Source organism: Peromyscus leucopus, chromosome 1 (assembly GCF_004664715.2).
Source record: "Peromyscus leucopus breed LL Stock chromosome 1, UCI_PerLeu_2.1, whole genome shotgun sequence".
Classification (NCBI taxonomy): domain Eukaryota; kingdom Metazoa; phylum Chordata; class Mammalia; order Rodentia; family Cricetidae; genus Peromyscus; species Peromyscus leucopus.
Window position 1 is genome coordinate 168,836,560 of NC_051063.1, and position 144,179 is coordinate 168,980,738.

Genomic DNA, 144,179 nt, shown 5'->3' on the forward strand with positions numbered 1-144,179 from the left:
GTGTGTGTGTGTGTGTGTGTGTGTGTGTATGCCTATACATATGTGTAAGTAACGACAATTTATGAAACAATTGAACAAGGAGGGGCACATGGGAGAGTTTAGATGGAGGACAGGGAAGGGGTAAATGATGTAAATATATTATAATCTCAAAAAATAAAAGAAGCAATTTTTAAAAAGGAGAAGTTGTAGCTTGAAGGGCAGGCTTTTCTGTTGTTTCTTTTTTTTTGTGTGGTTGGTGAATGAGGATGTGCCAGGAATCTACCTTGACAAAGTTCCTGGTAACTCTATAGGCTATAGAGAGCCCATGCAGAAATTTAGTATCTCAGATTTGAGGCTGCAAGCCAGCAACCCATTGGCAAATTGATCATATTTGTGGATGTTAAACCAACAATTTTTCCCTTAAGGGAGCCTGTGAGTCCCAACAGTGTGGTGTATGGAGTCTGAGGGTTTCAGATAGCTCCAATGAAAGTGTGGCTCCTGGCTACCTCTGCCAGAAAGTGACAAGACAGCAAGAGGAATCAAGAGTAAATGGAATGAAGAACTGGGGCAAACCTGGACCCTTTGGAGACAGGGATTAATTCTGGCCATCATAAGAAAGTGGGACAGATTAGAGATAGGTCTGGCCACACAGTGGGTGAGTTGAATGAGTGGCTGCTTCATCACTTTATGTATGTATTTACTTATTGCTGGCTTGGCAGGTATTTTGAACATCTGGCATCAGTCACATGTTGTTACATGTTCTTACAATACAGCAGCGAACAAGACATATGTTGACCATTCACAAACCTGTCATGGCTGTGACAGAGAAGTTCTCACCAAAAGAACTTCTGGAAAAAATCCTTAGGTATCTGAGAATCAACATACAAAAATAGGGATGGAGAAATGTCTCAGTGATTAAGAGTACTGGCTGCTCTTCCCTATCTTCTGGACATGAGTTCAATGCCCAGCAACCATATTCACAATCTTCTGTAACTCCAATCTCAAGGGATCAGATGCCCTCTTCTGGCTTCTATGGGCACCAGACATTCATATATTATACAGACATATATGCAGACAAAACACCAACACCCCCCCACACCCCAAAATAACAGCAAACAATAACAAAACAAAACAAAAAAATCCAACAGTGTTTAAGCAGGATGTGGTGGCACAGTCCTTTAATCCCAGCACTCACGGGACTGAGGCAAATGGATTTTAGTGAGTTCAAGGCCAGCCAGGGCCACATAGTGAGACCCTGTCTCAACACACAAATGAGCAACCCTCACCCCAAAACAAAACACAGCAAGGGCCCACCCATCCAACCCACCTCACCCCACCCCAAGCCGTGAGAAGGCTTTGTGTATTTATGAGATCCTTGGAGGACTTGGAAGGGAACGTAAGAGAATCTAAACAGACTCACATAGTCAGAGCTGTGGGCTGAGAAGTCCTTGCCCAGAGAGAAGATGCAAGAAGTTGCTAAGGAAGAGAGTGGAGAAGGCCTACAAAGGCATGTGGCTGTGCCCTGCAGCATACAGGAATCCGGAAAACATGGTGTGAAATAAAAGAGGGGAGAGGAGACTCGGGTGAGATTTCTTAACAGGTTGGCTTGACGGGGTGGTTAAGTGTGGCAAAATATCTGGAATTAGACTCTGTAGTTGTACAGTGTCATAAATAAATTAAAAATAAATCTGGATGTAGGACCACGTGCCTATAATGCCAGCATTTGGTAAATCGAGGAAAGCAGGTCCAAGAGTTCAAGTCATCTTTGAACACATAAGATTTTGAGGCTGGTCTGAGCTACATGAGACTCTGTCTTGAAATACTAAACTAAAAAAAATTATTCAGTTTTGGTATATGAATTTCATCTCAATTTAAACATACACGAGGGCTGGGAGTTGCCATAGCAAAGAGTTTGCTCTAGACTCAGTGCAATCTTGCTCCCCTACTCACTTGCAGTGTGATGTCGCATGTGACCTCTGCTACTCATCGGTAAAGGGGATCATGACCCTAAACACATGGGAATATGATGGAGACGACTCAAGAGAGACAATAAGCAGTCTATTGTCTATTAGCACAGATCACAGAGCACAGGGTGTGAATACATTGGGACTGTAGCTGCTAAAAGCATGAGAAAAGTGACACAGAATTAGTTGTGGCCTCCAGAAGTCTCTCTATTCATACTTCAAGGCACTTGACTTTTTTTTTTTTCAATTCCATTCACAGGGGAGAACATGATGCCATAGATGGACAGAAGTGGGGACACTGAAATCCATTGACTCTCTTTTCTCAACTCATTCAGCGGGGCAGGAAGTGAATCTGGTACATTGGAGGTATTTTGCTTACACCACTGTACTTAGGAGTAAGGTCAATGTCCTCAGGAGCCATGGGACTGGACACAGAGAAGTTCTGGAGGATGGTGGTGAAGAAAAGGAACAACTCGTTTCGGGCAATGCTTTCGCCAAGACAAATGCGCTTTCCTGTGGGCACAGAGGACAAGTCATATGAGTCCCAGGGCAGTACACAACCTTCATACTGTCCCATCCCATCCCCAAACACAGACAACTGTGCGCATTACAATGAATAAGTGTGAGTTTGACTCTTAACCTGCAATTCTAAGACACTATAAAGAAGTTCTCCATACCTCAAATAATGGTTGTAAAATATTGGATGGATGACCAGCATTTACTTGTGACGGAGATGGATTTCCAAAGCATCCATTGCCCCAGAGGAAGTAAGAACCAACTTGGAGTTGAGTATAGATAGGTGTGTGTGTGTGTGTGTGTGTGTGTGTGTGTGTGTGTGTGTGTGTATACATTTGTAACATGACATTGTTAGTATTCTTAATTTCTCTCTCATGAGGACAATGACACCCAGCTCATAAGACTATTGTGAGCACAATGTTAATGTTTGTAATGACTCTTCAATTGACACCTGGCTGATACTAATAGTTATATATGAGCCAGGAATGATTGTGCATGAATATAATCCCAGCATGTGAGAAGTTGATGCAGGTGGATCATGAATTCAAAACTGCCTGGGTTGTAGCACAAGACCCCATCTTAGAAACCAACAGGAGGAAAAAGAAGGTGAAGAGGACAAAGAGGAAAGAAGGGATGGTGAGAAAGGAGAGAAAGGAAGAGGAAGGTGCTCTGGATCTCTACCACTCTCCCCACTCCTTTCTGGTTTCAGTCCTAGATCAATGAATTTCAACAAGTTCCTGAAGACAATTGTTCACACAGTTGAGAATGGGCAGGAGCACATGGTAAGGGCCTATGGCACCCACAGGATTATCTGAGGTATAAGGAGTCTTGTTGATTTGTCACCTCGGGCATAGAGCACCACAGAGCAACGGGACCCTGAAAGCCCAGGCAGAGGCTCCACCTCCGGCCCTGTACCTCAGAAATTCTTAATCTGCAACTGACCACCTCAGGCCTCCAGGTGGAGGAGAGATTTCCCAGCAATCCCTGTGCCCTCCAGTTGTTGGGAAATTGTGACTGTGTAGGGGTGTCTAGGGAAAGCACCCTATCTACTAGGGCACCTCCTTTTCAGAACGTAGGTGACATGAGCTTAGAAATTCATGGAGCATCTCTCTGAGACAGTTCTCTCAGAACTGGTTTTGTGACCCAGATTGTTTCAGAGCAGCTTTTGATTGCTGATCTCACTCTCTAAACAATGTCCCCATGCCTGGAGCTGGCAATTTGGACACTGTTCATGTCTCTTTGGCTCTAACATATATTGGCTCCATTTTTTTTTTCTTGCTGGCCAGGGCAATCAACTTGTATCTTTTTACCCACCAGAAACTATTTTTCTTTCATTTTTCCCCCTTTCTGCTTATTTGTGTCTAAACTCCCTATTGTTTCTCTCTCCTCCTTCCCCTTCCCCTTCTCTGTCTCTGTCTCTCCCTCCCCCTTCCCTCTCTCCCTCTCCCTCTTTCTCTCTCCTCCTCTTCCCTCTTTCCCCCTCATTTCCCATCACCCCCTCTCTCCTGTTCTTACACTTATTACACTGTTCTGCCTCCTTATTACACCTCTCCCTCCCATTCTTCTATTGTCTCATTTCACTCTCCATCTCTCATAAAATGCTTCTTCCTGCATGGTCTTCTTATATCTTGATTCCAATTCTGTTGTTATGACAAATATCCTGACAAAAAAGCAGCAGAATTGAGGAAAGGGCTTCTTTTTGAGTTACAGGTCCAGATCATTAACTGCCACCCGAGGACACCAGAGGAGTCAAAGAAACAAGAGCTGGAGACAACTGGTCAACCCACATCCACAGGCAAGAGCATGCTGCCTACTTCCTCAGAGCTCAGCTTAGACTTCACATCTCTTACATGGGCCTGGGCCCCAAACTAGGAGTAACGCTACCCACATGGCCTGGGTCTTCCCATATCAATTATCAAACAAGCAAACCTCCCACAGATTATCATAAGATAGGCAATTCCTCAACTGAAACCCTCTCCCCAGATGATTCTAGATTGTCATGTTGACAACACTGAGCAGTGCATCTTGTTCCTGTCTTACTGTGCCTCTCCTTGTTAAGATCTCTGTTTCAATTCCATTGTCTCTCCATTGCCTAGTTGTTTTCAGAACTAATTCTCTGCATTCCTGATATCCTTTAAACTTACAACTGTGGAATGGAAAAATTCACTTTTATCCCACTTTACATGTCCCCACACTGAATGAAGATTAAATAGGGGAGAAAACCCATACACTGGACATTTCAGGGTGGAGCTGAGCCCTGGGTCACTGAAGTCACTATGTCACTCAACTCTAGACAGTTTTTGCCTAGGGATGTGGTTTGGTGGTAGAGCCCCTGCCTAGAATCCTCCAGTGAGGGGCTGGGGGGTGTGGCTCAGTGGTAGAGCCCCTGCCTAACATTTTTAAAGCCCTAGGTTCAATAATTATCACAGAAGGAAAAGTTCTAAGGAGTCCTTTCTTGGACTTTCCTTTCTCCCTAAGATAAGGAATCTATCTACATGAATGGAGTTTTTCATAACTAGAGGTTGTTAAAATGAATTAAGTTTGGCATAAGGCTGACCGTATACACAACAGGAACTATTCAAACTTCATTAGTAGTGAACTGTAAAATGAATCGAGATTATATTGTGTCAGCAAATAGCTATTCTGCCAGCCAATAACTGGGTCAGAGCCAAACATAGCAATGAGCCAATTCCAGGATGCCAACAACTACAGCATGGCCAGGTAAAAGAAAAGTGGAGCTAGCACAAGTCAAGTTGTATCCATATGCCCCACTCCATATAGCTCACCTCCTACCCACACTACTAACTGCGAACTTTCTCTGGTTCAGGATATTATCCATCATGGATGGTTTCTTTGCTCAAATAAATGCTAGTAATTTTGATTTCTCTTAGATTTTATCAAGCCAGAGTATTTACTGCACACAGAGACAAACATGTCAAGACATGCACCACCCACCTCATGCTCACAGCTAAAGTCAATACCTCCCCAGCCATCAAGACACTAGGCAGTTCACAGCAGTGTTTGTAGATGACGTCAGTTGTTCTTGCTGCTGTTTCTTAAGAAAATGCATTTGCACAGGTTTAGAGAATTTTAAATAATTCTCCAAAGTCCTGAGGGCCAGAATGCTCCTTAGTTCAAGAGTTCCCTGGCGGGACTGTAGCCATGGTGAATAGGACTATTCAGGCAAAGCAGCCGGAACAGACTCAGTAAACATGGACCTAGTCCTGCCTGTGTCCTACAGGATGAGCCTGCCCTCTAGTATCTGGGAAAGGAAGCACAAATGGGTCTCACCTATAGAAAAGGGCATAAAAGCTTCATTTTTCTTCAGTGCCCCATTGGCATCCAGGAAGTGGTCAGGATTGAAGGTGTCTGGTTGTTCAAAGTGCTGTGGGTCATGGAGGGCTGCACTCAGGATGGGGTACACTTCAGTGTTCTAGGAGACATTATGAGACACAAAGATATTAGCATACCCTGACTCCTATCTGCAGACAGTCAACCAATCAATAAGAACTAGAGAAGGCTGGGAAACCACAAACAGGCTGAACTAGGTTTGAGGGGAATGCAGGAGGCTCATGGCGTAAAGATGTGGAATGGCAGCTGGTCTCACCTTGGGGAGCAGGTACCCTTGGAACAAAGTGTCTTTGGTGACCCTGTGTGGCAGACCAATCGGGATGAGATCTGAAAATCTCTGAATCTCATGGATGACAGCCTCAGTATAAGGCATTTTGGTGCGGTCGTCGAGGGTTGGTAGGCGGTGTGAGCCGATCACCTGATCGACCTCCTTTTGGACTTTCTCTGCACAGAAAAGGGAGACAACAGACAATGGCTCCCCTTCTTTCATGGATGCAATGCATGGTGACTCTGTTTTCTGCCAGCCAATAGCTTAGGAACAGTGCAGAGCAGGACTCTGCTGACAAAGACACAGTGCACTCTTGGACATGCACACCTGTGCTTCCCTGAGGCACCTGCCTCTCCAGCCATGCTTAGAGCTATATTAGAGTCTCTCTCAAAAGCTCCAATCTTGCTTGTAAAAGATAGAAATGTGCTGGGCAGTAGTGGTGCAAGCCCTTAATCCCAGCACTCGGGAGGCAGAGCCAGGCCGATCTCTGAGTTCGACACGAGCCTGGACTATGGAGTGAGTTCCAGGAAAGGCACAAAGCTACACAGAGAAACCCTGTCTCGAAAAACCTAAATAAATAAATAAATAAATAAATAAATAAATAAATAAATAAATAAAGTAAAACCTACAGCAAAGGACTCTTTTTCCCCATTTGAAATGTAATGAGTGTTATAAGTTGTATTCCTACATATCACATACACATACATGCATGCCTTTGCATGGAATTTAAAAATCCAGGTGACTAGAGAGATGGCTCAATGGATAAGAGAACTGGCTGCCCTTACAGAGGACCTGGGTTCAATTCCCAGCACCAACATGGTGGCTCATACTGTCTGTGACCCCAGGTCTAGGAGATCCAACACCCTCACAAAAATGTATATGCAGGCAAATAATCTGAGGCTATAGCCTCAGGAATAAAGGGAAGTAAATTAATCTGTGTACAACTAAATATCAAATATGAATATGTTGACCAATAAAATTGCTCAGCCTGTAAATGAACTTGATTTGCATCCTGACAGCCTGACTTTGACATCCAGAACCTATGTGAAGGTGGAAGAGAGACCTAACTACACAGAGTTTTCCTCCCACCTCCACACATGAACTGGGGCAGGCACACTCACAGTAACATCACATTTTTAGAATGTGAGTATATAAGTCTCATCCACACAAACCTCCACAGCTAAAAGGGAGCTAGAAGATCCCCCAACTGGCAGCCTGTGGCACACCTGCAACATGGGGGTATTTGAGCATGAGCAGGAAGCCATAGCGGAGTGTGGTGCTGGTGGTCTCGGTGCCAGCAAAGAAGAGAGACAGCACGGAGATGATGAGGTTCTGGTGATGGAACTCCGTGTGTGGGTTGGACTTCTCCTGGTTCCAGAAGGGAGAGAGAAGGGAGGGTCAGAGGTGACTGGGTCCTTACAGGGAGATGCTCACACATGCTGGGAACTGTCCTTCTGTTTCACACTATATGGACCACATGACAGTTCTCATTCCTCGATAATGTCACTTGCTCTGTTTGTTCTGTCTCCTTCTCTCTCGACTTTGCTCTCTTGTATTTATCATATTTTGTTTCCCAGGCTCTCTCTTCCTCTGAGGTCTTTTCTGCTTTTTGTCCCTTGCCCTGTGTTTCTTCCACAGCCTTCTTTCTCCCTATTTCATTTTCTTCTCCCTTTCTCTAGTCTTCAATTTCTAGATTTTTCTGCATCTCCTCCACTCCACTTCCTATCTCTCCTCCCCATCCTCTGCCCCCCTTTGCCTCTGCTCACATCCCCAGCCTTCACTCTCACCCATCACTTCTCTCATTCATGCAGGACTTACCTTCTCCATGCGTAGAAGGTAGGTATCAATGAAGTCCCTTGGATTTCTGGGGTCCAAGGTTGCCCTGTGCTTCTCCACACTCTGGCCAATGTAGTCGAGGATTTCCTGCAGGTTTTTGGAGATTTGTCTGTGGGCACCAGGAAAGTACTTCAGGAAGCCAGAGAAGAGCTCAAACACCTGCAGGAAAGAAGGTCAGGAGGTCACCTGGAGCTAGCAGGTCTCAGGGAGTGAGCAGTGATCCTATGTCCACGGATTTTATGAAGGAACACACACACACACACACACACACACACACACACACACACACGCACACACACACACACCCCTCATACATACACACTGTACACACCCATGCTTTTGAACCGTATCTTTGAATCAGTCTCTAACCTTTGTTTCACATTCTCTGTGTCTCCCTTTCCCTCTCCTCTGCTCTCTCTCCCAATCCCTCTTGCTGTTTTATCTTCATTAGTTTTAAGTGGCAGGGTATTATATTTTTGGACACATTTATGCCAGACTGGCTTTAAACTCATTATGTAGCCAAAAAATCACCCCAAATTTCTGATAACCCAGCTTTCACTATAAAAATAGTGGAATCTTGTGTGTTGTATACCACCACATCCTGGGATTGAGCTCAGGAGTTCATGCATGAAATATGTAGTCCTTTGTTCCCTAAATTACAGCCAAACCACCCACACCATCATTTCCTCATGTCTGGATGGCTCTGTATTTCTTCAAGTCTCTCCACCCTGTTTAACATTCCTCCCTCACTCCATTCCTCCCTCCTTCCAGGCCTCAGGCTCCTTGCCTCTCCATGTTGTCTCTGCCTTTCTTCCAGCCCTAAGACACGCCCTTCTTCACCCACAGAGCAGCCTCTTCTTTCCTCTGCTCTGGATGCTCCTCTCTTCCCACCCACTGACCTGGCTGGAGAATGAGCTGATGAGTGAGACGATCTGAAAGAGCAGGTTCAGCAGGTGAAGGAACTGGCGGTCTTTGTAGTCAAAGCGCTCTCCAAAGACAATGGAGCAGATGATGTTGGCTGTGATGCACTGGAAGAGGAAGGTGGGGTCCATGGGGGCTCCTGGAGGAGGAGAATGCAGGACAGGAGGCAGGGGATAAAGAACCAGGGAACACTTGGCTTCAGCCCCATCCTGTGAGGCTGCCCCCACCACTCAGTACTCTAAGAACAGCAGCAGCAGCTACCACATTTCCACATATGACATACATATGAGTCTAGGCCCTTCACTTAGAAATGTATACATCATTTTATTCAACTTCCCTCAGTATGGTACAGAATATGGAATGCTATTCATATACATGGAAAGGAAAGCTACCTTCACCAAGGCAATTTAGCTATCTTTTTGGGACTAGGATACTAGGATGGAGAGAACAGTGTATGTAGTCAGTCTCCAGTCTACACCTCCTCCCAGGACAACATTCTGACTCTGAGCTGATGGCTGTCTCCCACTGGCAGGAATAGTGCAGAGAAGGATTCAAGGAATGCTTGTGTGAATTTACAATCTCTGCACACTCCATGTCCATCTGCCAGTCCTCCTCCATCCCTTCTCTGACTTCTGGGCTCTGTGGTGTTCCAGAAGCCATCAGCACCTGCCGCCTGCCACCTTTGTATGTCAGGTTCAGTCACGAATCCTGATGGTTGGAGGGCTGTTGTCTGTCCATCAGTATTGAGCTATTATTTCCCCTCACTCTGGCACTGGCTTGCCTGTGGTCTCTGATTCTGTGTAGATCCTTCCCTGGGGCTCATCACCTTCACTCTCAGCCTGAGCGCTCACTTCTCTTCCTCTGGGTCCCTCCATCTCTGACTGCTTTCTCCAGTCTTTCTTCCCAGCCTCTGCACCTTTCTTCCCTCCTGCCTCTGCACTGACCTCTCAGATCTCCCGAGAAAGGTCAATAGAGACGGCAAATGTCCCGTGTACAGAAATAGAGGTGCAAACACAGTCATGTCACCAATATGCCCTTGATGTAAAGACCCCTCAAGTCCCCAGAAGTGCCTCTGAGTTCACCCAGAGTCAAACTCCCATCAGCCTCTGTGCTCACTGCTGCTCACCAGCACAAGCACAAGGAAGAAACACAGTTCCCTGCTTAGAACATGTCTGCAGTTCCTCCTGCGCCCTTCCCTCTCAGTTACCTAGGGTCTGCATTTGTCTTTGATAAGACCACCAGTACTTAACCTGTGGGTTATGACCCCCCTGGGGTTCAGACAACAAAGGAATTGCCTAAGTCCATCGGAAAACACAGATATTTATATTACTATTCATAACAGTAGCAAAATTGCAGTTATGAAGGAGCAACGAAAATGATTTTTTGATAAGGGGTCACCACAACATGAGGAACTGTATCAAAATGTTGCAGCATTAGGAAGGCCGAGAACCACTGGATTAAGACCATCTGAGTGGTGGTGTGGCAAAGGATAAGCCAAGTGATCTTGAACTCTATATGCAGTAGAAGATGACCTTGGAAATCTCAACATCCTGGCTCCACCTCCAGAGTGCTGGGATTACAAACATATATGACCATACCCACGAAACACTCTACAACTCACTTATGCACACACACACACACACACACACACACACACACATGTTTTTGAGACATAACATTACAATGTAGACAGGACTGTACTTGAATTGATGACCACTTTTTTTCCCTTTTGAGTCCTTAGAGGACCAGTGTGCACCAATCAACGAAGAAAATTAATGCACGGAATGGTTTTTCTGAACAAAAGTGACCACCATGGTCAATCTGTGTCTCTGACTTATTTGTGCACAATATGGACCTCATAATTCCTTTTCTGTCTCTGTATGTCTCTATCTACACCTTTGTCCTTACCCACTCTTTACATACACACACACACACACACACACACACACACACACACACACACACACACCACATCTCTTTTTCTCACTGTCTCTAATTCTCTTTCTCTCTCTGTGCATGTATATGTGTTTCTCTACCCTTATATGCCTCTTTCTCTTTCCATGATTGTGCACTCAGATCCCTGTATCACCATCTTCTTTTATGCCCATTCTCAGAGACTCACCCTGGGATTTCTGCAGCTCCTCTACCAGACATTGGGCCTCCTCCTTTATCCGCTCCTCCACACTCCGCTTCCCCATCCCAAAATCCTTCATGGTGGCCACAGAGAATCGCCTAAGGGCCTTCCAGCGTTCCCCATTGGCAAAGATCAATCCTAAGAAGGAGAAGCATGGGTAGGATACACTGGAAGTTCAGAGAACCTGAGTCCTTCCCCACAGCTCGGGCTCCACCTTCCTGGACCACATCCTCCACTCCAGCCTGTCCCATATCTCACCATATCCCTGTATAATTGGCTCAAACACAGCAATTGTGCCCCGGCCAGAGAAAGCCTCAGCTTGGTCCACCAGAGCCTCCCTTATGGTCTCTGTCCCACACAGCATGACCACGGGCCTCGGTCCCAGGTGCACTGTGAACACATCTCCATATTTTTCTCGAAGCTACCAAGCATAAGGGCACCAGGGTTGTTGTTAGTCAGTGCAGATGATGTTGTTGTACTGTGAAAACACTTAGACAGAGACTGGTAAATAGGAACCCCTCCCCTGGCCACCCTTCTCCTTCTGGGAACCTAACCTAAGAGTTAGTTCCCTACATAGCCAGGGTCTGCACTGATTGGTTGGATGTTCTAATCAGTACACCAGTACTGTAGAGGTGAGATGGAGCTCTAGACACATGCTTATAATCCTAGCTTTGAAGTGGTAGAGCCCAGAGAATCAGTAGTCATGTTTGGGTATATATCCAGTTAGAAGCCAGCCTGGGCTACCTAAGGCTCTATCTTGATGGGAGAATTCCCACAGAGCTACAGCCCATTTGACTCTGGAGTGTTAGCCCCTAGCCTTGATCTGCCCTTTGTGATTGCTGCCTCCTGTCTCCATATCTTCTGTTTGAAGTCTTAGCTGAGAGTTTTCCTAGGGGATCAAATCCTTTGCAAACTGAGTTTAAGAACAACCCAGAACACTGTGGTATTATTAGTGAGAATTTGCATTTGGCATTGTCTCTCTGGGGCCTTACATAGGAAGCTTTGGTATATGGAGTTGACTTGCTAAAGGTGTGATGTGTATAATAATAAAAAGGCCATTGCTCAGCAAGAGTGGACAAGTCCATAGAGACAAATTTTCTCTGCAGCTGGGAAAGACTAAAGAGTCATCCTCGAGGTGCCTCTGTCTCATGATTCCACAGACCCGAGTGAACATACACCCACACCTGATTTAAAACAATATCTCAAAATAAAATAAATAGATATGATCTAGATATAGTTATGAATATAAATACAGATATAGGTGCAGAACCTTGCTCATACCATTCAATCTGGCCATATGTCCCTGGAATCTCAATCAAGAACCATGTTTCCTGTGACCCAGCTTCAACCTGTTCAATGCCTTCTCACAATGTTCTAGAGAATGGTCCTGACCTACCCACTGGGTGACATGGGAAGGGAAAGTGATAGTCACCTGTCAGTGGACCTGAATGTGAGTCATGACTACAGCACACACAGTTGGAAAATATCCGACAATGCAACCATATGGGCATCTTCAGGAAATTGATTCCAGGAATGTCACAACCCTCAAGTGCTGAAAGCCCTTGAAGAGAATGGTGCAGTGTTTTCACATAACCCACCTCATCCTCTCACAACCTTTATCTCACTCTAGACTGCAATGCAGCTAATAGAAATGAAAGGCTGTGAAAACGGTCAGTGTCCAGTGTTGTTTAGGGGACAATGCTAAGGAAAACCTCTACACGTTTGATATTGACCTACTTATGTTTTTAGGCCAAGTCACAATATGGAATCTTATGCAACAGTGAACTATCAACACACAGATAAGATCAAAGATATTTTATAAAACCTGAAGGAGGATCATGAGTTTGAGATTAACCTGGAAAAAGTAGGGCGACCTTGTTTCAAAAGCTAGATAAAAATAAATGGATACATGAATGATCCAGATGGGTGATCTAACCAAGGGGTAGCAGGAGGTTGGGATTGTTGCCACTGTATCAGCTCTCTAAATGGGAAGTGGGACCGAAGATGTGAATTGATTATTAACAAACAAGTGGTAATTGAACATGAAATCTCCCCTGTGAAGACTGGTATGATGGTGCCATCGTCAGCTGCTTGGATGGTCCATGGTGTTCATAACTGATAAGCTCTCCCTACCTACCCCACCTCCTGACCTGCCTCTCCTCCCCTTTGCTCCTGAACAAGGCAGGCTAATCCCTTGCTCTGGTAGAAGCAAAAAAAAAAAAAAAAAATCTGTTGATGCCTCTGACATTTTTTTTTCTCTTTGGGAACAAAGAAGCATTAAAGAGGAAAATTGTAAACCCTTGGCACACACCTCAACACCCTGACACCTTTCACACTCCAGGCACAGTGACCCACACAATTCAAACCTAATAAGGACTCTCCTATTGATCTGGGCACCATCTATCACCAATCAGCATCTCAGCTTTCATCCTGCGACCTTCCCACCTGAACCTATGGCCTAGAAGAAGTCCCTTGCTCCTCTCTCTGAGTGATCTCCAGGAGCAAATATGGGTCTAAACCCATAAGGCACAGGCCCTGTGCATGTCTCACCCGCATGAAGGAGTTGAGGAGGCCTCTTCTGTCCATCTGCAAGAGGTTCCCCAAGAGGGGCAGGGGATGGGGTCCTGGTGGGAGTTGACCATGGGCCTTTGTGTGGCCCCTGACCAGGAGTAACAAAAAGCCCACAAGGAGAGCGAGGAGGAACAGGACACTGGGCTCCATGGTCCTGGTCTGACCACTGTGGACTCACTGCACACTCCAGCAGGACATTTTATGCTGAATTTGCCTCTCCACCCAGTTGAGCAACTTCAGCTGTTCCCGCCTCCTATCTCGTCATTCTCCGGGAGAGTGAGCAGCCATACTTCCTGCTTGGACTGCTGGTGACCTGCTCACTCTCTAGTCCATAGATGCTGCCAAGGACAATGAAAGAGAACACAGGACTAAAGAACATTGGGAGTAAGGCATCTTGATTTCTGGGGGTGAGTGTGCACTTGTCAACTCAGTTTTCTCTGTTTATTTACTCAGTCATGAACCTGTGTGTGCACTGCATATGTGAAGGGATATTTCTTATGTGAATGTGCATGTGTGTGCTTTTGTGTGTTCCTTTAGATGTGTGTGTGTGTGTGTGTGTGTGTGTGTGTGTGTGTGTGTGTGTGTGTGTGTTGTGGTGATGGTGGTGGTTGTATGTGTGTGTGTATTGGTTGTTTTTTCAAGATAGGATTTCTCTGTGTAGCTCTGGCTGCCCTGGAACTGATTCTGTAGACTGTACTGGCCTCAAACTCAAAGAACCTCCTCCTTTTGCCACCTGAATATTGAGATTAAAGGTGTGGGCTATGACATGTCGCTCACAAATACATTCTTGCATTGTAGGGCTATTCTGTATATTCTTGATTTTACATGTGACTTGAGTGGAGTTCCCATTTCTCTCTCTTGCCTGTGACAGCCACAGATGGCAGAAAGTGGAGAGACAAGAGACACAGCAATGGTGAGGCTCAGCAGTCAGGTGGAGAGAGCGTCTTCAGCCTGGCCTCTGGGTCTCTGACCACTGTGACTGGTGATTGCCTCCTGGCTGTCTCTCAGCACGTGGAACTCTCTGATCTTTTCTCTGGCTCATCTCTCTCTGACAGTGTTTCTGTCCCCTGTAGACTCTGAGCTGCAGGATGCTGAGACTCTCTTACTCTGTTTTCTACTGAGGTGGAATACCAGATGCTGGGAAGTTATAATTAGTAGAGCTTTTAAATTTGTGCTTCTGGAAGCAGTTATTTCTAAGAACACCGCACTGATGTCTGGTGAGGCATTTGCTGCTGCATTATAACATGACATGGGGCAATCAAGTGTGCCTAAGACTGACAGAGCTAAAAAGGAGTCTGAACACTCCTATGCTCCTGTGCTAATGACACCAGTCCATTTACAAAATGCCATGGTTAGATGGGAGTGCGAGTGTCTCTGACCTTTTGCCTGCTCTTGTGGCCTTTTCCCTCATACTAGGTTGCTTTGTCCAGCCTTCATATGATGGTTCTATCTAGTTTTTTTGTATCTTATTACGCCATGTTTGGTGATATCCCTGGGAGGCCTCCTTCTTTTCTGAAGAAAAATGGAGGATCAGTGGATCTATGATAGAGGGTGCATGTGGTAGGAGGAGAGGAGAGAGTGGAGGCTGTGGTCAGGATGTATTGTATGAGAGTAGAATAAATAAAAAGAAAAAAGAAAGAAAAGAATATGAAATATCTCCCACGACTCCATTTGTTTGAATGCTTGATCTTTAGTTAACAGTAGTTTTAGGATGTTCTCAGACTTGACAGAAAGAAGTAGGTTACTTGAGGGAACCTCTTCCTCACACCCTGTTCTCTCTCCTTCACACCTGCCACATGCTCCCACAGCAAACCTAGAGGTCCAGCTGCCTTGCCTTCCTGCCTTGAAACTGACTCCAAATAAATCCTTCCTCACACTTGCTTCTGAGCAGATACTTAACCACAGTGACAAGGTAGCTAATGCAGGAAAACAGTACCAGGAGTGGGGTTGTTATGTGATAAAACTCACCATTTTGTTCCTAGGCTGAAATTCTTTAGTAGTTTAGGCTGCACTTTTGATATGGGAACTGATCACATAACAGAGGCAGAGAAACAATAGAGGGACAGAGAGACAGACAGAGAAACAGATATAGACAGAGAGACTGAAATAATTCTACTCTCATACAACATCTTATCTCTATCTAGAGATAGGAGACACAGAGGCAAAGACAGAGAAGCTGACTTGAACTGGAACCAGGGCCATAAGGAAAGGATTTTTGACTGCCTTCCCTAACTCAAGTTTATCTAACCTGTTGCTGTGGCTGGCATTAAATTCAAATTCTTTTGGATTTCAACAGAGACTGAAAACTATCAGCTCTCCAGATATATTCCAGGACTGTAGCACCATGTGGGGCAACCGAGGCTTACAGACTCTTGGATGGACAACTACCAAATTCTCAGCCTTTTCATTATGGGACAATCATTGTTGCACCAGCTTGCCATAGCCTGTAAGCCAGTCTAATAAATACCATAGATGGATGTATAGGTGCTGTGGGATGGTCTGTATGTCAAATTGCTCTGATTGGTCAATAAATAAAACACTGATTGGCCAGTGGACAGGCAGGAAGTATAGGCGGGACTAACAGGAGAATTGAGAGAACAGGAAGGCAGAGGGAGACACTGCCAGCCACCGCCATGACAAGCAGCATGTGAAGATGCCGGTAAGCCACGAGCCACATGGCAAGGTATAGATTTATAGAAATGGATTAATTTAAGATATAAGAACAGTTAGCAAGAAGCCTGCCACGGCCATACAGTTTATAAGCAATATAAGTCTCTGTGTTTACTTGGTTGGGTCTGAGCGGCTGTGGGACTGGCAGGTGACAGAGATTTGTCCTGACTGTGGGCCAGGCAGGAAAACTCTAGCTACACCACACACACACACACACACACACACACACACACACACACACACACATATATATATGGATAGATAGATGTATATATATACATACATACAGATAGTATATATATGGATAGTAGATAGATGGATGGATAAATAGTTAGATATAGATAGATGGATAGATGTAGGTAGATAGATGGATAGATGGATGGATGATAGATAGATGATAGATAAATAGACAGATAGATGTATATATATATACACACATACATACATACAGATAGGTATATAGAGAGATAGTAAATAGATGGATGGATAGATAGATACATGTAGATAGACAGATAGATGGATAGATAATAGACAAATAGATGATAGAAGGATGATAGATGATAGATAAATAGATGGATAGATAGATGTGTGTATATATATATATACGTACAGATAGATATATAGATAGTAGATGGATGGATGGATGGATGGATGGATGGATGGATAAATAGTTAGATGTAGATAAATGATAGATAGATAGATAGATAGATAGATAGATAGATAGATAGATAGGTAGATAGGTAGATAGGTAGATAGGTAGATAGGTAGATAGGCAGACAGACTGATTGATCCTGTCAGTCCTGTTCCTTTAGAGAACCCTGATTAATAAAGGTATTGGTGTGATTCTTGTGAGACACATAAGGGAACATGAGGTTGGTGTTAAGAATCACACAGCTCAGGGACCATGGGCTGAGGAGGCCCCTGCTCAGAGAGTGGATGCTAAGAAGATCATGATAAAAGAACAAGAAGGTATGTGACTGTGGCCTGCAAAGTTCAGGAACCTAGATAATACTGTGTGAAGTAAAAGACACCAGACACCAAAGATGACACACTATGTGATTCTGTTGACATGAACCATACATACATATTAGGCAAGTCCAGAGACAAAGAATTCAACCATATACAGAGTTCATCAGCATAGATCATGGATCACCGGGAGTTGATACATGGGGACTATGGCTATTGGGAGTGACTTAGTATGAGATGTGGCCTCCAGAAGTCTCTTTGTTCATACTTCTAGAAAGACATTTGTTTGATTTCTCCAGTGTCATTCACAGGGCGGAAGAACACATCTCCAGCTTTGCAGAAGTTACAGGAAGGAGGAAGGAAGTGAGCAGTGACCCAGGACCTGGAGTCCAGCAGGTTTCTCAGAGGCAGAAAGATGGGGCCATTCTCAACAGGAGCGGGGAGACCTGGCCACCACAGCCCAGTCAGCGGGCCAAGAAGCAGATCTGGTATGTTGGGGGCACTTTGCCGAAGCCAATCTCCTTGGGACTGATGTCAATGTCCTCAGGAGCCACAGGACTGGACACAGAGAAGTTCTGGAGGATGGTGGTGAAGAAAAGGAACAATTCGTTGCGGGCAATGCCTTCACCAAGACAAATGCGCTTTCCTGTGGGCACAGAGGATGAGCCATGTGAGCCCCAAGGCAGTATACAATCTTCAGACTGTCCCATCCCTACACCCAGACAACTTGGTCCATTGCAAAGAGTAAGAGTGAGTTTGACCTTCAACTTGCAATTTGAAAATATTAAGAGATTTCAAAACATTAAAGAATTGGTGCAAGGGCCAGTGAGACTTCTTAGCATGGAAAGGAGCCTGTTATCAACCCTGAAGACATGAGTTCAATCCCCTGTACCCATCCATATGTTGCAAGGAGAGAACTAACGCCCACAGTCTGTCCTTTGACATAAACACACACACACACACACACACACACACACACACACACACACACACACACACACCATAGCACACATGTATACGCATGCAAACATACACATAACAAATTAGTCATAAAATTCAACACAAATTGTTGGTGGTTGTCTCATGGTCACTTCTGACAGATTTCTAGCTTTTGTTAGATTATGAGAGTCCTTCATTCCAGAACTGTAAGAACCCACTTAAGTAGGAGCAAAGTGTGTCTGTGTACACATGTTTAATGTAACATCTTTAGTGTTCCCTCCTTTCTCATGTGAGAGATTGGTACCCATCTCATTGGCTGCCCTGAGGGTGAAGATACTGTTTACAAAGACTCTTAGATTAACAACTGGATGGTGTTAAGGGTCCTATATGAGCCAGACATGGAGGCACATGCCTGGAAGTACAGCACTTTGGAGACTGAGGCAGGAAGTTGATGGGATATGGAGCAAAACCTCTGTCTCTCCCCTTTCTCTGTCCCCTCTGTCACTCATCCCCATTCACAGCTTTTCTCTTTCTCTCTGCTCCCTTTGCTTCTTCAGCTTGAGACCAAGGAAATTCAGCAAGTTCCTGAACACAATTGTTCATACAGTTAAGAATGGGCAGGAGCACATGATAAGGAGTCTATGGAACCCACAGGATTCTCTGAGATATAAGGAGCCTAGGCACTGTATTAATTTCAGAACTGTTGGATCTACTTTGTGAGCCCAGAAAAAACCTTTTGCATGTTGTACAGTAACTGCTCAGAAGAATTTCATACTTTGATGGAATGGATGCTACAGTTTTCTGTTAGGGCACAGGTGATGTGTGGGATAGGAGGGAGCCATTGAAGGTGCTAGAAGCAGTCATTATTGTGTGTAGCTGGGAACCCTCAGTGCTTGCTATATGGGCTAGCCTTCCATTCTGGTCTTTCTGTGTGTCAAGAAATTTCTAAAATGGCTAATTGTAGGCCAAACTTGATAACATGTTCATCTTTTGCCACCTAAGAAGGCTGGGTGTTCTGGTACATGCCTCTAAAGGTTGAACTGGGATGATTGTAAATTCAAGAATAGTTTAGGCAACAGTCTGTGGCTTGTCTGTAAAAGAAAAATGAATAAAAAATAAACACCCTCCTGCATATTGATAGTCATGATAAGTATGGTCCAGTGTGAGGGCGTCCTTCTGGAAAAAGTTAGGGCAAAAGTCTAAAAGCCCTACCCTTTCCAGGTTTTACTGTGGCCCTGAAATTCTCCCTTACTTTGGTGGAGGAGGGATTTCCAAGCAACCCTGTGTCCTCCAGTTGTTGGGAAATGGTGCCTGTGTGGGAGTATTTAGAGAAAACACCCTATCCCTTTGGGCACCTCCTTTTCAGAACTTAGGTGACATGAGCTTAGAAATGCATGGAGTATCTCTCTGAGATGGTTCTCTCAGAACTGGTTTTGTGACCCAGATTTTTCCAGAGCAGCTTTTAACGGCTGATCTCACTCTCAACACAATGTCCTCATGCCTGAAGCTGGTGATTTGGACACTGTTCATGTCTCTTTGGCACTAACACTTTCTCTCTGTCTCTCTGTGTCTCTGTCTCTCTCTGTGTCTCTGTCTCTTTCTCTCCTTTCTTCCATTGATGGACTACCTGAACCTGTTCCTGTCACCTCTATTTGTCTTTTATCTATTCCACCTACTTGTGTCTTTCTAAATTCCCTAGATACCATCTCAGCCCCTCCCTTTTCTGTCTAAGGACACCTTGTCATGTGTTCCTTCTGTGTCTTCCCTCAAGTTCCTTTGTCTATTTCTAGCTGTGTCTCCTGCCCTTCCTTCTCTCCCCCTCCTCTCTTCCTGTCTTCCCCCTTCACCTCTGGTTTCTCACCCTTCCTTCTCTCTCCCCTTCCTCTCTTACTGTCTTCCCCCTTCACCTCTGGTTCCTCGCACTTCTTCACTGTCTCATATCCACACTCGGAATCCTTCCACATATCTCCTCCTATTGCAGTTTCCTTGTGTCCTCTGTGTGCCTCTCTTTATTGGGATCTGTTACAATGTCCTTATCATTCTATTATGTATTTGTCTCTGCCCCTTTTCTCCACATCCCTACCTTTCTAGACTTGGGACTGTTGTTATATGGACAATTCAGGAGCCGGGCTGACCCCAGGGTCACTGAAGTCACTTGGACACTCAAGCCTAGACAATTCTTAGCTGAGACATGGCTCAGGGTGGCAGAAGGGGAGGCATTTACCTAAAATCCCTCAGTGAGGGGAGGATGGTATACAGGTTTAGCAGGAGAGCATCTTCTAGAATGCACCAAGGAGAGGTTGGAAATGTGGGCTCATTCAAGAGAACTTGCTTAACATACACTCAGCCCTGGGTTCCATCCCTAGTGTGGGTGGGGGCTCAACTAAAGGCTAAGAAATTGTGTCTAGAACCTTTCTGCCTCCAAAAGATAAGAAACATGAACACAAATTTTCCATATTTATATTTCATGGTGTCCATTAAACTAAATTAAATTTGGCCAAAGGCAGCTTTTGTATGTAACAAACTAACCAAACACAACAGGCAGCCAACTACTCGACAACTTGAGATTGTATCTTCCAATGAAGAACAAGTCTCAGTCTCTCGTAGCAGTTGACCCACCCCAGGCTGCCAACTACACCAGCACAGCCAAGTAAGGCAAAAGCAGAGCTGGCACCAATCAAGCTGTGTGTCCATGCCCAGCTCCCTATTGTCTGTAGACACCGTGGGATGACTCTGATGGGTGCTGTAACTCTGAGCTTTCTCTGGTTCAGGTTATTGTCCATCATGAATGGTTTCTTTGGTCAAATAAATGTTAGTAATTTTTATTTCTCTTACAATTGAACAAACCAAAGAGTATTTAATGCAAACAGACAACTGTGCCAGCACATGCCCCAAATACCCAGTGCTTACAGATAAATATCACCCTAGCCCCAAGACCCTACCAAGCTCATGGCATTCATAGATGATGTCATTTGTTTTTGCTGTTATTTCTTAAGAAAATGAATTTGCACTCTCTGCTAACCCACAGGCAACTCCTGCCAGGTAGGAGGTAGGCTGACTGCAGGTCTTCACCTCTTCTTCGGTTCCCCAAGACCCAATCCCAACTCTGCAACAAAATACTTGCTGCCCCTGCCCCTTTTTGTACATCTCCTGTGGATCCCCTAGATCATCCCCAGAAGTCACCCCTAACTAATTCAAAGACCATTCCTGCCAAGGAAGCAGGTAAGCTCACAGATGATCCATACCTCTCCTTCTGCTTCTCCTGATCTACCCACATCCCAGTCTCATCCACAGATCTGTAGCAGAATGTCTACTGTGCTCTCCCTGTCCTCCCTGACCCCATACCCAATGAATCACAAAGATCTTCTCCTCCACCCTCCCTCCCCCCAACTCATCCCGTTATTCTTGCCTCCAAAACCAGCAGGCAGTCCTTGGGAACACACCAGCTGGGCAGACAATGAAACAAGTCCACAGAAAATGTCCCCCTAGGCAACACACAGACATTATGCTCACCTTAAACCCAGAAAAGAAACAAAGACCAAGAAACAAAATACCCACTCAACACAGACAAAACCAGAAATCTGCACCTAGACCTATAATCACCCCAATCTGAGATTCCTGGATGCCAGCACAAAAACACAACCAGGAACAGCCAGGACAGTATGTCTTCACTAGGGCCCAGCAACCTTACCACAGCTGGCCCTGAACATTCCAACATAGCTCAAGTCTAAGAAAAAGACCTTTAAAAAAGCCTTACAGAGATGATAGAGATCCTTACAGAGGGAATGAATAAATCCCTTAAAGAAATCTAAAGAAATACAAACAGTGGGAGGAAATAAACTATTCAGGGCCTGAAAATGGAAATAGAATTAGTAAAGAAAACTCAAAATGGGGGAATTCTGAAAATGGGAAATCTAGGAATTCAAACAGGAACTACATAGGCTAGCTTCATCACCAAAATACAAGAGATGGAAGAATCTCTGGCATTGAAGATATGATAGAAGAAATGGATACATCAGTCAAACAAACAACATCCAGGGAATCTGGAATACTGTGAAAAGACCAAACCCAAGAATAATAGAAATAGGAGAAGAATCCTAGCTCAAAGGAACAGAAAATATTTTCAGCAAAATCATAGAAGAAAATTTTCCTAACCTAAAAGAGATGTCTATAAAGGTACAAGAAGCAGAGAGAACACCAAACAGATTGGACCACAAAAGAAATTCCCTTTAGCACATTATAATCAAAACACTAAATGTACAAGCAGAGAAAGAATATTAGAAGTTGCAAGGGAAAAAGACCAAGTAACATATAAAGGCAGACCTATTAGACTTCTCAGTGGAGACTCTAAAAGCCAGAAGGGCCCAGACAGATGTGCCGCAGTCTCCAAGGGACCACGGATGCCAGCCCAGACTACTATAACCAGCAAAACTTTCAATCACCATAGATAGAGAAAATAAAACATTCAAAGATGAAGTCAAATTTAAACAATATCTAAAAACCTAGCCCTACAGAACGTGTTGGAAGCAAGACTCCAACCTGAAAATATTAACCGCAGACACAGGGAATAAATAATTCAGACCAGCAAAACCAAAAGTAGGGAAACATAAGGAAGGCTTTTAAGGACCAGCCTTAAAGCCTTCTTTTTAGGGTTCAAAAGGTGATGCTATGATAAGCAAGGAAAACTAAGAATCTGAGGTGAAGGAATGAATTTGCTCACACCATGTTCTTTCTGTGCATGTCTCTTTATTCTTCTGACTTTTAATTCTAATTCTCTTCCTACATGTCTATAATTTCTTGGCTCTAATTCTCTGTTCTTATTCTAGTTCCTAATTCCTTAGCTTCTTCTTTCATCTAGCCTAAAATGTCTCCTCTACAAGTGGCTCAAAGCAATAGAAAAAATTATAAGAGTTACCTCTCATTGGTCAAAAGCACATTCCTAGGGTAAGCAATAAGGAGCGGAGCCATTTACCACGGTAGCACACGTTTTCAAGGTTTCAGGAGTAAGAGGGAAGGCCATAGTGCCCAAATGAGACAAACCTTGAGACATAGGTCTATTGTCAGCAGATTTGGCTGGAGAGGAATTGGCATGCTTTTCTTAGAGTGCTTTGTGTTAGTAATCTTGGCACCTGTGACTCTCACCTTGTGCATAACTGTAAAGTTTAAAACTTATAATCTATTTACAAAGGCCTTTAGTCTAGTTTGAACTTGCTCTGAGGTAAAAATGAGCCAAATGTGTGCAGTTTGTGTTAGACTGAGGAGAGATGGTTATTTTTGTTAGTGTGAGTACAAGGAACAAGGCAGGCTTTAAGTGTCTACAGTCTTGTGGAACAATTGACCTAGTTATGAAGCATATTCTGGTATATTTTCTATATATCAAAATTGTACACCCAATGAGGAGTCATCATCCTGACCATCCATGGATATATATATCTCCATCCATAAGACTGAGATGTAATCATGAGATTACTTATACATATTATATGAAGGTGTGTGGTAATAGAGAGATATGATAGCTGTAATTGCACAAGAAATCTACAACAAGAAACAGCCAATTCACTCAAAAGGAAATAATTCCAAAATGCCCTGTGTTTTGGTTTAATGCTCCATCAGAATCCTTGATTCTGGGGGGTTGACCTTGTAAATGATGGCTGAATTCTCACTGCATAATCATGCAGGCTGCAACAGCTTATGATCATGGCTCCTGACAGAAACACACACACCAACACCAACACCAAGCAAATGGACCTAAGAAATGAGCTAGTGTACTCATTTTACTATCTAACAAAATAGATTTCAAATCAATCAGCAGACATAGGGAAGGATACTACATACTCAAAGGAAAAATCCACCAAGAGGACATTTCATTTCTTAACACCTATGCCCCAAACACAAGGACACCCAAGTTTGTAAAAGAAGCACTACCAGAGCTTAAATCACACATTGACACTCACACACTAATATTGGGAGTCTTCAATACTCCACTCTCATCAGTAAGCCCTCCCAACAAAAACTAAACAGAGAAATGCTAGAGCTAACTGATGTTATAAACCAAATGTACCTAGCAGGTATTTACAGAGCATTTCACCCAAACTCAAAAGGATATAACTTCTTCTCAGCACCCCATGGAACTTTCTCCAAAATTGACCACTTACTGGGTCACAAGATAAGTCTCAACAGATACAACAAAATTGTGGTCAACTGTGGCTGAAGCCCAAGCAAAAGACCTTTAATCCATGAATCAGATCAGACCACCATGGATTAAAACTGGATATCAACAATAACAGAAAGCATACAAACCCAAGGAAACTGGAAAACTCTCTACTGAATGAAAATGGGTCAACATAGAAATAAAGAAAGGAATTAAAGACTTTCTAGAATTCAATGAAAATGAATACACAGCATACCCAAACTCATGGGACACAAGAGAAGCAGTTGTAAGATGCAAGTTCATAGCACTAAGTGCCTACATTAAAAATACAAACAAACAAAAACTGGAGTGATCTCTACTAGCAACTTAGTAGCACACCTGAAAGCTCTAGAACACCAGTTCTTAATCTGTGGGTCGATATTATATTACATATCAGATATTTACATTATGGTTTATAACAGTAGAAAAATCACAGTTATGAAGTAGCAACAAAAAAATTTTATGCTTGGGGGTCATCACAAGGGTTTTAGGGTCATAGCATTAGGAAGGGTGAAAAACACTTCTCTAGAACAAAAAGAACTCACACTCAAAAGGAGAAGATGGCAAGAAATAATCAAACACAGGGTTGAAATCAATAAAATAGAAACAAAGAGAACAATACAAAGAATGAAACAAAGAATTGGTTTTTTGAGAAAAATTCATAAGATTGACAAACCCTTATCCAAATTAAAATGTGGAAAGAGACTATACAAATTAACAAAACCAGAAGTAAAAAGGGAGACATAACAGACACTGAGGAAATCAGAAGAATTTTAAGGACATACTTAAAAAACTTGTGTCTCACCAAATTGGAAGATCTAAAAGAAATGGATAATCTTCTCAATAGGTATTACTTACCAAAGTTAAATCAAGATCATATAAGGAATTTAAACAGACCTCTAGCCCCCGGTGAAATAGAATTAGTCATTAAAAGTCTTCCAACCCCATTCCCCTAAAAAGAAAGCCCAGGATTAGATGGTTTTAGCACAGAATTCTACCAGACTTTCAAAGAACAGTTCATGTCAATACTCCTTAAATTATTCCATGAAATAGAGACAGAAGGAACATTGTCCATTTTATTTTATGAAGTCACAGTTACCGTGATACCCAAGCCACACAAAGACTGCACAAAGAAAGAGAATCACAGACCAATTTCCCTTATAGATGCAAAAAGACTTAATAAAATACTTGCAAACCAATTCCAAGACCACATCAAAAAGATCATCCACCATGATCAAGTAGGATTCATTGCAGAGATCCAGAGATGGTTCAATATATGAAACATTTATACCTGTAATCCACCACAGAGACAAACTGAAACAAAGAAAAACCACATGGTCATCTCATTAGATGCAGAAAAGGCCTTTGACAATATTCAATGCCCCTTCATGATAAAAGTGCTGGAGAGATTAGAGATACAAGGGACATACCTAAACATGACAAAGACAGTTTACAGAAAGCCTATAGCCAACATCAAATTAAATAGAGAGGAACCCAAAGAAATTCCACTAAAATTCAGAACAAGACAAGGTTGTCTACTATATCCACATCTATTTAATAGAGTGCTTGAAGTTTCAGCTAGAGCAATAAGAAAACCGAAGGAGATGTAGGGCATACACATTAGAAAGGAAGAAGTCAAAGTATATTTATTTGCAGATGATATGATAATATGTATATGTAATATATATGTTACCCCAAAATTCCACTAGGGAATTCCTACAGCTGATAAACACTTTCAGCAAAATGACTAGATACAAAATTAACTCACAAAATCCAGTAGCTCTTCTATATACAAATGACAAACGGACTTAGAAAGAAACCAGGGAAACAACACTTTTCATAATAGCTTCAAATAATATAAATATCTTGGGGGTAACTCTAACCAAGCAAGTGAAAGCCTTGTACAAGAAAAACTTCAACTCTCTGAACAAAGATTAGAGAAAATATCGAGAGATGGAAAAGTCTCCCATGCTAATGAATCCATAGGATTAGCATAGTAAAAACAGCCATCCTTCCAAAAGAAGCCAGAAATACACACTGGGGAAAAAGACAGCATCCTCAACAAATGGTGCTGGTCAAATTGGATGGCTGAATATAGAAGAACGCAAATAGATCTATACTTATTACCCTGCACAAAACTCAACTCCAAATGGATCAAAGACCACAATATAAATCCAGATACACTGAACCTAATAGAAGAGAAAGTGGAGAACAGCCTTGAACTCATTAGCACAGGTGACAACTTCCTGAACAGAATAAGAATAGCACAGACATTAAGATTAATAATTAAAAGTGGGACTTCATATAACTGAAAAACTTTTGCAAGGCATAGGACACAATTATTTGGACAAAGTGGCAGTCTGCAGAATGGGAAAGATTTTTTTCCAATTCCACATCCATTAGAGGACTAATATCCAAAATATATAAAGAATTTAAGAAATTAGATATAAAGACCAGACAATTCAATTAAAAATGGGATACAGATTGAAACAGATAATTCTCAATAGAGCAAACTCAAATGGCTGAAAAACACTTAAAGAAATGTTCAACACCCTAGCCATCAGGATATATAAATCAAAATGACTTTGGGATTCCATCTTATACCTATCAGAATGGCTAGGATTAGTAACACAAGAAACAGCATATGCTCTCAAGGATGCAGAGTAAGAGGAACACTCCTTCATTGCTGGTGAGAGTGTAAACTTATACAGCCACTATGGAAATCGGTATGCTGGTTCCTCAGTAAGTTAGGAATCAATTGACTTTAAGATACAGCGATACCACTCTTGGGTATATACCCAAGGGACATTTAATTCTACCATAGGGACACTTGCTCAACCATGTTCATTGTTGCTCTATTCATAATAGCCAGAGTTGGAACCAACCTACATGGTCCTCAACAGAAGGATAAAGAAGATGTGGTGCATTTATACAATGGAGTATTATCTAACTGCTTAAAAAATGGCAATACAAAATTTGCAGGCAAATAGATGAAACTAGAAAAAAAAAATCCTGAGTGAGAAAAACCCAGACCAAGACAGATAAACAAGGTATGTATTCACTTATATGTGGATATTAGCCATTAAGTAAATGTTAACCAAGCTACAATCCATAGACCCAGAAAGCTTAGGCATAGACGAAGGGACTAGGAGGGATACATAGATCTCCCTGGGAGGGGAAATAAAATAGATTTCATGGGTGGACTAGGGGCATCAGAGGGGACAGGAATGAGAGGATCAGGTAGGGAAGAGAGGTGGGTTGGAGGGATAGAATGTGGGGAGAAACCACTAGAATTGAGGAGCATTGAGTGGTGGTGTGGATACCTAGTGCTGTGGAAACTTCCTAAACTTTGTGAAGGTGATCCTAATGAAGTCTCCAAGTAATGAGAGGGACATAGTCCCAACTGGCCATCTCTTGTCACTAGATGAAGCTTCTAGTACCAGGACTGGGTTACATTCTATTGAGTTGCTGGCCAAAGGGGTCACATGGAAGACCACAAGCAACCCACAGCTGTTGCCAAGACAATAGGTTCCTCTCCACAAACTGACAGCAGAGGCCCCATTTCTGAAGAGAACACCCACAGAATTCAATGAACTTGGAGACATTGAGCTGGTGCCCACGTATAGAACATTCACCCCCATATTCTTGTGTCTTTGGTATAGGAAGGTATTCTGCAGGCTCCCAGAAGAAAAATGCATACACGAACCCAGCTACAAAACCTTTGATGAACAAAGCTGTCCTGCCTGCAAGATATGCTAGGGCTCATCAGTGGCACATTGTGGGAGTAACTATCCAAGGTCTGGCTTGAAAATGCAACATTGTTTGGGTGACCCTGAACCAGACACTAGATGGCCCAGAGACATAGAATAAAACCAAATGCTATGGGTCCAAAAAAAAAAAAGTAACAATAAAGAGACACCAAAAGATACTCTGCTACACTCATAGAGTGTAGAGTGTAGCAGCTGTTATTAGAGAATCTTCCTCCTGCAGCAGTTGGGAGTAAATTCAGAGACCCACAGCCAGACATTTCACAGAGAGAGAAACATTGGAACACACTGCTCAAAATGGAATGTCTTGATCCAAAGCATCCCATCAGAGCTCAGGGAACCTGGAGGGAAAGGAAGCAGAGAGTATAAGAGCCAGAGGTGATGGAGGACACCAGGAGAACAAGGCCCTCTGAATCAACTGAGCAAGGCTCATTTGAACTCACAGACTGAGACAGGCCTGTTTGGGTCTGCACCAGGTCCTCTGTGCATATATTATAAAATTAATCTTAGTGTTTTCATAGGATTCCTGGGTGTGTGAATGGGTGGGACTGTGATTCTAGTGCCTTCTCTTGGGCTCTTTTCCTTCTGTGGGTTTGTACTGTACATCTTCGATTTGATGGTTTTTGTTTTATCTATGTTTTATTTTGTCATGTTTGGTTGTTATCTCTTAGAAGCTTGTTCTTTTCTAATGAGAGGCAGAAAGGGGGTAGATCTGGAGAGGAGGGGTTGGTGGGGAGAGACTGGGAGAAGAAGAGGCAGGGAAAACTGTAATCAGTATATATTGTATGAGAAAAAAATCTATTTTTAATAAAAGGGGAAAAAAGAAAAATAAATAAACAGAAGTCTAATAGGAAAAGCAAAACTATTGACAGATTTGATGCAACTGAAAGGGAACCTATGGATTATGTTGATCATTATACTCTCTAAAGGGGAGAAACTGTCTTCTTGTCTTTTGAGGACTTTACATGGGAATTACTGCATTGGCCTTAAAGAGGTCTTGAACATCGTGACATGGGAATATCTGCCCCATCCCCTCTATTAATTAATCTGTTATTGTTGGGAGCAGCGGCAGAAACCTGGTTTTGTGCTTAGCTCATTTTGTTCTCTGTAAAGACACTTTGTTCTCCTTTTCCAGGCATTTAATCAGGATTAAAGGCAAATATTTTCACTCATTTTAAAAGGTTTTCCCCTCACAATAAAATAAGAAAGAAAATGAATTTGCTCGAGTTTAGAGGCTTTAAAATACCTCTCCAAAATCCTCCTGACCAAGATGCTCCCTTAGTTAAATATTCCCCTTGTGGGACTGTAGCCAGAGTGAAATAGGATGGTTCAGGCAAAGCAGCTGGGACAGACTCAGTAAACATGGACCTGGTCCTGTGTCCAGGAGGATGAGCCTGCCCTCTAGTGTCTGGGAAAGGAAGAACAAATTGGACTCACCTATAGAGAAGGGCATAAAAGCTTCATTTTTCTTCAGTGCCCCATTGGCATCCAAGAAGTGGTCAGGATTGAAGGTGTCTGGTTGTTCAAAGTACTGTGGGTCATGAAGAGCTGAACTCAGGATGGGGTACACTTCAGTGTTCTAGGTGACATTATAAGACACAAAGATATTAGCATACCCTGACTCCCATCTGCAAACTGTCAGTCCTTTAGAAACAGAATGCTAGGAAACCACAAACAGGCTGAAATTAGCGATTAGGAAGATGGAGGGTAATCATGGCATAGCGATGTGGAATGGCAGCTGGTCTCACCTTGGGGAGCAGGTACCCTCGGAACAAAGTGTCTTTGGTGACTTTGTGTGGTACACCAATCGGGGCGAGATCTGAAAATCTCTGAATCTCATTGATGACAGCCTCAGTGTAAGGCATTTTGGTGCGATCGTCAAGGGTTGGTAGGCGGTGTGAGCCAGTCACCTGATCGACCTCCTTTTGGACTTTCTCTGCACAGAAGAAAGAGACAATAGACAATGCCCACCTCCCCACCCCCATCACGCAGGCAATGCACAGTGACCCTGTTTTTCTGCCAGCTAATAGCCTAGGAACAGTGCAGAGAAAGTAGACTCTGCTGAGAAAGACACAGTGCATTCTTGGACATGCACACCTGTGCTTCCCTTAGAGATCTGTCTCTCCAGCCACACTTAGATCTATATTAGATTCTCTCTCAAAAGCTCCAACCTTGCTCATAAAAGAGAGAAACAGAAAATCTACAGCAAAGGGCTGTTTTTATCTATCAATCTGGAGTGAAGGCTGGAGAGGGAAATAGTAAGAATTTTCTCCTTTTGAAATGTAATGTTATATTTTGTATTACTGCATATCACTCATACACACACACACACACACACACACACACACACAAATATACAAATACACAAAGAGTGACAGACAGACAGACAGGCAGATGGACATCTTTGCACTGAATTAATGTTTAAAAATCCAGTGGGCTGGAGAGATGGCTCAGTGAATAAGAACACTGGCTACTTTTGCAGAGGACCCAGGTTCATTTTCCAGCACCGACAAGGTGGCTCACACTTTCTGTGACTCCAGGTCCAGGGGATCTGACACCCTCACACAGACATATATGAAGGCAAAAAAAAAAACAAAAACAAAAACAAAAACCCAACAATGTACATTAGTAAAATAAATGTAAACATCCCGGCTAAGAATCTGAGGCTATATCCTCAGAAATAAAAGGAAGTAAATCAGTCTATGTAGAATTGAATACAAAATATGAATATGTTGGTAAGTATGTTGGCTGATAAAATAGCTCGATCAGTAAATGTACTTGGTTTGCATCCTGACAGCCTGACGTTGACATGTGAAGGTGGAGGAGAGACTCAATTACACAGAATTATCCTTCTACCTCCACACATGAGCAGACACACAGTAACAGCAAATCATTTTGAAATTTTTAAAATGTGAGTGTCTGTAAGTTAACAAAGCAGTGAATGAGTCAGTTAATAGGAGGAAAGACTGCTGAGCAAATGAAATGAGCGAACTAAAAACTGGATATAAATATTCCACTTTTTACTTTTTGTATTAAACAATTAATGAATCAATAAATGATTTATAATGAAATAATAAATAAATCAATGAACACAACTAACCAATAATCAAGCAAATGTTAGGTTCAATAAAAGAATTTGTGAATGAATGAATGAATGAATGAATGAGTAAATATAGGAATAAACAGGTAGGTGTATTGAATGATAAATAAATCAGAGGTAGCCGGGCGGTGGTGGCGCACGCCTTTAATCCCAGCACTCGAGAGGCAGAGCCAGGCGGATCTCTGTGAGTTCGAGGCCAGCCTGGGCTATCAAGTGAGTTCCAGGAAAGGCGCAAAGCTACACAGAGAAACCCTGTCTTGAAAAACCAAAATAAATAAATAAATAAATCAGAGGTAAATGAGTGAGTTATTACACACATACATAGAAGAATGATGGACACATGAACAGTAAGTTCAAAGGACAGTTGGAAGGCTTAAGAAATGAAAAGATTTGTATATGGATAAACCAATGTATCAATGACAGTTCACTCATAAAATTCATGAGTTGATTAATTGAAATAAATGAATGAAATATTTGTCATTGGGTGAAGCGGAGATGAAAGAATCAAGGATTGATAATCTATAGATGTAGAGAAGATGTGCAGATGACTACATTTGTAGGTGAATAGGTGTGTAGCTGGGTGGATAGAAAAATGGATAAATGGATGGGTGGATAATAGATGGATGGGTAAATGAATAGAATGGGTAAATGGGAGAAAGGGTGGGTGGACAGGAAGATGAGTGAATGGATGGATGTAAAGACAGATGGAAAAAAGGAGGGAAGGATTGATGGATGGATGGATGGATCAAGCTTTAAGTGATAACAGAAAATGGGCCAGCTGAGTGTTCATTCACACACTACCCACAGCACTGCCCTAGTTTAGAAGTAGACCAAAGCCTTCAGAACTCCAGATGTAAGAGGCCCTTGTCTCTCTCATCCACACAAACCTCCACAGACAAAAGGGAACTAGAAGATCCCCCAAATGGCAACCTGTGATGCACCTGTAATACGGGGATATTTGAGCATGAGCAGGAAGCCATAGCGGAGCGTGGTGCTGGTGGTCTCAGTGCCAGCAAAGAAGAGAGACAGCACGGAGATGATGAGGTTCTGGTGATGGAACTCCGTATGTGGGTTGGACTTCTCCTGGTTCCAGATGGGAGAGAGAAGGGAGGGTCAGGGATGATTGGCTCCTTACAGGAAGATGCTTACACATCCTGGGAACTGACCTTCTGTCTCACATTATATGGATCACACGGCATTTCTCAGTTCTGACAATGTCCCTTGCTCTCTGTTCTGTCTTCTCTCTCAACTTTGCTCTCTCTTATTTATCATGTTTTGTCTCCCAGTCTCTTTCTTCCTCTGAGGTATTTTCTGTATTTTCTGCTTTTTTTGTCCCTTGCTCTGTGGTTCTTCCACAGCCTTCTTCCTCCCTATTTCATTTTCTCTTCCCTTTCTCTAGTCTTCAATTTCTAGATTCTTCTGCATCTTCTCCACTCCATTTCCTATCTCTCCTCCCCATCCTCTGCCCTCCTTTCCTCTGCTCACATCCCCAGCCTTCACTCTCACCCATCACTTCTCTCATTCATGCAGGACTTACCTTCTCCATGCGTAGAAGGTAGGTATCGATGAAGTCTCTTGGATTGCTGGGGTCCAAGGTTGCCCTGTGCTTCTCCACACTCTGGCCAATGTAGTAGAGGACTTCCTGCATGTTTTTGAAGATTTGCTTGTGGGCACCAGGAAAGTACTTCAGGAAGCCAGAGAAGAGTTCAAACACCTGCAAGAAAGAAGGACCCAAGAGGTCACCTGGATCTACCTGGTCACAAGAAGTGGACAGTGCTCTAACTTAGTCACTCTTCTATTGCTATGAAGAGACACCACAATTAAGGCAATTCTTACAAATAAAAGCATTTTTGAGAGCTTGCCTACAGTTTCAGAAGGTTAATCCATTAGGAACCATGGCAGCAGGCAGACAGGCATGTGCCTGAGAGCTGACATCATAATATACAGGCAGACAGACAGAACTAGAGAGAACATTGAGCCTTGCATGGAATTTGGAAACTTCAAAGTTCACCCCTAGCAACACATTTCCTCCAATAAGGTCATAAATCCTAACCCTTCCAAACACCTCTTCAACTAAAACTCAAGCATGCAAAGACACTGGCCTATGTGGGCCATTTCCATTCAAACAACCACATGCTCCTAGGTCCCAGATTTCATGAAGAAACAGGCAAAACACATACACACACCCCTCTCATATGTGTACACTATACATATGCATGCTTTTGAACTTGTCTCTAAATCTGTCTCTAACCTTTGCTGGTAGTCTATAGATACGTCAGCAATAGCAGATGGCAATTAATAATCAAGGTGTCAGCCATCAGAAGTTCAACTCTTTGATGGGATCATCTTGCTCAAGCAAGGCTTTCAAGAAAACAGACTCCAGAATATATTTTCTTCTGTTGTGTTCCTGCATGCTTGCTGCTGTATATGGTATTGGGAGTCTTCCACTGTCTATATTTTAATGTGTTCATCTCATGAATGTATCCCATCTACTGGACACATTTATATCTGTGGATTGTTAGGAAGATTATTTCTTCTTAAGCTGTATAATTTTGGTGAATAGAAATAATATTAGAATATTTTCATAACTAAGTTTATTGTTCCACGAGGACTGTCATATACTTAGGACCTGTTTTATACCATAGCTCAGGCTGATATAGGAAAATTGTTGTATTTCCAGTTACTAAGACAGCTGTATACTATAACTGGTTTTAGGCTTCAAAATAACTTCAAATTAGATCAGGTGCCTTGCTAGTGAGTTTTAAGATAAACATTTCCCAGGGAAAGCAGTCTAATTCACAAGGACAAAATAGCAGCTGTCTAATTTGTTGAACCAAGGTTACAGGTACATAGCAACCTAATTACTATGCCAGTCTCTCTTGCTAAGTCTGGCTGATAACATAGGCCAGTGATTAACTCTCTGCACAAATTCCCAACCTCAGTTGTATGATACAGGCATACACCTGAAAACTCAAAGTTCAGCCAACTAACTGTTTTTATGTTGAGTCCTAAAATTGCACAGGTGAAAAAGAGTTAGAAGTTTCCTTTTTTATGATCTAAAGTTACACATAGGTCAGAAAAAATATATTTCAAGAACTAAAACACTTTTAATGTCACTGTACCTTGGAAAATGTCAAGTACGCTTATATTAGGAGATTTAAGGTAATCCTGAGTTCTAACCAAAGCATTTAGTACAGAGACTTCAAGAAAGCCTGACATTCCTCCTAATCACAAAATGTTACTTTAAAATTTGTCTTATACTCAGAAATATAGGATAGTTGATGATTTCTTATTTTTCTTAGACTCCTCAATATTTTAGTTTTATAAATCCTCTAAAATCTTTTATAAGTTTATTTCTCTAAATAGATAAAAAGGACCAGTTCTTTCTTTATGCTGCAGCTGCAGATTATAACTACACCAATTAGAAAGCTAAGATTTATAACAAGTGTTTGTTGTAGGGATGACTCTATTTCATATCAAATGAAATGTGACCTTCAAATGTAACTTTTGTATTACCTGAAGGATTTATGTTGGGTATATTTAGTTATGTAGAACAAAGAAAGAGAGATTCAATGTGAGAGAATAAAGAAAGTAAGCTTTAACATGGATTTGAGTTTTTTCCCTATTCCTTAAAAATCTCTCCAATAAAAATGTCTTAGCTGTGCAACTCTATGGATTCCTTGCAAGCACTGTGTTCAGCCTTGGAGCTTGTTCTCCTAGACTGCAATAAACCTTTCCCTTCTCTGTGTCTCCCTTTTCCTCTCCTCTGCTCTCTCTCCCAATACCCTGTGCTGAATTGTCATTGTTTCTTTTAATTTTGGAGTTTTGCTTTATGAACACAAGGTCTCAGGCATGCCAGACTGGCCTTAAACTCATTGTGTAGCTAAGGAACACCCTGAATTTCTCATTCCCCTGCCTTCATGTGCAGGAATTGCATGAGTTCTGTACCACGACACCCAGGATATACAGTCTGGGCCTCAGGCATGAAAACCAAGTCCTCTGCCCTCTGAGCTATAGCTGCATCACCAACATCACCATCTTCTGCATGTGTGTATGGCTCTGTATTTCTACATTCAGGTCTCTGCCCTGCTCCCCATCCTTCTCTTTGTCCTGCTCTCAAACTCCTCACCTCTCCATGTTGTCTCTGCTTTTCTTCCAGCCCAAAGACACTCACTTCTTTGCCCACAGAGCAGCCTCCTCTACCCTCTGTCCTGAATGCTCCTCTTATCCCACCCACTGACCTGGCTGGAGAATGAGCTGTATAGTGAGAAGGTCTGATAGATCAGGTCCAGCAGGTGAAGGAACTGGCAGTCTTTGTAGTCAAAGCGCTCTCCAAAGACAGTGGAGCAGATGATGTTGGCTGTGATGCTCTGGAAGAGGAAGGTGGGGTCCATGGGGGCTCCTGGAGGAGGAGGATGCAGGACAGGAGGCAGGGGATAAAGAACCAGGGAACACTTGGCTTCAGCCCCATCCTGTGAGGCTGCCCCCACCACTCAGTACTCTAAGAACAGCAACAGCAGCTACCACATTTCCACATATGACATACATAAGAGTCTAGGCCCTTCACTTAGAAATGTATACATCATTTTATTTAACTTCCCTCAATATGGTACAGAATATGGAATGCTATTCGTATACATGGAAAGAAAAGCTACCTTCACCAAGACAACTTAGCTATCTTTTTGGGACTAGGATACTAGAATGGGGAGAACAGTGTATAGTCTCCAACCTGCACCTCCTCCAGGACAACTTTCTGACTTTGAGCTGATGGCTATCTCCCACTGGCAGGAATAGTGCAGAGAAGGATTCAGGGAATGCCTGTATGAATTTACAGTCCCTGAACACTGTTTATATCTGCCATTCTTTCTCTGACTTCTGGGCTCTGTGGTGTTCCTGAAGCCTTCAGCACCTGCTCCCTGCCACCGTTGTATGTCAGGTTTAGTCATGGAACCTGCTGATTGGAGGACTGTTGACTGTCAAACAATGGTGAGGGCCACCATTGCCCCTCACCCTGGGGCTGGCTTGACTGTGGTCTGATCCCATGTAAATCTACCAGAGGAGATGTGTGCCAGAGGAGCAATTGGAGCAGGTGGCAATTGGAGTCCAAGGTGTCAGCCCACCAGGAGGAAACTCTCTGATGGGTCAATCTCGTTTAGGCAGGGCCACAATACCCCAGACCTCAGAATGTTTTTTGCTTCTGCTATGCCTTTACATGTTTGTACTGCTGTCTTCCTCTGGTATCTGGTGTGGTGTTAACAGATGTGTTGAGATCCACAATGCCTGTATTGTAGTGTCTATATCCCATGGAAGCATCTCATTCTACTGGGCATTTTTATCTGTGGATTGTCATGAAAATGATTCCTACCTAAGCTGTACTCTCAAGTTGATAATAATAATGATAGTTTATACAGAGTTTTGATGAATAAAAATAAATACAAGGAAATATTACACAGTTAGGGTCTATGAGTTTTACAGCTAAGGCCTATAAGTTCTACCTAAGGACTGCTTTAGATCACAGTTCAGGATAATGATTAAAGAAAACAATTGAGTCCCCAGGATCTAGGTTTGCTCTAATTCTCTTAATGCTGAAAGATACATTAACAGTTTTCTGTGTCTACCTTTAGCTCAAACAAAGCTTTTTAATGTTCAAGTTAGACCAAATGCTCTGAGAATAGTTTTAAGATGAAGAACCTCAGAAAACAATCTGAAGTTCACAAGGACACACAGCTGAGTTATAGATTCATTCATTATGCTAATATAAAAAATACAGAGCAGTCTGATTGTTGCTAGTTGAATTACTTTCCTTGCTAGGTCTGGTTGGTGATCAAAGGTGATGATTAATTCTTTTTACCCGCTCCTGACCTCAATTTTCTGATATAAGAAACTATTTATAAATAGGTATGTACCCTCAGGATTCATAGTTCAGCTGACTGACTGGCTTTTATGTATAAAAGTTTAGATTTGATTTACAACTCCTTTTAAATTCCTTATAAGATTACCTTTTAATATAGATAATAAAGTGGTTGATTCTTTCTTTGTAACAGCAATGTGCAGCCTGTCAACAAAAGAGTTATCTGAGAACAAATGGTCCTTGCTTGCTAATAGCCTATTAATCTGTAACAAGTTTCTTAGATGTAATATATGTGAGTTATTCAGGTGATTCTCTTTATTCATGTAAGGGAGATAAAAATGTTTTTACATATATTCATTATAATCATTCACTTGAATAATGAAATGTAACCACATTATGAAGCTGGTATTGCCTAAAAGACTTTGTTGGGGGAATATAATCTGTAGAGGCAAAGAAGAAGAAGATGAAGATGAAGAAGGAGGAGGAGGAATAGTAGGGAGAGAAGAAGATGGAAAGGGAGAGGGAGAAGGAGAAGAAGAAAGGAAACCATCAAGAATGTGTGTGTGTTTTCCCCTAACCTCCTCAGATAAAAAAGTTCAGTGTGCTGAGGCTGCAGATTTCCCTTCGAGTCCTGGGCTGCCTGGTACTGTGGGATGGTCTGTATGTCAAATGTGTGCTTTGATTGGCCAATAAATAAAACACTGATAGGCCAGTGGCCAGGCAGGAAGTATAGGCGGGACTAACAGAGAGAATTGAGAGAACAGGAAGGCAGAGAGAGACACTACCAGCCACTGCCATGACAAGCAGCATGTAAAGACGTCGGTAAGCCACAAGCCACTTGACAAGGTATAAATTTATAAAAATGGATTAATGTAAGATGTAAGAACTAGATAGCTAGAAGCCTGAGCCATTAGGCCAAACAGTTTAAATAATATAAGTGTCTGTATGTTTATTTTATAAGTGGGCTGTTGGACTGCCGGGGTTTGGTGGGACTGGAGAGAAAACTGCAGCTACAGCCTGGAGCCTGGTCCTCCAGACAGCTATATAGATCCTTCCCTGGGGCTCATCACTTTCACTCTCAGCCTGAGCACTCACTTCTCTTCCTCTGGGTCCCTCCATCTCTGACTGCTTTCTCTAGTCATTCTTCCCAGCCTCTGCACCTTTCTTCCCTCCAGCCTCTGCACTGACCTCTCAGATCTCCTGAGAAAGGTCAATAAGAGACAGCAAATGTCCCGTGTACAGAAATGGAGGTGCAAACAACAGTGATGTCACCAATACGCCCTTGATGTAAAGACCCCTCAAGTCCCCAGAAGTGCCTCTGATTTCACCCTGAGTCAAACTCCCATCAGCCTCTGTGCTCACTGCTGCTCACCAGCACAAGCACAAGGAAGAAAACACAGTTCCCTGCTTAGAATTGTGTGTGGCGGCCCCAAAACAGTTTGACTACACAGCTGCCATGACAGGCTTAGAGGCCCAGACACAGCTTCAGGCAGGCAACACCTCGACCCTGGAAAAGCCATAAGCTGACCCCATCCATTGGGGCCTGCGTACAAGAGGAAAGTTCTGACATTCCAAACAATTCCTATACCCCTAGACAAATGTTAGCTAATCAGGGTCTCCCCCCCTACAACCTCTTCTATGATTAAAAAAAAAAAAACCCATTCTGCCTGGGCTTGGGGCCCTCTGCTCTCACTGCTGCATCAGACAGAAAGCCCAAGTTCCAAGCTTGAGAATAAAGGCTGCTTTGTTTTTATATGTGGGATTCGGTCTCTGGTCTCTGTGGTGGTCTTTTTGGGGTCCTCATGGTCTGGGCATAACAGAACATGTCTGCAGTTCTTCCTGCTTCCTTCCTTTTCATTTAGCTAGAGTCTGTATTTGTCTTTGATAAGAACATGGCACGAGGGACAACAAGAAAGATTAAGCCAAAGTGACCTTGAACTCCATGTTCACTAAAAGACGACTTTGGAAATCTCAGCCTCCTGCCTCCACCTCTGAAGTGCTGAGATTACAAACATGTATAATTATGATTATGCCCTCTGTATGTGGTGCTAGAAGGAACTACACTCAGCCACAGTCACATCAAAGGCAGGGCAATCACAATGTAGATAGGACTAGCCTTGAACTCCTGACCATCTGAGTTCTGAGAAAAAGAGTATGCTCCACATAACCAATTGACATACAACATTAATTCACAGATTGATTTTCTGAAGAAACATAATCACTACAGTCAGTACATGTTTCTGAGTTATTTTGGGCACAATACACCTCATGTTTCTTCCCTGCCCTTGTATTTCTCTCTCTTTCCACCTCTGTCCATATCTCATCCTCCCCATATTCTCTGTCTCTGTCTCTCTCTGTGTATGTCTGTCAGTTTGTTTCCCTTTTTATTTACCCTTATATGTCTGTTTCTCTTTCTTTGGCTGTGTACTCAGGTCCCTATATCATCATCTTCATTTATGCCCATTCTCAGAGACTCACCCTGGAATTTCTGCAGCTCCTCTACCAGATATTGGGCCTCCTCCTTTATCCGCTCCTCCACACTTCGCTTCCCCATCCCAAAGTCCTTCATGGTGGCCACAGAGAATCGCCTAAGGGCCTTCCAGCGTTCCCCATTGGCAAAAATCATACCTAAGAAAGTAGGGGAGGCATGAGTAGGTTACACTGAAAGGTCAGAGAACCTGAGTCCTTCCCCACAGCTCGGGCTCCACCTTCCTGGACCACATCCTCCACTCCAGCCTGTCCCATATCTCACCATATCCCTGTAGAACTGGCTCAACCACAGCAACTGTGCCCCGGCCAGAGAAAGCCTCAGCTTGGTCCACCAGAGCCTCCCTTATGGCCTTTGTCCCACACAGCATGACCACAGGCCTTGGTCCCAGGTGCACTGTGAACACATCTCCATATTTTTCTCGAAGCTAACAAGCACAAGAATTATGGTTAGTTAACACAAGCATTGTTGTTACACTGTGAAAACACTTAGGCACAGATTGGTGAATAGACACCTCCTCCTCCTCTGGCCACCCTTTCCCTTCTGGGGACCTAAGAGTTGAAGGGTTAATTCACCACATAGTCTGCACTGATTGGTTGGACTTCCTGATCAGTACAGCAGTACTGTAGTACTGTAGGGAGGAAGGGCAACTCATGTTTATAATCCTGGCACTTTAGAGGTAGAGGCCAGAGAGTCACTGGTCATCCTTGGATACACATCCAATTAGAAGCCACTTTGGCTACATGTAATTCTGTCTCAACAAAACAAAAACAAAAAAAAAACAGATAGAGATATGGATGCAACAATTCACATGGCTCCATAACCTTACCCTTCAGTCTGGCCAGCTGAAACATGCTTCCTGTGATCCAGCATAAACCTGTTCAATGCCTTCTGGCAACATCCAGAGAATGGCTCTGACCCACCCACTGGGTTACGTGGGAAGGGAAAGTGATAGTCACCTGGCAGTGGACCTGAATGTAAATCATGACTACAGCACACACAGTTGGAAAATACCTGACAATGCAACCATCTGTGCATCTACAGGGAATTGATCCCAGGAATGTCATAAACCTCAAGTGCTGAAAGCCCTTGAAGAGAATGGTGCAGTGTTTTCACATAACCCACCTCATCCTCTCACAACCTTTATCTCACTCTAGACTGCAATACAGCTAATAGAAATGACAGGCTATGAAACAGTCAGTGTCTGGTGTTATTTAGGGGATCATGCTAAGGAAAAGCTCTACACATGTTTGATATTGACCTACTTATGTTTTTAGGCCAGGTCACAACATTGAATCTTAAGCAACAATGAGCTATCAACACAGAGATAAGATCAAAGATATTTTATGAAACTTGAAGGATCATGAGTTTGTCTCAAAAGTCAAATAAAAGTAAATGACTACACCAATGATCCAGATGGGTGAGCTGTTAAAAACCAAAGGGGAGCAGGAAGTTGGGGTTGTTGCCACTAAATCAGCTCTCTAAATGGGAAGGGAGGCCAAGGATGATAAATGATTATTAATAAACAAATGGTAATTGAACATGAAATCTCCCCTGTGAAGACTGGTAAAGATGAGTGCCAGGCTCAGCTGCTTGGATGATCCGTGGTGTTTATAACTGATAAGCACTCCCTACCTACCCCACCTCCTGACCTGCCTCTCCTCCCCTTTGTTCTGGAACAAGGCAGGCTAATCCCTTGTGCTGGCAGAAGCAAACTTTATCTGTTGATGCCTCTGACATCTTTGTTTCTCTTTGGGAACAAAGAAGCATTAAAGAGGAAAATTGTAAACCCTTGGCACACACCTCAACACGCCGACACCTTTCACACTCCAGGCACAGTGACCCACACAATTCAAACCTAATAAGGACTCTCCTATTGATCTGGGCACCATTCATCACCAATCAGCATCTCAGCTTTCATCCTGCGACCTTCCCACCTGAACCTATGGCCTAGAAGAAGTCCCTTGCTCCTCTCTCTGAGTGATCTCCAGGAGCAAATATGGGTCTGAACCCATAAGGCACAGGCCCTGTGCATGTCTCACCCGCATGAAGGAGTTGAGGAGGCCTCTTCTGTCCATCTGCAGGAGGTTCCCCAACAGGGGCAGGGGACGTGGTCCTGGTGGTAGCTGGCCACAGGCTTTTGTGTGGCCCCTGACCAGGAGTAGCAAAAAGCTGGTGAGAAGAGTGAGGATGAGCAGGACAGTTGGCTCCATGGTCATAGTCTGATGACTGTATATTCCACTGCACACTCCAACAGGGCCTTTTATACCAAACCTGCCTCTCCAACCAGTTGAGCAACTTGAGCTGTTCCCGCCTCCTATTTCATTATTGTCTAGGAATGTGATCAGCCATACTTCCTGCTTGGGCTATTGGTGATCTTCTCACTCTCTAGTCCATAGATGTTACCAAAGACAATGAAACAGAACACAGGACTAAAGAACATTGGGAGTAATGCATCTTGATTTCTGGGGGTGAGTGTGCACTTGTCAGCTTAGTTTTGTCTGATTATTTACTCAGGCATGGGCCTGTGTGTGCACTGCATATGTGAAGAGATGTTTCTTATGTGAATGTGCATGTGTGCTTTTGTGTGTTCCTGTAGGAGTGTGTGTGTGTGTGTGTGTGTGTGTGTGTGTGTGTGTGTATTAATTGGTTTTTCAGGACAGGGTTTCTCTGTGCAGCTCTGGCTGTTCTGGAAATCACTCTGTAGACCAGGCTGGCCTCATAGTCAGAGAACCTCCTGTCTTTACCTCCTGAATACTGAGATTAAAGGTGTGGCCATGACATGTGGCCCAGCTGCCCTGCCTTCCTGCCTTGAAACTGACCCCAAATAAATCCTTCCTCACACTTGCTTCTGTGCAGATATTTTACCACAGTAACAAAGCGACTAATGCAGAAAATCAGTACCAGGGGAAGGTTGTTATGTGATTAAACTCACATTTTAGTTCATTGTTTGAAATTCTTTGTTAGTTTGGGCCCCAGCTTTGACATGGGAAGGATCACATATCAGTATCAAAAAAGAAATCTATGTGGGAGTAAGAGAGACAGAGCCTGGCTCTGAATGTTAGCCCAATCTAAATAACTTGCAACCACTGGTCCCTCTTCCCTTCAAGTACTCTACAACTCCCAAAAAATGATTTCCAACTGAAAACCAACTGATCAAATAAGTAAGCTCATAGGGAACATTCCACAGCCAAAACATAATGTAAAGGCAAAGCCTGAAACAAATTTTAAGCATCTCATTTCTTCTTTTGTTGCTTTATAAAATTAATTGTATTATAAGACATAACACAAAGAAATTGATCATATCTATACTCTATACATCTCAGCGAACATCTATTCATGTAGAATAGGCATTATGAAGCTGTAGAGCTGCATGTTGTCATTTTATTCTTTTTTAATTTTGATTTTATGAGTATGAATGTTTCATCTGAACATATATATGTTTAGTACATGCATGCCTGGTGCCCAAGAGGTTAGAAGAGGACACTGTATGCTCTCAAAATTAGAGTTTTAGATGACTGTGAGCCATCATGTAGGTACTAGGAACTGAACCCAGGTTTTCTCAAGAACAGCAAATGCTTTTACTTAACTGCTGAACCACCTTCCTAGTTCACATCTCACTTTTTTTTTTTTTTGGTTTTTTTCAAGACAGGGTTTCTCAGTGTAGCTTTGTGCCTTTCCTGGAACTCACATGGTAGCCCAGGCTGGCCTGGAACTCACAGAGATCCACCTGACTCTGCTTCCTGAGTGCTGGGATTAAAGGCATGTGTCACTACCGCCCCACCACATCTCACTTTTTTTTTTTTAAATTTTTTCTTTTTTTATTTATTTTTTAAATTACACTCATCACTCATGATATTCATTACTTACACTCATGATATTAATCACATTTGTGGTATTCATAGATAACATTCGCAGTATTCATTCAATTATATATATATTTTAATTTTAAATGTCAAATGTCATTTTTTGAAGGGGGTAGGAGGTTAAGTACAGGCTTACAGCACAATGGGAGGACCCCAGAGTGCAGAAGTTCACTACTGATGTTTTACAATCTTGCATCTAAGCTGTTAACACCCATTATTCAGGATACACAGACAAGGAACTTCCCTTAAGCATTCAGGAGGGTGGAATCTGGCAGGGAATTAGCATTGGGAGGATATCAAGGTCAAGGTCTGCAAGCAAGGCAACAGTTACCCAAAACAGGGGCCAGGGCCCTGCAGGTCCCCCTTTTATTAAAAAATGAGCTTCTGACTTGGGTTGCGTGGGATGTAAGCAGATCACCTTACCCATCATGGAGTCACCTGCCCAGGCCATACTGGTGCTCTGTCTTAGGTTGGTGAGTTCCCCCCAGGCATTACCCGTCTCTGAATACTCATTATCATAAAGGCTCAATGGTGTGTGAGCTGCATGGTTAATTGCTGCCAAAGATCTCAAAGTGGCACTAGGCTTTCAATCTGTGTGTTTGATACAGAAAAGACCAACAGAGGTCCTATCTCACCCATAGCCAGTAGGCTAAAGGCATCTGAGCCATTCCCTTCCTTAATGAGCCATACTGTACGTTGGAGTCCTTGTAAGATAGTATCCCAAAAGGAACTGGAACTTGAGTTTATAAGTTTATAATTTTCAAAGCCAATTGAGATGTATATAACTACTGAATTAAATTTATCATGCCCAATAGAATGAAAGATTAACTAACTGTGGTAGCTACTTTTGTTGCCAGGGTCTCCACTGTGCTAGCTGTAGTAAGCAATTATGAAATGGTAATCCCAGAAACAGTAGCAGCAGTGTGCGCCATTGTTATAACAGCAACAGTGGCAGCAGCAATGTCAGATTCTCTTCTGGATTGTGTGGACATTCACTGGCATGGATACAACTCCAGAACACAAACGGCCAAGGCCCGTTTTTCTTGTTCCCAGCATGACTTTAGCTGGCAGCTCTTCTGGAGAATCCAGTCTCATGGCTACAGTTCCTAGGCTTACATTAATGCTTTCCAAAGCTGGCCATATTGGGCTCTAAATCTCCATTGGCATCAGAAGGGTAGATTTTTTTCATGGAGACGTATTAGGTCTCTGTCATGTTGGGCTTCAGCAGCAGCCACAGGGCACATTCAGTGCTCAGGAATCCAAAGAGGAACCTCATTGTCCTGAGGAAAGACATAAACCAAACTCCGGGGCCACACCAACACTAGATCGGGTCTCCTCCACGTGCTAGTAGAAAGATCCTTCCATCGCTCAGAGGGTGATTTGCAACAGGAGCCCACCAGTGCTTATCTGCATCGGATCGTCCAGCAGAATCCACCAATAAACTCCAGCAGAATCCACCGATAAAAAAATTAAAATATATAAAACAAGGGAAAGAATAGATACATCTCACTTCTTAATGCAGTTATAATGGCATTTAAATTTCAACTTCAATTTTAGAAGGAACATTCCATAGTTAGCACTCTGCTCACCTCCTTAAAAATAACTCATCCTGCTCTATCAAACAAAAGGCATTCATTCTATCCCAATGCCCCAAACTTTAAATTAAATTAAAACCTTTCCCATAGTCCAACACTTACTTTACCAACTTTGTTAGTCATCAATCAGTTGTAAACCACAAACTAGCATAAATCTGGAGAGCTAATGTATACACACCGGGGTCAATCTGCATCCATGTCTGTGTCTTGGAAGAGAACCTTCATTCTCTATGGCAGGAGATTGTGTCTTGCCTTGACATTTTGACAAAAGAAGTAATGACAGATGAAGAACCTGGAAGGAGGTGTTGAGTCATCCTCAGGGAAGAGGAAGAGGGGGAGAAACTGAAATAGAGCCAGCCATTCTGACAACACTGACATCTACAGAGCTGCATACACATTCAAGGACAAAACCTGCTGGAGATGGGCTTGGTTGATAGAGTACATTCAGTGCATACATATCGACTTGGATTTCACATTCATATCTGCATCAAGTGAATGTGAAAATGAACAGATACAAGTTCAGGACTCTGAAGGTCATTCTTGACTCTATAAGGATCAGATTCCAGTCATAGACCTTCCAAAATTATTTCAACCCAAGAAATTTCAGTTATCAAAGACCCAAAGCCATCAACATCATTTACCCCTCATGTATGTCAGCATCATTGTGGACCAGTGGCCAAGGATCACCCAAGCAGTTTGTTACAGTATCTCCATATTTTCTTCTGGGCTACAAGGAAGGGCCCAGACCTCACAAGGTGATGTTAGTGATGGGTCCTTCCTCTCACTGGATCACATGCCTCAGTGTTGTCTGGGTCTCATCAGGGAAGAACCCAAATTTGAACTCTGTGGTTTCTCTTGACCATCTCTCACATACCCTTCCCTGAGGGCTCTGTCCCAGCTTTTCTGAGAACCATCTCAGCTTTGGACTTATGAGATTCACAGATTCTACAGAAGCAAATGCTGCTCTTCTAATGTGAACAGTGGAGTGTCCAGCCCCTTGATAGCCCTCTCCCAGAGTCCAGGAAGAATCTACAACCAGCTGATAATCTAATCTTTGATGACACTAAATGAATCCATGTATTCGAATCTCTTAGTCCATTCACTTTATTTTTCTGAGTCAGTTCTTTCCCTACACGGCTTCTGTTCTGTTCTCACACTCAGCTCTTCTCTGTCCCTTCTCTTCCTGTCCTCTCATTTTCCTAGTCCTAACTAAGCTCTTCCTATCTTGACCTCACCTTAACTCTGTCTGTTCCTCCATCTATCTTCTTCCCTTCCTCTTCTACTTTCCTAACCCGACTCAGTCCACCTACAATCTTCAGAACCTCTGCCTTGCTGCTTTCTCCTCTGGCTGGGCCACACTGCTCCAAGCTAGGAAACCTGCCCCATTCTGTCCCTGCACCTGGTATGCAAAAAACCCTTTTGTTTTGGGTCAATTGTTCTGGAATGCCACTTCCTGTGAGAGGAAGGAGGGTCTGAGCTTGCACAAAAAACAAAGCTATGCACCTAGCCTCACCTGTCTTCTAGGCAGTATCTCCAGAAGGGTGTTTACCTTAATTCAGGAGACTGTTTGCTTTTGTCTTAGTAGCTAAATTCCACTACATTTTCCTGAGACTTTCAGCACTCTCCAGGATGGAGAGCAGAGTATGTCTACTAGTGAAAGACCCCCACCAAAGTCCCAGACACAGTCCCCCCAGAAACCCAAAAGAGCTGAGGGAAGATATATCTTAAAAATAAACAGAACTGAGTCAGTTCCCCCTTCCTGGAGAGGGTGAAGTCGGGTGTTTTCAAAAGAACAAAGTCAGGATGTCTGGTGGTGACCAATTAACCACGAGATGCCCCTCTCTGGAGATAACATGACCAGATACTGGAAATGGGTTGTAAAACTCCTGACAGGGCAAATAGATAAGCTGAAATAATACAAAGTCCAGGCCCGGGAAAAACTGGACCAATAAAGGATGGACCCGTACTAACCCCCTCCTCTCTAAGGGATTTTGTGGGTTTTGCCTATAAAAACTAACTTGCTCAAGAAAGAGGAACTCTCCTCCTGCCTCGCGGGTTTGGGCATGGTGGACGAGCCCCCTCCTCTCTAAGGGATTTTGTGGGTTTTGCCTATAAAAACTAACTTGCTCAAGAAAGAGGAACTCTCCTCCTGCCTCGCGGGTTTGGGCATGGTGGACGAGGGTTCCCTGCTAGCTTGAACTATGCACACATGTGTACTGGGTCAAATAAACCTTGCTATTGCATCTGGACATCTTCGGTCTCCAGTGGTTTCTTTGGGGGTCCTAATCTGGGCAGTACATCCAGCATCTATCTCCCTACCTACCTTCCAACTGTTCCTTCTCATAAGAATTCTAGAAGCTTCTCTAGTGCCACAGCACAGCTGGAAGAAGAGAATTCCCAGCCTGATCTGGAGATGTCTGTAGAACCATGGACTTGCAACTCTTTGCTGCCTACGAGCATCACTTCCTTCCTCCTGCCTCCTGCCTCCTCACCCTGACCTCCTCCACATCTCACCCCTGGAAAGATTTGAGTAGATCATGAGGTCTGCTTGCTAAACATTCTCCAGCAAAGGGAGAAGCCTTTGCCTAGGAGAGAGACAGTTCTTGAGCAGGTGCTACCACAGATCCAGACTAGCAAGATTCAGGAGAAGCCAGAGTGCTGTCATCCTACCTTGGCATGGTGCACAGTCCCATTTTTCTTGAAGACAGACTGATCTGTTTGTTGTCCTATTTCTTGGTTGGTGGAAGAGAGTGAGCCAGGAATCTACCTTGGCAAAGCTCCTGGTAATTCTCTCTAGGCTACAAGGAGCTTGGTGACTCAGGTGGAAATTTAGTATCTCAGAGGTGAGTTGAGAGCTGCCTGCTGATTGGCCAATGGCTGCCTAGAGACCCCTTCCTAGGTGATGATGTTAAATAAATGACACTTCCCACAAACACCTGCTTGTCCCAGCAGTGTGGTGTGCAGAGGCTGAGTTTCAGGAGACACTGCTCAAAGGGTGGCTCCCAGACACTTCTGTCAGAAGGTGACTAGACAGCAAGAGTAGATGACTCACAGAACTGGGTCAGTCTGGAGAGTTTGAGGACGAGGATTTACTCTGGTCATCTGAAGGGAGTGACAGATAACAGAGAGTATTAGGGTCCAACCACTTGATAGCCTTCTCCCAGGGTCTGTGGATGAATCTACAACCATCTGGTAATCTAATCTTAGATGATATGAAATGAATCTATGTACATGAAACTCTTTAGTCCATTCACTTTATTCTTCTGGGTCAGTTCCCTGTCTACACAGCTTCTTTTCTGCTCTCATGCCTAGCCCCTTTCCTGGCTGATTCTCTCTACACTTGGGTGCTATTCCCTCTAAGTGCTATCTTAATTCCTTTATCTAGTTCTGCCTCATCTAGGTTCTCATCCATCTAGTTCTTTCCCATCTTAGTTCTTCTCCCATCTCCTTTTTTTAATCTGTTCTTCCTCATCTTGTTCTTTCCCACCTGGCTCTTCCTCATCTTCCATCTCATTCCTCTAGTTCTCTCTTCTAGTCCTTTAATCTAGTTCTTCTTAAGTCTCTGAGGTTTACACATGCAATAGCAATGTTCTGGCTATGGCAAGGTCACCAGGCTTGAATTCCCCCAGGGTCAAAAGGAGGGGCAATAAGATCCACACAAAAGAGCAGTAATTGTCAGGCATCATCTGCAACTCAAAAGGGAATTGACTAATGGGGAATGAATCAACTGAGGGCTAACTTCAGTTGAAGATGAAAAAGGAACATTCGTGTGCTCAGCTATATTCTTAGAAGTGGCTGGGTAAAGTGTTAGGAGTCTATCAGTGATGAGTGAAAATAAAACTGCCTTATTTTCCTTTGGCCCCTTATCTGTCCAAGCTATCTTGGCTGCTGTTGTTTTCTGGCAAGGGGTGGGTGGGTAAGTGCACTTGGTGGCTAGGTACCCTGAGTCACAGCTAGCTACATCTGGTAATTGTAAATGGGAGATCTGGAACTAGAGATAAGATTTGGAGAAAGAGAAAGTTAAGCTTAATTAGCATATCCACCTAGCATGGGCAATAGTCAGTGTACATCTTTACCTTCTCTGACAGATCTGTTCTTATAAAGTCTGGGAAGTTTTTCAGATAGAATACTTTCATCCAGACATGGTTCTTGCCAGATGTTGCGAATGACGATAATTACAGAGAGGCTTAAAATTGGGTGGGTGTCTGTCTGTGTTGATGCTTTAGCACAGTTGGGGAAGATTGTCCCAATATTCCAATAGCATAGGGGAAATTGCACCCAGTGAACGATCAACACACTGTACTAGAAATGGAGAAGGTACAATAGCATGCAAGAAATTCATTGCAGGAAAATGGCTAAATATTCAAGAGCCAATATCACCAAGCCTCCTTGAGCCTTGGCTTTAACTCTGGAAGATCATTGACTTCTACCAGGTATTAATTTTTGCCACAATCAGCTGAATTCCTACTTCATATTTCTGTGGGTCCCAGTAGACAGAGATTAAAGAGACTAGCTCTGGCTGCACAATGGGTGAGTTTAAAGAGTAACTAATTTTTTTTCACGTTATTGAGTTGTTTATTTACTTATTGGTTACTCTTCTACCCTATTAAACACCTGGCATTAGCCACCTGCTGTTCCAGGTTCTCACAACAGAACAAGGAACAAGGAAGCCGGTTGTCCTTTCACAAACCTGGCCTGGATGTGATGGAGTTTGCAGACAGAAGCCCTTCTGAAAAGACACTTAGTTAGCAGACTACCAAGAGGTTGTACATCAAAGTAACCAGAAGGTCAGGGGACTGGGCATAGTGATAGCTGCACTTGAGTGTTGACTTGACTGTATCTAGCATCAACTAGAACCCAAGCTGCTGGGCAGCATGTGAGGGATTTCTTATCAGATTCTTAGAAGCAGGAAGACCCACCCTAAATCTGGACCACACCTTTGGTTAGCAGAACACAGGAAAGAAGGTAATTGTGCTTTTGGGTGAGAAAGAACATGAGAAAAGTCCACGAAGGTTTGTGACTGTGGCCTGTAAAGCACAGGAACATAGATAATATAGTGTGAAGTAAAAGATCATACACTGTGTGATTCTGTTTACAAGAACTATAGATATTAGGCAAGTCTATAGACACAGAATTCAACCATATACAGAGTCCATCAGCATAGACCATGGATCACTAGGAGCTGACACATGGGCACTGTGGCTGTTGGGAGTGATTCAGTATGAGATGTGGCCTCCTGAAGTCTCTCTGTTCACACATCAAGAAAGCCATTTGATTGATTTCTCCAGTGTCATTCACAGGGCAGAAGAACACATCTCCAGCTTTGCAGAAACTGCAGTAAGAAGGAAGGAAGTGAGCAGTGACCCAGGACCTGGAGTCCAGCAGGTTTCTCAGAGGCAGAAAGATGGGGCCATTCTCAACAGGAGTGGGGAGATCTGGCCACCACAGCCCAGTCAGTAGGCCAAGAAGCAGATCTGGTATATTGGGGGCACTTTGCCAAAGTCACTGTCCTTGGGACTGAGGTCAATGTCCTCAGGAGCCATGGGACTGGACACAGTGAAGAAAAGGAGCAATTCATTGTAGGCAGTGCCTTCGCCAAGACAAATGTGCTTTCCTGTGGACACAGAGAATGAGTCATGTGAGCCCCAGGGCAGTACACAACCTTCAGACAACTGTCCTAACCCTACACTCAGAGAACCTTGCTCATTGCAAAGAATAAGAATGGGTCACCCAGAGTCCCATGTCTAGGATCTAGGCTCTGGGACGCAGCCAGTCCCAGGGAACCCCAGACATTGCTGCCAAAAAAAGAAGAAAAAAAAAGAAAGGAAAAAGAAAAAAAAAAGAGTTTCACCTTCAACCTGTAGTTCAAAAAAGTTAAGAGATTCCGAAAACCTTAAAGAATTGGTCCAAGGGCCAATGTGTCTTTTTAGCATGGAAAGGAGCCTGCCATCAATCCCGAGGACAAGAGTTTAATCCCCTATGCCTATATATTGCAAGGAGAGACCAATCCCCATAGTCTATCCTCTGACATAAACACATACACACTCACCATAGCACACATAAATCAACCATAAAATGCAGGACAATTTGTTGGTGAATGTCTTGTCATTACTTCTGACAGATTTCTAGCTTTTGTTAGATTATCAATGTCCTTTGTTCCAAAAGTATAAGAACCCATTTAGAGTAGGAACCAAGTGTCTGTGTACACATGTTTAATGCAACATCTTTAGTGTTCCCTTCTAGCTCATGTGAAGGATTGGTACCCATCGCATAGGACTGCCCTGAGGGTGAAGGTACTGTTTACAAAGACTCTTAGATTAACAACTGGATGGTGTTAAGGGTCCTATATGAGCCAGACATGGAGGCACATGTATGCAAGTGCAACATTTGGGAGACTGAGGCAGGAAGTTGATGGACTACAGAGCATGGCCTCTCTGTCTCTCCCGTTTCTCTGTCCTTTCTGTCACCCATCCTCTCCCACAACTTTCTCTCTTTCTCTGTCTTCTCTGTCACTCATCCCCACCCCCACATTTCTCTCTTTCTCTGTCCCCTCTGTCACACATCCCAACCCCCACCTTTTTCTCTTTCTCTCTGCCTCCGTTGTTTCTTCAGATTGAGATGAATGAACTTCAGTAAATTCCTGAACACAATTGTTCACATAATGAAGAATGGGCAGGGACACATGATAAGAGGTCTACAGCACCCATAGGATTCTGTGAGGTAGAAGAAGTCCTTGTTGGTTTGTCACCTCAGGCATGGAGCACCACAGAGCAACAGGAGCCTGAAAGACCAGGGTCTACCACCTGCCCTGTACCTTAATGATTCTTAATCTACAGCTGGCTGCCTCAGGCCTCTAGGTGGAGGAGGGATTTCCCAGCACCCCTGTGCCCTCCTGTTGTTTGGAAATGGTAAATGTGTACTGGTATCTAGAGAAAGCACCCTATTGACTTGGGTATCCCATTTCCAGATCTCAGATGACATGAGCTTAGAAATTCATGGAGTATCTGAGATAGTTCTCTTAGAACTGATTATGCATCCCAGATTTTTTGAGACTGGCTTTTAATGACTAATCTCACTCTCAACACAATGTCCCCATGCCTGGAGCTGGAGATTTAGACACCATTCATGTCCCTTTGACTCCAATATCCTTTTAGCTTGTTTGTTTGCTTGTTCTCTTGCTTGCATCCCACAGCAGTCTCCCTGAACCTGTGTCTGTACCGACCATCACTATGTGTCTTATTATCTGTTCTTTTCTGCTTGCTTTCTCTAAACTTCCTAGCCAACATCCTAACCCCTCCACCTTCTCTGTCCAACCACATCTGGTCATGCATTCCTTCCATGTCTTCTTCTTATATCCCTTTCCCAACAACCTGCCTTTCTAAAATTGAGACATTTATACAGACAATTCACTTTTTTCTCACACCCTACTTGTCTACAACTCTGAAGGTCAAATATGAAAGGAGGCCCTTATATTGCACAGAGCCAGGGTCACTGAAGTCACTTGGACACTCAAGGGTAGGCAATTCTTAGCTGAGACATAGCTCAGCAAGAGAATACTTGCCTGAAATCCCTCATTTATGAGATGAGAACAGAGAGGCTCAGCAGGAGAACATCTTCAAGAATGCACTAAGGAAAGGCTGGAGGTGTGGGAACTTTCAAAGAGAACTTGCTTACCATACACTCAGCCCTGGGTCCAATCCCTACTAGCATGAGGATGTGGGGGGGGGGGCGGCAACTAAAGTCTAAGGAATTGTCACTGAATGCCACTTTTTCCAAAAAATTAAAAACCTGAATATACAGTTTCAGTATTTACCTCCCATAGAGTCCATTAAGCTAAATTATATTTTGCCAAAGGAAGCTTCTGTATGCTGCAAACTAACCAAACACAATAGCCAACCCAACCACTCACTCATTCTTCCAATGAAGAAGTCTCAGTCACTCATAACAGTTGACCTACCTAAGACTTCTAACCACTCCAACATGGCCAAGTAAGGTAAAAGCAGAGCTGGCACTAATCAAGCTGTGTGTCCATGACTAGTTCCCCATTGTCTCTAGACACTGCATGCTCACAGTGATGGGTGCTGTTACTCTGAACTTTCTCTGGTTCAGGATATTATACATCATGAATTGTTTCTTTGCTCAAATACACACTAGCAATTTTGATTTCTCTTACAGTTCAGGAAGCCAGAGTATTAACTACAAACAGAAACAAGCATGTCAAAACATTCCCCAGCTCCTCACTGCTCACAACCAGAGTCAATGCCTCCCCAGCCATCAAAACCCTGCCCAGTTAACAGCAGTGTGGATAGTCCTCCTGCTTAAGGCTCATTTAGTTCAAGAGACTTCTTGTGGGACTAGATCCAGGGTGAATTGGATGGTTCAGGCAAAGCAGCTGAAATAGTCTCAGTAAACATGGATCTAGTCCTGCCTGTATCCCGCAGGATGAGCCTGCCCTCTAGTGTCTGGGAGAGGAAGCACAAGTGGGTCTCACCTATAGAGAAGGGCATAAAAGCTTCATTTTTCTTCAGTGCCCCATTGGCATCCAGGAAGTGGTCAGGATTGAAGGTGTCTGGTTGTTCAAAGTACCGTGGGTCATGGAGAGTTGGAGTCAGGATGGGGTACACTTCAGTGTTCTAAAAGACATTATGAGACACAAAGATATTAGCATACCCTGACTCCCATCTGCAAACTGTCAGTCCCTAAGAAACAGAATACTAGGAAACCACAAACAGGCTGAGGTTGGTGATGAGGAGAGTGGAGGATGATCACGGTGTAGAAATGTGGAATGGCAGCTGGTCTCACCTTGGGGAGCAGGTACACTTAGAACAAAGTGTCTTTGGTGACCCTGTGTGGCAGACCAATTGAGACAAGATCTGAAAAATCTCTGAATCTCATGGATCACAGTCTCAGTGTAAGGCACTTTGGTGCAGTCATCAAGGGTTGGTAGGCAGTGTGAGCTGATAAATTGATCGACCTCCTTTTGGACTTTCTCTGCACAGAAAAGGGAGACAACAGACAATGCCTGCCCCTCTTTCATGGATGCAATACATAGTGACTCTGTTTTCTGCCAGCCAATAGGAATAGTGCAGTTCAAGGAGACTCTGCTGAGAAAGACACAGTGCACTCTTGGGCATGCACACCTCAGGCACCTGTTTCTACAGCCACACTTAGATCTATATTAGAGTCTCTCTCTAAAGCTCCAACCTTGTTCATAGAAGAGAGAAACAGAAAACCTACAGCAAAGGACTTTTTCATCTATGAATTTAGAGTGAGGGCTGTGTGTGTGGGGAGATGGTAATAATTCTCTCCTTTTGAAATACAGTGTTATAAATTGTCTTCCTGCATATTGTTTGAGCCCACAAAAGATTCCTTGTGGGATCTGGGCCTGCTTTACACAGCAGGACTGCATTAGGAAATGGTTTGACCATGTGCATGGTCACCAGGTGCCTGGGATGGTCTGTGCTGGGGGGAGGTCTTTTGCTCCACCCCTTGGCATTTCTTTAAATACCCATTAGTAGAGACAGAAGGGACTGGTTGGTTTTGATCCAGTCCCTCCCGAGCTATCCTGTGTTTCCAGCTGTCTCTGTCTTGTATACTTCTATCTACGTATTTCTTTATTATTATTATTATTATTATTATTATTATTATTATTATTTATTTTACAATACTATTCAGTTCCACATAATAGCCACAGATTCCCCTGCTCTCTCCCCCCCCCGCCCCTCCCCTCCCCCCAGCACCCCCCCACTCCTACCTCCTCCAGATCAAGGTCTCCCCGAGGACCGGGATCGACCCGACAGACTCAGTCCAGTCCCCTCCTCCCAGATTGAGCCAAGCGTCCCTGCACAAGTCCCAGGTTTCAAACAGCCAACTCATGCAATGAGCCCAGGACCCGGCACCACCGCCTAGATGCCTCCCAAACAGATCAAGCCAATCGACTGTCTCACCCATTCAGAGGGCCTGATCCAGTGGGGGCCCCTCAGCCTTTGGTTCATAGTTCATGTGTTTCCATTCATTTGGCTATTTGTCCCTGTGCTTTATCCAACCCTGGTTTCAACAATTCTCGCTCATATAAACCTTCCTCCCTCTCACCAACTTGACTCCCAGCGCTCCACCCGGGGCCCAGCCGTGGATGTCTGCATCCAGATTCCTCAGTCCTTGGATGGGGTCCATGGCACAACCATTAGGGTGTTTGGCCATCCCATCACCAGAGTAGGTCAGTCCCGGCCGTCTCTCGACCACTGCCAGCAGTCCTTTGTGGGGCCATCCCCGTGGATTTCTGTGGGCCTCTTCAGCTCTTTGCTTCTTCCTTTTCTCATGTGGTCTTCATTTCCCATGGTCTCCTATTCCTTGTTCTCCCCCTCCCCTCTTGATGCAGCCAGGATCTCCCACCCTCTCTCCCTCGAACCTCGCCCCTCACTGCTCCCACTCATGTCCAGGCTGTTCATGTAGATCTCATCCATTTCTCCGTGTCTTTCTTGGGGTCCCGTTTTCCAGGTAGCCTCACTGGTATCTACGTATTTCTTACTTCTCAATCCTCAAGAGTACCCTGGGGGAAAAAGATGGAGCCGTTCTTCCTCAAATGGTGCTGAAAACAGGGAAAGACCAGGAACTTGCCAAAAGGAGAGTCAGAGCACTCCATGAGAAGTTAGGACATGTTTGGTTATGCAAATTAGAATCTATTTTTGGGAGTAAAAGGGGCTGAAAGACACTTCGAGTGAGGCTGCAGTGTATATTTCTTTCTATCAAGGCTTCTTCCTTTTTCTCTCTTTCTTTAAATTCTATCTATGAAAATTGAGGAGTGTAGTAATATAGTGTAGAAAAACCTGAGAAAAGTAGAATGCAAGCATATAGTGTAAGAAAAATTTAGGATTAAGATAAGCAACAAGATGGAGGAACTATGTTCTTATGTTTTTAACTATTGGGCTAGAAACACAAACTAGGAAAAATTTGAGGAAATATATATCAAAGAAGAGCTTAATGGGGAGAAAAAAATTCCTGTGGGAAGCTTTTGTTCCCAAGCAGCAGGGAAAGAATTTTCCCTGAATGCAGGTGAAATAAAAATTTTCACTATGCAGATGCTGCCACTGTATGGAAATACTGTACCATGAGAATTAGTTTCCTCCTGGCAATGAAGCCAAAGTTTAGAGAACAGAAATTCTAGGGAAATCTGGTGGTTTTTCTCGCTCAAAAACGGAAAGTTTTCTTGGGGAAAACAATCTCTCTCTAAAAAAACTAAAAAGCCTTTCAGAACTTTCTCAGATTCTCTTTCTATGAGAGCATAATTAAAGTTACCTGGAACTCTATGGAAAAAACATCTGTGTTTTGCTTTAAGAAAAAACAAGAAGATCTCTTGGAACTAAACAAATCCTCTCTGCTAAGCCCTGTCTCTCTAAGCTGGAGAAAAATAGTGGCCAGAGTTCCCTGAGGCAAAGGCCTGCCAAGGGAGTGTAGGCAGAAAATGGACCAGGGGCAGATTCCTCCCCAAAAGGTGCAGGATCTGGGAAAAGCTGAGGCAGAATCAGATAAGGGAACCCCTACCTGCAGATGCAGTTAGCAGACAGACAGAGCTGCAGCCTGAGACATATGAAGCTCTGCATCTGGGGGAAAGGAACAAGCAGGGACAAGACAATCTATCTTACCTTTTCAGAGGGGAAAAAGTTTCTCTTAAAGAGCTGTGAAAAAGCTTTGTTTCAAGTGATTTCACTTTCTCTCACTGACCTGGTAACTTGGAAGAGCAAGGTCCGAGGGAATTTTGCTTTAGGCACATAAGAACCTGCCCCAATACGGGCAAGCAGGTGGGCATTCAATTCTGGGGGCAGTATCAGCACAGGAAAACACATATCAATGCCCACTCTGGGAGAGAACAGACATCTCCCAATGTCCCATGGTGGAAAAGCAAAAAACTTGATTGACTCAAACCTCTGATGCTAAAAGCAGAAACTTGACTTTAGCTGTCTAAAGGGAAATAGAAGTGGCATACTCAAAAGGCATTATGGGAAATGTAGTCTATAAGGTCATTTGTAACAGTGGGCTGATATAGAGAAATGGACTATGAGAAATGTAATTTTTTAGATAAAACCGGCAGTACGGCCCCAAATAACTGCTTTTCAGTTGAAAGTGAAGTTTCTTTCCTAAGCACTGCTTACCTCTCAAAAAACAAGAAACAGGTGATCAAAAGCTTGCCTCTTAAGAGACATTTAAAATACTAATACTGTTTATTAACAAGCCACATCAAAACCCTTAAAGCAAAGGAAAGTGATTCTTACACTGGGAAATTACTTTAGGCATAGGAAAAATTTATGGGCAAGTAAAAATAAAAAAGTTGGGTTGTGTTATGAGATACTAGAGAGGACAAATGAGAATAATCAGGAGTTCTGCAATAAAGGATTACTTTGCAAATCTAATAGGGGGCAAGGAAGCAGGCACTCAAAAAGAAATGACTGCACTGCATATGGGGATCAAATTTCAGAAAATCTAGCTGTCTTACTAAAGGTTGAAAAACTACAACTACAGTCTGAGTTAAATTACTCATGGTCAGAGTATATCACAGCTACTAAGAAAAATAACATCAGGGTTGAGAAGCTAATAAATGAAGTGAAAATGTTAAATCATGAAAATGTTCTTCCTTAGAATAAGCTAATAAAAGATGTGTTTCATGAAACAACATCTATGCTCTTGACTCCTTTGAACAGTAGCAGTTTTGGTGAACCAATATCGTTGCAAGAAATATTGGGCTAATAAAAACATATCATAAACATCAGCATTATTAGAAGAACTCATGGCAAATATATCTTTAAAAAATTAAGAAGCGGGAAAATTATCTGAGAGTTTGGTGGTGAGTGTGGAACAGAGGAATGTCAGCTCCAATGACATCCTCTGGCAGAACTGGAGTGAAAAGCAATTAAACTAATGTTCCTAATAATGAGGTTCCATCTTGCAGTCTGGGGATAGTAGGAGAATAAAGAGGTCTTCAGACTGCTGAGGAGTTTGGGATGAAGTTTCAACAATGTTTTTGGTACATAGGGGAACCTGCTGAAGGCTGCAGGTCTGGAACCCAACTTAGACAATTATCTTCTCCTGATGGGAAATTGACTGTTATGGAGTTGATAGCTGAGCAATTCAGAAACAGAATGTTCCTTAGGACGTTTTTCTCTTCACCTCTTTTCTTCCATCCTGGGCTTGCTGTAAACTGAGATAGCTCTTAATAGGGTTCTTATAAAAGATCTGGAATTCATAAAGTACTGTTTAGCAGCACTATTTCTACTTTCTAAATGAAGTAAAAAAATTACTCTCTGTCTTGTTGGAAGATAATGTAAAATCTGTTCTAGATGTTTGATGGGTTAGTTCTGTTAAGAGATTCTTTCTAGATGTTTGTTAATAGTTTAATATAATTTTGGTAAATAGTTCTAAGAAATCTCTTCTAGATACTTGATAGTGTAAGTTAGTTCTAGATGCCTGTATAGTTCTGTAGAGTTTCCTCTTAAATATAAGCTTGGTAAATAGTTCTTCTAAGAGATATGTGTTAATAGAGTTTATAAGATAGTTACATAGAGCTTGCTTTGAATATGTTTGTAAGAAGTATAAATAAGTAAGCTTGTAAAGTGTTGTAAATATGTATAATGATGTAAGGTTTTAAGAAGTGTAAATACATATAGTAAGTGGCCATGCTAGTTGTAAATATGTATAGTAAATAGTCATGATAGTTGTAAATATGTAACATTTATACTAGAATTATGTTGATGTTAATGAACCAGAGTTTGGTAGAAGGTAAAGGAATCTTAAGTTTGATGTAATTTATCTGATGTGGTTTGCATCAAGTGTTTATTGATTTAGAAAGGGCTTGGCAGAGCTAAGGCTATCATAGACATCTTAAGACTCATTCCAAAAAAAGATATGCCATCTTTACCATCCTCTACTCCTGTACTGAGAGGTGTGGCAGCTATGGATATCGCCTTGGAGGTTGCAAGCTCATTAGGAACCTGGGCTCAGTATGCCCTCTTACCAGATGCTGAGAATCAAGAACGGGCAACTTTCTCTTGCTAACTTTTCAACCTAAGCCAGAGGGCACTTGATGGAAAGTGTACCTCCAAGATGGGAAAGGTTTGTCTGGCTAAAGGGGACAACCAAAGACAGACTCAGCCTATCTGAGGGGCCTGAGTGGCTCTTTAAAAAATAAAGAGAAGGGACCTGTGGGAGCCCACAAAAGTTTCCTATTGGGATCTGAGCTTGCTTTACACAGGATTAGGTGATTGCATTAGGTGATGGCTTGACCACATGCATGGTCTCCAGGTGCCTGGGATGATCTGCACTTGGCTGTGCTGGGGGGAGGTCTCTTGCTCCACTCCTTGGTATTCCTTTAAAAGCCCTTTAGTAGAGACAGAAGGGGCTGGTGGGTTTTGACCCAGTCGCTCCCAAGCTATCCTGTGTTTCTATCTGTCTCTCTCCTCTATACTTCTATCTACATATTTCTCACTTCTCCACCCTCAAGAGTACCTGGAGGAAAAGGAGAGAGCTGATCTCCCTCAGCACATCACACACACATACAAATATACAAACACACACAAAGAAAGATGGGGGGGGCAAGCAGGCAGACAGACAGACAGACATCTTTGCATGGAATTTATGTTTAAAAACCCAGGAGGCTGGAGAAATGCCATTAACATGAACATTGGTTAAGAGCACTGGCCACTCTTTCAGAGGACCCAGGTTTAATTTCTAGCCCTCACATGGTTACTCACACTGTCTGTGACTCTAGGTCCAGGGAATCCAACACTGTCACACAGACATATATGCAGGCAAAACAACAATGTAAAATTAATTTAAAAATCTAGGCTGAGAATCTAAGGCTATATTCTCAGAAATAAAAGGAAGTAAATTAATCTATGTATAATTTAATACAAAATATAAATATGTTGGTGAATATGTTGACCAATGAAATGACTCAACCATTAAATGCACTTAACTTGCATCCTGACAGCCTGACATTGACATCCAGGACCCATGCGAAGGTGGAGAAGAGGCCCAACTACATAGAGTTGTCTTCCCACCTCCACACATGAGCTGTGGCAGGCATACTCACAGAAACAGCAAATCATTTGTAAATTTTTAGAATGTGAGTGTGTAAGTCAACCAAGCAATAGTTGAGCCAGTTAATGAAAGGAAAGATTGCTGAGTGAATGAAATGAGCCAACTAAACACTGGATATACATATTCCACTTTTCAATCATTATATTAATCTATCAATGAATCAATAAATGGTTCATATTTAAAAAAATTAATGAATACAACTAACCAAAAATCAAGCAAATATTAGGTTCAACAAAGGATATGTGAATGAATGAATGAATGAGTAAATGTAGGAATAAACAGGTAAGTGTATTGAATGATAAATAAATCAGAGGTAAATGAGTGAGTTATTACATACATACATAGAATGGATGGACACATGAAGAGTAAATTAAGGGATAGTTGGAAGGATTAGGGAATGAAAAGATTTGTATATGAATGGACAAATGAATCAATGACAGAAAGTTCACTCATAAAACTCAGGAGCTGATCAACTGAAATAAATGAATGAAATATCTGTCATTGGGTAAAGCAGAGATGAAAGAATCAAAGATTAATAATCTATTGATATAGAGAAGATGAGCAGATGACTACATGTGTGGGTAAATAGGTGTGTAGCTAGATGAATAGAAAAATGGATAAGTGGATGGGTAGATAATAGATGGATACATAAGTGAATAGAATGCATAAATGGGTGAATAGGTGGGTGGACAGGAAGATGAGTGAATGGATGGATGTAAAGACAGACAGAAAAAAGGAGGGAAGGATTGATGGATGAATGGATGTATCAACTTTTAAGTGACAGCAGAAAATGGGCCAGCTGAGTGTTCATTCACGCACTACCCACAGCACTGAGCTAGTTTAGAAGTACACCAAAGCCTTCAAATTCCAGATGTCAGAGGCTCATATCTCACTCATCCATACAAAGCTCCAGAGCCAAAGGGAGCTAGATGATCCCCCAAATGGCAACCTGTGGTGCATCTGTAATGTGGGGATATTTGAGCATGTGAAGTGTAAAGCCATAGTGGAGTGTGGTGCTGGTGGTCTCAGTGCCAGCAAAGAGGAGAGACAGCATGGAGATCATGAGGTTCTGGTGATGGAACTCCATGTGTTGGTTGGATATCTGGTTCCAGATGGGAGAGAGAAGGGAGGGTCAGGGTGACTGGGTCCTTACAGGGAGATGCACACACATCCTGAGAACTGTCCTTCTGTCTCACACTATATAAACCACATGGCATTTTTCAGGCCTTGACAATGTTTCTTGCTCTCTGTTTGTTCTGTATCTTTCTCTCTTGACTTTGCTCTCTGGTAGTTTATCATGTTTTGTCTCCTGGGCTCTTTCTTCCTCTGAGGTCTTTTCTGCTTTTTGTACCTCGCCCTGTGTTTCTTCCACAGCCTTCTATATTCCTAATTCATTTTCTCCTCCCTTTCTCTAGTCTTCAATTTCTAGATTCTTCTGCATCTTCTCCACTCCATTTCCTATCTCTCCTCCATCCTCTGCCCCCCTTTGCCTCTGCTCACATCCCCAGCCTTCACTCTCACCCATCACTTCTCTCATTCATGCAGGACTTACCTTCTCCATGCGTAGAAGGTAGGTATCAATGAAGTCCCTTGGATTGCTGGGGTCCAAGGTTGCCCTGTGCTTCTCCACACTCTGACCAATGTAGTCGAGGACTCCCTGCATGTTTTTGAAGATTTGCTTGTGGGCACCAGGAAACTACTTTAGGAAAACCAGAGAAGAGTTCAAACACCTGCAAGAAAGGAGGACCCAGGAGGTCACCTGGAGCTAGCAGGACTCAGGAAATAGACAGTGCTCTAACTTAGTCACTCTTCTATTGCTTTGAACAGACACCATGACCAAAGCAATTATCACCAAAAAATAGCATTTTTGAAGGGTTGCCTCCAGTTTCAGAAGGTTAATCCATTATCATTATTACAGTAAGCTTGGCAGCAGGCAGACAGACATGTGCCTGAGAGCTGACATCATGATATACAGGCAGACAGGCATGTGCCTTAGAGCTGACATCATGATACACAGGAAGATAGGCATGTGCTGAGAGATGACATCATGATATACAAGCAGAAAGACAGAACTAGAGGGAATTCCAGGCCTTGCATGGGATCTGGAAACCTCAAAGTTCACCTCTAACAACATGTCTCTTCCAATAAGGACACAAATCCTAATCCTTCCAAACACCTCTTCAACTAGAACTCAAGCATGCAAAGACAATAGCCTATGTGGGCCAATTTCATCCAAACAACCACATGCTCCTAGGTCCCAGATTTGACGAAAAAATACACCACACACACACACACACACACACACACACACACACACACACACATTCACACACACACACACACACACACACACACACACACCCCTCTCATAGTGTACACTATACATATTCATGCTTTTGAATTGTATCTCCAAATCTGTTTCTAAGCTTTGCTGGTACCCTATAGACATGTCACAGCAATAGCAGATGGCAATTAATATTCAAGGTGTCAGCCCACCAGTAGTTCAACTCTAAGATGGGATTTTCTCATTCAAGCAAGGCTTGAAAGAAAACAGACTCCATAATGTATTTTGCCTCTGTTGTGTCCCTGCATGCTTGCTACTGCTGTGTATATGGTGCTGGAAATCATCCACTCCCTATATTGTAACATGTTCATCTCATTAATATATTCCACCTACTGGACACATTTATATCTGTGGATTGTCAGGAAGATGATTTCTTCTTAAGCTGTATAATTTTGGTGAATAGAAATAATATTAGGATATTTTTCATAACTAGGTCTATTGTTCCACAAAGACTGTGATATACTTAGGATCTGTTTTATATCATAGCTTAGGCTGATAGAGGAAAATTGTTGTATTTCCATCTACTAAGACAGCTGCATAATATTAGGCTTCAAAGTAACTTCAAATTAGACAAGGTGCCTTGCTAATGGGTTTTAAGATAAACATTTCTCAGGGAAAGCAATCTAATTCTCAAGGACAAAATAGCAGCTGTCTGATTTGTTGAACCAAGGTTATAGGTACATAGGAACCCAACTATGCCAGTCTCTCTTGCTAAGTCTGGCTTACAACATAGGCTAGTGATTAATGTTCATGTAGAAAAAATGTCTCTAAAAAGGAGTAAATTGGCCTATCAGTATATCATCTATAAAATTTCATAAGTCTTCCTAAGTGTTTATTTCTACTCTTTTCTAAAGACACTTAACACAAATGGTCTTTGTGTAGTCCCAGTTCAATTGAAAATTAAAGCTGGCTTTGGAGTTGGAGAATGGTTCTCTCCTTCTTTAAACCTAAGAATGCTGTTAAAAGGAAAATGTGTCATGCCAGAATAAATAGCCATCTTCTGTTATGGGACAGAAGAAAATGAAAATATTAAGGGACTATTCTTTTGCTACTAATCTCAATTCTTTGATTCTATTTTGATTCTTTAAACTTTTCTTAAGGTATGAATTTTATATCAAAATTTATAAGATTAATGTATATATTTTAAACTTTTATTATGATATTAATGGTCATATAGAGTACTAACTAATTTTAGAAAAAAAAGGCTTCAGTTAACTGCTTATACATGTTTTTGTGTGTGTGTGTTTTGAGTCTCTATCAGTTTTCTGCAGGGAATCACATCCAGGCCTAACATCAAATTTGAAGTCTCCAGAAAGATGATGGGGCCCCACAACAATGATTCTATGTGGACAATAATAATACCACTAAGCTAACAAGCATCACCCACAAATCAGTTTTGGACTACAAACTGCTCAGAACAATTTCAAGATGGCTAGCTGAGATGATCCAGTTTCGAACAAGGACTTGAGATAAGCCCTGAACTTTGGCATTGTGCAAAGACTGGACAACAATTGATAAAGCTACCTTTCCTAGAACTTGACAAATCACACAATTTTTCTTTTCAGAATTCCCTAAAGATGCCTTCGCCCACAAACAGCAGGAAGCAATTTTAAGAATATGATGCCCATATTCCCAAAGAGGTGGTATGGGGCAGGTGGCTTTTGGTCTTTCAATGGTCTGGGTTTGGGATAATTTCATTGTTTAGAAGGGTTGGTTACAAGTTGTTATTGTTAATGGTTAGGAAAAGAGCTAAGCAAAGGAGGTTAGATTTAACGTTCTTGTTTGAAAAAAAATATATAGAAATGATAGAATAGCCGGGCGGTGGAGGTGCATGCCTTTAATCCCAGCACTCGGGAGGCAGAGGCAGGCGGATCTCTGTGAGTTCGAGGCCAGCCTGGGCTACCAAGTGAGTTCCAGGAAAAGGCGCAAAGCTACACAGAGAAACCCTGTCTCGAAAAACCAAAAGAAAAAAAAAAAAGAAATGATAGAATAGAGGGTAGTTTATTGAATCTATTCTGAAAAGAAAAAGTAGGAGTGGGCGTGTTGCATGGCGCCTGGTAGGTGCTGCCCGAAGGGCCGCTGCTGCTCAGGCCTGGGCGCCAGGTGCCAGTGGGACCCAATCCCCAGCCTCGGGGGCAGGGTCTGGCGTGGGGCCTCACCTGAGCTCCCCCCCCACCCCACCCCCCCGCCACATCCTGCCCAGATTGCAGGCCCTGCGGAAGTGCGGGCCGCCCCTGGATGCTGTCGGCCGCAGTCACGCTTGGCCGCCTCAGGCGGTGTCGCCTGGAGCCTCCCGATTTGGACAGGATAGCTGCTTTATCTGTTTCTTTGGCGGACACCCCTCAGAGGGACGATGGCGTGGGGCCTTGTGTCAGGGCTGTTCCCTGACCACTGCGCATCGCCTGCAGGGATCCGAGTGGGTTTCTGGGAGACATTTGGGGATCTGCGGAACTGAAAGGGACCCGAGGCGCTTCCGTCCTGGTGTCCCAGGCTAGAGGTGAGCATGGCAGAACAGGAACCCACTGTTGAGCAGCTTGCCCAGATAGCGGCTGAGAATGAGGAAGATGAGCACTCAGTCAACTACAAGCCCCCAGCCCAGAAGAGCATCCAGGAACTGGACAAGGATGATGAGAGCCATTGAAAGTATAAGGAAGCCCTGCTGGGCCGAGTGGCTGTCTCTGCAGACCTCAATGTCCCCAACATCATTGTGACCCGCCTGACCTTGGTGTGCAGCACCGCTCTGGAACTGGACCTGACAGGTGATCTGGAGAGCTTCAAGAAACAGTCATTTGTGTTGAAGGAAGGTGTGGAGTATCGGATACAAATCTCTTTCCGGGTGAACAGAGAGATCGTGTCAGGCATGAAGTACATCCAGCACACATATAGGAAAGGGGTCAAAATTGACAAGACTGACTATATGGTCGGGAGCTATGGGCCCCGGGCTGAGGAGTATGAGTTCCTGACACCCATGGAGGAAGCCCCCAAAGGCATGCTTGCTCGGGGCAGTTACAACATCAAGTCCCGCTTCACAGATGATGACAAGACTGACCACCTGTCCTGGGAGTGGAATCTCACCATCAAAAAGGAATGGAAGGACTGAGCTCCAGCTGGGAGGTGGGCAGGGCGACGGACAGACAGAAGGACCGACATGCCCCACCCTAGACCCCTACCCACCCCAAACCAAAGTGCTGACAGGACCCCCCCCCCTCACCATTCCTCCCTGGTCCACTCAGGCAGGGAGCTCTTCTGTCTGCCCCTCCTCCACCTCCTGCCTGCAGACCCCTGTGGTCTCCAGTGTCACGTTGCTGCTTCTGCCTGTACAGTGGGGGAGGGGTTCCAGCCTAGGCCTCCAATCTGCTATGTACCTCCAGGTTCCCTCTGTCATCCCTTCCTCAGGCCCTGCCTTCTAGAATGGAATGGAACACAGTCTGGGTTGCCCAGCCAACTCTGTCTCTGCCCCAGCTGAGCGAGGTTCCTCAGCATGGGGAAGGGCTGTCTGTCTGTCCTCCAGCCCCACCACTCCCTGTCCAGGTCATCCATCACTGTCAGTCACTGTCTAACCATGATGCCTTAACATGCGGAACGTGTACTGGGGGCCGACGCTAACTCTTAACTCCCCTGTCTGCATGAGCATGTGATCGTCTCCCCGTCCTTGCCTTGTCTGCCATCCCCATCCTGGTGACCCACCCCGAGAGGCCTGGGGTGTGCTGCTGTTGCTTCCTGCAGGCCTGGACAGTTCTGTTCCCTCTCCCAGTGGCCAGGGTTGAGGGTGGCTCCAGTAGCTAGGGGAGGGTCAATTGCCAAAACTCAATGCCTCCAGCCCCATCTAGGAGGCAGGATAGGGTGCCTCATTCCTCTGCCTTCTCTGTCCTCTAGGCAGCACTCAAAGCCCCTGTCCCCACAAAGAGCCCCGAGGGGCAAAGCCAGTCGAGCCTTACTTGTCTCACCTGGGCCCTATGGCCTGAACCTCATGCCTGGCCTGTCAGTATTTATTGCCTCCATTTGGGCCAGCTGGCCTGATGCCTCTGCCCTGGCTCTTGGTGCCACCATCCCTGGGCAGGCCCTCTCCGGACCCAGCCAGGACAGACGTAGGACCAAGTGCACACAGTTGGGAGCTGTCTCCTGTGCCTCCCTCCCCATCCCCGTTCCCTGTGTGGTGTCTGCCAGGCCAAGGCCTCAACAGGCAGAGGAGCCTGTCCCTGCTTCTCTTCTGACTGGGAAATAAACACCCCTGAAGGAAAAAGAAAAGAAAAGAAAAAGTAAAGAGAGGATATAGATATGATAGAGATAAAAAGGTAGATTATTGAATCAACTTTGAAAAGACAATTACTAGTTTTAAATACTTTACATTGGATTGGATTTTTATGTATTATATACAAATTATATATATATATAATATACACTTAATATATATATAATATATATATATACACTGAGATTGATATTTTTAGAAAATGCTGTATGAATTTTTTCTAATCTTGTTCAGGATATTGTACTTAGTTCATTTAACAATGTAATGCAATTTACCAATTCTTGAATATTATTATTACCAACTATTAGGATATAAAGAAATGAAAGTTAGTAGACATTACAATCAAACTTGTAGTCTTGAAAAAAAAACTTGTAGTAATATTAGGTATGTTTTCAAGGCTAAGCAGAGATATATTTTAGATAGACAGGTCATCTTCAAACCCTTCAGAGATCTACAGAATATGGCATTTAAAATGTTTTAATAACTTAGAATTTTTTTTTCTTTTTTTATGACTATGAGACATGTCTGCTCTTGGCAGCACCAATCTACTTCAGAGAAGATGTGGGCATTGAAGAAACTGCATATGGAGTTAACTTTCATTGCGGCAAAAGCTAGTCACTGGACAACAAAGTATTGACTGCTGACAAACAGGACAAAATGGACAGACAGGACAAAAACAAAGGACTACTGATCCTTGCTAAGACAAATGTGGTTGTGGCTTTACCAATAGGCATCCTCTGAGGCCAGGACAATATGGTACCATCACTAAAGTAGCCTTTGCAATCTGGGAAAAGGTACAGTGCCCCTTTCTTCGAAGTCAGCTGAACAGGCAGTGGACCAATGGCTTCTGCTGTGCAGTGGAACAGTAACTGAAACAGTTACTCTTGAAAGAGTAAGCAGGCTGATGGACTCTAACCTCTCAATGATAGACTGGCATTTAACAAAAGAGATGAAGCCACCCACAAGCCAAGAATAATGAACAGCCAAATTCCAAAAATACCAACATTTTTCAGAATTTAAAATCCTGAATCATGACAGGACAGTGGTGGAATTCAGGTTTATCTGGTACATGGACTACTCTCACTGAATGTGAGATTGAACTGTAGGCCTTGTGTACATCCTACTTCACAAATGAGTCTGTCAGATACACTAAGCCTATAGGCTGAATGATGCCCCAATGTTGCGGAGAAACCTTGGGTGACTGTCCAGGCAGCTGGCTGTTTCTGTCATAACTTACATTTTTTTGGAAGCCACTTGTTTGTACTTCCTGTTTTACTAGGTAATATTATTTCCTTCTTGAGTCTCTGAGGGAGTTGAAGATGAGATAGTTATAGTTACAGTTTTACTTGTTAAGAATTTCAGAAAAGAAACTCACTGAAGAGGAGTAAAGTATATAAATTTGAAAGACATTATAAGATAGTTTTCTGTTGATAGTATAAGTTAGGATAGAAAGTGGATCAGCTACATTTTGGACTTACCAAAATAGGATAGATAATAAAATGTTTCCTCTGAGTTTGTCAAATGTAAATGGACTAGACATTGTTGACATATTTACTGCTTGTATATATTATATATAGTTATTGTACTCATTGTATATAGTTTTTCTTATATTAGTTATAACTTTTTTATTATTCTTTATTTTTATTAGAAAAAAGAGGAAATGTGGTGATATTTTACTTGTATGTTAATAATTAAATTTGCCTGGAGATCAGGGGACATAGATAATCAGCCATAAACAAAAGTCAGGCAGTGTAGCACATGCCCTCAATCTGATCACATGGCAGGCAGAGTCTCTGTGTATTCAAGGACACAGCCAATTGTGGTGACACATGCCTTTAATCCCAGTACCAACCATAGAGACCTGGAGGTCTGTACAGGCAGGCAGTGATGAGGAAGTGAGGTGCCTGGGCTAAGAGCCAATGAGAAGGCAGAACAGCAAGGCAATAAAGGCTCAGGTTAGATAGAAAGAAGCTGGTTCTCTTGGGAAGCTATGGCAGCATGGTGAGCTAAGGTTAGCTGGTGGCTATTCACTATTTCTCTGATCTCTATGGCTTTCACCCTTGTGTTTGGCTGTTTCTTATTTAATAAGACTGTTTAGAAAATTCATCTACAAATAATAATGACAGGTTATATAGAGTTTTGAAGAATAAAAATAAATACAAGGAAATGTTACACAGCTAGGGCCTATAAGTTTTAAACCTAAGGCCTATAAGTTCTACCTAAGGACTGCTTTAGATCAAAGTTCAGGTTAATGGTTAAGGAAAACAGTTGAGTCCCCAGGATCTAGGCCTGCTCTAATTCTCTTAATGCTGAAAGATGCAGTCAGTTTTCTGTTTTCACCATTAGCTCAAACAAAGCTTCAAAATAACTTCAGATTGGACCAGATGCTCTGAGAATAGTTTTAAGATGAAGAACCTCAGAAAACAATCTGAAGTTCACAAGGACACATGGCTGAGTTATAGATTCATCAAGCTAGGATAAAAAATACAGAGCAGTCTGACTGTTGCTAGCTGAAGTACTTTCCTTTCCAGGTCTGGTTGATGATCAAAGGTGATGATTAATTCCTTTCACCCATATCTTACCTCAATTTTTTTATAAAAAACTATAGATAAACGGGAATGTACCCTGAGGATTCAAACTTCAACTGACTGACTGACTGGTTTTCAAGTGTAAAAGTTTAGGTTTGTGACTCCTTTAAAATTCCTTATAAGATTATCATTCAAAATTGATAATAAAGTGGTTGATTCTTTGTAACAGCAATATGCAGCCTGCCTAGGAAAGAGTTGGCTGAAAACAAATGTTCCTTGCTTTCTCATGTTCTATCAACTTGTAACATGTTGCTTAGATGTAATGTATATGGGTCATCACAGTGACTCTTTTTTAATCATGTAGGGGAGATGAAAATCATGTTTTTGCCTATATTCATAATAATAATTCACTTGAAAAATGGAATGTAACCACATCCTGAAGCCACTATTGCTTAGGCTTTAGAAGACTTTGTTGGGGGTATATAATCTGTAGAGGCAAGAAGAAGGAGGAGGAGGGGGAGGGGGAAAGGAAGAAGGAGAAGGAGGAGGAGGAGGGGAAGGGGGAAGAAGAGGAGGAGGAGGAGAAGAAGGAGAAGGAGAAGGAGGAGAAGGAGAAAGGAAACCATCAAGAAGGTGTGTGAGTGTCTTTTTCCCTAGTCTCCTCAGATAAAAATTCCAGTGTGCTGACACTGTGGATTTCCATTTGAGTCCAAAGCTGCATGGAGCCTGGTCCTCCAGACAGCAATATAGATCCTTCCCTGGGGCTCATCATCTTCACTTTCAGCCTGAGCGCTCACTTCTCTTCCTCTGGGTCCCTCCATCTCTGACTACTTTCTCCAGTAATTCTTCCCAGCCTCTGCACCTTTCTTCCCTCCTGCCTCTGCACTGACCTCTCAGATCTCCCGAGAAAGGTCAATAAGGGATGGCAAATGTCTTGTGTATAGAAATGGAGGTGCAAACAACAGTCAGGTCACCAATATACCCTTGATGTAAAGACCCCTCAAGTCCCCAGAAGTGCCTCTGAGTTCACCCAGAGTCAAACTCCCATCAGCCTGTGCTCACTGCTGCTCACCAGCACAAGTACAAGGAAGAAAACACAGTTCCCTGCTTAGAACATGTCTGCAGTTCCTCCTGCTCCTTCCCTCTCAGTTACCTAGGGTCTGCATTTGTCTTTGATAAGAACACGGTGTGGGGCAACAACAAACATTAACCTAAAGTGGCTTTGAACTCCATATGTAGCAGAAGGTGACCTTGGAAATCTCAGCATCCTGACTCCACCTCTGAAGTGCTGGGATTACAAACATGCATGATCATTCCCTCTTTATATGGTGCTGGAAGCAACATACACTTAGTCACAGTCACATCAAAGGCAGGGTCTCACAATGTAAACAGGAGTGGCCTTGAACTCATGTCCACCTTGCCTCACCTTCTGAGTTTCAAGAGGACAAGTGTGTACCAGTCATAAACAATTGACAAACAAAATCACAGATTGATTTTCTAAAGAAACATGACTACTATGGTCAGTACATGTTTCTGAGTTATTTTGGAAACAATACTCCTCATGTTTCTTACCTGCCCTTGTATTTCTCTCTCTTTCTACCTCTGTCCATATCTCGTCCTCCCCATACTCCCCCCCCCACTCTCTCTGCCTTGTTATCTACCTTCAAATTTCTCTTTCTTTTTCCATGGCTGTGCACTCAGATCCCTGTATCACCATCTTCCTTTATGCCCATTCTCAGAGACTCACCCTGGGATTTCTGCAGCTCCTCTACCAGACATTGGGCCTCCTCCTTTATCCGCTCCTCCACACTCCGCTTCTCCATCCCAAAGTCCTTCATGGTGGCCACAGAGAATCGCCTAAGGACTTTCCAGCGTTCCCCACTGGCAAGGATCACACCTTAGAAAGTAGGGGAAGCACTGGTAGGTTACATTGAAAGGTCGGAGAACCTGAATCCTTTCACACAGCTCAGATTCCACCTTCCTGGACCACATCCTCCACTCCAGCCTGTCTCATATCTCACCATATCCCTGTAGAAATGGCTCAACTACAGCAACTGTGCCCCGGCCAGAGAAAGCCTCAGCTTGGTCCACCAGAGCCTCCCTAATGGCCTTTGTCTCATACAGCATGACCACAGGCCTTGGGCCCAGATGCACTCTAAACACATCTCCATATTTTTCTTAAAACTGCCAAACATAAGGGCACCAGGATTGTCATTAGTCAGTTTACATGATGATGTTACACTGTGAAAACACTTACACACAGACTTGTAAATAGGAACCTCTTATATAGCCAAACTTCCCCATCTGGGGACTTAAGAGTTGAAAGGTTAATTCTTCACATAGGCAGGATCTGCACTGATTGGTTGGAACTTCTGCTGATCAGTACAGCAGTACTGTAGTGTAGTGAGGAAGGGTAGTACATGTTTATAAACCTAGTACTGTGAATGTAGAGGCCAGAGAATCACAAGTCATCCTTGGATACACATTCATTTGGAAGCCAGCCTCAGCTTCATACAATTCTGTATCAAAGAAATAGATATAGATATGGATTCAGCTATGTGTAGCTCCATGCCCACACCTTTCAGTCTGGCCAGCTGAACCATTCTTCCTGTGACCCAGTGACAACCTGTCCAGTGCCTTCTGACAATATCCAGAGAATGGTTCTGACCCACCCACTGGGTTACAAGGGAAGGGAAAGTGATAGTCACCTGGCAGTGGACCTGAATGTGAGTCATGACTACAGCACACACAGTTGGAAAATACCTGACAATGCAACCATCTGGGCATCTTCAGGGAATTGATCCCAGGAATGTCACAACCCTCAAGTGCTGAAAGCCCTTGAAGAGAATGGTGCAGTGTTTTCACATAACCCACCTCATCCTCTCACAACCTTTATCTCACTCTAGACTACAATACAGCTAATAGAAATGAAAGGCTGTGAAAACGGTCAGTGTCCAGTGTTACATAGGGGACAATGTTAAGAAAAAGCTCTACACATGTTTGATATTGACCTACTTATGCTTTTATGCCAGGTCACGACATCAAAGCTTAAGCAACAGTGAACTATCAATACACAGATAAGATCAAAGATGTTATATGAAACTTGAAGGAGGATCATGAGTTTGAGGTTAACATTGGAAAAGTAGGACAACCTTATTTCAAAATCTAGATAATAATGAATCAATGCACCAATGATCCAGGTGTGTAACAACCAAGTGGTAGCAGGAAGTTGGGATTGTTGTCACTACATTAGCTTGCTAATGGGAAGTGCAGCCAAGGATGCTGATTGATTATTAACTAATAAGTGATAATTGAAGATGAAATCTCCCCTGTGAAGACTGGTAAAGATGGTGCCATGGTCAGCTGCTTGGATGGTCCATGGTGTTTATAACTAATAAGCACTCCCTACCTATTGGACCTCTGACCTGCCTCTCCTCCAGTTTGCTCCTGAACAAGGCAGGCTAATCCCTTGTGCTGGCAGAAGCAAACTTTATCTGTTGATGCCTCTGACATCTTTGTTTCTCTTCTGGAACTAAGAAGCACCAAAGAGGAAAATTGTAAATCCTTGAACACACCTCAACACCCCGACACTTTTCATACTCCAAGCACAATGCCCCACATGATTCCAACATAAAGCAGCCATGCCCATCATTCTGAACACCATCCATTACCAATCAGCATCTCACCTTTCACTCAGCGAGCATTCCACCTGAACCTACTGCCTGGAAAGAGTAACTACCTCATCCTGCTGAGTGACCCCCAGGAGCAAATATGGGGCTAAGAACATAGGGTACAGGGCCTGTGTATGTCTCACTTGCATGAAGGAGTTGAGGAGGCCTCTTCTGTCCATCTGTAGGAGGTTCCGCAACAAGGGCAGGGGACATGGATTTGGTGGTGGGAGTTTACCATGGGTCCCTGTGTGTTCCGTGACCAGGAGTAGGAAAAAGCTGGTAAGAACAGTGAGAAGGAGAGGACACTGACTCCATGGTCTGATGACTGTGGACTTCACTGAACACTCTAGCAGAACTCGTCTAGGAGTGTGAACACCCATACCTCCTGCTTGGGCTGCTGGTGATCAGCTCACTCTCTAGTCCACAGATGTTGCCAAGGACAATGAAACAGAACACAGGACAAGAGAACACTGGGAGTAATGCATCTTGATTTCTGGGGGTGAGTGTGCACTTGTCAGCTCAGTTTTGTCTGATTATTTACTCAGGCATGGGCCTGTGTGTGTGCTGCATATGCAAAGGGATATTTCTTATGTGAATGTGCATGTGTGCTTTTGTGTGTTCCTGTAGGAGTGTGTGTGTGTGTGTGTGTGTGTGTGTGTGTGTGTGTGTGTGTGTGTATTGATTGGTTTTTCAAGACAGGGTTTCTTTGTGTAGCTCTGGCTGTTCTGGAACTCACTCTGTAGACCAGTCTGGCCTCATAGTCAGAGAACCTCCTGTCTTTGCCTCCTGAATACTGAGATTAAAGGTGTGGCCATGACATGTGGCCCAGCTGCGCTGCCTTCCTGCCTTGAAACTGACCCCAAATAAATCCTCCCTCACACTTGGTTCTGTGCAGATATTTTACCACAGTGACAAAGCAACTAATGCAGAAAATCAGTACCAGGAGAAGGTTGTTATGTGATTAAACTCACATTTTAGTTCATTGTTTGAAATTCTTTGTTAGTTTGGGCCCCAGCTTTGACATGGGAAGGATCACATATCAGTATCAAAAAAGAAATCTATGTGGGAATGAGAGAGACAGAGCCTGGCTGTGAATGTTAGCCCAATCTAAATAACTTGCTTCCACTGGTCACCCTTCCCTTCAAGTACTCTACAACTCCCAAAAAATGATTTCCAACTGAAAACCAACTGATCAAATAAGTAAGCTCATAGGGAACATTCCACAACCAAAACATAATGTAAAGGCAAAGCCTGAAACAAATTTTAAGCATCTCATTTCTTCTTTTGTTGCTTTATAAAATTAATTGTATTATAAGACATAACACAAAGAAATTGATCATATCTATACTCTATACATCTCAGCGAACATCTATTCATGTAGAATAGGCATTATGAAGCTGTAGAGCTGCATGTTGTCATTTTATTCTTTTTTAATTTTGATTTTATGAGTATGAATGTTTCATCTGAACATATATATGTTTAGTACATGCATGTCTAGTGCCCAAGAGGTTAGAAGAGGACACTGTATGCTCTCAAAATTAGAGTTTTAGATGGCTGTGAGCCATCATGTAGGTACTGGGAACTGAACCTAGGTCCTCTCAAGAACAGCAAATGCTCTTACTTAACTGCTGAACCACCTCTCCAGTTCACATCTCACTTCTTTTTTTGTTTGTTTGTTTATTTATTTTCTTTCAAGACAGGGTTTCTCTGTGTAGCTCTGTGCCTTTCCTGGAACTCACTTGGTAGCCCAGGCTGGCTTCGAACTCACAGAGATCCACCTGGGTCTGCCTCCCGAGTGCTGGGATTAAAGGCGTGCGCCGCCGCCGCCGCCGCCGCCGCCGCCGCCGCCGCCGCCGCCGCCGCCGCCGCCGCCACCACCACCACCTGACCACATCTCACTTCTTAATGCAGTTATAATGGCATTTAAATTTCAACTTCAATTTTAGAAGGAACATTCCATAGTTAGCACTCTGCTCTCCTCCCTTAAAAATAACTCATCCTGCTCTATCAAATAAAAGGCATTCATTCTATCCCAATGCCCCAAACTTTAAATTAAATTAAAACCTTTCCCATAGTCCAACACTTACTTTACCAACTTTGTTAGTCATCAATCAGTTGTAAACCACAAACTAGCACAAATCTGGAGAGCTAATGTATACACACCGGGGTCAATCTGCATCCATGTCTGTGTCTTGGAAGAGAACCTTCATTCTCTATGGCAGGAGATTGTGTCTTACCTTGACCTTTTGACAAAAGAAGTAATGACAGATGAAGAACCTGGAAGGAGGTGTTGAGTCATCCTCAGGGAAGAGGAAGAGGGGGAGAAACTGAAATAGAGCCAGCCATTCTGACAACACTGACATCTACAGAGCTGCATACACATTCAAGGGCAAAACCTGCTGGAGATGGGCTCGGTTGATAGAGTACATTCAGTGCATACATATCGACTTGGATTTCACATTCATATCTGCATCGAGTGAATGTGAAAATGAACAGATTCAAGTTCCAGACCCTGAAAGTCATTCTTTACTACATAAAAATCAGATTCTGGTTAAATACCGTCCAAAGCATTTTAACCCTCAAAAATTCAGTTATCAAAGACCCCAAATCATCACCATCATCTACCCCTCATGTATGTCAGCATCATTGTAGCCCAGTGGCCAAGGATTACCCAATATATATTGTCATCCTGATGGGCAAGCAGGTCAAAAGCAACCTAAACTTCAATAGAGTTCCTTCTTTCTTTCTCTCTTGGTGTGACTCTACCCACCTTGTATCACAGTGGGGCCAAGGATGATTTTATACACCTGATCCTCATGACCTGAGAGCATGGTCATGAACCACAATGGTTATAGTATACACTGCTGGGGACTCAACTCAGGACTTGTTACTAGAAAAGCCGACATTCTACTAACCCTGCCAAATTCCCAGAACCCATTTTTTTTTGTTATGGCTTCACTTGTTTTTAGGAAACATAATATCACTATGTAGCTCTGGCTGGAGTTCAACCCTGATTCTCCTGCCTCCACATCCCAGCACTTGGATTGCAGGTGTTTGCCAGTAAGTGTCAATGATAATTTGAGCTTTGCTCTGCCACCTATGCTGACTGTGTTTTTATGACCTTTTCTCTTGAGTAACTAAGATTACAGGCTTAAGCCATGAACTCTGGGTATAATTTTACCGTTGTTGGTAATGGTGGTACTCATACTGTGAGTAAAATCTGTTGTATGTTTTTAATGTGATAATAACGAAATTTGTATGATAATTTCCTTCAGAAATATTTGATTTATACAGAAGATAATTCACGTAGCTATGCTGTTTCAACCATATCATAAAACTTACTAGTTTGAATTTGATCATCCATACCACATTTTAAATGGATTTGTTTATCTGTTTGTCTCAGACACGTTCTCCACATATATCCCAGGCTCATCTTGAACTTGTAAATCTGTTCTCACAGCCTGCTAGTGCTGGAATTACAGATGTGTGCCATCACCTCTGGCCCATTTCATGTTTTGAAAGCAGCTTTTCTACTGCTCATAGTAGTTTTAATGCATTGTGTGACCTTAAGTGATCTGCCAACCTCTTTATACTTCTTCAATATATTAATAGGGGGAAGGCAACATACCTCCCCAAAGTGTGAATTATCAGTTACTGCATGAAACACACTTCATGGCTCCCACCAGGACTCCTGGACTGGAAAAATGACCCATTTCAATACCAGATCACCCAGCTTGACAAGAAAAAGGTCCTGGTGTCAGTCGAGTCTAGGGTGGCACCATGCCAGGATCAGGAAAGAACAGGTTCTGTGTCTGAGATCTACACATTTTTTCCCTTCCTTCTTGGTCACTGGAGAGTAACTTTGCTCTGGAGGTCATGTCCTGGATCTAGACGGACATCGGTTTAATGTTGAAAGAAGTTCTTCCTCCCTCCCCCTCCCTCCCTCCCTCCCTCCCTCCCTCCCTCCCTCCCTGTCCTCTCCTTCCTCCTTCCTTCTCTCTCTCTTCTGTATAAATAAAGAGATGTGAAGTCTTGCATAAAAAGAGAGGTCAAAGGATGGGCATGTGCTTCTCATCTCAGCATTTGGGAGGCTGAGATTAAGCATCAGTCCTTGCCTGGGGAAATTAGCAAAACTCTATCTCCAAATTAAAACTTTCAAAAGGGCTGGTGATGAACCACACTGGTAGAGCACTTGCCTGGCCTCTAGCAGTCACAGGTGAGGAATCCTGGATGTACCTTCGTGTTAGGGCACTTTCCAAGCAGGTCTAAGGTCCTAGATTCAATCCTCATTCAGAAAGAGGATGAGAGATGAAGAGGGGGTATGATGACATGTAGAGAGAAAAGTAGGGACAAATATTTTAGTCACAGAGATTGGTAATACAGAGATATAGAGATAAACAGACAGACAGAAAAAAGCCAGGAGACTAGAAGAAGGATAACAAAAGAGTAAGATGAAGGCCAGAGACTTGGGGACTTACAGAGAGTGTTGGGAATGCCACTCAGTCCCTTCACCTGAGAGGATGCACTGGGACATCTTGGTTCACTTTCATTATCAACTTGACTAGATTTAGGATCACATCAACCATAGCTCCAGGTGTGACTTTTTAAGAGAACTTCTACAAATTTTTAATTGAATCGGGTATCCCTACCCTGACTATGGGTACCTCCATTAATGGGTGGTTCCTGGATAAAATAAAAAGAAGAATTCATGATGAACACAAGTATACGTCTACCTCTGGTTCATGGCTATGGATACATTGTGACAATTTTGACCTACTTCTGTCACCACACCTTCCCTGCCAGCATGGATGGTAGCGTCAAGACAAACCCTTTCCTCTTCCTGTTGACACTTGTCAGGTTCTTATTCATAGCAATGGACAAGTAATTACTTCTGAAAATTTTTACAAAGAGGGGGTTGTCACTGTGATAAACCTGACCATGTGGTTCTTGGGGTTTTTTGGAACTGATTTATTGAAAGAATGTGGAATTCTAAAGAAGCCCAAAGGTGTCCTGCCAGCTAACTCTCAAGTAACCACATGGAGACTTCTTATTAATTATAAAAGCTCAGCTGATTGCTTAGGCCTATTTCCAACTATCTCTTACAACTTAAATTAATCCATATTTCTTATCTATGCTCTATCATGTAGTGGTACCTTTTTTTCCAGCATGGCACATTCATCTTGTTTCTCCCCGTGTCTCCTAGTAACTCTGCTATTCCTCTTCTCAGCATTCTCTCAGTCTGGCTCTCCTGCCTAGATATTGGCCAGTTAACTTTTTATTAAACCAATAAGAGCAAAACATCTTCATGGTGTGAAAAAGGATTATTCCAGAGCAGATGCCTCTGTTGGGGTACTCTGAGGGCCCTGTCTGGGTTTGGGGTCCTATGGCAGATGGGATCAGTGTTGATGTCCATGTTACTTCCAGGAGCCATGGAAGAGCTAGCCCTGGAGGTCTGGCCACCAGAGAACTGGTTCCACCCCATGCAGGCCACATCAGAAGAGGCCCACTAATAGAAAAACTAGGCACAGATGAACTGGTCCTTAGCATTGATGGTCCTGGGAGAAATGCCCCTCCTGCTCAAAAAGAAAATTTGCCCCTCACTTGGGAGAGCTGGACCTACCCCTCACCATTCATGTAGGAGAGGTGGCTTTGATCCTTGCCTGTAAGGGTCAGTCCCAGTGGAGGCCCAGACTGACCAGCTCAGCTACCACCCAGGCTTATGTCCTCATGTCCTGGGCTTTGAATTGGCCTACCCCAACATCTACCCAATCTATGACCTGCTGAAGCACATGAACAGACCGGGCCTGTACAACCATAGATGCAGGATCTCCATGACTTGAGTCAACAGCAGGATATCAGACAGAACTTTCCATGAGGGTATTAATGGTGTATCACAAGTCTGGGGCCTTGAACCAGACCAACAATTCATTGCAATGAACATTTGCAAGTAAAGCTGCTTGGCATACTTCATGACACACCACAAGTCCCAAGGCCACTAGGACAAATGAATATGTGATGGAGAGGCAGGAAAGATAGAGAAGTGAAATGTTTACCTCCTTTTTAAAATTTTCTTTCTGGGGGGGGGTGGGAGGCTACAAGGTTGGAGGACAGACATGGGAGGACTTGGAAATGAGTGGGGTTGGGGTGCATGTTGTGAAATTCTGGACTGTTCAATAAAGAGAATTATGTTAATAAAGAAAAAAGAATGAATTGTTTAATTAGTGAAGGATGTTTCATGAAAAAGCAGCTGTAGGACAGTGGCATGGTTACTACTCACTGCTCTGATTCAAGTCCAAGGTGATAAGGAACCAAAAGAAGAGCAGGAAGATAGGGGAACTATACAATTTTGGGAAAAAAAGAAAGGAAAAGAAAAGAAAAGGATAAAGAAAAAAGAAAGAAAAGAGAAACATGAGAGAGTTTAAAGTTGCAGACAATGTGGGTTCAGAGGAAGCAGTTGGAATTGTTAGAGTAATCAGCAGCATTGAGGACAAATTTGTGTGAAGAAGCAACCTGCCTCCATCTTTGGACTAAAAGCCAATTTATAGTAAAGACAGACTAGGTTCATTCCTGCTTATGATTAAACCTCTGTTCCTCAAGGATTCGGCCATGTGCCAACTGTAACCTTAGCTACCAATGGTTCTGTACTGCCTGTTCCAGGAATGGCAAACATTTCTTTGTTTCAAAAGGTTTTTTATAACCATCTTGTGGCCCTGCCTTTGTTTCAGAAGGGTATATGGCCACCTGTAACTGCCTTATTAAGACCACCTGTTGTGACTGCCTTGTTATGACCGCCTGTTATGTGCTGCTCCTGTGACCCTGCCTATTTCCCCCTATTTGGATATCCTCTACCCCAAAGCTCTATAAATGCCTTGTCTGCCTCATGTCCAATGCTGACATCTTGAACCTTGCTTTGGGGGAGGCATCCTGTGTACATGAATAAAAAAGCTTGTTTTAATTCATTTGGCCATGATGATATGGGTCAGTTGTGTTTCCCATCCCATCTTTGGGAGTAACAGTGCTGTGCACTGGAACAATAGGAAAGCTGCCCCGAGGGCAAGACTTCACCCACTCTTCGGTTTGTAAATTGCACGTTTCCTTTCTAAAAAATTGTCATCTAGTAAATGTTACCCGAGGGTCAGAAAACAGTGGCTAACAGTTCTTCAGGCTACAGAACAATGTGATCCATGGAGCAAGGCAATGGTTGATCTAGCATTAGAACTTGGCAGTGTTCTGATGTGGTTTGGCAGACATGAAGGATATAAGAGTGATGGGCTCCTGGAGGCTTACATCAAAGTTCCAGAAAGCTGCTGAGGTTCAGCACCACCTGGCGTGGTTGGATTTCCTTTATTGGTCCCTGCCTGATAAGCTGCTACATGAAGCTGGGCACCTGAAGCCTAATTTGGAATAGAGACCCCAAAATGCTGGAGATGTTTGAATCATGGAATGTTCACTGAGGAAAATGAAGGCACCAAGAAAAGCCAACTCAAGAGAAAGTCACTTTGCTGAGGTCCCAGAGTTGAAGTGACAGAGTTGAAGCTCTCCCAGACCAGTGAAGCTCAAGTGATTCCATCACACTTCCCAGGTGCTGAGTATGGAGCTCCAGAATATGGGGGTTTCCCTATGGATATGGAGGCATTTTCTCAATTGAGCGTCCATATCCCCAAATGAGTTTTATGTGAGCTTGTATCAAGTTCACATAAAACTAGCCAGCACAGGGACACAGCAAGAAGAAATCAGCTGAGCGAAAGACACATACCCAGCAGAATAAAAAAATGGATGCAACCGATCAGACATTGTGATACATATCTTATCCCAGCTACTTGGGAGTACGAGGCAGGTAGATTAGGAACTCAAGAACAAACTTGGATGCATACTGAGACCCAGTGTGTGTGTGTGTGTGTGTGTGTGTGTGTGTGTGTGTGTGCCTACTAGAAAATGAATTAACAAAATGAAGGTAATTCTAGACCACCCAGGTAGTTCTAGTCCCACACAGTGAGACTCTTTCAGAAAAAAATTGTTGTGGGATGTATTTCTGTATGCTGTGAATATGTGTTGCTCTCATTGGTTGATACTGAAGCTTATTTGGACTATAACCAGGCAGAATATATCTAGATGGGAAAGCCAAACTGAATTGAGGGAGAAAGAAGGGTGGAGTTAGGAGAGATGCCAGCCAGCTGCCCAAAGAGCAACATGCCAGAGATTCAGTAAGGCCTCAGCCACGTGTCAATAAATGGATCAATAGAAATGTGATGATTTGCCCTTCTGGTCCAGAGGTGAGTACCCGGATCCAACCCGGACCCCATCCCTGGACACCTGCCACTCCGGGAAGACCTGCCCAACTTGGCACCAGGTTCTGGCCACCGGACAGCTCCCCTTCTAGCCCACCGGGAGGGATCCCCTTTTCCAAGCCCCCCCCCCCCGGTAGCCCCTGCAATCTCCCCCGCCCCCACGCCCATCTGCCCGAGACTCCAGCCACTTCCTGAGACTTAGAGACCGGCCCCCAGCTCCCAGCCTGGCCCCGACTTCCCTTCTGGTCCAGAGGTGAGGACCCGGATCCATCCCGGACCCCATCCCTGGACACCTGCCACTCCGGGAAGACCTGCCCAACTTGGCACCAGGTTCTGGCCACCGGACAGCTCCCCTTCTAGCCCACCGGGAGGGATCCCCTTTTCCAAGCACCCCGGCAGCCCCTGCAATCTCCGCGCCCCGCCCCCACGCCCATCTGCCCGTGACTCCAGCCACTTCCTGAGACTTAGAGACCGGCCCCCAGCTCCCAGCCTGCCCCCGACTTCCCTTCTGGACCAGAGGTGAGTACCCGGGTCCAACCCGGACCCAATCCCTGGACACCAGCCACTCCGGGAAGACCTGCCCAACTTGGCACCAGGTTCTGGCCACCGGACAGCTCCCCTTCTAGCCCCATCGGGAGGGATCCCCTTTTCCAAGCCCCCGGCAGCCCCTGCAATCTCCGCGCCCTGCCCCCACGCCCATCTGCCCGCGACTCCAGCCACTTCCTGAGACTTAGAGACCAGCCCCCAGCTCCCAGCCTGCCCCCGACTTCCCTTCTGGTCCAGAGGTGAGTACCCGGATCCAACCCGGACCCCATCCCTGGACACCTGCCACTCCGGGAAGACCTGCCCAACTTGGCACCAGGTTCTGGCCACCGGACAGCTCCCCTTCTAGCCCCACCGGGAGGGATCCCCTTTTCCAAGCCCCCGGTAGCCCCTGCAATCTCCCCCGCCCCACGCCCATCTGCCCGAGACTCCAGCCACTTCCTGAGACTTAGAGACCGGCCCCAGCTCCCAGCCGGCCCCCGACTTCCCTTCTGGTCCAGAGGTGAGTACCCGGATCCAACCCGGACCCCATCCCTGGACACCTGCCACTCCGGGAAGACCTGCCCAACTTGGCACCAGGTTTTGGCCACCGGACAGCTCCCCTTCTAGCCCCACCGGGAGGGATCCCCTTTTCCAAGCACCCCGGCAGCCCCTGCAATCTCCGCGCCCCGCCCCCACGCCCATCTGCCCGCGACTCCAGCCACTTCCTGAGACTTAGAGACCGGCCCCCAGCTCCCAGCCTGCCCCGATTGCCATTCTGGACCAGAGCCCGCCCTGGACTTCCCTTCTGGACCAGAGAGTTGGACAAGAGAACTCCCTTTTGGACAAAAGAGAGAGTCTTCCTGAATTTGTCAGCTCTTTCTGAAACAAGTACACTGATAAGACGAAGAAAGAACCACAAGGAGATGGGCAGACGTCAAGGCAGAAGTACATACAGCAAAATGAAGAGCAATACAGCATCACCAGAACCTAGCCCGCCTCCAACATCTAGACCTGAACACCAAAAATTGGAAGAAGCAGAAGAAAGTAGCCTTATGAGTAACTTCATGAAGAAGGTAGAGGCTTGTGTAGAGGAAAAGACAAGGAAATTGGAAGAACGCTATAAACAACTAGAGGAAAGAGCAAACAAATTAGAAGAAAACAATAAAGCCCTCCAAGAAAATAATAAAGTCCTGAAAGAAAACATTAAAGTCCTGGAAGAAAACAATAAAGCACTGAAAGAAAATCATGAAAAAGCAATGAAACAAACAAAGGAAACAGTCCAAGAACTGAAAAAGGAAATTGAAAAAATAAAGAAGACACAAACAGAGGGAATGCTGGAAATAGAAACCCTGAGTAAAAGATCAGGAACTTCGGATGCAAGTATAACCAACAGAATGCAAGAGGTGGAAGAGAGGATTTCTGGCATTGAAGATACAGTAGAAGAAATAGTTTCATCAGTCGAAGGAAACACTAAAGCCAACAAAGTCATGAACCAAAATGTCCAAGAAATCTGGGACACCATGAAAAGACCAAACCTACGAATTATAGGGATAGAAGAAGGTGAAGAATACCAACTCAAAGGCACAGAAAATATATTCAACAAAATTATAGAAGAAAACTTTCCCAACTTAAAGAAGGAAATGCCTATGAAGATACAAGAAGCCTATAGAACACCAAACAGACTAGACCCCCAAAAAAGTCCCTCGACACATAATAATTAAACAACTAAATGTACAGAATAAAGAAAGAATATTAAGAGCAGCCAAGGAAAAAGGCCAAGTGACCTATAAAGGTAAACCCATCAGAATAACACCCGATTTCTCAATGGAGACTTTGAAAGCCAGAAGGACCTGGACAGATGTAATGCAGACACTAAGAAACCATGGATGTCAGCCCAGACTAATATACCCAGCAAAACTTTCAATCATCATAGACGGAAGGAACAAGACATTCGAAGACAAAGCCAGATTTAAACAATACCTATCCACAAACCCAGCCCTACAGAAAGCACTAGAAGGAAAATTCCAACCGAAGGAAGTCAGATACCCACTCGAAAACACAGGCAATAGATAAAGCCACAACAGTAAACCCCAAAGAAGGGAAGTACACACACACTACCACCAAAAATGACAGGGATGAACAATCACTGGTCGTTAATATCCCTTAATATCAACGGACTTAATTCACCTATAAAAAGACATAGACTTACAGAATGGATACGAAAGCAGAACCCAACTTTCTGCTGCATACAAGAAACACATCTCAAATTCAAAGACAGACACTACCTAAGAATAAAAGGCTGGGAAAAGACTTTCCAATCAAATGGTCTTAAGAAACAAGCAGGGGTAGCCATACTGATATCCAACAAAATAGACTTCAAACTAAAATCAATCAAAAGAGATAAAGAAGGACATTACATATTCATCACAGGAAAGATCCACCAAGATGAAGTTTCAATTCTGAACATTTATGCCCCAAACACAAGGGCACCCACATATGTAAAAGAAACATTACTAAAGCTTAAACCACATATAAAACCCCACACATTAATAGTGGGAGATCTCAACACCCCACTTTCACCACTGGACAGATCTCCCAAATCGAAACTTAACAGAGAAATAAAGAACTTAACTGATATCATGACCCAATTGGACCTAATAGATATCTACAGAACATTCCATCCTAACAAGAAAGAATATACATTCTTCTCAGCACCCCATGGAACTTTCTCTAAAATTGACCACATACTTGGCCACAAAGCATATCTCAACAGATACAAAACAATTAGAATAACCTCCTGTGTTCTATCAGACCACCATGGGTTAAAGTTAGATCTCAACAACAACAAAAACTACAGAAAACCTACTTTCTCATGGAAACTGAATAATGCTCAACTAAATCACCAATGGGTTAAGGAAGAAATAAAGAAAGAAATTAAAGACTTCCTAGAGATCAATGAAAATGAAGAAACCACATACCCAAACTTATGGGACACTATGAAAGCAGTGCTAAGAGGGAAATTCATAGCACTAAATGCACACATAAAGAAGTTGGAGAAATCTCACACTAGTGACTTAACAGCACACCTGAAAGCTCTAGAACAAGAAGAAGCAAAGTCTCCCAGGAAGAATAGACGCCAGGAAATTATCAAAGTGAGAGGGGAAATTAATAAATTAGAAACTAAGAGAATAATACAAAAAATTAATGAAACAAAGAGTTGGTTCTTTGAGAAAATCAACAAGATAGACAAGCCCTTATCCAAACTAACCAAAAGACAGAGAGAGAGAATCCAAACCAACAAAATCAGAAATGAAAAGGGGGACATAACAACAGACATTGAGGAAATCCAGAGAATTATAAGGTCATATTTCAAAAACCTCTACTCCACAAAACTGGAAAACCTAAAAGAAATGGACATTTTTCTGGATAAGTACCACATACCTAAGTTAAATCAAGACCAGATAAACTATTTAAATAGCCCAATAACCCCTAAGGAAATAGAAACAGTCATTAAAAGTCTCCCAACCAAAAAAAGCCCAGGACCAGATGGTTTCAGCGCAGAATTCTACCAGATCTTCAAAGAAGAGTTAATACCAATACTCTCTAAATTGTTCCACATAATAGAAACAGAAGGAACATTACCAAACTCCTTTTATGAGGCTACAATTACCCTGATTCCTAAACCAAACAAGGATACAACAAAGAAAGAGAACTACAGACCGATCTCCCTCATGAACATTGATGCAAAAATACTCAATAAAATATTGGCAAACAGACTCCAAGAACACATCAGAACAATTATCCACCATGATCAAGTAGGCTTTATCCCAGGGATGCAAGGGTGGTTCAACATACGAAAGTCCATCAACGTAATACACCATATAAACAAACTCAAAGAAAAAAACCACATGATCATCTCACTAGATGCAGAAAAGGCATTTGACAAAATCCAGCACCCCTTCATGATAAAAGTCTTGGAGCGATCAGGAATACGGGGAACATACCTAAACATAATAAAGGCAATATATAACAAACCAACAGCCAACATCAAATTAAATGGAGAGAAACTCAAAGCAATTCCACTAAAATCAGGAATGAGGCAAGGCTGTCCACTCTCCCCATACTTATTCAATATAGTACTTGAAGTTCTAGCCAGAGCAATAAGACAACATAAGGAGATTAAGGGGATACAAATTGGAAAGGAAGAAGTCAAGCTTTCCCTATTTGCAGATGACATGATAGTATACCTGAGTGACCCCAAAGATTCCACCCAGGAATTGATAAAGCTTATAAACACCTTCAGCAACATAGCAGGATACAAGATCAACTCAAAAAAATCAGTAGCCTTCCTATATACAATGGACAAAGAAGATGAGAAGGCAATTAGAGATACATCACCCTTTACAATAGCCAAAAATGACATAAAATACCTTGGGGTAACACTAACCAAGCAAGTGAAGGACCTATATGACAAGAACTTTAAGTCCCTGAAAAAAGAAATTGAAGATGTCAGAAAATGGAAAGATCTCCCATGCTCATGGATAGGCAGGGTTAACATAGTAAAAATGGCAATCTTACCAAAAGCAATATACAGATTCAATGCAATCCCCATCAAAATACCAACACAATTCTTCACAGACCTGGAAAGAATAATACTCAACTTCATATGGAAAAACAAAAAACCCAGAATAGCTAAAAGAAACCTGTACAATAAAACAACTTCTGGAGGCATCACAATCCCTAACTTCAAGCTCTACTATAGAGCTACAGTAATAAAAACAGCTTGGTATTGGCATAAAAACCGACATGTGGACCAATGGAATCGAATTGAAGACCCTGACATTAACCCACACACCTATGGACATATAATTTTTGACAAAGAAGCCAAAAGTGTACAATGGAAAAAAGAAAGCATCTTCAACAAATGGTGCTGGCATAACTGGATATCAACGTGTAGAAGGCTGCAAATAGATCCATATCTGTCACCGTGCACAAAACTTAAGTCCAAGTGGATCAAAGACCTCAACATAAATCCAGCTACTCTAAACCTGCTAGAAGAGAAAGTAGGAAGTAATCTTGAACGCATTGGCATAGGAGATCACTTCCTAAATATAACACCAGTAGCGCAGACACTGAGACAAACAATCAATCAATGGGACCTCCTGAAACTGAGAAGCTTTTGTAGAGCAAAGGATACGGTCAACAAGGCAAAGCGACAGCCTACTGAATGGGAAAAGATCTTTACCAACCCCACAGGTGACAGAGGACTGATATCCAGAATATATAAGGAACTCAAGAAATTAGACATCAAAACGACCAACAGTCCAATTGAGAAATGGGCTTTAGAATTAAACAGAGAATTCTCAACAGAGGAAACCCAAATGGCTGAAAGACATTTAAGGAATTGCTCAACATCCCTAATCATCAGGGAAATGCAAATCAAAACAACTCTGAGATACCACCTTACGCCTGTCAGAATGGCTAAGATCAAAAACACTGAAGACACTTTATGCTGGAGAGGTTGTGGAGCTAGAGGAACTCTCCTCCACTGCTGGTGGGAATGCAAGCTTGTACAACCACTTTGGAAATCAATATGGCGCTTTCTTAGAAAATTGGGAATCAATCTCCCCCAAAATCCAGCTATACCACTTTTGGGCATATACCCAAGAAATGCTCAATCATACCACAAGAGCACTTGCTCAGCTATGTTCATATCAGCATTGTTTGTAATAGCCAAAACCTGGAAACAACCTAGATGCCCTTCAACTGAAGAATGGATAAATAAATTGTGGCACATATACACAATGGAATACTACTCAGCAGAGAAAAACAATGACATCATACGGTTTGCAGGCAAATGGATGGATCTAGAAAAAATCATCCTGAGTGAGGTGACCCAGACTCAGAAAGACAAATATGGTATGTACCCACTCATAGGAAGATACTAGATGTGGAACAAGGATGACTGAACTGCTACTCACATCACCAGTGAGGCTACCTGGAAAACGGGACCCCAAAAAAGACATGGAGAAATGGATGAGATCTACATGAACAGCCTGGTCATGAGTGGGAACAATGAAGAGCGACGGTCGAGGGAAAGAGAGTGGGAGATCCTAGCTGGATCAAGAAAAGAGAGGGAGAACAACGAATAGGAGACCATGGTAAATGAAGTCCACATGAGAAGGGGAGGAAGCAGAGAGCTAGGGAGGCCCACGGAGATCCACAAAGATACCGCCAGAAAAGACTACTGGCAATGGACGAGAGACGGCAGGAACTGACCTACTCCGGTGATGGGATGGCCAGACACCCTGTTAGTTGTGCCATAAACCCCATCCAAGGAAAGTCTGAGGAATCTGGATGCAGACATCCACGGCTGGGCCCCTGGTGGAGCACTGGGAGTCTAATTAGTGAGAAAGAAGAGGGTTTATATGAGCGAGAATTGTTGAAGCCAGGGTTGGATAAAGCACAGGACAAATAGCCAAACGAATGGAAGCACAGGATCTATGAACCAAAGGCTGAGGGCCCCCAACTGCATCAGGCCCCCTGAACGGGTGAGACAGTCATTTGGCTTGATCTGTTTGGGAGGCAGCTGTGTGTTGGTGCCGGGTCCTGGGCTTGTTGCATGAGTTGGCTGTTTGAATCCTGGGACATATGCAGGGACACTTGGCTCGGTCCGGGAGGGGGGACTGGTCCTGGCTGGACTGAGTCTACCAGGTCGATCCCGGTCCTCGGGGAGACCTTGATCTGGAGGAGGTAGGAATGGGGGGTGGGATGGGGGGAGGGGAGGGGGGCGAGAGTGGGAGAACAGGGGAATCTGTGGCTATTATGTTGAACTAAATGATGTTGTAAAATAAATTTACTTAATAAAAAAAAATAGAAAAAAAAAAAGAAATGTGATGATTTAAGATGTTAAGATAATTTAAGAGCTAGCTAATAATAAGCAGGAGACATTGGCCAAACATTTATAATTAATATAAACCTCTGAATGGTTATTTGGGAACAGGCAGTGGGAGAGATTCATCCATTTACAAAAACATAGATGACTGATTTTTTTTGTGAGTCCTTTTTCCAATAAGAGTAGAGCAGAAAGAAACACACAGCACTTTGGTTTAGAAGTGGTTGAACTTTATTGTAAACAAAGACTTTTTAAAGAACTGGGATCAGAGACTTAGTGAAGATATTTTGAGGTATATGACACAGAGGGTGAGAAATTAACAAACCCTCTCACTCACGGGGAGGTTGTGGGGTGTGAATGACAAGGAGGGAGCTAGCATGCCTGGTCTTAGCATCACATCCCTGTTGTACATATTTATCTCATGTTGGCCTCATGTCTCTAATTGCTAGGGTTAAAATTCACATTAATTCCTAATTGTAGTGGGTAGCCATTCCAGCTTTGATCTGGAAGTTCCAACCCCCACTGAGGCCTTGGTAACTGTCACGAGATGTGCCAGCTCTCTTGGTTCCTGGACCCTGGACACTGGAGGTATAGACCGAGCAGAGTTCTCCAGAGAACACCGCCAGACTGCACCATGCCATTCCCAGACTCTGTAAACTATCCATTCACTTGTAAGTTACCCCACAAAATAAACCTCCCTTGTAACTACATGGAGTAGCCTTAATAATTTCACCAATACCTAATGGTATTTTTTCTATCGAAACCATAAGGGTTGCTCCTTGGTCAAGACCTGTGAAGACCATCTAGATCAGTGGTCACAACCCCTTTCACAAGGGTTGCCTAAAACCATTAGAAAACATGGATATTTACATTAAGATTCCTAACAGTAGCAAGATGACAGTTATAAAGTAGCAACAATAATAATTTTATGGTTGGTGTTCACCACACCATGAGGAACTATATTAAAGTGTTGCAGCATTAGTAAGATTGACAACCACTCATCTAGAGGGATATAGACTACTGTGGGCTGCATGGAAATGAAATGACATTTTCTACAGTCAAGAGCAAACATTAAAGAGATTAGGAGACCAACAAATACATCCTTTAAAGATCTAGGAGTTGAGCTGTGGATCCTGAGGTGGTCAAATCCCTTCTTCCTGTGTCTCACAAGCAAGAGGAAGAGCTGGTAAAGACAGGGCAACTTCCAAGCCCTTTCAACTTTGGTGTGGAGTCCAGATCTTCTGTGAATCACTGCAGCCCAAGGACAAGTTCTTTACTGTGGTGGTCAAGAAAAAGGGCTCACATCAAGCCAGCTTCTTGCACAAACACATTTTTTTCTAGGAGCTGAGGGAGAAAATGATATTTGAGGACTACTTGTGGAGTACCCATGTATCCAATGGTGTATATGTTACTACACAGATATCTATGCTGGCCTGGTCAGTGTCTGTGGTGGACCAACCACCACTTCTACCACCCAGGGTACCCTTGAGTAGGGAGAAGTGAGAAATATTAGCTAGATGGAGATACCCAGATGATGAGAAGAATGACAGAAACACAGGATAGCCTCAGGAGGGCCTGGATCCTCCAATACACCAGCCTTGACTGTGTTCACCCTAGAGTATTTAAAGGAATGCCAAGGGGTGGAGAAAAAGACATCTCCCCAGCACAGCCAAGTACAAAGAATCTCAAACACCTGTACTCAGGTCTATGGTTCAATCATCCTCTGCAGACTTGTTGGGTAAAGCCACTAGAAAAAATGGGCTCCTACAGGTCCCCCTTTCTTTATATATAAAAACAACTCCCCATTAAGGGATCACAGCAATCTCCATAGCTGTCACACCTTCCAGTATAGGAGTAGAGGATGGTAAAGATGGCATTTCTTTTTTGGAATGGGTATAAGGTGACTACAACAGTCTTAGCTGCATCAAACCCTTTAAATAAAAAATAATAAAAAAAAACTCTTGATGCAACTGCATCAAATTTAAAATTTTCCTTAACTTCATCATTAACATTAACAGGTTAACATAATTCTAACATAAATATTGCTGTACATAGTTACAATTCTCTCAACATAAAGCAACCTCTTAATAGAACCATTTGAATTTCTTGCTAACAAAACATAGGTTAAATTAATGATGTATTCACATCAAACTTAAATATTTCCTTAACTTCACCAAACCATAGTTCAACAATATCAATAGGTTAACATAATAATTCTAACATAAACATTACTATACACGATTATAATTCCTACAAACCTACTCTCAATATAACCATTAACACTTTCTACAAACCTACATTCAAAAATAATTTTTTTATAAAACTATACAAAACATAACATTAATTCACTCAAGTAACACTAAAATTTTTTAAGTTAAATAGACTGAGGAATATTGACACTCCCCCTTTTCTTTATAATTTTTTTTTAGAAAAAAACAAACCTCTATTTAAACAGTTTTATTTTTAAGCAGTTCCATTTTTACATAAACAGTTCCATAAATCATCAGCACTGATAGAGTCTATATACATAAGTAAATTCAAAATTGTCCCCTTGCAATGAAATCACTCCTGTCTAACTCATGTCTTAAGTCCCAAAATTCAAATACTAAATTCTGGTTCCAGCCTTTCAAATATGAAGAAACCCCTAACCAAACCTTTTTTTGTAGTTTTATCTCATTTCATTTTTTTAAGTTCAAAAAGTTCAAACAAGTTCTGGTACTAGACTTCCACTTCCAAATATGAATTTTTTTTTTTTTTTTTTTTTTTTACAACTAAAACCTTTTTGTAGTTTTATCTCATTTCTTTTTTTAAGTTCAAAAAGTTCAAACAAATTCTGGTACTAGACTTCCACTTCCAAATATGAAGAATTGTTTTATAACCAAACCCTTTTTGCACTTAGGAATTTTAGTTCAAACAAGTGTTTCTGCAACTTTCATTCTCAGGCCAGAGACATTTTTATTTACAGTAGCATTTTATGGCAGTTTTTCCCTCATAGCAAAAGCTATTATCTCCACAAGAGCTGGTTGGTGCAAAGTCCTCTCAAAAGAGACTTTCTTTTAGCCATCAAATAGAAAGCTGTATTTTTAAGTTTACCATGAGCATCATTTAATGCTATCAATGTTTCTCTGGAATCTTAAACACAACTCAATCTCATAAGCTTTTTCCTTTTAATTATCTCCTGTGAGGCAAGCTGTTTGTTTGCCCTCAATGTTTTGGGAGGTAAATCTAAGCTTTCTCGCGGTGCTTAGGAACAAAACTTCATTTCGTGTTAAAAAAACAGTTTTAACAGGCAGTAGCCATCTTTAGCAGAAAAACTACCTTTCCCAAAATGCATTTTTCTTTTTATCAGCCTGCTGTTACAAGCTACCTTTGAGACTCCATTTCCCATAATTCTTCTGGGTCTGCCATTCCTGTTTCCCTCTACATGACAAAAGTCAAGTTTCTGCTTTCAGCATAGGAGGTTTGAACCAAGCTTTTTGCTTTTTCACCATAGGAGATGGAGAGATCAAGTTCTCCTTAAACTGGCATTGCTAAGTGTTTTCCTTTCATCTGGTAGCACGCATATAGGCGGGCATTCCTGATACCAAAATTTCCTAGGGGCTTGCTCATTTGCCCCAGCCAGTCAGTGAAAAGAAACAAAAGCACCTAAAGGAAAGCTTTCTTACAGCTCCTTCAGAGAGACTTTCCCTGATAGATCTTTATCTAGTCCTGCTTGTTCCTTCCTCCCAGATAGAGTTTCTGATGCTGCTACTGCTGCAGCTGCAGACATAGCTTGGCTTTATCGCTTTCCCCATAGCAGCGGCCCCTCTCATCGGGGGGAACTCTCCCTGTGGCTCTTTGCAGCTCTCAGCATACATTCTTTTTGCTAAGCTCTAACCATAGGGAACTTATGGCTCCTGTTTTTTTTATCCCATCCACCCCCCCCTTAAAAGAAAGGCAGAACTTTGAGAGGTTCTTCCCTGTTGTTTTTCCTTAGAGAGAATCACAGGTGGTTTCCATAGTAATATCTCCAGGTAGTTCTTATTTTTGTCCTTTACAGAAAGAAAATCTGAGAGCTGAAAGATTTCTAATTTTTTAGAGATTTTACCGAGTTTTTCCCAAGTAAAGTTTGAGAGAGACCATCAAGTTTTCCCAAGACTTCTAAACTTTGGCTTATTTCATCTACAATTTTGCCTCAGGGAGAATTACTTTTGCACTTGGGACCAAAAACTTCCCACAGGAATTTTTTTTTCTGCCTGTTTTTTCTTCTCTTCTGATTTTTTTCCAGCTTGTGTTCATAGCCCCAAAGTTAGAAAATTAAAGACTTAGTTTCTCTGTCTAGTTCCCTATCTTATCCAAAGTTTTCTTTATGCTATTTTTGCTAGTTATTTAGCTGCGTTGTGTTCTTACCCTGCAAGGAAATGTCACGAAACACGACAGAATCCGCTTATAGAGTTTATTAGAGTTAAAGGGACAGAGAGTGCTCAGGCCTGTGGGAGAGACACGTGCGTGGAGAAGAAGAGAGACTGGGAAGCATGGTGCTCCACTTTAAAACCGGCTGGGGGCGTGGCCAGGTCACGTCACTACTCCACGCGTGTGCGTAGATCACATGGTCACGTTGCGTGCTTACGTGGCCATGTAACGTCACGGATCCTGGTCACGCGAGACCCCTTGACCCAGAACTTGCTAGGCGGAGGTGTCCGGGTGCCGCCAGGTATCCTGGTTACGAGAGACACTTTGACCCGGAAATGCCTATCCTGACCTGGAATTGTTTAGGCGGAAGTGTCCGCCCGGTATATGCGACCGTGGGGGCGTGTTGTGAACCCTTCATTTTTAATAATTTTTTTCTACAGTACCTTATTCTAAATTTCTTCCTGCACTAAATTACTACACTCTACCTTCCTTATTTTTTATAGATAGAAATTAAGAGAAAGACAAAAGAGAGAAATCTTGATAGAGAAGATTCTATGCTTCAGCCTTATTCTCAGACATTATTCTAGTCTTTTTTTTTTTTCTTTTTCTTTCAAGGATAAAACCCCCTGCCCCATTTAACTTTTTTTCACTACAAAACTGAACAGTTCCAAACTGGCAGGGTCTAACCCTGATGAAGGGTTCACAACACCCCCCCCCCACAGTCGCATTTACCAGGCGGACACTTCCGCCTAGCCAATTCCGGTCAGACCAGACACCTCCGCCTAGCAAGTTCCGGCCAAGGCATCTTGCGTGACCAGAATCCGTGACGTTACATGGCTACGTAAGCGCGCAACGTGACCATGTGATCTACGCACACGCGTGGAGTAGTGACGTAACCTGGCCACGCCCCCAGCCGGTTTTTAAAGCGGAGCGCCATATTCCCGGTTCTCTCTCTTCTCTCCTCTCTTCTCCATGCACGTGTCTCTCCCACAGGCCTGCGCACTCTGTCCCTTTAACTCTAATAAACTCTTATAAGCAGATTCTGTCGTGTTTCGTGACACTTCCTTGCAGGGTAAGAACACAACGCAGCTAAATAACTAACACCTGACTCTTACTTTCGATAAGTACTCTGGATATACATTCTTAGTCCCTGGTCAGTGGCACTATCTGTGGGAAGCCATCCCTAACCCCCAAATTTCCCCAGAGTACTCTCGAGTAGAAGCAGCAGGAAATATTAGTTAGAATGATAGAGGGGAGAGAAAAAGAGAAAATACCGGATAGCCTCAAGAGTGCCTGGATCCTAATCCATAGGGCCCCAGGTATCTCTGCCCTAGGGTATTTAAAGGAATGCCAAAGGGTGGAGCAAAAGACCTCCCCCCAGCACAGCCAAGTGCAGACCTGCTGGGTAAAGTCACTAAGGAAAATGGGTTACAACAAGAGTCCTGACAGAATAGAGCTCTCTCTAGGTGCCTGTGCTAAATCCCTTCATAAAGAGCAAGCTCTGCTCGTTTCCTTCTCTCTCTCTTCTTGCCAACTCTGCATTCCCTTCTTTTCCCCTCCTTCCCTTCCTCCCCTCCAGGAACCTCTCAGGTGAGTTCTGTTGTATGGTGTAACTTTGTGGTGCCTCTTGGCTGCAACCTGCCAAGGTCACCTTCCACCATTTTTAACTAAACTACAACAGGATCTGCATGTAATTTGTATAAATCAAATCACATATTTCTTTTCTTATTCTACTCAGAAATACAAGCAGCATTAATCTCACTCTCTGTCTCTGTCTGTCTATCTCTGTTCCTCTGTGTCTCTGTCTCTGTATTTGTCTCTCATGTGTGTGTTTATACCACTCTGTTTCATTGTATCAACTTTCCTGTACAGTACCTTCTCTCTTGGTCTCATTCTCTATCTTTCTCCAGTGTCTCTGGTTAAGTATATTTTTAAGGATTGTGGAGCTATTTCCTCTGAACTGAAGTGTGCTCCTAAGCTCAGGAAGTTCAGAAAGGTCCCAAATTCACAGTATTAAAAAGCAGCAACTATTGTCTACAAGGTTGGCAGAGAGTTCCAAAGATACAGATTTGATGAGTTGTCACCCATGATGGGGTGGGATTTGAGGTGACTCAGCTACCTTTGAGTCATCCAAGCCCTGTAAATTAGCCCTCCCCAGGTTCCTGTAATTAATTTCAATAACCCACTGATCTACCAAGACAGACTCAGGTGGGGTCATTTCATGGGTCTGTCAACTGTCACCTATCTGGTATGAATATGTTGGTTCACATTTACTGAGGAGAATCACACAGCATCAAATAGGCCAGTTTGTGAAAATATATGAAAACACAGAAGAATCTCTGCAAACATTCTGTGGTGGCTTGAATAGGTATGACCCCCATATACTCATGCATTTGAATGTTTAATCCATAGGGAGTGGCACTATTAGATAGTGTGACCTTGTTGGAGAAAGTGTGTCACTATAGAGGTGGGTATTTAGGTCTCATACATGCTCAAGTCAAGCTCAGTGTGGCAGTTCACTTTCTTTTGCTAGTGAATCAAGATGCAGAATTCTCAGCTCCTTCCCAGCACCATGTCTGCCTGTATGCCACCATGTCCTGCCATGACAATAATGAACTGACCCTATAAAACTGTAAGCCAGTCCCAATTACATGTTTTACTCTATGAGAGTTGCTGTGGTCATGGTGTCTATTCACAGGAATAGCAACCCTAAGACACATGCCCTATTGGGGAAAAGTCAGAAGGGGCCTTAGAGGAAAGCAGCATGTTTGCATTAGATTCTAGAAGAATCAACTCCTTCTGAAGATATTCATATGCCACTGGAAGTAGGTCCTGGATGACACAGTGAGAGACCAATGGGTTGAGGTCACTGTATCTCTGAATCTTGTGGATGGCAGCATGAGTATAATGCATTTTTTGCCCAATATTCAAAGGCTGGAAGATTGGTGGCTGTTTAGCCACACCATTAGTCTCTGCCTGGAATTTCCCTGAGATGGACAGGGTGGGGAAGAGGCACATGAGTAAGCATGCAAAGCAGTGCTCAACAAAGGTCCCCAGAAGGGACAAGCAAGCCAGGCATGGTGGCTCCCGCCTGTGATCCTGGCAATCTGAATTGTGAGACTGGAGAACTGTCATGAGATTGAAGCTAGCCAGGGCTAATGTAAGCTCAAGGAAACTTAGACTACATCACACATGCACACACACACACACACACACACACACACACACACACACAACTGGGATGAGTCTTTAGAACTTTTCATAAATGGACAAAGGGGCTGGGAAGATGGCTCCACCAATTAAGTGCTTGCCACACAAGCATAAATATGAACCACAAGTCACATAAAAAGTGAGGACGGTTTGGCTCCCTGTGTAATCCCAATACTTGGGAGGCAGACACAGGATCTCGGGAAAGCTGGCTAGCCTAGATTCTGGGTCATTGAAGTAGGGCACCGTCAAGGAAGGCATCTGACACTAACTGCGGGCTCACAGGCAGATGTAAATGTGGACTTGCCCTTCTGCACACAGGTGTACTCACACATATGCAAACACACACGCATGCATGCATACAGCACACATATACCAAAGAAAGAAGGAAAGGAAATGTCTGTGAAGAGACACATGACCATGGCAACTCTTACAAGGAAAGCATTTCATTGGGATGGCTTGCTTACAGTTACAGAGGTTTAGTCCATTATCATCGTGACAGGGATCATGGAAGCGTACAGGCAGATGTGGAGCTGAAACTGAGAGTGATACATCTTTCAGGGAACAGGAAGTTAAATGACACTGAGGGAGGCTTAAGCAAAAGAGACCTCAAAGCACTTCCCCCCCACATAGTGACACACTTCCTCCAACAAGGCCACATCTCCAAATAGTGCCACTCCCTTTGGGGACCATTTTCTTTCAAATCACAACAAGAAGGGGGGGAGGAAGAAATAAAGGAGGGTGGGGGGCTAGAAGGATGGAAGGAAAGAAGGAAGGAAGGAAGAAACTCTTCACAAAGATGCTGTGTTGTCACTCATCAATGAAGCACCTAGTGGACTGCCCCTGGACTCCTTATGGAGATGTCTTATCCAGTGTTTGCATTCTAGTTGTGAGGGAGATTTGCTTATGGAACGGTTGGTGGATGGGAATCAATTCAACACTAGATGAACTTCCCAGGCCCCTTATATTTTACTGAGAATGAGTTGTGGACAGATTGGATATCCCAGCCCTTTTTTACACTGTCCTCACCATGTGACCTTGGATAAATCATTCACCCCAAAGGTGCTATATGTATTAGTAAAATAAAGGGACTCAATTAGACAAAGTTTTTTCCGAGTTCAGTTTGATGATATTAGCACAGGAATCAAGGAAAGAAAAAAAAGGAGAGAGATTTTGCAACTGTTGAGACATCTGCTCCTTTTTTGTTAAGGAATTTATGTGAAGGATGGGTCAGTGAAGGACTGAGGGTGCTGGGGTTCAGTGATTCCCGGCACATCTCACATTCTCAGTAATGAAATCATTCAGTTCTTAAATGTTGTTGTACAAGAAAGTGTAGGGGCCAGGAAAATACTTCAAGATACCAGAGAGGAGTTCAAGAAGTTCACACACCCAGAGAAAGGCATGAACAACCTAAAACCATGTTTTGATCCCATAAATAGTTAGTGCTTAAGCCTGTGCCCTGCACAACACACCAGTATCTCAAGGACACCACAGACTTGAGGAGTGTGCTCCCCACTGAATGTAGGTGATCATGTGGGCACACACACACACACACACACACACACACACACACACACACACACACACACACACACACACTGCTCCCTCCACAGCTTTGGCTACCTAAAATCACCACAAGGCCACTGAAGCCTCTTGTCTCACAGTCCATTCTTTTTGGATTCCTAAATCTATGCCCAACATGACTTGTCACCTCACTTGGAAGGTAAGGTGTGTCCATGGGAGTCCAGAGATGTGAGAATGAACAAACCAGAACTAGAAATGCTATCGCAGACTTCTGTAAACTAGTTCACAATGTATTTTCTTGAGAAAGAGGTGAATTTTTTGTATTTTTTTTTTCAGATAGAGTTTTGTGTTCTCTGGCTGGCCTCCACTTAAGGAATTGAGGATAACCTTGAACTCCCTAGCCCCTGCTTCAACCTTCCAAAAACTAGGATAATAGGCTTGTCCCAGCACAATCTTTTTATGTGATGCAGACCCAGGCTCTATGCATGTTGGGCACACACTTTGTGATCTGAGCATGCCTCAGCTAATCTCCTTTAGTTCAGTCTCTGTGGATGCTGGCAGTTACCTGTTGAGTGATACTATACTCTGAAGCATGGAGAGATAGAAAAAAAAAAAAAAAACCTCCTCTGGGGCCTTTCTTGCCTCTGTGTTCTAGACAGGAGACATCTGGTCGCTACCCAGAATCCACCCACACTGATTCCTGGCCCATTGTGAAATCTCTGACCTTAGCTGGTTACAGAAAGAGTTGATGATAGTGAAACTTTCACCCAGTGTACTTAGTGAATGTATCAATTTTGGATCCTAGAAATTAAAATGCTCACCAAAAATAATGGAGCAGATGATATTGGCCATGGCAGAGTGAAAGAGGATGGCTGGGTTATGGTAGGCCCCTGACAACAAGAGCTAAATCACCAAGATCTAGGTATCCCCTATGCTGTCCCTCCAGCTGACTCTCATACGGCTGGGGCCATCTTGAGATTTACCTGTACTTCTGATGAAAGGACCAACCAGATGCCATGGAGGCTGCTCAGTCTTCTACCAGAAAACAGGCAACAATTTCAGGAAGCAGTTTCTGGAAAGGCTGTGAATAAAAGTCTTAGTCCTTGTAGTAGCTCCCTATCTGCACATACTCTGACCACTCAAGATTCAGACAGTTGTTTGCTGCTGCTAACCGCCAATGAGGCTGTCACCTCAGTGCTGATGTAACGGTACTTATGTCTACATCACTGTTACTTGCTTCTGTCTACTAACCTCCCTTATGTTCCTGGAAGAGAATGAGAGAGGCATAGCAAGGGCCCCCTCCCTCCATAGCTTTTTTTTTTCTATCAGGCCTGCAGCAAGGGAAGGGCTGGTCTTGTTATGCAGCAGAGGCCTGGAGCCAGCCAGCAGCTCTCAAAGGGTTAGAGGTTCATGCTCTAGGTATAGACAAGCAGAGACAAGTGCTATGGGCAAGGTGTTGGGGACTTGTTAAAACAAGCTACTAGTTAAAACATAAACTGTTAACTGTTACATAAATTACAAGCTTTTTAAATAATAGAAAAGAGAACATGAGAGGTCTATTTGACTAATATATTTTCAGGATAGCAAATTGGCCTAGTTATTGTTATCAAACTCAGAGATGTTTTCAAGATTAGGCCTAGATTTTTTTTTAGCTCAGATATATTTAATAAATAATGGTCCTCAAAACCATCAAAGATCTGATGAATATGGCACTGAAATTATTTAATAGAAAGCTTACTATAACAAACAGAGACTCCCAACTCCTAACAATGATTCTTGAGGTCTCCAAAGAAGGTATGGAACAATGACATGAAGATGCCACCTGAATTTTTAACAACACCGACCACTGGGCAAGATGCCCCAACTCAACATCTGCTGCTAGGGATCTGGCCCAGAATAGACAAGTGAGGCACTGACAAAATAAGATTAGTCTTCCACAAGTTCCTCCTCCACAGAGAAAACTTTAAAGTTATTGGCCCAGCTGTAAGACTGATGCTGTCCTGACACCTGTCCTGTCAATGCTATGAAGACCACAGGAGCCTGGAATGGTGGTGGTCTGGATAATAGATAGTCTCTACCACTTTTTAATAGATTTGGAAGTCTGCACTGAGATAAAATTTATCTTTCTCAGATCTTTGATGGCATTGATGACTGGGCTGGCTAAGCTTTGTCAGCAACATTGAACAACCAGAGTCTTCCACAAGGTTGCAACCACCTGATTAGTTAATTGATGAATGCATTAATTAATTAAAGCTACTAGGTCTCCTGAAAAAAAAAAGACAAATAGGTTTGCTTTACTCACAAGCTACATATTAAGGGATAAACAGATTTCAAACATAATTTAAAATGGCTGTTCTTGAATAATAACTACTTATATTTCTAATAAATAATAAATTCTAAGGGTCTAAAATATAAAGATCTGAGGAAAATATATGAGGGATATTATAAAATTTCTTTCCTTTGCCATACTGTCATTGTGTTGAAACTTCAAAAGTTATTAACTTTCATTCTATTCATTAATAGAATTCTGAGAAGCTAATAGAGCAACAGCTGCTTACTGTTTGGGTTATGAGCTCAATATTTGATATTTCTTTGGTTGTTTTCTGAGTGGAGACTTAGAGAAGCTTTACATCAGGCCAAAGACATTTCAGTCCAATTTATAGCTGGCTCTCTGGACAGAAGCAAAATACACATTTTTTAAAATCCAAATCTATAGCTTTTGCTAGGACTCAAGGGTATGAGTCTACTCTGGCTGTTTTACAGATACCTGTTACCTGTTTTTTCTACAATATGGATTTCAAAACAGATTGGGAATGCTAATACATCTGGAACTTTTATGTCTTTCATGAAAAGGAAATTCACACAAATTTCAAAAAAGTTGGGAAATGCGGCAAGCTCCTCGGCCAGCGAGGAAGAACGACCACCACTCGAGGATTCTTCTCAGATCACACTTTATTGGAGCGCCTCTTGATTAAGGGAGAGCGGGAGGTGAGGGGCCCCCGAGGACTAAAATGCAGCTGCTTATATGGGGAATCAAGCAAATGTGCCGTACTGTGATTGGGTCCCGCCAGAATGCAAGCATGGGGAGCCACGGGATAGGCTGAGGACATAAGGTCGATTACCATACCCACGCATGTGCAGGTCACAGGACACGTAGTCCCGAGAGCATAGCCAAATATGGAGTTGTTTACAGCTAGGCTACCAGGAAGTCGGCGCCATCTTTGAATGGCGGCTCCCTACAGGGAAAGTCATAAAAACTTGGTCAAAGGGATTCAGATAAATACAGCCTAAGTTTCCCTGCCTGTCTATTCCTGAGGACAGTATTTTTCTCTCTCCTGGACTTGGGACTCCTCCCCTTCCTCAGTTACTAAGACAATGGGCCTCAAATTTCCAAAGAAGTTTATCAATTTTAATGCCTGTTCCTAGTTTATATCTGTCTCAACAGGTTACCACTTGGCTGACAGACACATTCAAGCATCATTTGCTGCTGATGGCCTACTCCAAATGACTATGAGCCATGAACTTACTAGAAACTGATATGGGCCAATCCAGTCAATATAAATACCAGCTCTTCAGCTGGTCAATAAACCAGATGTTTCTTCCCACACACTGACCTGGCTTGAGAATGAGCTGTAGAGCAAGAAGGACACATTGGGCAACCAAATGTAGCGAGAACATTTTCTCCAGTCCTGCCTAGCCCTTTGGCCACACAGCTGCTTATAAAATAATCACTCAGAGGCTTAATATTATTTACAAACTGTGTGGTCTATGACATGTCCCTTGCTAGCTAGCTCTTATATCTTAAATTAACCCATTTATATTAATCTCTGTTTTGCCATGTGTTCTGTAGCTTACCTGTCTGCTAACATGTTCCTTGGGTGGCAGGCTGGTGTCTCCCCAGACTTAATTTTTTAAAACTATCAATTTCTTTATATAACTGCATATACTCCTTTCCCTGTTTTTTTCCAAACCTATGTACATTTTTATACACACTGTAAACAATTTAGAATTTTATTTCATCTAAATCTGTCTTATTGTGAATCTATAATCCTTCTCTGACCAGGAGAGATTTTAAACTGCTAAGTTGCATGACTAGGACCAATGCAGCAGCCTTGACTGCTGACTCTACCCACCTCAGCTTCCCAATGTGGTGGAGGTACCCAGGAGAGTCATGATTACTGCCAACTCCAGGAAGCAGAGGGTCTATGCCCCCAACAAGCAGCATATGGCCCAGAAACTTTTTTTTTTTGGTTTAGACTAGCAAAAGCTAAATTTGCCATGCAGTATACTGCATGGCTTGGAAAAACCTCTGTGTACCTTGGTGGGAATCCACCATGCTGTAGCTCAAGCCTGTATGCCATGAACCTGCCATAGTGTATGTAGCTCATAGCTTGCCTGAGAGACACATTTAGGAAGCTGTTTTTAGCTCCATTTTAGAATCTTGTTTTTAAAAAGCTTTCTCAGGTTTTTGGTGGAAATTCTTGCTACCGTATCTGGGCACCAAATGTAGCTGGAAGGTTTTCTCAGGTCCCGCTAAGCCCCCGGTCCCATAGCCACTTATACAATAATCACTCAGAGGCTTAATATTATTTACAAACTGTATGGCCAATGGCTAAGAATTCTTGCTAGCCAGCTATTTTATCTTAAAGTAACCCATTTCTATTAATCTATGTATTGCCACATGGCTGTGACATTACCACTCTGTTGGTCTGTTATTCCTTGGGTGGAAGGCAGGCATCTCCCCAGACTCCACTTTTCTCTTTCCTGTCTCTCTTCATGGATTTCCTGCCTGCCTCTAAGCTGCGTTGTCATAGGCCAAAGCAGCTTATTTATTAACCAATGGGAACAAAATATATTTACAGCATACAGAAAGACATCATCAGCACATGCCCATTCTCAGAGACTCACCCTGAGATTTCTGCAGATTCTCCACCAGACATCTGGCTTCCTCCTTTATCTGCTTCCCCACACTCTGCTTCCCCATCCCAATTCCTTCATGGTGGCCTCTGAGGATTGCCAAAGGGCCTTCCAGCATTCTCCATTGGCAAAATCATACCTAAGAAAGTAGGGGAAACATGGGTAGGTAACACTAGAAGTTCAGAGAACCTGAGTCCTTCTCTATAGTTCAGGCTCCACCTTCCTGGACAACATCCTGCACTCCTGTCCCACATCTCACCATATCCCTGCACAACTGGCTCAACCACAGCAAGTGTCCCCTGCCAGAGAAAGCTTCAGCTTGGTCCACCAGAGCCTCCCTTATGGCCTCTGTCCCACATAGCATGACCACAGGCCTCAGTCTCAGGTGCACTGTGAACACATCTCCATATTTTTCTTAAGTTGCCAAAAATAAGGGCACAATGGTTATGATTAGTCTACACAGGCATTGTTGTTGCCTGTGAAAACACTTAGACACAGATTGGTAAATAGGATTCTCTCCCTCTGGCCACGCTTCTCCTTCTGGGGACCTAAGAGTTGAAAGGTTAATTCACCATGCAGACAGGATTTTAATAGATTGCTTGGTCTTCCTGATCAGTAGAGCAGTACTGTAGAGTAGGAGGGAAGGGAAACTCATGTTTATAATCCTGGCACTGTGGAGGTAAGGCCAGAGAATGACTAGTCATCCTTGGATACATATCCAATTAGAAGCCAGCCTCAACTGCATTTAATTCTATCAAAAAAAAAATAGAGATAGGGTTACAGGTATGCATGTGGCCCCATGCCCAAACCCTTCAGTCTGGCCAGCTGAACCATGTCTTCTGTGACCCAGAATAAACCTGTCCAATACCTTCTGACAAGTTCCAGAGAATGGCCCTGACCCACCCACTGGGTTACATGGGAAGGGAAAGTGATAGTCACCTGGCAGTGGACCTGAATGTGAGTCATGACTACAGCACATAAAGTTGGAAAATACCTGACAATGCAACCATATGGGCATCTTCAGGGAATTGATCCCAGGAATGTCACCACCCTCAAGTGCTGAAAGCCCTTGAAGAGAATGGTGCAGTGTTTGCACATTACCCACCTCATTCTCTCATAGCCTTTAATTCACTCTACATTACAATGCAGCTAATAGAAATGAAAGGCTATGAAAACGGTCAGTGTCTGGTGTTATTTAGGGGATCATGCTAAGGAAAAGCTCTACACATATTTGATATTGACCTACTTAACGTTTTTAGGCCAGGTCATAACATTGAATCTTAAGCAACAATGAGCTATCAACACACAGATAAGGTCAAAGATATTTTATGAAACCCGAAGGAGGATTATGAGTTTGCTGCAAAAGCTAAATAAATGTAAATGACTACACCAATGATCCAGATGGGTGAGCTGTTAAAAACCAAAGGAGAGCAAGAAGTTGGGGTTGTTGCCACTAAATCAGCTCTCTAAATGGGAGGTGGGGCCAACGATGATAAATGATTATTAATAAACAAGTGATAATTGAACATGAAATCTCCCCTGTGAAGACTGCTAAAGATGGTGCCGTGGTCAGCTGCTTGGATGGTCCATGGTGTTTATAACTGATGAGCACTCCCTACCTATTGGACCTCTGACCTGCCTCTCCTCCCCTTTGCTCCTGAACAAGGCAGGCTAATCCCTTGTGCTGGCAGAAGCAAACTTTATCTGTTGATGCCTCTGACATCTTTGTTTCTCTTTGGGAACAAAGAAGCATCCAAGAGGAAAATTGTAAACCCTTGGCACACATCTCAACACCCCGACACCTTTCACACTCCAAGAACACTGCCCCATAGGATTCCAGCGTAGCAAGAACATGCCTGTCGATCTAAGTACCATTGATTACCAATCAGCATCTCAGCTTTCATTCAGCAACTTCCCACCTGAACTTACTGCCTGGACGAGTCCCTTGCTCATCCCACTGAGTGATATCAAGGAACAAATATGGGGCTAATCCCATAGAGCACAGACCCTGTGCATGTCTCACCTTTATGAAAGAGTTGAGGAGGCCTCCTCTGTCCACCTGTAGGAGGTTCCCCAAGAGGGGCAGGGGACATGGTCCTCCTAGGAGGTAACCATGGGTCTTTGTGTGGCCCCTGACCAGGAGTAGCAGAAAGCTAGAGAGAAGACTAAGGAGGAGCAGGACACTGGGATCCATGGTCATAGTCTGATGACTGTATATTCCATTGCACACTCCAGCAGGACATTTTATGCCAAACCTGCCTCTCCAAGCAGTTGAGCAACTTGAGCTGTTCCCGCCTCCTATTTCATTATTGTCTAGGAATGTGAGCAGCCATACTTCCTGCTTGGGCTATTGGTGATCTTCTCACATTCTATTCCATAGATGTTGCCAAAGACAATGAAACAGAACACAGGACTAAAGAACATTGGGAGTAATGCATCTTGATTTCTGGGGGTGAGTGTGCACTTGTCAGCTCAGTTTTGTCTGATTATTTACTCAGGCATGGGCCTGTGTGTGCACTGCATATGTGAAGGGATATTTCTTATGTGAATGTTCATGTGTGTGCTTTTGTGTGTTCCTGTAGGAGTGTGTGTGTGTGTGTGTGTGTGTGTGTGTGTGTGTGTGTGTGTGTGTGTGTATTGGTTGGTTTTTCAAGACAGGATAGCTGTGTAGCTCTGACTGTTCTGGAACTGATTCTGTAGACTGTACTAGCCTCCAACTCAGAGAAACTTCTCCTTTTGCCTCCTGAATACTGAGATTAAAGGTGTGAGCCTCCTCATCCTGGCTGGCTCTTAGCACCTGGAGCTCTCTGTCTTTCCCCCTGACACATCTCTCTCTGACAGTTTCTCTGTCCCCTGTAGACTCTGAGCTACAGGATGCTGAGACTCTCTTACTCTGTTTTCTACTGAGACAGAATACCAGATGCTGGGAAGTTATAATTAGTAGACATTTTAAATTTGTGCTTCTAGAAGCAGTTATTTCCAAGAACACCATGCTAATGTCTGGTGAGGCATTTGCTGCATTATAACATGACATGGGGCAATCAAGCGTGCCTAAGACTGACGGAGCTAAAAAGGAGACTGAACACTCCCACAGAGGACACACTGTATGATAGTGACACAATCCATTCACAGAGTGCCATGGTTAGATTTCTCCCAGGACTCCACGTGTTTGAATGCTTGATCTCTAACTAACAGTATTTTTAGGGCATTCACAGACATGGCAGAAAGATGTAGGTTCCTGAGAGGACCCTCCTCTCTCTCTTTCCCACCTGCCACATGCTTCCACAGCAAACCTAGAGGCCCAATTGCCCTGCCTTCCTGTCTTGAAACTGACCTCAAATAAATCCTTCTTCATACTTGCTTCTGAGCAGATATTTAACCAGATGACAAAGCAGCTAATACAGAAAATCAGGACCAGGGGTGAGATTTTTATGTGATAAAACTCACCATTTAACTCCCAGTTTGAGATTCTTTGGTAATTTGGGCCCCAGCTTTGACATGGGAAGGATCATATATTACTAGCAAAAAAGAAATTCACGTGTGTATGAGAGAGAGACCGAAGCTGTCAGCCCAATCTAAGAAACTTTTTACCACCAACCACCTACCTTTAAATATTTTGCAACTCCCAAAAAAATGACTATCAACTAAAGCCCAACCGATCAAATAAGTAAGCTGGTAAGGAACATTCCACAACCAAACATAACATAAAGGCAAAGCCTGAATCATCTTTTAAACATCTCATTTCTTCTTTTGTTGCTTTATTTAATTAACTGTATTATAAGACATAACATACAGAAATCGACAAGATCCACAGTTTATATATCTCAGTGAACATCTATTCACTTATAACAGGCATTAGGAAGCTGCAGAGTTTCATGCTGTTATTTTATTCTTTTTTAATTTTCATTTTGTGTGTACAAGTGTTTCATCTGTTTACTGCATGCATGTCTGGTGCCCAAGAGGTTAGAAGAGGACACTGTATGCTCTCAAATTGGAGTTATAGATGGTTGTGAGCCACTATGCAGGTGCTGGGAACTGAACCCAGGTCCTCTGCAAGAACAGCAAGTGCTCTTAAGTGCTGAACCACCTCCCCAGTTCACATCTCACTTCTTAATGCAATTATAATGGCATTTAAATTTCAACTTCAATTTTAGAAAAAATATTCAACAATTAACATTCCACTCCCCTCCCTTAAAAATAACCTATATTGCTTCCTCAAATAAAAGGCATTTATTCTATACCAATGCCCCAAACTTTAAATTAAATTAAAGTATTTCCTATAGTCCAACACTATATTACCAACTTTGTTAGTCATCATTCAATCATAAACCATAAACTAGCATAAATCTGGAGAGGTAACGTATACACACTGGGGTCAACCTGCATCTATGTTTGTGTCTTGGAAGAGAACCTTCATTCTCTATGGCATAGATTGTGTCTTATCTTGACGTTTTGACAAAAGAAGTGACGACAGATGAAAAACCTGGAAGGATGTGTTGAGTCATCCTCAGGGAAGAGGAAGAAGGAGAGAAACTGAAATAGAGCCAGCCATTCTGACAACACTGACATCTACAGAGCTGCATACACATTCAAGGGCAAAACCTGCTGGAGATGGGCTTGCTTGAAAGGATACATTCCATGCATTCATGTCAACTTGGATTTCATATTCATCACTGCATCAAGTGAATGTGATAATGAGCACATACAATCTCAGGACCCTGAATGTCATTCTTGACTACATAAGGATGAGATTCCAAAGTATTTCAACACAAGACATTTCAATTATCAAAGACCCAAACCATCAACATCATCTACCCCTCACATAGGTCAGTATCATTGTGGCCCAGTGGCCAAGGATCACACAGTGTGTATTGTCATCCTGATAGACAAACAGGTCAAAAGCAACCTAAAACATCAATAGTCTTCTTTCTTTCTTTCAGGCTGTACTTGAACTACCGATTCTCCTGCCTTCACATCCCAGCATTCGGATTGTAGGTAGGTTTTGCTCTGCCAGCCAGACTGACTGTGAACTTGTGATCATCTTTCTTCAGTAACAAAGAATATAGGCTTATGCCATGAGCTCTGGTTATGATTTTGTTGTGAGTGATGGTGGTGATGGTGTTCATACTGTGTATAAAATCTGGTGTATATTTTCAAAGTGAAAACAACTTAATTTGTATCACAATTTTCCTTCAGATATCTTTGATTTATACAGCAGATAATTCACATATATGCTGTTTCAAGCATATCACAAAACTTCCAAGTTCGAATTTGATTATCCATACCACATTTTTAATGGGTTTGTTTATCTGTTTTTCTTAGACAAGTTTTCCCTATGTATCCCAGGCTCATCTTGAACTCATAAAGCTACTCTCACAACAGACATGGGAGGACTGTCTGGGAAATGAGTGGGATTGGGGTGCATGATGTGAAATTCTCAAGAGATCAATAAAAAGAATTACAGTAATGAAGAAAAATAAGAATGGACTAATTTATTTGGAGGAGGACATTTCATGACAAGAATGCAGTAGGACAGCGGCATGGTTACTGCTCACTGCTCTGATTCAAGTCCATGGTGATAAGGAGCCAAAAGTGAAGGAGGAAGATAGAGGAACTATGTTATTTTGTGGAAAAAAGAGGAAAGAATGAAAAAAGAAAGAATGAATGAAGGAAAGAAAGGAGAGAGAGAGGGAGAAGGTACATTAGAGAGTTTAAAGTTGCCGACAGTGTGGGTTCAGAAGAAGCAGCTGGAATTGTTAAGGTAATCAGCAGCAGCATTGAGGACAAACGTATGTGAAGAACCAGCCTGCCTCCATCTTAGGCTTAAAAGCCAACTTATAGTAAAGACAGACTAGGTTCATTCCTGTTTATGATTAAACCTCTGTTTCTCAAGGATTTGGCCATGCCCCAACTGTAATTTAACTACCAGTAGTTCTGTACTGCCTGTTCCAGGAATGGCAATCATTTCTTTGTTTCAAAGGGTTTTTTATAACCATCTTGTGACCCTACCTTTGTATCAAAAGGCTATATGACCCCCGTGATTACCTTATTAAGACCACCTATTATGTTCTGCTCCTGTGACACTGCCTATTTTCCCCTATTTGGTAACCCTCTAACCCTGAGCTCTATAAAAGCCTTGTCTTCCTCAGGTCCAATGCTGGCATCTTGAACCTTGCTTTTGGGGGAGACATCCTGTGTACATGAATAAAAAAGCTTGCTTTAGTTCATTTGGCCATGATGATATGGATCGGTGGTCTTTCCCCTCCCATCATTGGTGCTAACTGTGCTCTGTTCTGGAACAATAGGAAAGTTGCCCTCAGGGGAGTTTTCTTCACCCACTGTAGGTTTGGGTTTGTGAAATGCAAGTTTCCTTTCTAAAAAACTGTCACCTAGTAAGTGTTACTGTTGTACCCAGAGTCCCCCAAGCACCACAAAGAGACTGAATCCAGTGCAAAAGCAAAGAGTCTTTGTATTGTTATGAGTTAACTCGGGACTCTCCATTTGTCTCATGCAGCAGCAAAGCAAGAGAGACCCTGAGTAGCAATAGGGCAGGGCCTTTAAAGCAAGGGGGGCTTGGAGTCTACAGACTACATAGGAAAAGACTCAGGAATAGTTTTTGTGAGTGGCCACCGTGTTAGTAACTTTTAATTGGCTAGGATCAGTTGGGGGTTATAGTTATCCATATTTGGGCAGGATTGGACAAGTCCCAGGCTTTGTCTTTGACCTGCCATGGAGGCTGGCTGGCCCAGCACCTGTTGACAGTGGGGGCTGACACAATGGCCCAGGTCCTGTACTTGAGCTGCCATGGAGGCTGGCTGGCTTAACACATACTGACTGTGGAGGCTGAATCAGTGGTCCAGGCTTTCACATTGACCCATGCACACAACTCTAAGTTGGTGAGGGATCCCAGATGGTAAACAGTTGCCTGAACCTTAAGCAATCAGTGTATGTGCAGAAAGGGAGCTACTTCAAGGACTATGTCTTTTGTTCATGGCCCTCCCTGAAACTGCTTGCTTTGGCTCCTTATCACCATGGACTTGAATCAGAGCAGTGAGCAGTAACCATGCTGCTGTCCTACTGCATTCTTGTCATGAAATGTCCTCCTCCAAATAAATTAGTCCATTCTTATTTTTCTTCATTACTGTAATTCTTCCCTGATTCTTTGTTCACGGCCCTCCCTGAAACTGTAAGTCTCAGGAAAATGAAATTGAGGTCTGATCTCTGAGAGAAGACTGAGCAGCCTATTATGGCATCTGCTTGGTCCTTTCAGTTACCCCAGGGTCAGAAATAAGTGGCCAATGGTTCTTCAGGCTATAGAATAATGTGATTCATGGAGCAAGGTAATGGTTGATATAGCATTAGAACTTGGCAGCAGCATCCATGTGGTACTGGTTTAGCAGACATGAAAGATGCAAGACTGATGGTATCTCAGAGGCTTACATCAAACTTCCAGAAAACTGCTGAGGTCCAGCATCAACTGGTATAGTTGGATTCCCTTTACTGGTCCCTGCCTGATAAGCTGCTACATGAAGCTGGGCACTTGAAGCCTAAGTTGGAATAGAGACCCCAAAATGCTAGAGATGTTTGAATCATGGAATGTCCACCAAGGAAAATGAAGGCACCAAGAAAAGTCAGTACAAGAGAAAGTCACTTTGCTGAGGTGCCAGAGTTGGAGTGACAAGGCTGTTCCAGACCAGTGAAGCCCAAGTGATTCCATCACACTTCCCAGGAGCTGAGTATGGAGCTTCAGAATATGGGGGTTTCTGTAACTAGAGTTTTCCTGCCTTGCCCACAGTCAGGAAAATCTTTGTCACCCGCCAGGCCCACAGCCGCTCAGACCCAACCAAGTAAACACAGAGACTTATATTGCTTACAAACTGTATGGCCGTGGCAGGCTTCTTGCTAACTGTTCTTATAGCTTAAATTAATCCATTTCTACAAATCTATACCTTGCCACGTGGCTGGTGGCTTACCTGCATCTTTACATGCTGCTTGTCCTGGCGGTGGCTGTCAGTGACTCCTTCTGCCTTCCTGTTCTTTCTTTTCTCCTCTCTGTTAGTCCCACCTATACTTCCTGCCTAGCCACGGGCCGATCAGTGTTTTATTTATTGACCAATCAGAGCAACACATTTGTCATACAGAACATCCCACAGCAGGTTTCCCCTGTGAATATGGAGGCATGTTCTCAGTTGAGCTTCCCTCTACCCAAATGAGTCTAGCTTGTATCAAGTTCACATAAAACTAGCCAGCACAGGGACACAGTAAGAAGAATACCCAGCAGAATAAAAAATGGACCTACTTCACCAGACATAGTGATACATAGTGATATCTTATCTGAACTACCTGGGGGAATGAGGCAGGTATATTAGGAATTCAAGAATAGCCTGGGCTGCATACTGAGACCCAGTGTGTGTGTGTGTGTGTGTGTGTGTGTGTGTGTGTGTGTGTGTGTGTGTCTCCAATGGCAAATGTGTTAACAAAATGTGGGGCACTATGGGTTATTATTCAGCTATTAAAAAGGATTACATTGGTTACACCTGCTGCATTGTAGATGACCTTTGAGACTATTATATTAAGTGAAAATAACAAGCATAAGGGTCACATGATTGCATTTATTCTAAACTTTCAAAATGGGTCAATTCATGAAAATAGAAATGATGTACTAGTGGTGCTGGGTTTCTGAGGAAGTGGAGAATTCAGACTGACTCTTTGGAGGGACAGAGTTTCTTTGTGAGATTACAACAGTGTTTTTGTAATCATAGCCTCCTAGAGACATAGACAGGGACATCTCTTGTGATCAAGAAGCCAGAATGATGTATATAGCAAGTTCTAGACTACTCAGAGCTACACAGTGAGACTCTCTCAGAAGAAAAAAATCAATGATTGATTTGTGTGTGTGTGTGTGTGTGTGTGTGTGTGTGTGTGTGTCTTTTCTCCAACAAGAATAGAGCAGAAAGGAATACATAGCAGTTTGGTTGAGAAGTGGCCAAACTTTATTGTAAATTAAGACTTTTCGAAGAATTGGGATCAGATACTTAATGAAGATACTTTGAGGTACATGATACAGAGGCTGATAAATGAACAAGCCCTCTCACTCAAAAAAGGAAGGAGAGGTTCTGGGGTGTGAATGACAAGGAGGGAGCTAGCATGCCTGGCTTTGCCATCACATCCCTGTTGTACATATTTCTCTCATGTTGGCCTCAGGTCTCTAATTGCTAGGGTTAAAATTCACATTAATTTCTAATGGTATTTTCTCAACCCTGAAACCATAAGGGTTTCTCCTTGTCAACTGTGAAGACCATCAAGGTCAGTGGTTCTCAACCTATAGGTCACAACCTCTTCCACAGTGGTCACCTAAGACCATCAGAAAACACAGATATTTACATTATGATTTCCAACAGCAGCAAGATGGCAATTATGAAGTAGCAAGAAAAATAACATGGGCATCACCACACCATGAGGAACTGTATTAAAGGGTCACAGCATTAGGAAGGTTGAGAACCACTAATATAGAGGGATATGGGAACTACTGTGGGCTATGTGGAAATGAAATGAAATTGTCTGCAGTCAAGAGCAAACATTAAAGAGATTAGGAAACCCACAGAGCCATCCTTTAAAGGACTAGGAGCTGAACTGAGGATCCCGAGGTGATCACATCCCTTCTTCCTGTGTCCCACATGCAAGGGGCAGAGCTGGTAAACACAGGACAACTTCTAAGAACATTCCCCTTTTGTGGGGTCCAGGTCTCCTGTGACTCAGTGCAGGCCAAGGACAAGTTCTGCAGTGTGGTGGTCAAGAAGAAGGGCTCACATCGGGTCAGCCTTTTGTACAAACCCGTATTTTGTTCTAGGAGGTGGGAAAGAACATGATATTTGAGGACTACTTGTGGAGTACCCAGGTACCCAACAGTGTATGTGTTAGTACTCAGACATCTATGCTGGCCTGCTCAGGGTCCTGACAGAACATGTCTTCAGTTAAGCCACTATGTAAAGCTCTCCCTAGGTGCATGTGCTAAATTCCTTTATAAAAAAGTAAGCTCTGCCCATTTTCCCCAGTCTCGTCCCACTGCTTCTTATCTCCAGAGGCTGCCTCTGTTTCCCCTTCTCTCCCCCCATCCTCTGCCTTCCTCCCCTCTCATAAACCCCCCACATGAGTTCTGTTGTATTTCGTGACTTTGTGGTGCCCCTTGGCTCCAACCTGTCAAGGTCGCCTTCTGTCATTTTTAACTAAACTACAATATTGGTGCCATGAGACTTGCCAGGATATCCTGGCAGATCCTCCCACCCACAGGCAGTCTGAGGCATGCTGGGACCCTGGACTCTGTTCTGCCTACAACAGCCTCACTTTTCCAACTAGCCAATTCCTGGGCTCCCCATCCAACACTAGCATCCAACACTAGTCCCCCTCCTCTGCCTCTGGCCATTTCCCAGGAGTGAGGATTAATCTCTCCAGTTTGGTTTCTCACCTTTCAGCCCCACCCACAAGCCCTGGTACCAATCGACCATGTGTCTCTCAGGCTCAGAGCTCCCGCCCTTGTTCTTTGTGTGATGACCCACTGGACAGCTTGTACCTCCTCAATCCAATCCTCCCTGAATTCCTGGGAGGCTAGGAATTCCAGGCCCTTGGATCTTGTTTTTTTCTACCTCACTCATGGGAAATGCACCTATCACCATATGTCCATGCTCCCCTCTGGGATGTCTTTTGGAAAACCTCAGACATTTACACCGAGCACCCAACCTAAGGGTTTAACTTAGCCACATTTGCAGTCAGATCTGGTCCCAATGCCACTTAGATATGAATCCAAATGGCCAGTTACCGGCACCCTATATCCCAATATTTTGTGGGACCTTTGCAACTTCTGTCAGTGATCAGATAGATGGAAGAGGGTACCCTATGTCCAAGCTTTCTCTTATTTTCACTCTGTTCTTCCTGTTCCTCTACTCAGCTCCTGCTAGACATGAAGCCTATTAAACTGCATTTTCCCCTTTCATTAGCTGAACTCTCTCAAATAGAGAAAAACTGGGTGTTGTATGTCTATCTGCTTCTTTCATTAAAGAATTCCAATGTTGGTTTTGGCAACTGCAGCAGCAGCCTGCCTCTATCATTAAAGCAGTTATGTCATCACCTGTCACCAGGTCCCTTTCCACCATCCGTTATGCTACGTGAGCCCACCAGGCAGAGCTCGCTCTTTGCCTCTTCTCCTACCTTACTCCTCTCTTTGTTTCTTATTTCCTGTCTTGCCTCTTCTTTTCTCTCTTGCTTCTCTTCCTCTTGTCTGCCTGCCTCTCTCAAGTCCCCACTCTGATGCAGCCTTTCACTCTTCCACTCTCCCCCTCCCCCAATAAACCTCTCGCACTGACTCTGTCGTGTGTGGCATTTTGGTGGCATACCGTGGCAGGGCCTGCCAAAGGTACCCACTTCATGCTGGAACCCTACCCACCTTCTCTACTCACAATAGACTCACTCTCTTCCACCTTCAACAAATCTACTTTCTTGATCACTGATGGCTTTGCCTTCCATTCAATAGCAGCAATTGGGTCTCTAATGGTGCTACCTGCCTCTGACCATTCCCCTGACGTGAGACTTGCCTCAGTATTCCTTGGATGAGGCAGTCAGGGAATCGAGAAAAATTCTCTACTTTCTTTCTTTTTCTTTGCTCCAAGACCCGCTTGTGTCCATCTGCTTTTCTGCTCTAAATGTCCTATTTGTGTTTGCTGCAACATGACAGTCAAAGATGGAGAAGCCAGCTTGTGTGTGTGTGTGTGTGTGTGTGTGATTGTGTGTGTGTGTGTGTGTGTGTGCACATGAATGTGACTTGGATTTAATTCTACATGTGTGAATGTAAGCTGGACCTAACTCTGTAAGTATGTAAGTAAACTCTATGCATATTTGCATGTTACTATTGTTTAGAAAAACATGTTTTAAACAGCAATCATGTGGCTTTTCTCCATCTTGGCTGGTGACCTCTTCATGATGTAGTTAAGCTTAAACCAAGTAACTAGAAAGAAACCAAGTATGTTTATTCAGATATACCTAATAGATAGTCTTCAAATGCTTCAGAGATCTGCAGAATATGGCATTTAAATGTTTAATTAAAGAGCTTCACATGACAGAGAGACCTGCCATCTCTTGCAGCACTCTGTTTCCACCAAAGAAGATACAGGAGCACAGAAGAACCTCCACCAGAGCTTGTTGTAAATGTGACAACACCAGCCATGGAACAAAAAACTACCTTTCACCTCAACTGCTGCCAAGACCCCTGTCCAGACTGTGGGACAACAGGACACTGGGGAATCAACTGCCCTGAGTTGCCTGGACAAGGTAGGCTGGTCCTCCCACAAGCTTCTACTCCACAGGAAAGTCTGTTCAGAGCTTCTGGTCCTGGGAACTGCGGACCAGACTGATGCTGCCCTAGGATCTCTGCCACCAAGGACCCTGGAGGACCCTGAGGTAGCTGCCTAGGTAGCCAGCAAGTAAGAGTCTGTCATTTTTAATACAATCAGAAGCTGCTTGGTCTGCAGCTTACTCGGGTAAAATTTTCTCCTCAGACTCTGATGCTGTTTGATGACTTGGCTAGTGACTACTTTGTCAGTTTAACAGCAGCAACCAAGGCTCCAGCCATCTTCCCAGTTCTCCGTATAAAATCCAAGGCACAGGCCTCACTCTCCTAGAGCTAATATTAAGTCTAGACACAACTGGCCTCATTACTAGACTCAAAAGTGAGATAAACTCATAGGTTTCAAATGTAACTTTTTACCATTCCTTTATTTAAAGGAGCTTGCTTTACAGTGACTGAATCTCAGCCATCTGTATCTCCTAGTGAATTAGATAGAAAGAAGGTGTTTTTTAAGGTGTAGAGTTTATGTGAAGCCATGGAAGCTTAAGTTGAGGATCTAAGAAAAATGTTTTAGTGTCTAAGAAGGTGCTTTAAGGTTTGTTTATGTGAAGATACGAAAGCTTGAGTGATGATAAGGAGAAAGTGATTTGAAATGTATAAAAGAATGAAAACAGGTTCCAGACTTCTCTCACTTGCTGTGCTATTGTTACATGAAGATTCCAATAATTCATGGCCTTAACATTAATCAATGGGATTCTGATAAGCTATTAATCTAGCTGTGGCGGAGTACCAACTACTAATACTACTACTCTACAATTCTATGACTAAATTCCCTTTGGTTGCTTTCTAATGACTCAAAGGCATGTGTATACTGGCTTTCCAAAGTGTGGATTTCAGTACAGATTATGAAGAGTGGGAATGTTAATGTGTGGTGGTATTGTGTTCCCCAAATATTGTACACCCTAATAAACTTATCTGGGTTCAGAGACAGAACAGCCACTAGATACAAAGGCTAGAAAATGGTGGCACTCATACCTTTAATCCTAGCACTCCAGATGTAGAAATCCCTCTGGATCTCTGTGAGTTCAAGGCCACATTGGAAATGCCAGGCATGGTGACACACACCTTTATTCCCAGAAAGCCAGCCTTTAATCCCAGGGAAGTGGTGGTAGAAGCAGAAAGGTATATAAGGTGTGAGGACCAGAAACTAGAAGCGTTTTGGCTGGTTTAGGTTCAGGCTTTCGAGCAGCAAGTTCAGCTGAGAGCCACTGGGATGAAGAACACAGAAACTTCAGTCTGAGGAAACAAGATCAGCTGAGAAGTTGGCCAGGTGAGGTCAGCTGTGGCTTGTTCTGCTCTCTGATCTTCCAGTGTTCACTCCAATAACTGGCCTCAGGTTTGATTTTATTAATAAGACCTGTTAAGATCCCTCTACATTAATGTGTCTAAAACTTATCACTTTTCTTATACTACCTTTTCTACAGTGTGGATTTAAGACTTGGATCCACCTCAAACAGGTCAGATGCACTCCAGATAAGTACTGTCCCTACCTTTTCCTGGCCTTGGGACTCCTCTCCCTCAACTACCAGAGCCTAAGAAAAAATTTTTCCCTAAACTTAACTTTATCTTCTGCTTAAGCATCTTGCCAGGTCAAGCATCACTGGAAAGTTCCACAGAGCCTGGACAGTGAAATGGAACATCCAACTACCCCAGGACATGACGAGCATCCCACCTTCCTCAGGGACCCCATGCCAATGCACCCAGGTCAGCAGGAAGCAGTCTCGAGAATACGGTGCCCTCAGTCCTGACTCATCTGCCTTCCTACCTCCTCATCTTCTTAAACTAAACAAAAGGGAGGAACATTAGTACTCGGGGATCTACACTGGCTGCTCAGGTCCTGCTGGAATATGTCATCCGCTATACCACTATGTAGCGCTCTCCCAAGGCTCATACACTAAATCCCTTTATAAGACACAAACTCTGTGCATCTCCCCCTCTTTCCCCTCTTCCTGTCTCTGGAGGCTGCCTCTGCACATCCTTCTCTTCCTCCACTCCTCTCCCTTCCTCCTCTCCAATAACCTCCCAGGTGAGTTCTGTTGAATGGTGTAACTTTGTTGTGCACTTTGTTCCAACCCATCAAAGTTCCCTTCCAGCATTTTTTAACTAAACTACAACAGTATCTGCATGCAATATGCATAAATTCACATGGTACTTTTTTTTCCTATTATACTCATCAATACAAGCAGTATTAATCTCACTGTGTGTATCTCTCTCATCTATTTCTATCACTCTGTATCTCTCTCTTTCATGTGTGTGTGTCTATTCCAATCTGGTCAATCATATCCACCCTTGTGTACTGTACCCTCTGTCTTGGTCTCATTCCCCTCCCTGTCCCTCTGGCTGACTCTCACATGGCTGGTGCCATCTCCAGGTTTGCCTGTACTTCTGAAACGTTGCTGTGTCTTTTATTCTCTAGTCATGGTGTGACTCCTTGTGTACCTGTGTCTCTCTGGTTCATCTCTGTCTCTCTGAGAGTCTGGTCCTTTCATGCCCTTTGTCTTGATTACTCTTCTATTGTTCTGCTAAGACACCATGATCAGCTCAGCTTAGAGAGGAAAATCAGAATTTACTGGGGCTTACTGCCGGGGACCAGCCTCAGCAGTTTCGGGGGTCTGAGGGTGGGATACCTGGAAGGCACAATAACAACTCAGAGATGATGTTCATGCAAGCTGACAGGTCACTTCAGGCTTCTGCAGTTGCTAAGTTTCTTTTGCTTCCCTAGCTTCTCTTAGCTTCTCTAACTTCTCTTACTTCTCTAACTTCTCTTAGCTTCTCTTTCTTTATCTTTCTGCTTTTGCCTGGTAACCTCAGTTTTTTTATTATCATAAGTAAAGGGGGAACAGAAAGAAAAGGGAAATTACCCAATACAAAATGTTCTCATGATTCCAAAGATTATTTTAGAAAATCACCAATATATTCTTCATCTTTTACTAAACTCAGGAACTATCCCAGACTTAACACCAAAGCAAGCATAATCTATTTTATTATTAATGATTATACAATCTTTTGAGCACTTAACCCAAGGCTAGCAACATGCAATTTCACAAAAAGGTAAAAACAAGAACAGTGGTCAATGTACCAGACAGTCATTTCCTTCTCACACAGCCTGCTCCGACCTCAAGACCCTGCAGCCGCCTAAGTTCCTCCTCAGCACTCTGCAAACACCAAGCCCCATGACTGGTGGCCACAATGACTCAGACAAGAAATCTGTCCCCTGCAAGTCAGCAAGTTCTGTCCTTCTATATCCAACATATTCTAAGGAAGACCTAATCTAATTTATAGAGTTTCCATAAAAGGAAGCTCACCTTTCCTGGCAGCTCTTTTCAATCTAGGAATCCAATAAAACTTATCACTCCATCAATTGTCACATTATCTACACACTCCTTCAGGAGGAATAAAAAATATCTGAATTTAAAGTTGACATCTCCCTTTTTTGGTGGAGGCCACTATTTTCCTCCTATTCTAGGTTCCCACACTTTTAGTTTGTCATCCCATCTATATGTTACCCCATCTACAGTCTTCAGTCCAATACCCTTAAGTCTCAAGTTTTACACAATATCCTTGGAATATCTTCAGAAACTGAATTATTCATCATGGCCAATTTAAGTCCAGTGTGTTTGATACACATCATACCATGTGCTATAGTTGACCACACATTCAGTACAGTTTTATCCAAGCCTAAAAAGCTTCCCAGACTGCAGGGTTTTTTCCATGAACTACATAACTGCCTTAACCCCAGAGTGGAGTGATCATCTCTGTATAATTTCCTGTTAAATTTACTTCACTCCTTTCCTGCATCACAGAAATCACCATTGATCTAGGAACACAGAACATGAAGATCAGATAGAAGAAGAAGACTAGTATTACAAAAAGTATTTATATGGCGGAGGACATGACATGTGTACACCATAAAGCATGAACTTGGGACACGTAGGCATTTTTGCCTTGGCTCTCTGGAGGCATGCTAAGCAGAAGATCCAGAAGGGAAAACACGGAGGGTTGATGGTCCACAATCTTGGGTCCCCTTTTCTCCAGTTTCTACTGGCAGCACGTCAGCCATCTTATATGCTGTCCCTGGCAGCTTATAGTATCAGAGGTGAACCCATAACCATCATGCCGAGAACATGCAAGCAGGTGGACAGTCATGGTGCTGAAGCAGTACCCAAGAGCTTACATCTAATCCATGTCAAGAGGCAGACAGAGAGCTAACTGGGAAAGGCATGAGCTTTGGAAACCTCAAAGCCCATCCCCAGTGACACACCTCCTCCAACAAGGCCACACCTTCTAATACTTTCCAAACATTTCTACCAACTGGGGACCAAGTATTCAAATATATGAGCCAATGGGGGTTATTCTCATTCAAACTACCACACACCTGTTAGGCTCACATCAATCTGTCCTTCTCACCCAGATACTTTGTCTCTGATAACTATTTCTAGTATCACATATTTTAGTTCTATTTTTTTCTATGAAATGTCTACTTTGAAATGTATCCTTGGATGTTTTACTTGTCAAACCACCCCACCCCCTGAATGAGTCCTACATTGTTCTTCTGGATCTTTAGAAACCACACTGTCCATCTCTGTGTCTTCATCATGTTGACCTCTTGCACACACACCTGGGACTCAGCTCAGATTTTCCAAAGCTCCACCAACAGATCTTTATCCTCCACCTTGATTTTGGCCTCCATGCTCCATTTTCTGGTACAAAGTTCTTTTGGTGTTCAGACAGAACCCCTTGAGGAAACTCCAAGTCTTTTGACAACAAAATAAAATGATAACAATTAAAATCATACCTTAGAATGGTTTTGGGTGGGATCTTCCCTCTCAGTATCCTTAGGACCATTTCCCATTCACCACATCCTGGAAGATGGATCAGTAATGGCCATGAGCCCTTGGCCAGGGAAAGCCTCAGCCTGATCCACTAGGGCCTCCCATATTGCTTCATATCCACACAGGACTAGAACAGGCTGAGACCCATGTATGCTGTGACGGTATCTCCATATTCCCCTCCTGGCTACAAGGCAGAGCCAGACCCTCACAAGCTGACCCTGGTGATGGGCCCTTCCTCTCTGAATCACACTCCCCAGTGTTGTCTGGTCTCATCAGGGAAGAACCCAAATTTGAGCTCTGTGGTTTCACGTAACCTTCTCTCATGTCTCTTTCTTTAAGGTCATGGTCCCAGCTTTTCTGAGAACCTTCTCACTTGGACTTTATGAGACTAACAGGTTCCACACATGAAGATGTTGCTCTGCAGGATGGAGACCACACTATGTCTACCAGAACCTAAGTCATTAGCTACCTTCCCACTCTTCTCCTCATCACAATCCTAGAAGCTTCTCTAGTGCCACAGCACAACTGGAAGAGAATTACAACCTGATCTGGAGATGCCTGTTGAACCATGGACTTGCAACTCTTTGCTGCCTGTGAGCATCACTCTTCTTCCCATCCTGCCTCCCTCCTGACCCTGACCTCTTCCCCATCTCACCCCTTGGAAGGATTTGAGTAGCTCATGGGTCTGTTTGCAAAATGTTCTCCAGCAAAGGCAGAAGCTATTGTCCGGAGGAGAGACAGTCCTTGAGCTGGAGCCACCCCAGATCCAGACTATAAGATTCAGGAGAAGCCAGAGTGCCATGGTCCTACCTTGGCATGTAGCACAGTCCCATTTTTCTTGACGACAGACTGATCTGTTTGTTGTCCTGTTTCTGTGGTTGGTAGAAGAGTATATTCCAGGAATCTACCTTGGCATAGCTCCTGGTAACTCTCCATAGGCTACAGGGAGCTTGGTAACTAAGGTGGAAATTTAGTATCTCAGGAGTGTGTTGAGAGCTGCCTGCTGATTGGCCAATGGCTGCCCAGAGACCCCTTCCTAGGTGATGATGCTAAATAAATGACACTTCCCACAAGCACCTGATTGTCCCAGGAGTGTGGTGTGCAGAGGCTGAGTTTCAGAAGACATTGCTCAAAGGGTGGCTCCCAGACATTTCTGTCAGAAGGTGCCAACAGCAAGAGCAGATGACTCACAGAACTGGGTCAGTCTGGAGAGTTTGAGGACGAGGATTTACTCTGGTCATCTGAAGGGAGTGACAGAGATTAGAGAGACTAGGTCTGGCTGCATATTGGGCAAGTTTATGGAGTGAATCATGTTGTGACATTGTTGAGTTGTTTATTTACTTATTTGTTACACTTCCATTATATTAAATGCCTGGAATTAGCCATCTGTTATTCAAGGTTCTCACACCAGAGCAGGCAACAGGTTGTCCCTTCACCAACCTGGCCTGGAGGTTATGAAATTTCCAGCCAGAAGCCCTTCTGAAAAGAACTTTAGTTACCAGACAATCAAGATGTCACATGTAAAAGTAGCCAGGAGGTCAGGGAACTTGGTTTTTTAATGACTGCTCTTGAGTGTTGACTTGACTGCATCTGGCATCAACTAGAACCCCAAGCTGCTGGGCATGCTGTGAGGGATTTCTTATCAGATTCTTAGAAGCAAAAAGACCCACCCTAAATCAGGACCACACCTTCTGCTGGTAGAACACTTGAAAGAAGGTAATTGTGCCTTTGGCTGAGAAAGATCATGAGAGAAGTTCACGAAGGTTTGTGACTGTGGCCTGCAAAGCACCGGGACCTTGAAAATATGTGTGAAGTAAAAGACACCAGACACAAAAAGATCACACACCATGTGATTCTGATGACATGAAGCATGCATATTAGGCAAATCTATAGACACAGAATTCAGATCATATACAGAGTCCATCACCGTAGATCATGGATCACCATGAGCTGATACATGGGGACTGTGACTGTTGGGATTGATTCAGTATGAAATGTGGCCTCCTGAAGTCTCTCTGTTCACACATCAAGAAAGACACTTGATTGATTTCTCTATTGCCATTCACAGGGCAGAAAGAACACACCTCCAGCTTTGTAGAAGCTGCAGGAAGGAGGAACGAAGTGAGCAGTGACCGAGGGCCTGGATTCTGGCAGGTCTCTCAGAGGCAAAAAGATGAGGCCATTCTCAACAGGAGAGGAGAGACCTGGCCCCCTCAGCCCAGTCAGCGGGCTAAGAAGCAGATCTGGTATATTGGAGGCACTTTGCCAAAGCCACTCTCCTTGGGACTGAGGTCAATGTCCTCAGGAGCCATGGGACTGGACACGGAGAAGTTCTGGAGTATGGTGGTGAAGAATAGAAACAACTCATTGCGGGGCAATGCCTTCGCCAAGACAAATTCGCTTTCCTGTGGGCGCAGAGAATGAGCCATGTGAGCCCCAGGGCAGTATACAACTTTCAGACTCTTCCATCCCATAACCCAGACAACCCTGCACATTGCAAAGAGTAAGAATGAGTTTGACCTTTAACCTGCAATTAGAAAACATTAAGAGCTTCCCCAAACCTTAAAGAATGGGTTCATAGGCCCTTGAGACTTCTTAGCATGGAAAGTAGCCTGCCATTAATCCTAAGGGCTTGAGTTCAAACCCCTGGACCCACATGATGGAAGGAGAGAACCAACCCCCAAGTCTATCCTTTGACATAAATACATACACACCCACCATAACACACATGTATATGCATGGAAACATTTATACAATAAATCCATCATAATGCAGGAAAAAATGTTGTTTGATGTCTTGTGGTCACTTCTGACAGATTTCTAGCTTTTGTTAGATTATCAGAGTCCTTTTTTCCAGAACTATAAGAACCCACTTAGGATAGTAGTATGTGTACACATGTATAATGCAACATCTTTAGTGTTCCCTTCTTTCTCATGTGAGGGATTGGTACCCATGTCATAGGACTTCCCTGAGGGTGAAGGTACTGTTTACAAAGAATCTTGGGTTAACAACTGGATGGTGTTAAGGGTCCTGTATGATCCAGACATGGAGGCACATGTGTACAAGTGCAACATTTGGGAAACTGAGGCAGGAAGATGATGGGCTACAGAGCAAAACCTCTGTCTCTCCTCTTTCTCTGTCCTCTCTGTCTCTCATCCCCACCCCTCCTTTTCTCTTTCCATCTCTTCACTTTGCTTCTTCAGCTTGAGATCAAAGAAATTCAACAAGTTAAAAAAAAAAACACAAGTGTTCATACAATTGAGAATGGGCCGGGGCACATGATAAGGATTCTATGGCACCCACTGGATTCTCAGAGACATAAGGTTTGTCACCTCAGGCATGGAGTACCACAGAACAATGGGAGCCTGAAAGACCAGGCAGAGGCTCCACCACCTGCCTGTACCTCAGAGATTCTTAATCTGCAACTGACCACCTCAGGCTTCAAGGTGGAGGAGGATTTCCTAGCAATCTGTGTGCCCCCCAGTTGTTGGGAAGTTGTGCCTGTGTGGGAGTATTTAAGGAAAGCACAGTATCCCATTGGGCACCGCCTTTCCAGAATTTAGGAGACATGAGCTTAGAAATTCATGGAGTATCTCTCTGAGATGATTCTCCTAGAACTCATTTTATGATCCAGATTTTTTTCAGAACAGCTTTTGACAGCTGATCTCACTCTCAACACAATGTCCCCATGCCTGGAGCTGGACATTTGGACACTGTTCATGTCTCTTTGGCTCTAACACTTTTTGGCTTTCTCTGTCTCTGTCTCTGTCTGTCTCTGTCTCTCTGTCTCTCTCTCTCCTTTCTTCCATTTGTGAACTACCTGAACCTGTTCCTATCACCTCTATTTGTCTTTTATCTATTCCACCTACTTGTGTCTTTTCTAAATTCCCTAGATACCACCTTAGTCCCTCCGCTTTTTGTCTAAGGACACCTTGTCATGTGTTCCTCTGTGTCTTCCCTCATGTTCCTTTGCCTATTAAGTTGTGTCTCCTGCCCTTCCTTCTCTCTCCCCCTCCTCTCTTCCTGTCTTACTCCTTCACCTCTGATTCCTCACCTTTCCTTCTCTCTCCTCTTCCTCTCTTCGGGTCTTACCCCTTCACCTCTGGTTCCTCACGCTTCTTCACTGTCTCATGTCCACACTCTGAATCCTTCCACATATCTCCTCCTATTGCAGCTTCCTTGTGTCGTCTGTGTGCCTTTATTTATTGGGATCTGTTACAACATCCTTACCACTGTATTGTTTATTTGTCTCTGTCCCTTTTCTCCACATCCCTACCTTTCTAGACTTGGGAATGTTATATGGACAATTTGGGAGCTGGGCTGAGACCAGGGTCACTGAAGTCACTTGAACACTCAAGACTTGACACTTCTTAGTTGACAAATGGCTCAGCAGGAGAGCACTTGCCTAAAATTTTTCAGTGAGGGGATGAGAACAGAGAGGCTCCATGGGAAAGCATCTTCTAGAATGCACCAAGGAGAGGTTGGAGGTATGGGCTATTTCATAGAGAACTTGCTTACCACACACTCAGCACTAGGTCCTATCTCTAGCATGACGTGGAGGGGGGTACAACAAAAGGCTAAGGAATTGTTTCTAGAACTCCCCTTTCTCCAAAAGATAAAAACCCAAACACAAAGTTTCCATGTTTATATCTCATGGTGTCCATTAAACTGAATTAAATTTGGCTGGAGGCAGCTTCTATATGTAACAAACTAACCAAACACAAGAGACAACTGAACTAATAACAAGTTGAGATTATATCTTCCAATGAAGAACAAGTCTCAATCTCACCCTGGTCACCCACCCCAGGCTGCCAACTACTCCAGCATGGCCAAGTAAGGCAAAAGCAGAGCTGGCACCAATCAAGCTGTGTGTCCATGCCCAGCTCCCCATTGTCTGTAGACACCGTGGGCTGACTCTGATGGGTGCTGTAACTCAGCTTTCTCTGGTTCAGGATATTGTCCATCATGAATGGTTTCTTTGCTCAAATACATGCTAGTAATTTTCATTTCTCTTACAATTTAACAAGACAAAGAGTATTTAATGCAAACAGACAACTGTGCCAGCACATGCCCCATCTCCCCAGTGCTCACAGATAAATGTCACCCTAGCCCCAAGACCCTACCAAGCTCATGGCATTCATAGATGATGTCATTTGTTCTTGCTGTTCTTTCTTAAGAAAATGAATTTGCACTCTCTGCTAACCCACAGGCAACTCCTGCCAGGTAGGAGGTAGGCTGACTGCAGATCTTCACCTCTTCTTCAGTTCCCCAAAACCCAATGCCCAGCCTTCATCCCAACTTTGCATCCTTCCCGGTCCTCCTTCTTCCAATTCCTGTGGATCCCCCAGATCTTCCCCAGAAGACACTCCTTACTAACCCAAAGACCATTCCTGCCAAGGAAGCAGGTAGACTAACAAAGGATCCCTACCTCTCCTTCTGCTCCTCCAGCTCCACCCACATCCCAGTCTCATCCTCAGAGGGGATGGAGGACACCAGAAGAACAAGGCCCACTGAATCAACTGGGCAAAACTCATATGAATTCACAGACTGAGCCAGCATGCACAGAGCCTGCACAGTTCTGCACCAGGTCCTCTGTGCATGTATTATAGCTTTCAGTTTAGTGTTGCATGGAATTCCTGGTTGTGTGAATGAGTGGGTCTCTGATTCTAGTACCTATTCTTGGGGTTTTTTCCTTCTGTGGGTTTGCACTATACAATCTTTGATGTGTCTGGGAAAGGAAGTACAAGTGGGTCTCACCTATAGAGAAGGGCATAAAAGCTTCATTTTTCTTCAGTGCCCCATTGGCATCCAAGAAGTGGTCAGGATTGAAGGTGTCTGGTTGTTCAAAGTACTGTGGGTCATGGAGAGCTGAACTCAGGATGGGGTACACTTCAGTGTTCTAGGAGACATTATGAGACACAAAGATATTAGCATACCCTGACTCCCATTTGCAGACTGTCTGTCACTGAGAAACAGAATGTAGGAAACCACAAACAGGCTGAGGTTGGTGAGGAGGAGTGTGGAGGATGATCATGGAGTAGAGATGTGGAATGGCAGCTGGTCTCACCTTGGGGAGCAAGTACCCTCGAAACAAAGTGTCTTTGGTGACCCTGTGTGGCACACCGATCGGGATTAGATCTGAAAATCTCTGAATCTCATGTATGACAGCCTCAGTGTAAGGCATTTTCATGCGGTCCTCCAGGGTTGGGAGTCGATGTGATCCAATCACCTGATCGATCTCCTTTTGGACTTTCTCTGCACAGAGGAGGGAGACAACAGATGATGCCCACCTCCCTATAACACAGGCAATGCACAGTGACCCTGTTTTCTGCTAGCTAATAGCCTAGGAACAGTGCAGAGCCAAGAGTCTCTATGAGAAAGACACAGTGCACTCTTGGACATGCACACCTGCGCTTCTCTCAGGCACCCCTCTCCAGCCACACTTAGAGCTGTATTAGAGTCTCTCTCAAAAGCTCCAACCTTGCTTGTAAATAGAAAATGGGAAAACCTACAGCAAAGGACTGTTTCATCTATCAATGTGGAATGAGGGCTGGATGGGGAGATGGTAAGAATTCCCTCCTTTTGAAATATATATAATGTTATAAATTGTGTTCCTGCATAACACACACACACACACACACACACACACACACACACACACATACACACAAGAAGAGACAGACAGACATCCTAGCATAGAATTTATGTTTAAAAATCCAGGGGCTCATTGTTTAAGAGCACTGGTCACTATATCTGAGGACCCAGGTTCAATTTCCAGCACCCACATGGTGACTCACACTGTCTAAGACTCCAGGTTCAAAATATCCAACACCTTCTCACACACACACACACACACACACACACACACACACACACACACATATATACAAAACAACAATTTCCATTAGTAAAATAAATTTTAAAATTCAGGCTAAGAATCCAAGGCTATATCTTTAGAAATAGAAGGAAGAAAGTTAATCTGTGTATAACTCAATAGAAAATATGAATACATGAGTGAACACGTTGGCCGATAAAATGGCTCAACCAGTAAATGTCCTTGACTTGCATCCTGACAGCCTGATTTTGACTCGCAGAGACCATGTGAAGGTGGAGGAGAGGCCCAGCTACACAGAATTGTCCTTCCACTTCCACACATGAGCTGTGGCAGGCACACTCACAGAAACAGCAAATCATTTGTCAATTTTTAGCATGTGAGTGTGTAAATCAACCAAGCAATGGATGAGTCAGTTATAGAAATGAAAAGATTGCTGAGTGAATTAAATGAGCATGCTAAACACTGGATATATGTATTACACTTTTGACTCTTTGTATTAATATATTAGTGATTCAATAAGTGATCATACACAAATCAATGAACATAAGTAGCCAATAATCAAGTGAATGTATAAGTACTACTTTTCACTCATAATATTAAACAATTAATGAATCAATAAATGATTCCTATATAAATAAATCAACAAACACAACTACCCAATAATCAAGCAAATGTTAGATTTAACAAAGGAACATGTGAATGAATGAATGAATGAGTGAATGGGTAAATATAAGAATAAACAGGAAGGTGTGTTGAAAAATAAAAATTCATAGACAAATGAGTGAATTATTAAACAAATACATGAAGGAATGGATGGACATATGTATGGTGAATTCAAAAGCCAGTTGGAATGATTAAGGAATGAAAAGATTTGTATATGAATGGACCAATGAATCAATGACAGACAGCTCACTCATAAAATTCATGAGTTAATAATAAAATAAATGAATGAAATATTTGTCATTGGGTGAAGCAGAATCTAGGATTAATAATCTATGGATATAGAAAAGATTGGCAGATGACTACATGAGTATGTGAATAAGTATGTATCTGGATGGACAGAAAAATAGATAAATGGATGGGTGGATAATAGATGAATGGGTAAATAAATAGAATGGGTAAATGTGTGCAGAGGTGAATGGACAGTAAGATGAGTGAATGGATGGGTGTAAAGTCATAAGGAAAGAAGGGAGGAAGGATGGAAGGGTGGATGGATGAATGGACAGATTGATAAATCAACCTTTAAGTGATAACAGAAAATGGGCCAGCGCAGTGTTCATTTACACACTACCCAAAGCACTGCACTAGTTTAGAGGTAGACCAAAGCCTTCAGAACTTCAGATGTAAGAGGCCCTTGTCTCACTCATCCACACAAGCCTCCACATCCAAAAGGAGCTAGAAGCTCCCTCAACGGGCAGCCTGTGGCACACCTGCAACATGGGGGTATTTGAGCATGAGCAGGAAGCCATAGCGGAGCGTGGTGCTGCTGGTCTCGGTGCCAGCAAAGAAGAGAGACAGCACGGAGATCATGAGGTTCTGGTGATGGAACTCCGTGTGTTGGTTGGACTTCTCCTGGTTCCAGATGGGAGAGAGAAGGGAGGGTCAGGAGTGACTGGGTCCTTACAGGGAGATGCTCACACATCCTGGGAACTGTCCTTCTGTCTCACACTGTATGGACCCCATTGCCAGGCTCAGTCCTCAACATTGTCACTTACTCTCTGTTCTGTCTTCTTCTCTCTCGACGTTGCTCTCTTGTATTTATCATGTTTTGTCTCCCAGCCTCTTTCTTCCTCTGAGGTCTTTTCTGCTTTTTGCCCCTTGCCCTGTGTTTCTTCCACAGCCTTCTTCCTCCATATTTCATTTTCTCCTCCCTTTCTCTAGTCTTAATTTCTAGATTCTTCTGCATCTCCTCCACTCCACTTCCTATCTCTCCTCCCCATCCTCTGCCCCCCTTTTCCTCTGCTCACATCCCCAGCCTTCACTCTCACCCATCACTTCTCTCATTCATGCAGGACTTACCTTCTCCATGCGTAGAAGGTAGGCATCAATGAAGTCCCTTGGATTGCTGGGGTCCAAAGTTGCCCTGTGCTTCTCCACACTCTGGCCAATGTAGTAGAGGACTTCCTGCATGTTTTTGAAGATTTGCTTGTGGGCACCAGGAAAGTACTTCAGGAAGCCAGAGAAGAGCTCAAACACCTGCAAGAAAGAAGGACCCAGGAGGTCACCTTAAGCTATCTGGTCACAAGTGCTCTAACTTAGTCACTCTTCTATTGCTATGAAGAGACACCACGACCAAGGCAATTATACAAAAAAAAAGTATTTTTGAGGGCTTTCCTACCATTTCAGAAGGTTAGTTTATTGGCATCATGGCAGGAACCATGGCAGCATGCAGACAGGCATGTGCCTGAGAGCTGACATCATGATATACAGGCAGACAGACATGTGCCTGAGAGCTGACATCATGATATACAGGCAGACAGACATGTGCCTGAGAGCTGACATCATGATATACAGGCAGACAGACATGTGCCTGAGAGCTGACATCATGATATACAGGCAGACAGACATGTGCCTGAGAGCTGACATCATGATATACAGGCAGGCAGGTAGAACTAGAGGGAACACTGGGCCTTGCAAGGGCATTTGGGAACCTCAAAGTTCACCCTATCAACACATCTCCTGCAACAAGACCCAGATCCTAATCCTTCCAAACAGCTCTTCAACTAGGACTCAAGCATGCAAATACACTAGTCTATGTGGGCCAATCTCATTCAAACCATCACATGCTCCCAGGATGACCATATATTTTATGAAGAAAAACAAAACACACACACACACACACACACACACACACACACACACACACACACACCTCGTATGTGTACACTATACACAGGCATGCTTTTGAACTTTATCTGTAAATCTGTCTCTATGCTTCTCCTTGCATTCTCTGTCTCTCCTTTTTCCTCTCCTCTGCTCTCTGTCCCAATACCTTGTGCTGAATTATCATTGTTTCTATTAATTTGGGAATTTTGCTTTATGGACACAGGGTCTCATGCATGCCAGACTAGCCTTAAACTCAGTAAGTAGCTAAAAATCACCCTGAATTTATCATCTCCATCCCTTCGTGTGCAGGAATGGCATGGGGGGTGAACAACCAATCCCAGGATACACAGTCTGGGCCTTAGGCATGAAAACCAAGTCTTCTACCCTCTGAGCTACAACTGCACTGCCCACATCACCATTTTCTGCATATATCAATGGCTCTGTACTTCTGCATTTAGGTCTCTACCCTGCTTACCATCTCTCTCTCCCTCCTGCTCTCAATCTCCTTGCCTATCCATTTGTTTCTGCCTTTCTTACAGCCTTAGGACACTCCTTCTTTGCCCACAGACCAGTCTCTTCTATCCTCTGCCCTGGATGCCCCTCTGGTTCTATCCACTGACCTGGCTGGAGAATGTACTGATGAGAGAGAAGGTCTGAAAAAACAGGTCCAGCAGGCGCAGGAACTGGCAGTCTTTGTAGTCAAAGCGCTCTCCAAACACAATGAAGCAGATGATGTTGGCTGTGATGCACTGGAAGAGGAAGGTGGGGTCCATGGGGGCTCCTGGAGGAGGAAGAGCATGAGGGACAGGAGGCAGGATATATAGAACAAAGGTACATTTGGCTTCAGCCCCATCTCTGTGAGGCTGCCCCCACCATTTACTACTCAAAGAATGGCAACAGCAGCTGCCACATTTGCACATGAATCTAGGCTCTTTATTCAGAGGTGTATGCATCCTTTTATTTAACTTCCCTCAATACTGTACAGAATATGGGATGTTATTTGTGTACACAGAAAGGGAAGCTACCTTCACAGAGGCAATTCAGCTAATCATGGCTGGGATGAGGATGCAAGGATGGAGAAAAGATTATGTGTAGTCAGTCTCCACCCTGTACTTCCTTCCAGGACAACATTCTGACTCTGAGCTGATGGCTAACTCCTACTGGCAGCATTGGTTCAGAGAAGGATTCAGGTAATACCCATGTGAATTTACAAGTCCTGCACACTCCTCACCCCTTTGACTTCTGGGCTCTGTGGTGTTCCAGAAGCCATCAGCACCTGCTGTCTGCTGCCTTGGTATGTCAGGTTCAGTCATGGACACTTGTGGTTGGAAGGTGTTGTCCATCCAACAATATAGGGCCACCATTGCCCCTCACCCTAGGGCTGGCTTGTTTGTGGTCTCTGATCCCATGTACATCTGCCAGTGGATGTGTCAGAGGAACAGCAGGTGGCAATGAAGTTCAAGTTGTTGGAGTTTTTGTTCTCCTAGCTGATCACCCCAGCCTCTAGGCTTTAGGCCCAATGGCACAACCTGGGTCCCCATATCCCCACACATTGAAGTCCCAGTTGCAGACCAGCAGGCAGGACTTCTACAGGCAGGCTGGACTACCACCATCCCCCACCAAACCCTGTAACCTATAAACCCCACCCCATCCCACAAACCCACCCATCCTCTAAGACTGCAGAAGGTCCTGGACATATATAATGCAGACACTAAGAGACAACAGATGCCAGCCTAGATTAATATACCCAGCAAAACTTTCAATCACCATTGATAGAGTGAACAAGACAATGTAAGACAAAACCAGATTTAAACAATACCCATCCACAAATCCAGCCCTACAGAAAGCACTAAAAGGAAAAATCCAAACTAAGGAAGTCAGATGCACCCACAAAAACATAGTCAATAGATAACCCAGCAGCAGTAAATCTCAAAGAAGAGAAATACAAACACACTACCACCAAAATATAACAGGAATTAATGATCATTTGCCATTAGTATCCTTTAATATCAATGGACTCAATTCACCTATAAAAAGACACAGGCTAACAGCATGGATAATGAAAGCAGGATCCATCCTGCTGCATACAAAAAATATACCTCAACTTCAAAGATAGACACTACCTCAGAGTAAAAGGCTGGGGAAAGACTTTCCAATCAAATGGACTTAAGAAGCAAGTTTGTGTAACTATCCTAATATCTAACAAAATAGATTTCAAGTTAAAATCAATCAAAAGAGATCAGGAAGGACATTACTTATTCATCATAGGAAAAATCCACCAAGATGAAGTCTCAATTCTGAACATTTATGCCCCAAATACAAGGGCACCCAATATGTAAAATAAACATTACTAAAGCTTATTACACATCAAACCAGACACATTAATAGTGGGAGACTTCAACACAACACTCTCACCAATGGACAGATCTGCCAGACTGAAACTAAACAGAGAAATAAGGAACATAAGAGATGTTATGACTCAAAAGGACTTAATAGTTATTGACAGAACATTCCACAGTAACAAAAAAGAATACATCTTCTCAGCACTCCACATAACCTTCTCTAAAACTGACCACATGCTTGGTCACATAGCTAATCTCAACAGATCCAAAAAAAATTAGAATAACCTCCTGTATTTTATCGGACCACCATGGCTTAAAGTTAGATTTCAAAAGAACAAAAATTACGGAAAGCCTACAATTCCACGGAAACTGAATAATGCCCAAATGAATCACCAACGGGTCAAGGAAGAAATAAAGAAAGAAATTAAAGACTTCCTAGAATTCAGTGAAAATGAATGTACTACATACCCAAACTTATGGGACACTATGAGAGCAGTGCTAAGAGGAGAATTCATAGCTCTAAATGCACACATAAAGATGTTGGAGAAATCTCACACTAGTGACTTAACAGTACACCTAAAAGCTCTAGAACAAAAAGAAACAAACTCACCCAGGAGGAATAGACACCAGACAATAATAAAATTGAGAGCTGAAATCAATAAAACAGAAACAAAGAGAACAATACCAAGAATCAATGAAACAAAGAGTTGGTTCTTTGAGAAAGTCAAGATATACAAGCTCTTATCCAATGTAACTAAAAATTAACAAAATCAGAAATGAAAAGGGAGGCACAACAGACAATGAGGAAATCCAGAGAATCATCAGGTAACACTTCAAAAACCTTGACAAAATTGGAAAATCTTAAAGAAATGGATGATTTTCTGGATAGGTACCACATGCCAAATCAGGACCAGAAAAACAATTTAAATTGAACAATAACCCCTAAGGAAATAGAAACAGTCATTAAAAGTCTCCCAACAACAACAACAAAAAATGCCCAGGATCAGATGGTTTCAGTACAGAATTCTACCAGATTTTCAAAGAAGAGCTAATACCAATATTTTGCAAAATGTTGCTCACAATAGAAACAGCAGAAGCTTTACCAAACTCCCTTTATGAGGCTACAGTTACTCTGATACACAAGCCACACAAATAGGCAACAAAGAAAGAGGATTACAGACCAATCTCCCTCATGAACACTGATGCAAAAATACTCAATAAAATACTGGCAAACCAAATCCAAGAACACATCAAAAAAATTATCCACCATGACCAAGTAGGCTTCATCACAGGGATGCAAAGATGGTTCAACATATGAAAATCTGTCAATGTAATACGCCATATAAACAAACTGAAAAAAAAAAACCCACATGATCATCTCATTACATGCTGGAAAAACCTTTAACAAAATCCAACACCCCATCATGATAGAGGTTCTAGAGAGATCAGTAATACAAGGAACATACCCAAAGATAATAAAGGCAATTTACAGCAAGTCAACAGCCAACATTAAATTAAATGGAGAGAAACTCAAAGCAATTTCACTAAAATCAGGAACCTACTCTCCCCATATTTATTCAATATAGTACTTGAAGTTCTAGCTAGAGCAATAAGACAACAAAACAAGGGGATACAAATTGGAAAGGAAGAAGTCAAACTTGCACTATTTGCAGGTGATATAATAATATACATAAGTGACCAAAAAAATTCTACCAGAGAACTCCTACAGCTGATAAACACCTTCAGGTACAAGATTAATTGTAATCAGGATACAAGATGAACTAAAAAATATCTGTAGACCTCCTATATACAAGTGATAAATGGGCTGAGAACAAAATCAGAGAAACATCACCCTTTATAATAGCCACAAATAATATAAAATACCTTGAGGTAACTCTAACTAAGCAAGTGAAAGACCTGTATGATAAGAACTTTAAGTCTCTGAAGAAAGAAGTTGAAGAAGATAGCAGAAAATGGAAAGATCTTCCATGCTCATGGATAGGTAGGATTAACATGGTAAAAATGGCAATCTTATCAACTCAATCTACAGATCCAATGCAATCCCCATCAAAACCCCAACACAGTTTTTCACAGACCTGGAAAGAACAATCCTTAACTTCATATGGAAAAACAAAAAAAACCCAGGATAGCTAAAACTATCCTGTACAATAAAGCCACCTCTGGAGGCATCACCATCCCTGACCTCAAGCTCTGCTATAGAGCTATAGAAATAAAAACAGCTTGGTATTGGCATGAAAACTGATGTGTTGACCAATGGACTAGAATTGAAGACCCTGGCCTTAACCCATACACCTATGAACACCTGATTTTTTACAAAGAATCCAAAACTGTACCATGGAAAATAGAAAGCATCTTCAACAAATGGTGCTGTCATAACTGGATGTCAACATGTAGAAGATTTCAAATAGATCAATATCTATCACCACCCACAAAAGTCAAGTCCAAGTGGATCAAAGATTCAATATAAATCCAGTTACACTGAACCTGATAGAAGAAAAATTAGAAAGTAGTCTTGAATGCATTGGCACAGGAGACCAATTTTTAAATATAACACCAGTAGCACAGGCACTGAGAACAACAACTAATAAATGGGACTTCTTGAAACTGAGAAGTTTCTGTAAGGCAAAGGACACAGTAAATAAGACAAAAGGATACACTAAAGAATGGGAAAATATCTTCACCATCCCCACATCTGACAGAGGGCTGATCTCCAAAATATACAAAGAATTCAAGAAACTAGACATCAAAATAGTGAACAATCCAATTAAAAAATGGGCTACTGAGCTAAACAGAGAATTCTCAACAGAAGAATTTCAAATGGCTGAAAGACATATGAAGAATTGTTCAACATCCTTAGTCACCAGGAAAATACAGATCAAAAACAACTCTGAGATACCATCTTACACCTGTCAGAATGGCTAAGATAAAAAAAACACTGAAGACAGTTTATGTGGAGAGGATGTGGAGCAAGGAGAACACTCCTCCACTGCTGGTGGGAGTGCAAACTTATATAGTCACTTTGGAAATCAGTATGGTGGTTTCTCAGAAAATTTGGAATCAATCTTCCTCAAGACCATGCTATACCACTCTTGGGCATATACCCAAGGAATGCTCAATCATACCACAAGGACACATGCTCAACTCTGTTCATAGCAGCATTGTTCATGGTAGCCAGAACCTGGAAACAACCTAGATGCCCCTCAACTGAAGAATGGATAAATAAAATGTGGTACATATACACAATGGAGTACTACTCAGCAGTGAGAACAATGACATCATGAAATTTGCAGGCAAATGGATGGAACTAGAAAATGTCATCCTGAGTAAGGTAACCCAGACTCAAAGGGACAAACATGGTATGTACTTACCCATAATTGGATACTAGATGTAAAGCAAAGGATAATCAGACTATAGTCCACAGCTCCAGAGAATCTAACTAACAAAGAGGACGCAAAGAGGGATGCATGGATTTACCTGGGAAGGGGCAATAGATTAGATCTCCATGAGTAAATTGGGGATGATGGGTGTGCAATGAAGGGTAGGGGATGGAGGATGAGAACATAAGAGAATGGAATGGAGTGGGAGAGCAATGAAAGAGATATCATGATAGAGGGAGACATCATGGGAATAGGGAAAAACCAGGTTCTAGGGAAGTTCCCAGGAATTCCCAAGGATGACCTCAGCTTAGACCACTAGCAATAGTGGAGAGGTTGCCTGGACTGGAATACCCCAGTAAGAAGAACAGTAAATATCTGTTATCATAGAGACTTCCTCCGTAACTAATGGATGCAGATGCAGAGATCCATAGCCAAACACCTGGCTGAGCTCCAGAGTCCAGTCGAAAAAAGAGAAGAGTGATTCTATGAGCAAAGGCATCAAGATCATGATGGGAAAACCTACAGAGACAACCAAACTAAACTAGTGGGAACTCATGAAATTTAGTTCAACAGTTGTATAGCCTGCATGGGACTGGACTAGTCCCTCTGCATAGTGAGACAATTGTGTGGCTTGACCTGCTTAAGGCCCCCCCTCCCCGACAGTAGGATCAGAATCCATCCCTCATGCATGAGCAGGCTTTTTGGAGCCTACTACTTATGATGGCACACCTCACACAGCTGTCCCTTGAGGTAGAGGGAGGGGCTTGGACCTGCCTCTACAAAATGTACCTCCTCATGGGAGGGAGGCCTTACATTCTTGTAGGAGGGAATGAGGAGTGGCTTGGGAAGGAGAGGCTGGAGAGGAAGGAGGAGGGAAGAGGGGATCTTTGATTGGAATGTGTAATGAATAAAAAATTTTCTTAATACAAAAGTAAAAATAAATAAAAAAAGAAATGGAGGTGCATATAACAGTCATGTCAATTAATACACCTTTGATATAAAGAACCTTAATGTAACAGAGCTAAACAGACAATTCTCAACAGAAGAATTTCAAATGGCCAAAAGACATTTAAGGACTTGCTCAACATCATTAGTCATCAAGGAAATGCAGATCAAAACAACTCTGAGATACCATCTTATACCTGTCAGAATGGCTAAGATCAAAAACACTGAAGACAGCTTATGTGGAGAGGATGTGGAGCAAGGGGAACACTCCTCCACTGCTGGTGGGAGTGCAAACTTACACAGTCACTTTGGAAATCAGTATGGCGGTTTCTCAGAAAATTTGGACTCAATCTTCCTCAAGATCCAGCTATACCACACTTGGGCATATACCCAAGGAATGCTCAATCATACCACAAGGACACATGCTCAGTTCTGTTCATAACAGCATTATTCATAATTGCCAGAACCTAGAAAACACCTAGATATCCTCCAACTGAAGAATGGATAAATAAAATGTGGTACATATACACAATGGAGTACTACTCAGCAGTGAGAACAATGACATCATGAAATTTGCAGGCAAATGGATAGAGCAAGAAAATATCACCCTAAGTGAGGTAACTCAAACTCAGAAGGATAAACATGGTGTGTACTCACTCATAAGTGGATACTAGATGTAAAACAAGGGATAATCAGACTGCAACCCACAACTCCAGGGAGACTAGCTAGCAGGGAGGATCCTAGGAATGATGGATGGATTGCCCAGCAAAGGAGAAATGGATGACATCTACATAAGTCAACTGGGGGTGAGGGGAGAAATGGAGGAGAAGGGATGGGGGATGAAAACATAGGGGAATGGGAGGTTCAAGCTGGAACAGGAACAGAGTGGGAGAGCAAGGAAAGAAATACCATGATAAATGAAGACATCATGGGAATAGGGAGAAACAGAGTGCTAGGGAAGTTCCCAGGAATCCACAAGGATGACCAAACATTAGACTACTGGCAATAGTCAAGAGAGTGCTTGAACTGGCCTACTCTGGTGATCAAAGGGCTGAATACCCTAATTGTCATCATAGAGCCCTCATCCAGTAACCGATGGAAGCAAATGCAGAGATCCATGGCCAGGTGCCAGGCCAAGCTCCAGGAGTCCAATTGATAAGACAGAGGAGGGATTCTCTGAGCAAGGGACATTGAGACCATGATGGGAAAAGTACAGAGACGACTAACCAAACTAGTGGAAATGCATGAAATGTAGACTAATAGCTGAGGAGCCCCCATGGTGCTGGACTAGGCCCTCTGGATAGATGAGACAGTTCTAGCCCCCTGACAGTGGAATTGTGACCCTAGTGCATGAACAGGCATTTTGGAGCCTAGTGTCTATGGTAAAACACTTTGCCCAGCTTTGGTGCAGAAAGGAAGAGATTGGAAGTGGCTCAACTGAATGTACCCAGCTCTACTGACTCCCCATAGGAGACCTTGCCTAGGAGGAGGTGGGAATGGTATGTGCATTGGCAGGGAAGCCTGGGGGTGGGGGAGGACAGGGGAATCTGTGGTTGGTATATAAAATGAATAGAAAATCTCTTAATAAAAAAGAACTTAATGTCTCTAGATATAACTCTGTGTTCAACTAAAGTCAAACTCCCATCAGCCTTTGTGCTCACTGCTGCCCACCAGCACAATCACAAGGAAGAAAACACAGTTCCCTGCTTAGAACACAACTGCAGTTCCTCCTACTCCCTTTTCTTTCATACCTAAGGTCTGCATTTGTCTTTCATAAGGCCATGGAGGGGGGCAACAACAAAGGTTAAGCCAAATTGTCCTTCAACTCTTTATGCAGTAGAAGATGACCTTGGAAAATTCAGCTTCATGCATCCACCTCTGAAGTTCTGGGATTACAAACATGCATGACCGTGCCCATTGTATATGGTGCTAGAAGCAACCTACACTCAGTGATAGCCATATCAAAGGCAGGGCCTCACAATGTAGATGGGAATGGCCTTGAACTCATGTCCATCTTGCCTCACCTTCTAAGTTCTGAGAAGACAAGTGTGTACCAGTCATAAACAATTGACAAAGAAAATTAATTCATAGACTGATTTTTTGAAGAAACATGATCATCATGGTCAGTACATGTTTCTGAGTCATTGTGGACACAATATACCTCATATTTCTTTCCCATTCTTGTATTTCTCTCTCTTTACACCTCTGTCCATATTTCATCCTCCCCATACTCTGTGTGTGTTTCTGTGTATGTGTTGTCTGTCTGTCTGTTTCTTTACCCTTTAGTGTTTCTTTCTCTTCTTTGGCTGTGCACTCAGGTCTCTGTATCACCATCTTCCTTTATGCCCATTCTCAGAGACTCACCCTGGGATTTCTGCAGCTCCTCCACCAGACATTGGGCCTCCTCCTTTATCCGCTCCTCCACACTCCGCTTCCCCATCCCAAAATCCTTCATGGTGGCCACAGAGAATCTCCGAAGGGTCTTCCAGCATTCCCCATTGGCAAAGATCAATCCTAAGACAGGAGAAGCATGGGTAGGATACACTGGAAGTTCAGAGAACCTGAGTCCTTCCCCACAGCTCAGATTCCACCATCCTGGATCACATCCTTCACCCCACTCTGTCCCATATCTCACCACATCCCTGTACAATTGGCTCAACCACAGCAACTGTCCCGCGACCAGAGAAAGCATCAGCTTGGTCCACCAGAGCCTCCCTTATGGCCTCTGTCCCACACAGCATGACCACAGGCCTCGGTCCCAGGTGCACTGTGAACACATCTCCATATTTTTCTTGAAGCTGCCAAGCATAAGGGCATGATGGCTGTGGTTAGTCCACACACGTATTGTTGTTACGCTGTGAAAACACTTAGGCACAAACTGGTCAATAGGCACCTCAACTTCTGGCAACTTCTTAGGTTCCTCTTCTGGGAACCTAAGATTGAAGGGTTAATTCCCCACATGGCCAGGGTCTGCACTGATTGGTTAGACTTCCTGATCAGTACAGCAGTACTGTAGAGTAGGGATGAAGGGCAACCCCTATTTATAATCCTGGCATTGTGGAGGTAGAGGCCAGAGAATCACTGGTCATCCTTGGCTACACATCCAATTGGAAGCCAGCCTGACCTACTTATGTTTTTAGGCTGTGTCACAACATCGAATCTTAAGCAACAATGAACTATCAATACACAGATAAGATCAAAGATATTATATGAAACTTGGAGGATCATGAGTCACAAAAGCTAAATAAAAATAAATGAATACACAAATGATGCAGATGGATGATCTGATAACAACCAAGGGGAGCCAGAAGTTGGGGTTGTTGCCACTAAATCAGCTCTCTAAATGGGAAGTGCAGCCAAGGATGCTAATTGATTATTAATAAACAAGTGGTAATTAAACATGAAATCTCACTTGTGAAGGCTGGTAAAGATGGTGCCAGGCTCAGCTGCTTGGATGGTCCGTGGTGTTTATAACTAGTAAACACTCCCTACCTACCCCATCTCATGACCTGCCTCTCCTCCCCTTTGCTCCTGAACAAGGCAGGCTAATTCCTTGTGCTGGCAGAAGCAAACTTTATCAGTTGATGCCTCTGACATTTTTCTTTCTCTTCTGGAACAAAGAAGCACCAAAGAGGAAAACTGAAAACTTTTGCACATACTTCAACACCCCAACACCTTTCACACTCCAAGCACTGTAACCCACATGATTTTAACATAGCGAGGACTCAACTGTTGATCTGGGGTACCATCCATCACCAATCATCACCTCACTTTTCACTCAGCGACCTTCCCACCTGAACCTTTTGCCTGGAAAGAGTCCCTTGATCATCCTGCTGAATGATCTCCAGGAGCAAATATGGGACTAAGCCTATAGGGTATAAGCGATGGGTATGTCTCACCTGCATGAAGGAGTTGAGGAGGCCTCTTCTATCCATCTGTAGGAGGTTCCCCAAGAGGGGTAGGGGACATGGTCCTGGTGGGAGTTGACTCTGAGCCTTTTTGTGGCCCTTGACCAGGAGTAGCAAAAAGCTGGTGAGAAGAGTGAGGATGAGCAGGACACTGGGATCCATGGTCATAGTCTGACCACTGTGGACTTCACTGTACACTCCAGCAAGGCATTTTATGCTGAACCTACCTCTCCAACCAGTTGAGCAACTTGAGCTGTTCCCACCTCCTCTTTCATCACTGTCCAGGAGTGTGAGCAGCCTTACTTTTTGTTTGGGCTATTGGTGACCTGCTCACTCTCTAGTCCATAGATGTTGGCAAGGACAATGAAACAGAACACAGGACAAAAGAACATTGGAAGTAATGCATCTTGATTTCTGGGGGTGAGTGTGCACTTGTCAGCTCAAGTTTGTTTATTTACTCAGCCATGGACCGGTGTGTGCTGCATATGTGAAGGGATATTTCTTATGTGAATGTGCATGTGTGTGCTTTTGTGTATTCCTCTAGATATGTGTTGTGTCTGTGATGGTGCGTGCGTGCGTGCGTGCGTGCGTGCGTGCGTGCGTGTGTGTGTGTGTGTGTGTGTGTGTGTGTGTGTGTGTATTGGTTGGTTTTTCAAGACAGGATTTCTCTGTGTAGCTCTGGCTGTTCTGGAACTGATTCTGTAGACTATAGCGGCCCCCAACTCAGAGAACCTCCTCCTTTTGCCTCCTGAATACTGAGATTAAAGGTGTGGGCTATGACATGTCGCTCACAAATACATTCTTGCATTGTGGGGCTCCTCTGTATGTTCTTAGTTTCAGGTGTGACTTGAGTGACAAGAGCAGAGGTGCATGTTACTGTTTAAATCTCTTGTGTTTGTACATACAACAACCTCAGTGCCGGTGTGATCTCTTGAGAGTTGTCATTTCACTCTCTGGCCTGTGACAGCCACAGATGGCAGAAGATGCAGAACTACAGAGACCAGAGACACAGTAGTGATCAGGCTGAGCACTCAGGTGGAGAGGGAGTTGTCAGCCTGGCAGAAGAGCAGTTGGAGTCTCTGATGACTGAGACTGATGATTGCCTCCTCCTCCTGTCTGGCTTTTAGCATGTGGAGCTCTCTGGCCTGTCCTCTGACCCATCTCTCTCTCTCTCTCTCTGAAAGTTTCTCTGTCTCCTGTAGACTCTGACCTCAGTATCCTGAGACTCTCTTACTCTGTTTTCTACTGAGGCAGAATACCAGATGCTGGGAATTTACATTTAGTGGACATTTTAAATTTTTGCTTCTAGAAGCATTATTTCCAAGAACACTGGGCTGATGTCTGGTGAGGAATTTGCTGCTGCATTATAACATGTCATGGGGCAATCAAGTCTGACTAAGACTGACAGAGCTCCTATAGAGGACCCGCTCCTGTGATAATGACACCAATCTATTTACAAAGAGTCATGGTTAGAGTGTAAAATATCTCACAAGAATCCATGTTTTTTTTAATGCTTCATCTCTAACTAACAGTGTTTTCAGGATGTTCTCAGACTTGACAGAAAGAAGTAGGTTACTTGAGGAAACCTCTTCCCCACACCCTCCTCCCTCTCCTTCCCACTTGCCACATGCTCCCACAGCAAACCTAGAAGCACAGCTGCCCTGAATTCCTCTCTTGAAACTGATGTCAAGTAAATCCTTCCTCACACTTGCTTCTGAGCAGATATTTAATCACATGATGAAGCAGCTAATGCAGAAAATCAGTACTAGGAGTGGAGTTGTTATGTGATAAAACTCCCCATTGAGTTCCCAGTTTGAAATTCTTTAGTAATTTGGGCCCCAGCTTTGACATAGGAAGGGTCACATATCACTAGCAAAAAGGAAATTCATGAGAGAGAGAGAGGGAGGGAGGGAGGAAGGGAAAGAGAGAAAGAAAGAAAGTGGCTATGAATATTAGCCCAATCTAAATAACTTGTTACCACCTTTAAATATTTTACAACTCCCAAAAAGTCTCCACCAACTAAAGAACAACTGATTAAATAAGTAAGCTGGTAAGGAACATTCCACAACCATTCATGTCCCTTTGGCACTAATATCCTTTTGGCTTGCTTGCTAGCTCGGTTGCTGGCATCTCACAGCAGTCTCCATGAACCTGTGTCTGTACCAACCATCACTACGTGTCTTATGATCTATTCTGTTCGGCTTGCTTTTTCTAAACTTCCTAGCCAACATCCTAACCCCTCCACCTTCTCTGTCCAATCACATCTGGTCATACATTCCTTCCATGTCTTCTTCTTACATCCCCTTTCCCCACAACCTGCCTTTCTAAACATGGGACTCTTATACAGACAATTCACTTTTATCTCACACCCTACATGTCTACAACTCTGAAGCTCAAATATGAAAGTAGGCCCTTATAGTGTACAATGCCAGTATCCAGGATCAGTCCAGGGTCTTGAAGTGACTTGGACACTCAACACTAGACAATTTTTAGCTGAGACCTGGCTTAGTAAGATAACACTCGCCAAAAATCCCTCAATGAGGGATGAGAACAGAGAGGCTCAGCAGGAGAGCATTTTCTATAATGCACCCAGCAGAGGCTGGAGATGTGGGCTCTTTTGAAGGGATGCTTAACACACACTCAGCACTGGTTTCCATCCCCATCATGAGGACATAGAGTTGGGGGGAGGGCAATTAAAGGCTAAGGAATTGTTTCTAGAATGCCCCTTTCTCCAAAAGATTAAAAGCCTGAACACAAATCTTCCATGTTTACATCCCATAGAGTCCATAAAACTGAATTAAATTTGGCTGGAGGCACCTTCTGTATGTAACAAACTAACCAAAAACAATAAGCAACTGAACTAATCGACAGCTTGAGATTATATCTTCCAATGAAGTAGAAGTCTCAGTCTCTCATAGCAGTTGACCTACCCCAGGCTGCCAACTACACCAGCATGGCCAAGTAAGGCAAAAGCAGAGCTGGCACCAATCAAGTTGTGTGTCCATGCCCAGCTCCCCATTGTCTGTAGACACTGAGTGCTGGCACTGATGGGTGCTGTAACCCTGAGCTTTTTCTGGTTCAGGATATCATCCATCATGGATGGTTTGTTTGCTCAAATAAATGCTAGTAATTTTGATTTCTCTTACATTTTACCAAGCTGGGGTATTTATTGCACACAGAGACAAGCATGCGAAGACATGCACCATCCACCTAGTGCTCACAGCTAAAGTCAATACCTCCCCAGCCATCAAGACCCTACCCAGTTCACAGCTGTGTTCATAAATGATGAGAGTCTTTCTTGCTGCTGTTTCCTAAGAAAATACATTTGCTCAGTTTTGGAGCCTGTTAAATAATTCCCCAAATTTCTTGTGGCCAGAATATTCCTTTAGTTCAAGAGTCTGCTTATGGAGCTGTAGCCAGGGTAAATGGGATGGTTCAGGCAAAGCAGCTGAAATAAATCAGTAAACAGAGACCTAGACCTGTCTGTATCCTGGAGGATGAACCTTCCCCCTAGTGTCTGGGAAAGGAAGCAAAAGTGAGTCTCATCTATAGAGAAGGGCATGAAAGCTTCATTTTTCTTCAGAGCCCCATTGGCATCCAGGAAGTGGTTAGGGTTGAAGGTGTCTGGTTGTTCAAAGTACTGTGGGTCATGGAGAGCTGCACTCAGGATGGGGTACACTTCAGTGTTCTAGGAGACATTATGAGACACAAAGATATTAGCATACCCTGACTCCCATCTGCAGTCAGTCCCTGAGAAACACAGAGTGTAGGAAACCACAAACAGGCTGAGGTTGGTAATGAGGAGAGTGGAGGATGAACATGCATAGAGATGTGGAATCGCAGCTGGTCTCACCTTGGGGAGCAGGTACCCTCGGAACAAAATGTCTTTGGTGACTTTGTGCAGGATACCAATGGGGATGAGATCTGAAAATCTCTCAATCTCCCTCTCTGAGAAACTCACTACACTTGCAGGTACAAACAACTGTCCTATTCTTAAGTGACTGTCTCTCTGTGCCCATGCTTAAAACTATATCACATCTCTCCTCCACGAGCTTCAACCTCATTTCAGCAAGGATTTAAAAAAAGAGGAA

At 43.2% G+C, this 144,179-nt stretch overlaps 2 protein-coding genes, 1 long non-coding RNA gene and 4 pseudogenes across 3 annotated transcripts; 2 read left to right on the forward strand and 5 right to left on the reverse strand.

The window, feature by feature from the left end:
• Positions 1-2,024: 2,024 nt before the first annotated feature.
• LOC114681539 (cytochrome P450 2B1-like) lies at positions 2,025-13,787 on the reverse strand. The gene is made up of 9 exons (XM_028855074.2): positions 13,520-13,787; positions 11,228-11,390; positions 10,958-11,107; positions 8,814-8,974; positions 7,897-8,073; positions 7,305-7,446; positions 6,067-6,254; positions 5,751-5,892; positions 2,025-2,456 (listed from the first exon to the last, which is right to left on the reverse strand). The coding sequence occupies exons 1-9, from the start codon at positions 13,688-13,690 to the stop codon at positions 2,275-2,277; spliced, it is 1,476 nt and encodes a 491-aa protein (XP_028710907.1). The 5' UTR covers positions 13,691-13,787; the 3' UTR covers positions 2,025-2,274.
• On the forward strand, positions 13,755-17,621 carry LOC119086993. The gene is made up of 3 exons (XR_005090406.1): positions 13,755-13,947; positions 15,837-15,986; positions 17,488-17,621. It is a non-coding gene; the product is annotated as an uncharacterized LOC119086993 (long non-coding RNA).
• On the reverse strand, positions 17,255-41,760 carry LOC114681540 (cytochrome P450 2B1-like). The gene is made up of 9 exons (XM_028855075.2): positions 41,554-41,760; positions 39,776-39,938; positions 39,502-39,651; positions 35,414-35,574; positions 32,710-32,886; positions 32,114-32,255; positions 29,821-30,008; positions 29,510-29,651; positions 17,255-17,822 (listed from the first exon to the last, which is right to left on the reverse strand). The coding sequence occupies exons 1-9, from the start codon at positions 41,728-41,730 to the stop codon at positions 17,641-17,643; spliced, it is 1,482 nt and encodes a 493-aa protein (XP_028710908.2). The 5' UTR covers positions 41,731-41,760; the 3' UTR covers positions 17,255-17,640.
• Positions 41,761-50,136: 8,376 nt separating this feature from the next.
• On the reverse strand, positions 50,137-104,799 carry LOC114681521 (annotated as a pseudogene).
• Positions 64,804-65,535, forward strand: LOC114681555 (annotated as a pseudogene).
• Positions 104,800-121,907: 17,108 nt separating the features above from the next.
• Positions 121,908-140,285, reverse strand: LOC114681559 (annotated as a pseudogene).
• Positions 140,286-143,473: 3,188 nt separating this feature from the next.
• Positions 143,474-144,179, reverse strand: part of LOC114681550 — a 9,037-nt pseudogene continuing 8,331 nt past the window's right edge.

Bases quoted from the DNA above. Each gene is read 5' to 3' on its own strand.
- LOC114681539 (XM_028855074.2), bottom strand. From the start codon at position 13,690: ATGGAGCCCAGTGTCCTGTTCCTCCTCGCTCTCCTTGTGGGCTTTTTG. The intron at 5,893-6,066 runs GTGAGACCAGCT...AATGTCTCCTAG, and splicing joins AAGGGTACCTGCTCCCCAAG to AACACTGAAGTGTACCCCAT. The intron at 2,457-5,750 runs GTGAGACCCATT...CTGTGCCCACAG, and splicing joins TTTTATGCCCTTTTCTATAG to GAAAGCGCATTTGTCTTGGC.
- LOC114681540 (XM_028855075.2), bottom strand. From the start codon at position 41,730: ATGACCATGGAGCCAACTGTCCTGCTCATCCTCACTCTTCTCACCAGC. The intron at 32,887-35,413 runs GTCAGTGGGTGG...TCTTTCTTGCAG, and splicing joins ACAGCTCATTCTCCAGCCAG to GTGTTTGAACTCTTCTCTGG. The intron at 29,652-29,820 runs GTGAGACCAGCT...AATGTCACCTAG, and splicing joins GAGGGTACCTGCTCCCCAAG to AACACTGAAGTGTACCCCAT.